The sequence below is a fragment of the Oryza brachyantha genome, chromosome 3 (genome assembly GCF_000231095.2).
Source record: "Oryza brachyantha chromosome 3, ObraRS2, whole genome shotgun sequence".
NCBI classification, from domain to species: Eukaryota; Viridiplantae; Streptophyta; class Magnoliopsida; order Poales; family Poaceae; genus Oryza; species Oryza brachyantha.
The window spans coordinates 3,857,642-3,971,481 of NC_023165.2; the positions used below are offsets into that span (position 1 = coordinate 3,857,642).

Here is a 113,840-nt window from a genome sequence, read left to right on the forward strand (position 1 = left end):
CTCAGATTAGTTCAGAATAATTCAACATGGAATTAATTCGTCGTTTTTTTTGGAATTTGATCTATAAAACTCACAACTGTATGCATGAAATACGTAAGTATAAGCTACATCAAATTAATGTCACGAATTTCAAACTCCGTTATCGTTTCAACGAACCATGTACGTAATTTTATATGATTATGACCGAGTAAAGGCTACTCGTTGGTTGACCACAGGTGCATGCGTAACAATTAACAACTTGTGAGCAACACGTTCAACGTTCCATGTGCTTGGACTTGCTGCGTTTGACGATCCACCGTGTGTGCAATCATTCGCGTCCATAACCAACCACCACCACAGCTCCATGCCTCCACGCATATATAGGATTAGCTGACGTGACATGGGTCTAAGTCCACGTCGACACCTAATTAAAATACTGAGCTAGGATTGGTACCTTCATTTCAAAAGTATAATTAATCATAAGAAATTATGATGCAAAACTATAATCATAAGACTTTGCAGACTTAATAATTACCGTACTGATATATATTTATATGATACAAAACTATCATGGTAATAATATTTTTAATTCAAACCTAATAACATTAATTTTGCGCCAGAAAATTATATTTTAATATAGTGGTTGTTGGTGACAGCCTTGTTATGATAAAACGAAATACGACTTAAATTTAAAACGGAGGGAGTATATATATATTGTACGGCAAACACTATTTAATCTCCAAATAATCCACACATGTCTCTACAGTCTACACTGAACTAATTGATCATTGTTAAGCGAGAGAAAACAAACAGAAGCGCCTCCGGGGAAAGTGCCTGCTTGTTGGATTTGGCTGATGACGAGTATAATTGACACATGTGCAGATGTGTTCTCTCCAAATGTATCGATCGATGATTTGGATTCTTTTAGCCAATATAATTTTCTTCATCTCCCTATGTTCAAACCAATGGGATTAATCGTTTGACACTTTGATTAGTTCCAATCTGCTGCTTCAGTCATGCTGTAGCATAATTTTGTTCGGGACTGGAGTTAATTAATGACTGGTTGGACTCTGCATGTGTTAAACGGTACTACATTAGTTAAGATAATGATCAAACAAATGGGGTTAGCGTGTGCTACGTATACCTAAGCCCGTGGGATAGCTAAAATAGACGATTATTTTATATGTACGATAGTTATTTAAGATTATAAACAGATGGATTAATTAACCCTATAAAGTTGAAAGGTTTTTAGAAAAGGATAGCAAGAAAATTTTGTATTTTTTTTCTAAAATACACCATTTAGGACCTATTTTGATTTAGCTTAGGATTATTATAATTTGACTTATTAGGAGTAAGCTAAACAAATAGACGGATTGTTGTAACAGATTATTATAATCTAGAGCCTAGGTTATTATAATATAATAAGCTTATCGAAAGATGGAAGATGTTTTTTAGATTATAATCTTTAATTCCACTACCCTTAGATACTTTAATTTAATTACTCATCTTTGTATTTCTTTCAACTTTAGTTTATAATAATTTAGCTTATAATAATCTGACTTAATAATTCAGATTATGAAAATCTTTAGCTGAAATAAACATGATCTTAGTAATTTAGGATGCTTGTAAATAAAAATCCAAAACCAGAAAATAAATGGGGGAGGGGGGACATACCACCGGTTCCAATGTTTTGTCTGCTGCATATACATGAACCAACAGACATATGCATGTACGCTTGTGGATTGGTAGATTGAATACAAGTTTATGCTTCAGCCAAACATGAGTCTGGCATCCTTGTATTGTGTACTGACCAATGGCGGTAAATCCGGCGATGACCACAAGTCCACAAGGCGCAGTAAAAAGTTGGTGGCAGTCAGCTCAGAGAGTGACAGCCAGAGATAGGTACTCCTTCGATGGCGTGGAAACGGTTATCCGTCGTGTTGATTTTCATTCTCCTGCCTGCGGCTGCGGAAAGTTGCAGCGATATCATGCGTTAGTTTACGGTATCATGGGTTAGTTCTGTCTTTTCAATGGTTTCCCAGCTAAAAGCGATGAAATTGAAAACGCATTCCATTTCCCACCAACTGCGAGAAATTAATCGACTAGCAAATCGATCACTAAATCGGGTGTTTTTTCACGATGAATAATGGAACATAGAAAATTATATAATTTTATGATATGTATTTAATGGTATAAATAACAGAATTAAATACTATAAATTTTAAAACCTATTTTAAAAATATAAGATGTGAGCTTCTATATAATTCTTTTTTAAGAAAACGTAACGTTTAATAGTTCGAAAATATATGCGTAAAAACTAAAAAAAATTTTGAGAATAATGAACCCAGCCCAGGTGCTCAGCTTCTTTTTTCTAAACATTCTCTCTCGAGGTCCCCGATGGTGCGGGCAGTTAGGATTTGGGATTTGTTGGGTTAGACACAGCGCGTGCTAATTCTGAACGACGAACGGGAGAGGTGGTAAGTAAGAGTAGTGATTAACAGCGACCATCTCGTATGAATGTCGTTAGCTCATCAGCGATTGAGTCAATAGTCATGGTATGAATTCGGAGATCTCCAATCCGGAGATAAACCTATAAACAGCTCGGTCAATTTCAAGAATCCTGTGGTTTTTTTTCAGAGTTTAAGTGCATTCACCTACCAAAGAGAAAGAGACCAAGGAACTGTGCATGTTGAGAGCAGGGAGTGAATGAATGATCTCACCCTACTCTCGAATAATGATGGTTTGTTGAGCAAAGCTGGACGATTGACATGCTAATATATTGTAATCAGATGTACGAAGACGTACGTGCCAGTGCACCTTGGTCGATCGATCAAAGGTCAAACTGAAACCCAACTAATCCGTGAGACTGTGACCATTATCCTTCTGACGCAGCCGCGCTTTGCAGGCCACTTGGAACCTGCATGTTGGACAATCCGCATGTGTGTTCCGATTATCCCCAACAATCCATCAGGCGAACGAACGGCGAAGAAGGGACCTACTTCCTAGTTGGCACTTTGACACCGTGGAAATGGTCAAGTTGCACACACGCCGAATTTTTTTTATTTATATATGTTTTTATTAAAAATAAAGAGAAATATATTTTATTTAAAAAAAATACAAACTAAATCCCAACTTACAGATAGTGAGTAATGTATAAAACACCAAACTATCCAGACAGTATATCCGACATGGCAAACTTAGCTGCCCAATAGGTGGGGCTGAGAACAGACTGCAAATGTGGGCGAGCACAGTTAGTTGCCCATCTACCTGCCGTTGCCCGCTGATGGATATTTGTTACATCAGATATATCATGTAGCTGGTAGGTGTTTTATATGTTGAGGATTAGTTTTGTAATTTTTTCAGATAAAAATATTTTTATTATTTTTGAACTAAAATTTATAAATAAATAAAATTCCATAAACGCCAGCCAGCAAGGCCCATTTATCAGCTTGGACAAGCTAGCCTTCAAATGGCCACTACAAAACCAGGCCTGTTCTGGGCTGGGCTTTGCGTGTGAGGAGCAGAGGAGCGTTTTCAGTTTTCCGTCTCCTGTGGGTTGTAGCGTCACAGCCCATTTAGGCCGCGAGATGCGGCTGAACAACAGAACAACGCAACAATTTAGTAGAAACGACGAGCTATCCTAAAAAAAACTCCAAAACAATAAAAGCTACGGATTTGTCTGCCATCCATGCAGTCATCAAAGAAGGCAGCGGTCCAAAAGTTCCCCAATCGATCGCCGCACCACGACGATGGCATCGCGTACTCGGAGAATGCACGTACAGCAACATAAACAGATCGATGCATGCATGTGATGGAACGGAACCTGTGTCATTTGCATCCGTGTATCAACCCTGCCAAGCGACGAGGGGACGCATGTCCTTGTAGCGTTGCACTACATAGACCAGACAACGTAGAATCGCGAATCGTTTTGCCGTGACCATAGCGTCGCAGCTCACAGCCACATAGCTACTGATACGCCGGCCGCTGCTATAATAGCCACATCCCGGGCTGTTGGCTTTCTACTCGAGACCAAAATTTGGACGTCCGACCGACTGCGGATCGAGCAGTGGCCAAAAAAAAAAAAACGTACGGCATGTCAACGAATTAAAAATAATTTATGAATAAAACATATATATATATATATATTACGTGCACCCTACATAAGTTACTCTACACCCCCTCGCTTCTAAGGCCTCAAAACATACCCATTAGGGATCCACTTTTTTAAGCACTTTTTTCTAACAATTCGATAGAAACGTTTTTAAAAAATAATATATGAGGTGAGAGATAAAGTTATTTAAAGTTTAGAATCTTAAGAAATATCTATAGGATTTGTATTAACATACACTAATGTTATGGCAATAGCTACAGTAACGCTATACATTCTATATAGTAATAATGTCATATTACTATAAAATATGAGTATTGTTACTGCAATTTTGCAGTAACATAGCAACATAAGTGCAGTAACATGTGCGCTGTTACTGTACAATTACAGTAATATCGTGATATAAGTATAATAACGTCATGATTGAAGAGCAGTAACACGAGGTGTGACTAAATACTATTGCTACAATACAATTAATACATGTGGAAGAGCTAAAAGGTTGTATTTTCAATCTTTAGAGAGCAATATCTCATGTGTTTTATATTATTTTTAAAAACCGTTTTCACTACCGTGGTTAAAAAATATAATTTAAAAAACTCGATCCGTCGTGATGTTGTTACTGTTACTGTATTTTTACCTTCGTGTTACTACACTTTTTAGACAGACGGGACTAGACAAATGTGAGGTGTGGGGAAAGATCAAAGGACGGGTTTGACCGACATGAAAGAGGTTTGACCAGGCTAGGAGAAAGGTTATCAATCTTTCACTTTTTACCTATAATGTTTGACTCTTCGTCTTATTTGAAAAGAAATTACGATTAATATTTTTATTTTTATTAGATGATGAATCGTGAATAGTACTTTACGTGTGACTATTTTTTTAATTGCTTGAATTTTTTTACATAAAACGGATGGTCGAACGCTGTACACGAAAACCAAAGAATTGGTTTTTTTGGGACAGAGGGAGTATGCTCTTAGCAATCTAAAAGTAAAGACTTAAAAAATAAGTACTCTAAAAAAACCCTACTCTAAATCTAAATTTAGTATTACAATTTAAGTTTTAGTTTATAGATATAAAATATAAACAGAAGTAAAAAGATATGATTTATATATTTAGAGACGGCTCTTTCACGCACTAGGTTTGGGATAGGATTTTAGCAGCAACGGATTCCTACTTTTGGCCAATTTCAATTGCAATCCAGACGACTCGCTGCTGGACTGGTTGTGCAAGGGGACCGGACAGGACGATAAACAAGTAACAAAGGGGAAATGAAAGCGATCCATATGCGTGTAGGTGAATTGTACACAAAACTCATTCATGCTTAATATAACATCAGCATAGCTGGCTCGGTTTCCGAAACAAAGAGTTGTAACAGATGTTCTATCAGCTTGTAACAGCTGTTCGATCAGATGCAATCCTTAATTTCCTTCGTCGGCCTGCCATGACTGTAGGAGTACAACCATGCATGTCAATAAAGCATGCATGCATCATTCCAAAACACAAAATATGGCATGCATACATCATCAAAATACAAAATAGAAATATTCCCTCCGTTCTATAAGAGTTTTTGGGATTGTCTATATTCATCAATATATCAATATATATATTTTATATATATGTCTAAATTTATTACCATACATACGAATCTAGATAAAATCAGAAAGTCTTATAATATGAAAGAGAATACTAAAAAAACGATATAACATTGGAACGAGATAGTTTGATATCTAGATATCAAAACTAATACACATATGTATCAGACGAGCTAGCTACTAGATCTATACTGTTCTAGAACGGTATTACGGTATGTTTTCACGCAAATACATGGGATGAATACGAGCAATTTTACCATTCTTATAAGGTATCATTGTTTTCTATGTAAAATTTTGTATCTTTTGGTATCGTAGGTACTAGAGGATATCAAATTTTACATACAAAATAATGCTACCTTATGATACCTTTTCAAGGATGGAGAAAATGCTCGATGAATATAAATACACACTTTAGCTCGTGTGAAAACAAGGCGAAGATCTTTGCATCTTCCAATGTATTTGGTCAGGAAGACGTGGGTCATGACTCATGACGAACGCAAGAGTAGTGCGATGATGCTACCACAAAGTTACGGCCGGGCGATGGAGGCTGCAACGCGAAAGAGCCGTTTGCTATTGAAAAGGATAACTAAAACTTTGCTTTGTGGCCCATCCATTGTATACCTCACAACGATGGTTACCCATCACAGAGTAGGATATTCCACACTGATAAAATAACATCAAAGTGATATCAGTGTGACAATTACATAACCGTGGAAATGGATGATTGTTTGCTCTAGAAACAGTCAAACGATATATTTATAAAAAAAATTATGAATAAAATTTTTATATACATGTTTTTAATAATTTAAAAGTAAAAAATAAAATACGATAAAAGTTTCAAAGCTAATTATAAATTTAATGTTAAAAATTTAAATTATAACTTATATTTATAAGCAGAAACAAGAACAGGAGAGGGGAAAGCCGGTGTCGCAGCCAACAAGTGGGGTGCCGGTGCGTACAAATCTTCTTCAAGATGCGAGCAAAAACGCAGTGGTTCTGCCATCGTCACACACTAATCGACAGACGACGCCAGTAATTAATTCGTGTGAACTTGTTCCGCGGAGAGTAGTTGTCAAGTATATATGATCTCCACGATTTAATGAACGTATACGATTCGTGTGAATTGATATTGGCAGCGATGGCTTTGGAGCATCTGTCCTCAACGGCACCATGCGTGCAGCGTTGCCACATCGATCGATCACTCTGCACTGGTCGAGGACTCCCTGCTCCTTTCGTGGTTTTTCGACTTAGATCGAAATCAATTTTCACTTGGAATTTTGAATGGGTTTCAAAAAATTCAAATGTCAAACAATACAAACAAACATGTGTTTAAAACCATGATACCAACAGGGCTATAAACCCTGTGTGGTCGATCAGTAAGGTAAACCTTCCCTCCCGAGTCCAAAACAAACGCCCATGAACTCGAGTTGACTTGACAATCCGAAAGGAATTCAGTTCACGAGCAGTTACAAGCTGCAGCAGATCCGAATTCGAAGGAAAGTTTGGTATTATTCCATCAGTTTCATATTATAAGACTTTTTGCTGTTGTCTAAATTTATATACATGCTAATGAATTTGACGTACATACAAAATTAAACATATATATTGATATACTGATAAATCTAGCAAACTCAGAAAGTCTTATACTAACTCAATTTCATAATATAAGATATTTGACTTTTTTTAGACCATTAAAAAATAATACAAATATAAAAAATAACATGTCGTGCTTAATGTTCTTTTTAATAATAAAGTAAGTCACAAGCAAAATAAATAATATTTTTATAATTTTTTGATAAGACAAATGGTCAAACATTGAAAACAAAAAAGTCAAACTTCTTACATTATAAAACAAAGGGAGTAAGGGTAAGTACAACAGTATAGACAGTTGTTGTCTATTTGACACACACATACAACTTGTACAATGACTTGTCTATTTGTTTGTCTGTAAAATATTTAATTTATACTTCAACACATAAATCAAATCAATAGTACTAGCGAATAGACGAGACGCGACGTACAACCATGCTAGCGGTATCGGTTTGGCATTAGAGCATGTATCCCTACCGTCTCTTCGCGAAGAGATGCTATGGTCGTCTGTTAGATGGGGCAGGTTATTTTTTAAATTTTGTAATATATAGATGGCTTAAAGACATACGTTTTACGTGCCCTAATAGATAATGGAGGGAGTATAATTTACAAGTCCGTGCAATTTAATTAGTGTCCTTCGCATCATCAAAGGAGACGCCATCACCTAAATTAAAGCAAGTGCTCGCTCTCTCCATCGAATCCTTGATTACTCTTCTGGTTATTACATACACCAACAACACGATTAATTTGAGGTATGCATCCGCATCCATCGATTGGTGAAGTACATAAAAGAGTTAAAGTTTAGGGACCGGTTGGTTGAATTGCATATGTAGCAACAGGACTGCGCCTACGTGGACGGATATGGACTACGAAATCTACGTGTGTGCCGCACCAGCTGCGGTATATCACAACTACTCTGCACAAAGGGCAGAGACCTGGTTTGGTAGCCTGGACAGAAAATTGCAATATAAAATTAGAGATATGCTATATGTCATTAACTCATGCTGGTCTCATATGTCATTGTGATACCAATGACTTATCTCTAACTTTGCAAAATTATAATGACACGTTTGTAAATTTCTCACCATTGAGCTACGCATTTATGCGAGTATGCGACATGCATGACTGTCTCAAGGCAGCTTCAGAATAAAGATAGGATAAAAGTGCTTGCTAAAATGTCTTAACTTAATATATAACACATCAGTCCTAAAATATAATTACTTGAGCTATTTAGCAAGGTTAAGAAAAATTTATCTGCCCTATTTTTCGTTTCTTTTTATGCTTGTAAGAAAAAAATTAAATTCAATCTTAACCTTAAATTTGGAGTAGATTTTGGAATTTTTTTATCGTAGTTTATTTTTCAATCATAACTTTTAGATCACCAAGAATATATATATTAAATTTGTATTCATGTTTTTTTATTTTTAGATATCTCGTTTGTTTTTTTAAATAAATCAAACAATCATCCACTATGATGCTACTAAGTAAATGAGAACTGAATAAATAGGAATAAATTATAAACAGTTTTAAATGGAAAAATAATGGATGAGATATATTCCAGCCGCCAGCGTGCGTTAACATTGTGTCGTGCGTGGTTCACCACAGCACCTCCTCTCTACCACCAACATATCATGAACTATCATTTGAATTCTAAATTCTGTATTAAAATATAAGTATTTTTTTTCAGAGCTGCGCAGCCAAGGGATCGAGCGTACAGCGACGAGCAATGAAAACGAACAATCGGTGGGTCAGGGCAAAAACGGTCCACGACCACCCACGGCCCTGCTTTGCCTGGCTCAAAGCGTTGGTCACTTGGTTGGTTGGCCGACGGGCCGAGCAGTGTATAGCACGGCTTCTCTTTCCCCGTCTTCACCCGCCATCACGATCAACCTACCAATCTCGTGTAAAATCTCACACGCGGAACAGGCGCGCATACAATAATGTGCACTAGTATCTCAGTTATCTCAATCTCAATTAACCCAAAAAAAAAAACCCTTCCCGTACGTCTGCGTCTCGTGCACACACACCGACACACACACACGTACTACATCCCACTGCACACCGTAAGAAACGCAGTTGGTTGGTTCGTGTGTTTCGACTTGGACTCGTTGGTGATCGATGGGCGGGCCGTCTGTCACGAGTTGTCGAGTTTGGACACGTAACACGTTACGGGCGCGTGCAGCGTCCACACCGGTCGAGGCCACGATGGATCGTTCCGGAAAGGCGGGAGAGAACACGGGAAGACGCGGCCGGCAGGATCCGTCTCCACGGACGCGGGAGGCCAAGGGGGGGCCGGGGTGGGGGGCAGCTGGCACCAAACAACTTCGCGCGCGCGGTTGGCTGAACAGCGACGACGAGGCGCGCCGGCGTGCGTACGCAGGCCAAAGAAGCGCAAGCGGACGTCTGCGCTTTCGTTTCGTCGCCCTCTCGCTCTCGCTGGCGCGCGCGCCGGCGGCTAGCTTGGACTCGCCAACACCACCACGCAACTCCTCCCCTCTTCCTCCCTCCCTATTAAAAGGCCTACCAACTGTGTGCCTCGCTCTCGCGCGCTCGGTCGCTCGTTCCATTGGGCTTGACACCTCATCGACAGATCAAAAAAAGGAAGTTGTTTAGGAGGAAGAAGAAGAAGAAGAAACGGGAGCTTGGATTGTTCGGCTGGGCGGCGCGCGGCCATGGGCGACCGGCGAGGGGACGAGGAGGACTGCAGGGTGGGGCTGCTGAATGGCGCCGCGACGAAGGAGGACTGGCAGGTGGCGGCGGCGGCGGCCGACGGCAAGCTCGGGAGGAGGGTGTGGGAGGAGTCGAAGAAGCTGTGGGTCATCGTGGCGCCGGCCATCTTCAGCCGCGTCGTCTCCTACAGCATGAACGTCATCACGCAGGCGTTCGCCGGGCACCTCGGCGACCTCGAGCTCGCCGCCATCTCCATCGCCAACACCGTCGTTGTCGGTTTCAGCTTCGGCCTCATGGTACGTACTACGCGCGCCGTGATCATGATTCCTTAATCGTTACTAGCTAGCTCCGATTAAGCACGTCGTTTTCGCTGGTTCGTCGCGCTCGTTTGCTATCTATCTTCGGAGTCTGCCGCTGCATCCCAAATTCCCAATACGCATGGTAGTAATTAGGATTGGTTTTGACGAGCAGAGCAAGATCGACCAGAAACGAAGAGCAGTGAATATTTCCGACAAAATGTGCTGTGAATTGGAGTAGATTGCAGGAGCAGTTTTTGCCAACAAGCATGGATGCTTCTTCTGAGCTGTCGTTCGATTACGCATGGTGCGAGTGCATGCATATCGCAGCATTTTTGGACCATCTAGCTGGTGTCCTTTTATTACAGTCCCTACTACGCTTGCATGCATGTTCGCTATTTCTCCACAGAAGTAAAATACACCACGAAAAATGTGGTCGATCCGTGCTAAAATCCTCGAGCAATTCTCGGTAGTCGGTACGCAGCCCACCCTCACAGCAGCAAGTTCAATGATATAGCCAACTGCTAGCTATAATTTATTTATAGTTAATTTATATAATAGTTACCTATAAAACATCACTATATATCACACATATCATACACTCTATGCTCGTGTTGTAGTTAGCTATAAATTAATAGCTCACTGCTCTCTCTCCTCTTTTAGGACCCCTTTGAATCACAGGAATGAAAAACGGAGGAATAAGAAAAATCATAGAATTCTGACTGTCTGAGATGAATGTTTTTGTAAAACAGAGGATTGCAAAATATATGAAAAACGTATGAATGATCGTTTGATTGGACCACAGGAAAAACACAAGAATTTGATAAGGCCTTAGAGTTGTGGGAAGAAGAAACATGAGATAGGACCTCATGTTTATTTTTCTCCGAAATCTCTATAGGATTGCCATAGGAATTTTAAAGAAAAGTGTATGATGTAATCCTTTGTTTCAAAAGCTCTTATAGGAACTTTTTCATAGGATTAAAGTCCTCTAAATTTTCAATGCTATTCTGACAAATCAAAGGGGCCTTAAAATATGTTTATAACTGATTTCCTGACAAACCGAGGCGTCACCGCGTCAGTAGTGCTGGTTTTCTTCGCGTCCGCGTCAAGAGTGGAATTTCTTTTCCCAATTATAAAGTTTGAAAGGGTGATTCCCTTGGAATTTTCTGTCCACACGTAAATGGTAAAAATGGTATAGTACTGTACCACGTCCATTTTATATATAAGACTTTGTATCATTAACTATATTCCTTTAAATACGAATGAATCTAAACATATATACAATTAATATACATTAATTAATGAATAAATATAATCATAGCTAAAGCGTTTACAAATATGAAAAGAAGGCAATAGTCTCTCCGTTTTGCAATTAAGAATTTATAACATTGTCTAGATTTATATAGATGCTAATAAATATAGACGTATATATAAATTATATATATTTATCGATGAATAAATTTAGTTAAGGTTAGAAAGTTTTATTACAATATAAAAGGGAGGTAGTACGTAATTTCTGTGCAGATAAGCATCAGTGAACAATCATGCCTCCTGGATTGTGATCGCATCACATGGCTAAACTCCCTGACATTTGGGCCCGACGGTCTTTGCTGCTTGCGTCATTTGGGTGAATATATTGCAAAATGAGTAGTAGTAGCAGAGAAGACTTGGAGTTTATATTTTTAATATAAATGATGTTTTATTTTTGGATGATTGGATAAATAACTGGCTGAAAACTTTTTTTCCTCACATCATCTATTTTAGAGATGAATGGTAGGATAGATGATTTGTTGGGTTTGCTCTAATACCGGTATTGCCGGATATGCAAACCAACCAGATCAGAAATGAGTGTAACTAGTGGGAGTGAGACTAGTGCAGTCCGAGAGCTACTTAAGAAACTAATATGAATCATCTTACAGTTTTACCGAGGGAATTTCAATTTTTTTGGTAAAGTAACATTACTTACGGTGTGATTGAGGTTTGTTATCTCATCATAGGTTACTGTGTAATGCTAAAATTAATACTGCACTATTAAAATTTTTATCTCCACTTTTAAGCAGAGATTCCCCACCTCAAATCACGCAGAAATCATTGACAAAGTTATAAGAAAAAATAAAAAAACAATTTTATAATAGAATTTCCACTGTTTTCTATGTAAAATTTGGTACCTCTTGATACTAGAAGGTACTAAATTTTATATAGAAAACAGTGATACCTCCTTAAAAATAGAAAAATGCTCATAAAATTGACATTACGATCTAACCGCTTAAAAGATTTAGCGATACCAGAGTTGCCATTATACCAGTCAAAAAGAAAACTAACTTGAAACGGAGATGGCACAATTATCGTTTATGAAAATTTGTGGATTCTTCTGTTCTGACAAGATTCCTCTCTTTTGTTCCTGAATAAATGGGAATAATTAACTTTTTGCCACTCTTATAAATGACACTAACATATTTGCCACTGGACCCACATGTCATAGACACATGAGGACCCACGTGTCATAGACAGCAGGTGGCAAATATGTAAGGTGCCATTTCTAAAAGTGGCAAAAAGTTAAATCTCCTGAATAAATGCCTCCAGTCCCTTTGGCTAAAGAAATAATTAACTTTTTACCACTTTTAGAAATGTTGCTAATACATTTACCACTGAACCCATATGTCATAGATATACGAGGGCCCACATGTCATAGACAGCGGGTGGTAAATATGTTAGATGCCATTTCTGAGAGTGGCAAAAAGCTAAATGTCCCGAAATAATTTTATCAAACCGCCGACGTACACATACATGTGGGCATGTGCCATCGATCTGTTCATCTCCAGCATTGCCGCTGCATTTGCATACAGTAAATGCAGCAGCATAGAACCGATTTTTCTTTCCTAATTCCTTACTGTATGATTGTACCTGAGCAGTGACCTCTTAGTAATAGCAGTACGATTAACGTGGCTGAATTATTATACTGTACTGACTCGCTGTGAACTTGGTTGGCAATTGGCGTTGCCGGTGGACGTACGTGTTTGATGGACGCAGCTTGGCATGGCGAGCGCGCTGGAGACGCTGTGCGGGCAGGCGTTCGGCGCGAAGAAGTACCACATGATGGGGGTGTACATGCAGCGTTCGTGGATCGTGCTGCTGGGGTGCGCGCTGCTGCTGCTGCCCATGTACATGTACGCCGAGGACGTGCTGCTGCTGACGGGGCAGCCGCCGGAGCTGTCGGCGATGGCCGGCCGTGTCTCCGTCTGGTTCATCCCGCTCCACCTCTCCTTCGCCTTCCTCTTCCCGCTGCAGCGCTTCCTGCAGTGCCAGATGAAGAACTTCGCCAACGCCGCCGCCTCCGGCGTCGCGCTGTGCATCCACATCCTCGTCAGCTGGCTCCTCGTCTCCAGGTTCCGGTTCGGCCTCGTCGGCATCGCGCTCACGCTCAACTTCTCGTGGTGGGCCACCGCCGCCATGCTCTTCGCCTACGTCGCCTGCGGCGGCTGCCCGGAGACGTGGCACGGCCTCTCCCTCGAGGCCTTCGCCGGGCTGTGGGAGTTCGTCAAGCTGTCCGCTGCCTCAGGTGTCATGCTATGGTACGTGTGCACTACCGTCAACTGTGTTGCGTGTCATGTGATTTCCGCCAAGGTTTCAATATATGACAGCATCCACGTTTTCGTTTGCAGCTTGGAGAATTGGTACTACAGAATCCTCATCTTGCTGACGGGTAACCTCAAGAACGCGGCTATTGCGGTCGACGCGCTCTCCATCTGGTACTAAATCACTTAGCTCCCGAATTCATCTGACAATGCGTCTGATACTAAGTGTCCATAGCCTAAATCTGAGAATGTGCGTGACGTTTTTTCGTGGACAGCATGACGATCAACGGATGGGAGATGATGATCCCCCTGGCGTTCTTCGCTGGCACCGGGTACGCGATGCCGTCTCACTCGATTTGGTTCCGAAACTCGAATTTTTCCGAACTTAACCTGGCGTACGTTGTTACAGGGTCCGGGTGGCGAACGAGCTGGGCGCCGGCAACGGGAAGGGCGCGAGGTTCGCGACGATCGTGTCGTCGTTGACGTCGCTGGTGATCGGGCTCTTCTTCTGGGTGCTCATCGTGGGGCTCCACGACAAGTTCGCGCTCATCTTCACCTCCAGCGGCGTCGTGCTGGACGCCGTCGACAACCTCTCCGTCCTCCTCGCCTTCACCATCCTCCTCAACAGCATCCAGCCCGTGCTCTCAGGTGAGTACAATACGAACCAAGGCCCAGCCCTTCTCTTGGCCATACGTGGACCTCATAGATGGGCCGGCCATATACGTTGCAGGTGTGGCTGTTGGGTCTGGCTGGCAATCCATGGTGGCCTACGTCAACATCGGCAGCTACTACCTCATCGGCATCCCCACGGGCATCCTCCTCGGATGGCTCTTCAAGCTTGGCGTTCTGGTACTTTGCTATACTAGCACACATCCCAATCTTTCGATGGATTTCGAGCAGTTCAATTGCATCTTGACAAAATGTTACTTTTGTGAAACTTTTTGCAGGGTATCTGGGCGGGCATGATCGGCGGAACCGCCGTGCAGACGCTAATCCTGGCCGTCATAACCATCCGTTGCGACTGGGACAAAGAGGTAGACAAAACAATTTGATCTCTTCAGAGAACGAACGATTCATTTCTAGCGACCTATTCACGCAGTAGCAACTCGGGAGATTTGACGTTTCGGGTTGTGCCATTTGCAGGCCATGATCGCAAGCACGCGCATGGACAAGTTGTCGCGAGTCCGGTGATGAGAGAGGAGCATGTAGCACGTGACCGACTCATCACCAGATTCTGCCATAGGGAAGGACAAGATGATGGCGACGAGTGAGTGAACTGCACAAATGAACAGTGGACAGGACGATTATTCTTGGAACATTTTTCCTATCACCGGGAGATATACTGTTTTCTGTTTTCTGATATCTAATATATAAAGAGGTATCAAATTTTATATAGAAAACAGTGATAGTGATAAAATTGCTGAAATTATTCACCTTGTTCCTGTTTGATTTCTATATTGGTTTCGTTGCGGCCAATTTTGTGATCTTGGTCTTCTGGTTCCCGAAAACTTCACCAGCCGACCGTATCCAAGTAGTATATGTATGACAGATGGTGAAATGCGATCATGTGAAGGTTGATCGATCTTATCTAAAATTATTTTCACCAACCATGTCACTTGTTCAGTTTCTTCGTGGATTTTTACTCTTCATGCTCACCGTTTTGATTTGACATAACAGCAGTGAAAAAAAAAAATCAACTACATTTACTGTTGAAAAACTAAAGGCTATGTACGTCACCATCATCCTATCTCTCGAGGATAATGTCAGCATATAGTTGACATTGAAGAAAGGGAAAAAAAATAAGCAAGCAAGCATGCGGAAGCTTTGCATACGACAACCGCGTTCGTGCAGAACCTTTGACGGGATACATTCTATCATTGACCATGCACCGAATGCTTCGGTTCGTATCACCTCAGTATTCCATTTCTGCAACTGCCAAGGCTAAGCATTAAGGAGCAGTAATTCTGTCCAAGTAACATGTATGATTAGCCAATAACTAGTTATGCCTAGGGGTGGTAATGGGTGCCTGTGGGTTCTTTCACAACCCTATTTAATTCTTATAAAAATTTAGCTTAAAACTCTATATAATTTTATTTCAATACGTTTTAAACCGGCTCTTAAATTTTATAGGCAAAATAGTTGAACACATTCTCACCCCTAGTTATGCCCATTAGTCCAAGAGATATTGCTTTAAAGCGTCTTCAAGAGGTGCAAAAAATTGATCCCAAATTATACCCCGATAAAAATCAAACAAGAACCAACAATCAAGATTAATACTGTTTGCTAATAGAAAGATGAGCTAGAGTAGCATCGTTTGCTAATGGAGAATGTGCATGGCAGTTGATGGATTCATGGTTAGCTTGTATTACTACACCGCTGCACAATTTGGACGATGGATAAGAAACAACGAGAGAGAAAATCAAACCCGGTTTAACGCGTCAGAATCGGAGTTCTCTTTGCTCCCATCGGAGCCGGACCCGCTGGGTTTCTCGTCCGGTGCTCCGGCGACCGGGTGAACCCTCTTGCTGCCACCGTTTTCCTCTCCGGCGTCCCAATCTGTCCGGCTCTGTCGCTGCCACGACACCGATCGCCAGAGCGACGTGAACCACTTCGGTGTCCTTTCCATGCTGTCCGGGTACCCGGCGAGGCTCGCGGCGCGCCGGTGCCTGCGGTCGGCGGCGAGCTCCTTCATGACGTGCTCAGGTAGCCTCAGCGTGTGCCTGTCCGGCGCGTCCATGGCTGATTGTGTCCTACGGTAGTGGGGGTGCCCTGCACCCGAGAATTCGTGATCATGAGTTGCACCGAAGTCGATGACGGATTCCGGCGTGAAGGAAGCCATCAGGGACGCCCCGTCGAGCTCTTCCGAAGACTCTTCCTGCACCGCCTCCTCCGGCGCCGTCAGGTCGGAGCTCTCGACGGTGGCGAACGACACCGGGGGTGCTGTGAGATTGGCGCGGCAGAGCGGGCACGTGACGGCGGCGGCGAGCCACGGGTCGATGCAGTCCGGGTGGAAGACGTGACAGCACGCGGGGAGCACCCGCAGCTCGTCGCTGTCCGCGAACTCGGTGAGGCACACGGCGCACTCGAGCGGCCCCGACTTCGCCGCCATGCGCGCCTTCACGTCTCCGTACACGGCCGTGGGGAAGGCCTCCACGATCTCCTTGTCCAGGCCACGCGACCGCCCGCCAGGGCGGGAGACCGCGGCGCCGCCAACGGGCTGAGCGGCCGTGCGGAACGCCCGGCGCGGAGGGGCTCGCCGCTGGGCGCAGCGGTTGATGTAGATGGAGAACACGGTGAGGACTACGAAGGCGGTGATGAGGGCGACGAGCACGACGATGGTGGTCGGCGTGAACCCGCCGGCCGTGGCGCCGGAGTGGTGGCGGCCCCTGTCGTTGCTCTGTTGCGCCAGACAAGGGCGAGACACCGACGAGAGCAGCATCGCGAGGAGCAGTAGCGCGATTGGGCGGCGAGCCATTGCCATCTCCGGGCCCCAAGGAGGTGGGTGAGCCGCCGGCGACCGGAGATGGGTCACAGCTTGTGGAGGTGGGGGTTTCGTCTTTGGAAGGAAAGGAATAATGGAGGAGTTAATTACGACGCGGGGGGGTGTAACGTACGAACGTCGGGAGATGTATGTCTGGTGCCTGGTGGGTGTGCGGGGCGGGCCCACCGGTCAGTGACCCGGGGAGTACCGATTGCGGTAGTGGAACTGTGGGAAGGGTGCTGAGGAGGACGACGAGCGGGCGGTGCCGCTGAAGTGCTGACTCACCGGTTGTTTGACCTGCTGTGCACTGCGTATGTTGTGTTGCCGCTTCCTCGGAAGTGTTTCGTGCCATCGTTTCATGCTTTCCTGCATTTCACTGCATCTGGTCAGAGTTTTATCGGAACAAAAATTTTCGCACAGACTCCACTTTGCAAATAGGCCAACCAGAGGACGGGGTTACGTCGAGACGTAACTAAGTCATGAAGCATGATACTAATTGGTTGGTATCGGATTATACTACTAGTATCATTGCTAGTTGATATCATAGTAACTATTTGGTTTTTTAAAGAAAGAAAAGTCAAATGACATATTTTCAAACAAAAATTAATTTATAAAAATTTTTTTGTATAAGTGTTTTTAGCAATATAGAAGTCAAGAAAAACAAACTATTATAACAAAACCTCTAAAATTACCTATAAATTTAAAGTTAAAATTTTAAATTTTAGCTTATAAATATAAATAGAATTGAAAAAATATGACCTTATATTATTACTACCGCGTTGCAAAATAAAACGAAAGTACTAAGGCCCGTGCCACAACATGAAGAGGGGAGCTATCAGGTAAAGTTGGCACCGGCGTGCGAAGCAGCGCGACGGACCAGCGCCAGCCTCACAAGCAGCGTAGGGACTTTCATCCGGACATAAATATGTTCTATACTTTACGTGGTTGCAAAATGTCTTTATTTAGAAGTAATTGTTTCACTATTCTAAAATAGTTTTTTATCCTTATAGTATTTAATTTTATTATTTATATTATTAAATAACCGTAAAGCACTCTGGGTTACGGAATCAACACGCCCTTTATGTACTAATCCAAAAGCAATTTTTTGCTTTCCTTGGCCAATGTCTCCTGATTTTAGATAACTGCTCGAAGACAACTCTGTATTGTGGTTACGTACGGCGATCATTCGTACGTGCATGATGGGAACGAAACGCTCCCAAAAATGCAAGCACAATCCCATTACAAATCGAAGGCCAGCGATAACATATTCTCCGGTCGGGGTTCAATGACTTCAATCCATCAACCATCAACCGATGTTTCTGTCATTTTCACCCCGCCCATCACAAAGACGACGAGAAAAGTGTATGGAAGTCGCCAATGTGCAGCGATTGGACGGAACCTGGTGTGGCCGGCAACTGTTGGGCCCGACCACTTTCCGACCTATCCTGTTGGCCACGTAGAGCATGCGACATGCAGACCTCGCTAGGACCCGTTTAGTTCCTAATTTTTTCCTCCAAAAACAACCCAACAAATATTTGGATATCACATTAAATATAATAAAAAAACTAATGGTATATTTAGGGAAAAATTATAAGACGAATCTTTTAAGCCTATTTAATCCATGATTAGCTATAAGTGTCACGGTAACTTATATATACTAATGACGAAATAATTAGACTCAAAAGATTCGTTTCGCGGTTTCCAGGCGAGCTATGAAATTTATTTTTTTCATTCATATCTGAAAACATCTTTCGACATTCAGTCAAACGTCCAACAAAACACCATTTCTTTTCACGAGCCTTATATATTCCTAATCCGCTCAAACTTGAGCTCAATCACTTGAATAGTTGAACAGTTATCCATAGGTTGATCTCTCAGTCCAGTTTCAATGAGCTGACTGACCTACGACTGATTATAAGTGGTACTCCCTTACCTTAGTTTTATATTATAAGATTTTTTGATTTTGTCTAGATTCATCTGTATATCCAAGTATATGTTTTGTATATACATATCTAGATTCATTAGACATAAAAGAATTTTGGCAAGCCAAAAAAGTCTTGTAACGTGGAACGGAGATAATAATAGTTTGTCACGACCAACCAATAATTCATCTGTAAAAATTTTATGTGTGTTAATAATTTAAAAGCCAATATCAAAATTAAGCAACAATAAAAATTGAAACTCGACTCCAAATTAATTTTTAAAATTTAAATTTTGTCAGTTATATGTAAGCTAAAAGGCAAACAATACGAGTTTAAACAAGACGCTTTCTCTATTTACTAGTAGGAAGTAAATAACTAGCCTAATGCACCTACTAATTCACATTTGAGGCAAGTTATGGCGTGTTATGCCTTGACATCATGGTCCTCCACCCGTGGCTGCACGGTTGAGGGTGATTTAGCCCAATAATATATTTACAAACGAAAAATAATTTGTAAATTATATATATATACATATATATATATATGTGTGTTCTTCATAACTAAGATTTAAAATAAAGTATGATGAAAAATATCTAAATTAACTTTAAATTTAATGTTAAAATTTTAAATTTTAGCTTATAAGCATAAAAAGAAGTTAATAGAAAAGAGTGGTTGGCTCTGACACTTATATCGTACTTATAAATCAAAATTTAAATTTTTAACCTTATATTTAAAGTTGATTTTGATGTTCTTTTGATCGAAATTTATTTCCAAACTTGAATTTTAGATCGCTAAAAAACTAATATATTTTTTATTTATAAATATGACGTTTGGTTTTTTCCCGTCACCCACAGGACTAGGTCACGCTCGCGCGCTCTGTGTATATGACTGTATTGTATGAGCTCAAATCTAACTCCAGTTTTCCCAACCACTACTGAGATTGTTGCCGAAAGTTCTTTTTAATTAATGTTCAAGCTTGACGCAGTCATATGAAATTTGTATCAGTCAACTTTTCACCGTGCAATAATGCGCAGTTGTTTACTACCATGAATCTCAACAATCATGTGGACATGTGGACGTGGTGGTTGCATGCCTTGTATAACTACTTTGTATATACATGTCAAGTAAGTGACGTGCGCTTAGATTAGACTGACCACTTCGCCTTGTTTCATGACGGCTGCAGCACAGTTAGCAACGTAACAAACGCGATGCATGTCAACCTGTTGCTAATTGACATTGAATCCTCGAGTTATATGGCTGTAACGACCATTTCACTTCCGTCTTTTTCAACCTTGAAAACGATTATACGCTTTATAAAAAATAATGCACCATTATAGAAGAAAAAACAGTAATGTAAATGGCTGACATATAGTAAATCCGGAAGGAAATGAAAAAAACGCAAACATCAGTTGGAACAATAACGCACTTATTTTGTTTCCTGTTTTATAGGCTTCGTAATGGGCCTGATGCTGTTTCAGTTGGGCTATAAATTTTGCCAAAAAAAAGTTGGGCTATAAAATATTGGTGGGCCAGCCCACTTAAATTCCACACCATGGGTGCTGGCAGTCGTCGGTAAAGGGCTTCTGGCCCAGATCTTAGATGAAGTAAAGGCCCATAAGTACTGACTCGTGAGAGTAAGGAATTGTATAGGTTATCCTATATTCGTATGGATCTCAGCTCTGAGCAATTTTATAGTTTTTGAGTAGGTATTGAGAGGTGTCAAAATTTTAGTATAAAATTTTGGTATCTATTGGTATCTTCTTAAGAACTATAAAATTGCTTTATTTGGTTAAAGTATTACTATAGATAGTTATTGTAAATTAGTTGTGGGATGATCTACGTCCATCCATAAGTCGTTCTTTTGTGGAACTTGTCACTACTAGATCAATTCACCTAAGGACAAGAGGACAGCAGGTCGATGCATCCCGAAGTATGTCCAGTGATAATGTTCGTTTCTAAACTCATACATTGATAGATGTTGATGCATACATTAGAACCCTAGCAGCACACGCCACGAAATGCCGATCGGTTTCGTGTCAGAATATATAACCTTAGTCCTTACTGCCAGAAACCAATCCTAGAAGTAATATGTGCACATATCACGAGTGCACATTCGCAGCACATATGCAAGCGTCACCACTGTCCCGGGCGCTGTATATGAGAGAGCAATATTCCTGCACGAATCATACGTGCGTGCAACCTAGTTGCATTAGCGTGCATAGACCATGATGGGATCGATCACACAGAGCTCGGCCATGTATGCCGAGAATAACAATCATCGAACGACGCGGCTCTGTCGTAGGTAGCAAGTGGCGTGATATCAGACAGGCCCATGTCTGGTGTTTGAAGCGACCGGCACGACGACCTGCGTACGTAGGAGACGAATCATGCGAAGTTGGAAACGGACCCGAGCGTTGGTGCGTTCCTTGTGTCTCTTTGTTTCGGACGCGTACGTGTTCAGTGAACCGTCCATGCGTATCCATCGCATGATGGACGACGACGGCCACGACCACGACATCGCTTGCATTTGCACGACGACGGGACGTCCCGGCCGGCTCACAGGTGGTAGGCATGCACTAGGCTGCGGAACATGATTCCGTAGCCCTCATCATTCGGTTGGGTCCCATAACCTGACGCTCCTGCCAGTGCCACGCACCCTGCACTGCGTACCCTGCAAAACCTGTGTCCCGGTGTGAAATTGCATGCAGCGGACACTTCTCCAGAGTCCAGACGGGAGGGTGATTGAGCGAGCGCTAATGACAGCGGCCCACAAGAAGGATCATCGCATCCTCCACGTCGTCGTCGCTGCCGCATCACCTCACCTCCGCTCTCTCCTGTAGACCGATCCAAAGCCAACTTTGGGATCGATCGATGGACGTTCGCGAGCGGGCTGACCGGCCGCGCAGCCGCAGCCGCAGCAGCAGCAAGCAAACCGCGGACACGAAACAGGTGGAGGAGAAACTGGTATTCGGGTGGGTGCGTTGCATTGCATGTGCGGGCATCCCCGCAGTCCGCGCGCGCGCGGGGGAGGCGCAGCGCAGGCACGGTGCCCGGCCGAGGCCAGGACGATTCGCTGAGCCAGCGCCGTATAAAACCCGCGCAATCTGGCGCTTTCGTGCCGCGCCGCCCGTGTCATGTGACACGGCCAGGCGGCGTACGCAGGGGGGGGCCCCGCGCGCGCCGGGGACGCGTGTGGCTCGGGCGAGTGCAGCTCCACTGCTCGGTGTACGGCGCGGGCAGCAGAATTCTGCGGGTGCTACTGTTCGTCACGTTGGCTAGATTCCGGCAGAGAAGGCAGAGTCCCCTTTTTTTCCCTCTCTCTGCCCTTGCGACCATGTGTCCGAACGCTGCATGAAACTACACATCAGAAAAGAGGTGGGTGGGTGCCCTATTTCCCTGCGCATCTTTGTCACTCTCTGATGAGTATCTGACGACACGAACCAAGCTTAAACCACAGCCGTCGAGATTTGCAACACGCATAGAGAAAAGAAAACACGAGCTCGCCAGTAGAAAAATACCACTGCCCGGTCAATTGGTTGCACGCTGACATATCGAGACTGAACGATGCATTGCCAGCCACACATTGGAGTATGCAGGGGACAAACATGCGCACGCACATGCATGATCGAACGCTACGTACTGGTTCTACCACTACTTTACAAGGTTCGAAGTGCTAGGCGCTTGACTAGGGTAAAGACAGATTCCCTGATGTACCAACTCAACTCAATCCTTCATCGCCAAGACAAAACTCTCTCTAGCTTTTGGGTTTATGCATGCCTGCAGGCCGAGCTATAGATTATGACATGATTCCCGTGCCGACATCGGTTGCAGTTAACAAACCAATCTAGTGTAGTTAGATGGCCTTAATGTGCTGCGGCTATGTCTACTTAATTATCATTTAGTGAAGTAGCTTAATTAGCTTGTCTGTTGCATGACTTCCTTAGATGATTCAGATTTGGTGGCTTAGCTGCAGCTGGCCTGTGATGGCAGTATCCTCAGCCTATAGCACTGTCTGATCCAAGCGAGAAGAGGCGTATTAACAAGTTACACAGACTCTTTATCACCGTAAATAACACGCTGCATGCAGACCCACAGCCTGATTAATTTATATCATTTGTTTTAAATTAGGCGAGGGGGGTGCAAAATGAATGAGTGGCTGAGGATTGTTCACTTGTACCACCAACCACTCGTGTGACACTCCCTCGGTCAGAAATGGTATATTTGTACTTTGTAAGTGGACATACCTTTTCAAGAATCCGTTGTCGATCTTGGAATTTGGCACAGCGCTATGCCCGGGGTCCTCCGGGCGAAAGCTATAGGAAGAAGAATCTTTGAAATGTGCAAGTACATCGAAAGCATTTACCTGACCAGTTGCAAATAAACTTGGCCTCTGAACGAAAAGGTTGCAATTAACAAGCTTGCTAGGGACTTCCCCAGAGGAAAGCGTCACAGGATCCATTTGTTTAAGGCAGAGATAGGACCCCCCGGAATACGTAGGACGCTGACCCGAGACGGCAGCGGTTAGCAATGCTTCCAAACTTCGCAATTCACACTTGCAAAAATAAAACCATCACCAAACCAAATCCTCGGCCACCAACCTGCAGTCCGTCCAAACTAATCCCCCCCACACGAGATCTCTCCCAAGATTTCCCTGATTAACAATATTGTTCGAGCATGTCGTCGTGCTGGGTCTGGTAACTCGGCCGCATACTGCAGCAGGTATATGGTTTTCCTCGCCTTTGGAATGATGATGATGATGCTATGTCAGCTGCTCACACAGCTGTTTTCTTTCGCGGAGGACGGTATGGTTTTGGTGCATAATAGGGCATGGGCAGAATGGAACAACATCGCCGAGGATTACGTTAAGGATATAGTATTAATTAGCGCCTACCTACAACGTAGGAGCTGCACGATTGAATTGACATTTTGTGCATGCTAAACAACAAGGTGTCGCACGGTTTCTGGAACATTGCAGGAATAATTAGAAACAGAACAAAGATTTGGGTATTTGTGGTTGATTGGATAATCGATAACAACTTTAAAAATACAGGGAGCTGTCGGCGTAAAAGTAAGGATTCGTGAATGTCCAAACATATTCTATACAGGTCCAGGCTGTTCACATTGATCTCCAAATCAATCCTACCAAATTTTGGTGTTGTCAAATTTTGGGATTGCCAAGCAGTATTTGGTTTGTTTTTTTTTCAAGTATTTGTAAGAGTAAGATTCTAGTGGATACAATTTTATACTATGTTTAAATTGTTATTGTGGAATATCTGAATATAGAATAAGGTTCTGAACTATAAATGATGTTGTAAAGATAGATATCATGTCGTAGCCGATTAGGTATATGACAACGATTATGATTACATGTTTCGGTTTTCATATCTAGTTATATATGAGTTGGTTTAGGCTTAGTCTTATCAGATTCAGATTATGTCTCTATCTCTTGTAACTCTATCCTCTGGTATATAAAGGGAGGCATAAAGTTCCTTAGTCACACGGTCTAACAAATCATTGCTAAGATAATCAATCTACATCCAAGCAGAAGTAGGGTATTATATCATCTTGAGAACCTGATCTAGGTAACCCTTGTCTTCTGAGCATCATCGTGCTTTTGGTCTCATGTGTTACCCCATATATTATTGCCGATCCAAAATATTGACAATTACCATTGCTAAAATTTAGTAAAGTCAAACTTACTAAATTTGGTTAGCTTTATTTCCGCAACAAAGTGAATAGCCCCTTAGTATAAGGACCATCATCCTCGTCTCTTTCGCTTATGCTTATATGTAAAAATTTAAATTTTTAATCTTAAATTTAGAGTTGATTTTGTGATTTTTTTTATCGTTGTTTATTTTTAGATTTGACTTTTAGATAGTTAAGAACATAAAGCTTTTATGATTTTTTGTTGGCAAATATGTTGTTTTGTTAATTTCTACAATAAGTCAAAATATGGGAACCCATATATTTTGGTACGTGTATATGTCGATGTATATGAAATGAACTAGCCCCGGAGAAGTTGATGAATTTGATCGTGGTCATCAATTGGCGTCCTCTGTTGGGCAATGGCTTGATCTAGCCTGATGTGTATAAGTGTATTTATACCCTTATGCTCTGCATCAGTTTCGGATTTAACCTTATATATCTACTAGACATAAACCTGGTATAATTAGTCTCAGGAGTTTTCCCATGTTGGATGCTCTTGTTCTATTGACCGTTATTGTAGACTATTAGGTTATCCTCAATGTAAGTTTTATGGACACGATTACATAGAGTGACATATCATTTAAAAAGTTTAAAACTAGAATAAAACATACCTCTCTCAATACATAGTTTCATCTATTATTGTTTCCTAAGTTACATGCAAGACACAAGCTGGTAACAGTGCATAGAAGGTTTTATCTCCATGAAACTCATTTCATCTCTCTTCATTAATAATTTGTCACATCATCAAAAATATCTACATGACACTCTATTTATTGCCCATAAAACTCCCATTGAGATTGGCCTTATATCACTTCAATATACTTTCCTACTATGCATTGTATGATATATTTCCTCTATCCTAAAATATAATATAACTTTGTTTCTCTTTAGCTACTGTAAATCCACAAATCAATAACAATTCCCCTTTGATGCTACTTATCTGACCACCTAAATATAGTATTTTTCCTATTGACTAGGGTCACTTTGTTTTTTTTTCTCTTATTAAATATGTTGTATTGTGATGCTAGGAATTGATATGTAGTGGGATATTGGGAGTATGTAGAAAATTCTGTATATAGATCTATTTTCATATATATATTTAAGGAGTCTTTTTAACATCTGTTTTTTTAAGGTATCACATTTTTCAGTGTAAAAATTTGGTATCTCGAAGTAATTTTTTTTGTCTTCAAGATACTTTTTAAGGATGATAAAAGAAAGTCCATATTAAGAGAGGTATATCACATATTTATTACACCAACAATTTTCTTTCGAGCGAAACAATTATCAGGGAGTATAGTTGTGCTGTTATAGTATAGCAAAGAGAATATGCATACGGTTTTGCCTAAAAAAAAAAGAATATGCATACGGATGTTGTAACAGTTTTGCAATTAAGATTGGCCACACTTTTCCCGGTACGTTTTGTATATCGAGCACTGCAGCAGCAATACATGAGCAGGTATTGTGTGTCAAGTCGAACAAAAAGTTCAATTTGAGCATATATTACTTATTTGACATGTCGTCATCGTATATTTCGCATAGTAGTAACACTCGATTAGTCCGAAATGGCTTCATTCTAGATGACTATGGGAAATATAATTTTGTACCATAGCCACTTGGATGCTCTGATTTGATGACACCGATTCGTATCTTTTCATCAATCATAATTTCTACTTTTATACGTAAAAGGAGATCATTGATGTTTACATCTAAACCTAAGACGACCAGGTAAATTCCGCGTAGGGAAGTCTTGTCACAATGTCACCAGCTATACGTAGCAACAGATTATTTTTTTTTGTCAAGAAATGTTAAGCTCTGAATAATGGAGTTTCCTCTCGGAACAATGGTCAAGCTCTGAATAATGGAGTTTCCTCTCGGAACAATGGTTTGGGTCTTACTATTCTGAAAGTCATAGGAGAGTGCCTGCCACTTAGTGCTAGCTAGCCAGCTTTACCAGCATTGGGAAGAATAAAGTTATTGCAAAAAGATTCAAGCTGTGGTGTCATAGTGTCATCGAGGAAAACTGAAGCAAAAGAAAATGTCTGGTTGTCGTACGGCTGCGTCATTGTAAGCATTTCAGTCTCGATCTGAGCAGATTCTCCCGGGAAAAGCATCTAAGCAAAGCTTTCAGGTTTCAGCATCTCCAGGGGCACACCACGTACATCAGCAGAATAGAGTAGTTTTAGCAACATCTGCATCCAGAAACTGATGTGAACTCAAGATATTGTTTTAGGTACTTATATTTAATTTAGAAAGGCCTTGTATCATTCCAAGCGTGTCACAGCAGAAATAATAATGCTTCAGTGCAATACCCTGAAGAACAAAACAAATGCTGCAGGCCAATCCGGTGTTCTGCCCCTGGTTTTAACTAGCTTCTGGCAATATATTTGGAGAGCGGTTTCAGTTATCTCATGGGCTTGATCTAACGTGCCCATGAGATCAATAATTTACAAATTGCAAGGAAACATTTGTTCTTATTCTCCAGCATCTGTGATAAACAGTCTAAAGTACTTGTCATCGTCCATAGACTGATTAACTATGTGATTAGTATATGCAGGGCCAACTGGAGTACAATCTTTTTTCAACTTTGTTGGGAATTCCAATGGACCTGTGTGCCGTACGTCTTTCTACTGTCTTTTGGAAACAGGTAACACGTTCTTCCTGGAAAACAAAAATACTATTAACAGTGGTGGAGTACGTGTTACTGCAATTTTTTTTTTGTATGCAAACTAAACACTCGTCCCAAAAGATGCCTACGGCTGTTCAGCTTTAGAGCCTGAAACTGTGGCATTGCACAGACGCCATGGGCCTCAACTTCTCCATGCCTGCCGTTAGACAAAGTTGAGAACGAACAGATCGAAAATGATACCGAGTAAGAAATTAAAACTTTGTGCATGCATGCATCTTTCGCTTTCCTTTTAACTGTTGCTGACGCGGCCATTTTTGTTGGGGTTATACATGATGGGGCGCAAGTTGAGCCATGCTTTGGCGAACACCAATATCACGAACTGTGCCTAGATCGATGAATGAATGAGCTACCGTGGCATGGACCCAAGGCTTCACCGAGCGTATGTACGTACGTCACAAGTTGAATGGAACGCTCATCCTCATGCATGGCTAACCATGCCGAATTATCGTGTTTTCTACGTCGGTCTCAGGATGATCCCATCTGACAGATTTTATGCGCTAATCTGAGGTGTAAAATAATCACACTACACAAATCTGTACTAATCGTATATATATATATTTCCGGTAGAGAATTGAAGTGAAATATCATCTCCGATTCTTTGCAAACTCAGTGAAGCTTCTTTCGAAGGAAAGCGACTGGGCGACACTGACAGGTAGACATACTTGTACAAGAGGGTAATCGTAAATTTGGTGCGGATTGAAACATACAAGACAGTAGATCAAGCCAGATCTCACCTTTGTAGGCGGACGAAAGCCACATGCATGCAAGCACTGTGGCGCGCGAAAGATCACCGCATCGAACCCTCGCCGACCCCCGGACCGTTTGATCGAACACGATGCCATCGAGTATATACAGTGTACTTAATACAGGCGAACGGTCATGAAAAAGTTTTTTCTCATTAAGGAGGTACCACTGTTTCTATGTAAAATTTGATACAGATATTATAATGTATCAATTTTTATATAGAAAGCAATGGTACCTCTTATTATCTTTCTAAGGATGGGAAAATTGCTAAGTCATGAGAACAAAGCACTTGCGATGGATGGCTAGCCGGAAAATTAATTCAGACATGAGAGATGCATGCCTCACGGGTGCACAAGATGGCCGGAGTCGTTACATGTTTGACGATCTCACGCCCCGGCCGGCGCTCGCCGTGCAGGCGCAGCAGAATCTGTCGATCTGTACAGCCGTCAGCCATGACAATTAATCCGCGCCTGTAGGTGCAACGCACAGATTTTCTTACGTCTCTCCCACATTCGGGTGCGACGCGCGTTCTTTGCCAAGTTGCCGGCGGCGCCACGTACGTTACAGCAGCAAACAACGCCACCCGATCAACCAGCGGGAGCCGAGTCCCCAGCCCCCACGGCTCGACAAGATCGCGCCCGCGCGCGCCCGGCGCGCGCGCGTCGTCTCGCGTTGCTCCGCTCGCCGTGTAAATCATTGCGTTTGCGCAAAACGCCGCCAGCTCGCGCGCGGCGTGGCCCCTCCCCTCCCGCGCATACGTACGTACGTGCACCAGTGCGTGCGACTTGCGGCGCACCGCGCGCGCGCGGCTCTCTCGGCCACCTGCCACACCACCTCGCGGCCCATTATAAAACGGCGGCGCCGCTCGCGTCCCTGGGCAACCCACCCTTCAGTTTGCCTCCTCCCCGAATCGATCGTGTATTCGTGCGTGGCTGCGTGTCGTGGGGACTTGATTAGTTGATTAGCCGTCGCCGTTTGTTCGCGCGAGAGAAGAAAAAAAAAGCGGCAGTTTGTTCTGCCGGCGTACGTGTACGTGGATCGATGGCGTTGGAGGCCGTCGTGTTCCCGCAGGGCCATTTCGGCTACGGCTGCGGCAGGGACTCGCCGGCATACGGGATGCCGTGGTGCGACGTTCTGGGCGGCGGCGGCGGCGGCGGCTTTGGTGAGTTCTGCGGCGTCGACGAGTGGGATGACCAGCTGCGTGTCGCCTCGGTGGATGAGTGGGACGTGGTGTCCAAGGATCACTCGGATGCTTCCACGGAGGGCAAGGCGCCGGCGCCGGCTCCCGAGCGGGCTGCGCCGGTGGCCGCCGGGAGGAGGAAACGGAGGCGGACGAAGGTCATCAAGAACAAGGAGGAGATCGAGTGCCAGCGGATGACCCACATTGCCGTCGAGCGCAACCGCCGCCGCCAGATGAACGAGTACCTCGCCGTGCTCCGCTCCCTCATGCCGCCGTCCTACGCTCAGAGGGTACTACACTATGCTTCAATTAATCACCTTTAGCATACGCTATTTGTTATTCATTAATGATCATTAATTAATTAAATCCATTTTCTGCTTTGTGTGTTTTGGTTAGGGTGATCAAGCATCGATTGTTGGAGGAGCAATCAACTACGTGAAGGAGCTCGAGCAGCTCCTGCAGTCGCTGGAAGTCCAAAAGAGCCTCAAGAACCGTACCGCCGGGATGGACGCCGGCGAGGACTCCCCTTTCTCCGGCTTCTTCAGCTTCCCACAGTACTGCACCTCGTCTCGCAGTGGCTGCAGCTCCGCCAGCGCCGGGAGCTCCGGCAATGCAAGCAGCGTCGTCATGGACGACACGGCAGGCTCCGCGGAGAGAGTCCGGCCGGCGGCCATCGCCGACATCGAGGTGACCATGGTGGAAGGGCACGCGAGCCTCAAGGTGCTGGCGCGGCGGCGGCCTAAGCAGCTGCTGAAACTGGTCGTCGGCCTGCAGCAGCTGCGCATCCCGCCGCTGCATCTCAACGTGACCACCGTCGACGCCATGGTCCTCTACTCCTTCAGCCTCAAGGTAAAAAATTAATCGACAATTTGCAGCTACTTTACTGCTGCAAGGGTACTTAGTTTAAGCTGGCAGAGACAAATCACGCGATTGGAACGTCGCGGCCGAGCGAAGATTCGCTTCCATTTTTCTACGACAACGCGGATGATAATGCCATTGCTTTTCGTTTGGATGGTAGGTGGAGGATGACTCCAAGCTGGGCTCTGTGGAGGACATTGCCACCGCTGTGCATGAGATCCTGGGCAGCATCCAGCAGCAGGAGGCCGTCCTCCCCATCAGCTGACGCCGCGATGGAGACGACACCGGAGACGGCCATGTGAACCCCTGGTGCCCTGCCCGTCCTGGAAATTGCAAGCATGGCGCCTGGATAGCTTGTTTAGCTTGTAACGTGTGAATGTGATGATTTGTACCCTAGCCAACAGAGTGCTGCATTCATGCAGCATCTCACGGCGACCTTAATGAGAAATTTATAGCAACATTTTGAACGCTTGTAAACGTACGATCGATGATCACTTGTGTTTCGAGGGAGGTATTGCACACTAGTACCTCACGGTAAGTACTTGCAATGGAAGGACCGCGGAAACCTTAGTTCTTATTTAGAACGAAGGAATATCACTTGGAATTTTTGACAATTCAAACTAAATCATCTTAAAATCCTTCTTTACAAAGGAAACCTTAGTTATAGGCTATACACCCCTCGAATATTAGTTATGAGAAATTTTGAAGGAAGAAATGGACAACATTAATAGGAAAATATTTTTATCACTCGGTCCGATATCCACTCTTTTCTTACATGTCACAAAAAGAGTTATAGAAAAGGTTAAAAAAATTATAAGATGGATTAATATGAGATATCACATCACAAACATGCAAGTAAAATTCAGACTTCTATAAATTATAACAAAAATAACAAATTTAACGTTGAACATGTGCATATGGTATTCATAGTTGTCTTCTATGTATAATTCGAGTTTGGATTTGATTTTTTTATATGTCACACTATATTTTTTCAAGGATTTGAACACATATATACCTTTATTCCAAAAAAAAACTTCAATTTTAGGCTATGTTTGGTGGCCGATTATGGCTAGGGTTGGTTCGTTGTTTTTCATAAGGATATTTCCCAAACAGCTAAACGATGTATTTCGTGTAAAAACTTTCTATATAAAAATTTCTTTTAGAAACTACAAAATCTATATTTTATGTTTACAATAGCTAATGCTCTGTCTGTTCCAAAATAACTTTATTTTTCATTGCCCCATATATCAATACAAAAGCAAAAGACTAGTATAACTTCTTTTTATCAGGTCTCAATGTTATTATTCACACTTATCTAGGTCCAATACATTTGTCTTCTCACTTTTACAAATTGCAATGCAATGATTGCTTAAAAGATGAAGTTATTTTTGAACAAAAAAGAAGATAAAAAATGAAGTTATTTTGAAAAAGATGTAGTATATACGCTAATGATTTTCTTGTTTTGTGTGCATCAAACAAGGGCATGAGCCAAAAAAACAAACACTACCTTAGTCATCCCACACTTACCAATATAAAGCTATGATTTCAGGAATGCGGTCACTTTCCCAAATCATTTGACTCATACTTTCTCAAACTCTAGTATATTTATCCTTCATCTTTTTGAACTCCAATGCATTGATTGACTGAAAAACGGAGTTTTTGTGGGAGAAATGAAAAGGAGAGTAAAAATAAAGTTTTTATAGGACGATAAAAGTATTTGGTTATGGTTTTTTTAGATATTTGGAATGTAATGAGACATATTACATTTTTACAGTACCATAAGATTGAAAACAGTAGCCACTCCTGATACCCTTTAAAGAAACTACAGCCACTCATTTGATAGTATTTGGGGTATACAGCTCCCTGCCCTCTGTGCCCTAAAAAGACCTGGCCCATTTGGACTTAGCCATCTCTGTTTCAGTTCACATGAACTCTACTTCTCTGCTTAGAGTGCATCTGTCAGGAGCTATGCCTGGACGAGCAGCGAGGCATCCATGCAGGGCCGAATGATTGCCCGATGATGTGATGAGTTCCTTATTTTCTCATGATGGACGATTAAGAATCTGCATTTGTGTTTGGTTCTGTAGTTTGGTCATAGGAGTACATAATGCCCTTCAGACAATTATGCTCTCGGGGTGCACTAGCCCTACAGAGACAGCATGAGTAATCTGTGGCAGAGACTAGAGATCCATTGACCCGGTGGTAATGCTACTGTTGGTAGTTTTTTGCCCTAGCTACAATGTGGGGCTCATGAACTCTTGATGTCCAATGAACGTTGATCGGAGTTTGTTACTGGCTCACTGTTCCCCAGTACGTGGATTTCAGAAAAAGAAGCAATGTGTTCGTTTCCTCTGATAATGTTTCAGTGAGCCACCTTGGGGGAGGCTCCTAAAGTTTCTCCGATTAACGCTGAAATGTGTGGTGTCTGGTTCCTCTAAAGACTGGTGAAATACTCCGATACAGTGTTATTTTCAGAACTGTTCTGTCTTCATGCGCTAAAACTTGGAATGTCAGGCAGGTACTTGACGTTTTAGAAAGGCTGAGGATTAAGGCTGTGTTATTTTGGTAATAAAAGATGATCTGCTTTTTCTGCTAGCTATTTAGGTTGCGTTATTTTATCCCAGATTATTCATCATCTTTTGCGTTTGCTTCTCGAACCGCAAAATGATGTATTTTTTAAAAAGTTTTTATATGAAAGTTAATTATCTTAACTTTGTAGAGTAGATTTTTAATATTATATTAGTTAATTTTATTATTTATAATGTTAAATAGCTATTAAAAATCAGATAATCAGCTTAAAAATCGTACATATAGAAACCGAAAAATAATCGAAGTAAACAAGCTCGGCCTAAGTTATTTACTGAATAAATTTACTGCTAGGCGCTAGCTGTGGCCACGTCAATGTCGTGTGTAAGATTGAGAAGGATGAGGATTAAGCCGTGTGATGCCCCATTTTAGCCAGCAGGTCGTTGCCGGAAACCTGGGGCCTAACTGGTGATGTGAGCACTCAGACAAGTGGCCCGGCAGCTTTCCGATAATTGGCTGTGTAGTTTGTAGTCGAGTTCTTGCACACCTGTACAATCATGTCTTGATTAGCCAAGTAGCAGCAAACGGCATCATGCTGTTCTTGCACGGATGCACTGCATCACAATTCGCACGGCCAAGTTGCTGGCCCGGCAATACGCGGCTCTTCATCTCTCTTTCCACGGTGAAAGAAAAGTGGCCGGAATTTTGTTGCAGAGAACAGTTCATTTACCAGAAAACTTTCCAGCTATTTCCACATCACAGTGTACCGGCTAGCTTGACATGAACAACTTGCTAGTAAGAACTTTCGTGCTGAGCTGATGCATCCATGCCTTGAAAGCTAACCCTGCTTTGTATCTATCGATCGTTCTGAAGGGAGGTTCCTTTGTGAACATTATTTGCTCCCTCTCGAGCAAATTGCTGGGATGGACAGGAAGAATTGGCCGGCAAAGCTCCAAATTTTACACTGTGCCAGTTATGACGGCATGTGAACATCTGGAGTGGACTAGTTGATTGATCAATTGTATGCGTAGTGTTCTTAAAAAAGAAGAAAAAGAACGATGCTTTCGCTTGCTAAGTGGAGCAAATCTTTTGCGTATACTAGTGTTGGAAGTATACGTTTTGACTAAATGTATTATAACATGATATTTATTTGAGAACGAAGGGTGTCGGTTCAGGTATATTCCATGAATCTGCAATCGTTTGCTGATTTTGACATGCTTGCATATACTCGTATGTATAAATAAAAAAAAAGGAAAAATGAAGTGCGAAATAGGCCGGCGGATTACTGATGGGCCTGAACTGAACTTGGATAAGATCTTAAGGTCTGGGCCATCCAGAATTAATTTGGTTCCTAATGTTTTATGGGCTTCTATCCTCTTCTTACTACGGCCCAGTACACCTTTAGTGGGGGCTTCTTGAAACTAAAACAAACTTCTTATACGTTCCACCATTCACCCTGGCCTCCCGAGAATCCAAGGCTACATCTCGTCTTGTCCTCAACTAGCTTGTTTTTTTCTTTTATTTTTTCACTTTTACTTCCATGTACATAGTTTACGAACTACTAAAACTACTAAATAATAATGAGCAATTTTTCTATCGTTAGGAAGATACCTTGAGGTACTACTACTTTACCGGTGACTACTTTACCGGTGGTATCCTTCTCAAGGATAGGAAAAATGCTCATACATAATATTTTTTTATAATTTTAAGAGGTGTTTTAAAATTTTATATTAATATCCTTCGTCTAGATGGCATACATAATTATTCGTCTTTAAAAACTTATATTAAAAGGCGCGATCAGACAAGATTATTCACAACGCATGGAACGAAGCGCATTACATACTCCCATGTTATTCTGAACTCAAGTGAAAGCTGTGTGACATCACATGGCACGCATGCGACCCCAGATCGGCAAGAATAGTTTATGCTTGAGCAAATCGGCGACCATAATACAAGATAAATGAAAATTGCACATAAGTGAGGAGATTCTCATATAGTATATGGTAAATAAATGAAAGAATGTATTCCATCAATAAATCATCTCAAGTCATGACATGTGTACCCGGATAACATCTCAATATCAGTGTCTATGGAACAGAATCACAAAAAAGAATCTCGTCGTATGAACATCGCGTCGAGCAGAGGCTGGAATCGACGTCGGCAGCATCGATCGATCCATCTAGAACACGATGGCGGCGGCGACTGCACCAGCGACGGCGACGAAGCTGGCGGGGGTGGTGTACGCGGAGGAGCCAGCCGGGGCGGCGGTGGGAGAGCCGGACGGGGAGGAGACGGTGGGGGTGACCGCGGAGGGAGCATTGGCGGCGGGGGCCTCAGTGGGCGGGGCCGGTGGAGACGCCATCGGGGACGGCGCCGAGGCGGTGGGCGGGGTGGCGACCGGCGCCGGGGCAGTCGCCGGGGACCTCACCGGGGGTGCGGGCAGCGGGGCCATCTTGGGCGCCGGGATGGGTGCCGCTCCCGGGGCCTGCGCCGCGGCCGTGACGGCGAGGAGGGCCATGATGGCGGCGGCGACGGCGAAGCGGGCCATGAGGATGGATTTCCGGCCTGGAAACGTGATTACGCGAGCTTTTCAAGCGTGTGGAGACTGTGAAGCTGCGAGTGTGACGAGACGCCGATGAGCTGCGAACCGTGTGGCGAAAACCATGGGAGGGTGCAGGTATTTATAAGGGCTCGTAGCGTGAAACCCGAATACCATGCCGGTTAAGCAACAACAGCTGTAGTATTTCCGGTCACCGACATGTGGGGACACGTCGGGTGGGACCAACACGTCAGTGTGTCCGCGACTCTGCGTTGGCAGGCACCGATTCACCGACCACTCACTCACCGTCCGCGGAGCGGCGCCGGATATGTTGAAACGTTGACGCCTTCGCGAGGAGGCACCGCGTCGCCGGGAGAAGAAGCTAGCCAGGTGATCCAACAACTAGTTCCAAGGGACAGGTGGACGGGCGTTCCGCCGTCGGATGGTTCATGGACGTGTCAGATGAATCACGGTAGACGTGCGGTCCTCGGGGTGACGTGCCGGGTTGTCGTCCGGGTACTAGCCGTTGCGGGGGTCAGTTCGAGTTGTTTAACGGGCAAGACGTGCTGTCCTGACAGATGGCCCGCGTTGGGAGCCGTGAGCCGGTCCGTGATGGCCGGCGAATACTCCGTGTGTACAGTACATCGTCGTCATCCGGCCATGTGACCGATCCTTCAAACCCGCGTAGAGTAGAAATCTGGAGGCTCTTCCAATCGAGGAGAACCACAAACGCGCGTGTAACTGCTGCGACTAGAATCTACCAATATCTTTCCATAGATCTCCGTAAAAATACATGAATTATCTTGCAGTACCTCTCTTGTTTATTCTAAATATATTTTTCTATGAACAATTATCATACTTGTGCAGTGGGGCAATCGCATAATCGTTCATAAAAATAGTGTTTAGTTGCATTGACATTAAATAAAGGGGAACATATTTTATTTTTTATTAACATATTACTTTCTCTATATGTAAATGTATGAACTAGACAATGTTAAACAAAAATGTTACGAGGGAGTAATACTTACGGATTAGCTTAAAATAAGAAAATTATTTTTGAACGGAGCATGAATTGCGGTCATTTTTCTTCGGTATTGAATTTCTGCTATTTTGCTTCTCGCGCCGTACTAATCTTGAATTGTTGAAGCGAAACTGGAAATACGGACCGCGAAGAAAAAAGTATGGTCGGTGAGTCGGTGTGGTCGGGTTGGTTGGCCACCAGCTTGCATGGAAAGCAGGGCATGTGACGCTTTAGCTAGCCTGACATGAGCTGTGCGATTGTGGAACGTGGACACTCCGATCAGGCTGGTGACAGTACACAAAGAAGAATGGACCTGACACGATCTCAATAAAAGAGAAAACAAGCGAGCTGTCTCCAGTCACTCTGCTTGTTTAATCGGTTTGCTAAGCGCGTAGATGGATGACATTAATCAGCTTCCGAGAAATAACTAGATATATGGCTCCTCTTTTTTCAGATTATACATTGGGCTTATGCTTTTTAAATTATTTAACATGATATTTTCTTAAAAAGTTTTTATATATAGGAGTTGAACACCTCATATTTTTCTAAAGTAAATTTTCAACTTTATAATAGCTAATTATGTTGTTTGTGTCATAAAATACCTATCACAAACATTAGATAATATTTCATCTTTTATTTTCATCTAAGAAATAAACGCCACTACTCCAATGTGATACGAGCATGACGAGTACAAGCAAAGCTAAAAAGTCCAAAGCTAAGCAACCTAAACCTAAGGGTGAAATTCTGCTACCGATCATTTTGAGTTCGCAGTTTAGCTATAGGAGATGCTAAATATTAAGGTTTAGAGGAGGACACCATAAAATATGATTATTTACAAGCAGGTCATGCTATTTTGTTATTCATTTCCACCCGCTTACTCCTACTCACCATGCCACCTATCACCAGCCATTATCTTTGTCTTGTTGTGTTACACTGCTAGCGCCCTGTTGAGTTGCACACCTCCACCTCACCGTCAATCGCGGTGGTAGCTTGATCTAGTGCTAGGGTAGCTCCACCCAATCTAGATCTAGCGGAGGCGAAGCGGCGAGCAATAATAACGATGACAAGCTATGTCGATGAAACAATTGTGATAACGTGGTGACGCCGTGTAATATGGCACTGCGGTCGATGAGAGGTGACATTAGGGTGGCGTAGGCTTTGCGCCTTGTACGACGATTGACCTAGACGATGATGACAATTTGTATGGTGCAACGGCCGCCATGGCCGCGAGAGGGAGTAGGGGATGACAACCTACGTGGTGTGACAACCGGTATTATTAGTGGGAGAGAGGAGAAGAGGGATTGATACGTAGACCCGTAGGTATTTTTTGATTATTCTTTCTCCTGTACTATTAGAAATTAATAAAAATATGGTATGGTGTCCCCCCAACAAATTAAATAACCGTATTTTAGGAGCAACTTTTTCAAAACTTAACTGTTGACATCTCTTACAGCGTAAACTCAAAGTCAGGATGTATTTGTAGCAAAATTTCGCTTGTGGAAGCAATAAAGCTCAGAAAACCCAGAAGGCACGAGCCTGGAGCTGGCAGCTGCATCGTTCCACGAAGAAGACGAAAGCCCTAACAGAAGGTTGAGCAAAACAAATCCAAATCTGAGCCCAGGAATCCAAAAGTAGGCCCATGCGAAGGTTAGTCTATCTCACAATCCAGAAGCGGCCCATGTGGCCTCCTATGGACGACTACAGTCCAATTCACCGAGGGTTGCTGAAAGGCTGAAACCTTTTCTTGGTGTCAGAAACCAAGCCAGGCTTCAGCGGCGAGTTCACAATGCCAAACAAAAACTTGAAGATAGCAAATAGAGAGAATCTACTGTAACAGCGAAGTCGGCACTGAATTTGTTGATCACTTTGTAATCCAATGCATAATTTTATTTATCAGGACTACTATATAAAACTGACATGGTACCCATCCGAAAAATAAAATAGCACAGGTTCTCATAAAAGAACACTTCCCCTGAAGAAAAGAATTACTCTAATACCCTTACCGTCTTTCTTTTTCCTGGAAAAGGCCTATCTTTTGGGTTGGGGTTGGCTCTATAGTCCAAAAATTAAATTTTCAACCTTAAATTCGAAGTTGATTTTGATTTTTTTAGCTAAAGTTTATTTTTTAGCTTTGGCTTTTAGATCGATACGAATATGTATATAAATTTTTTTTCGCAGATTAATTTCTGTTTGCAAATATGCCATTGGCTTTTTCACCACTAACCTAAAGATGAGGGTACAATCAAAAATAATTCGAGAGTAAATTTTTTATACATGTGTTTTTTAACGATCTAAAAGTAAGGGAGAAAATTATACTATGATTAAAAAATATTAAAATTAAATTTTGGCTTATAAGCAATAGCAAAAAATAAGGCCCTAAGAAAATTTTGATTTGTGTGGTTTATTAGCAACAAGAATTAATTTATGGGCTGACTTTTTATATACATGTCTCTGCCGATTCAAGAGCAAATGGTGTATAATAAATCACGAGCAAAACAAAATTAACTCTAAATTAACTTTGAAAATGTAAATTTTACCATCTACGCGTAAACGGAAGCTCAACTACATGAACATTTGGACTGCGTTCTTTTATATTTTTTTTGCACATGTTTCCTAATTATATATATATATATATATATATATATATATATATATATAGGTTGATCATATCATATTTCTAAAATAGATTTTAAATTTTATAATAGTTAATTTTATCGTTTATATCATAAAATAGCTATCATTGAAATAAAATATAGTAGTATCTTTTTTTGCGAGAAAATATAGTAGTATCTTTTACTTGCATTTTACTTAAAAAAGAACGCCGTATTGATTTTCAAAATTTCCAAATTATGAATCTTATTTATTAAATGATTTATAAATTTAATTTTGCATTAAAAAAACTAACTTCTTGCCGTCCTCCAGGAGGGTAGAAAGTTTCTAGGCGGCATAGGGAAAAGGGGCTAAATGTAAAATTCCATGGCCGCCGTTTCTGGCCATCCCTCTCACTCGAGTAGTCGTTTGTCACGGTACCTTTTCGTCCTCCTATAATACGACAGAAGGTTAGTTTTGTGAATTTTTGAAATGTAAAATTAAATTTGTAAATTATTTAATATGTAAAATTAAAAATTCAAAAACACTTTGATGGTCATCTTAAAAATAAATTAAAAGATACTACTATAGTTTGTCATCTTAAAAAATAATACTTTGATTGTAGATTTTTGGTACTATCAGGGCACTGTATAGTGAGGACCCGCTTGACGAACACGACACACCCCTAGCACCTACAGCCTACACTAGCCTCCAAAGTCTCGCACTCCTTTATAGCGTAGGCACGTATTATAGATCCACGAGGGTTGTTAGTTAGGTAATGTTTAGATTGAGAAAAAGTTTTGGTAGAATTGTCACGTTAAATGTTTGATCAGATGTTGGAAGAGGTTTTTGGACACGAATGAAAAAACGAATTTTATGGCTAGCCTGAAAACCGCGAGACGAATCTTTTGAGCCTAATTAATCCGTCATTAGCACATGTTGGTTACTGTAGCACTTATGGCTAATCATAGACTAATTAGGCTCAAAAGATTCGTCTCAAAATTTCTTTCGTAACTGTGCAATTAGTTTTTTGGTTTATCTATGTTTAATGTTTTATTTAGGTTTCCAAAAATTCGATGTAATGTTTTTAGAAAAAAATTTTGGGAACTAAACAAGGCCTTAGATGCAGACGTTATTGCCAGCTACAGCAAGTTTGAACTCGTAGTCACCCTTAGAGCAAGTTCAATATTATAGCCAACTATGAGCTCTAATTTATTTATAATCGATCTAATAGATAATTCATACAATAACTACTTATAAAACCTATACTATTATGTCCCACATGTCATACACACGTTGTGTCTTAGAGTTCGTACTGCAGCTGGCTATAAATTTATAGTTTACTGCTCTTCTCTCTACTCTCTTATCTTCTTAAAATATATTGACAGGTAGGACATGGTTTTATATGTTTTATAGGTAGCTATTGTTTGAATTGACTAATAGAGCAACTATAATAGCAGACTATAAGCTAACTAAATGCCGAGGCGAAGAAGAGATGGAAGTAAAGAGAGAAGAAGCGGGCTATAAGTTTATACCTAGCTCTGGCACAAGAACCAAAAAACTCTATAAGAGAGATAAATGAGTCATATATTAATTATAATTAACTAACGACTATATGGGTAGACTGAGAGAAGACTATAAGGATTTTTATAGCCAACTTGCTGACTATAAGGATTCTTATAGCCTTGATCTTATGCTGCCCGTAGTAAATTTAAACCAGTAGTCGCCTGTACTATTGAACTTGCTCTTCAAAGCATAAAGAAAACATGGAGGAGGAACAATTGTTCAGCGCAACCGATCGAAATGTTCGTGTTACGGCGATAGCGACGAGATATGGAAGTGATGTTGTATCAGCCCGGGTCGTTTAGTTTGGCTCCCACGAAATCCCACTGATCAGCAAGGACAAAACGTGTCCGTGGCCAGGCAGTCACGACGCGAGGTTCGGGCGAGCTGTTCGCGGATGCCGGCAGTAGCACGAGCTGTTCGGTCATTTTCGGCACGTGAAAGTTCGTTTTACTACTGCGCGATCGAACTGCACTGGCACTACTGCACGACGTGGGCTTGATTGTTTGATGACGCGGAGGACCTAGCGTTGCGTTCCATCGGGGTCCATCAAACATGATGAAACAAATATGCGACAGTACGTCCTTCGGGTAGTTCTCATTAGTTTCAAAATATTGTTACAACATTACTACGAATCTGAATACGATAATATTTAAATTTGTAGTAGTATTAGAAAGATATATTTTAAAATAGAGAAAGAAAGATCCGTGCTGAAATCAAGGCCATGTTTAGTTTCGAAAAATTTTTGGGAGAAAAGTTAAATCGACGTATTTACAGAATAAATTTTAGATTCTGCCTAAAACCGAGAGACGAATCTTTTAAGTCTAATTAATCTGTCATTAGCATATGTTGGTTAATTAAGCTTAAAAGATTTGTCTCGTGATTTCTCCTGTAACTGTGTAATTAGTTTTTATATTCATGTATATTTAATGTTTTTATTTAGGTGTCCAAATATTCGATATAATGTTTTTAGGAAATGTTTTAAAAAAACTAAACAGGGTCCAAACAGGATGAGTGCAATGTACATCCTCCGGTCCTCGCCCGTGTCCGACCCGGCCTAAACCTGCGCCGGCCAACCAGACTCTACGAAAGCGACCACTGCAAGGAGGACCCGAATCCGCGCGTCGTGCGCGGTTCCGTGTGCACGTTGCATGCCTACCTGCTGCCGCTCTGGGTGCACTGCGCGTCTGCGCCTCTGCTCTGCTCGCCTCGTATTTGGTCTTGTTTAGTACCAAATTTTTTTTTAAAAAACATTACATCGAATTTTTAAACATTTAAATAAAGCATTAAATATATATAAACATTAAAACTAATTATACAGTTACAAAGGAAATCGTGAGATGAATCTTTTTAAGCCTAATTATAACATGATTAGCCATAAGTGCTACAGTAACCAATATGTGCTAATGACGGCTTAATTAGACTCAGAAAAATTCGTCTCACGGTTTCTATGCGGAATCTAAAATTTGTCTTTTTCATTCGTGTCTAAAAACCCCTTCTAACATCCGATCAAATGTTCGATATAACCTTTTTACCAAAAGTTTTTACCGACTAAACACCACCTTCGTCTTTGCCCTCCGGTGGTGTTGGCTTCTTCCGGCCCGGCGCCCGGCGGTCGTGGCGCCGTTGCGTGCTGACTCGCTCGAAGTTGCACGTACACACACGGCTAGTACTACTGCCAGTAAATTTGTCGTGTGCTGTGTACAGCGCGTCCAAATAGAGCGTCACAGTGCATCTGGTCGTCGGCTCGTACCTACTGGTACTGACCAATGGATTTGCATGCATGCCGTGCTGCTCCACTGCCGATCTCTGAACGCGTCAGGCTATCAAAGAATAGCATCACGTGGGATGTTTCCACGACGACGACGACGTCGACGTACGGTGGTGAGTAGCGGTTGGAAAGCTATACACTACTCGTTCCCTTGCACGCCGGAACATATCGATGTTTGGTTACACGGACGAGCCCGACTGCCCGAACACGGCTTAGACACTAGTACTGTGCTAGTGTGCTACGGGAGCAGCATCCAAAAAAAATGCACGTCGTCGAGGATGTATCTATCGCAGTATCGCTCGTCGACTCGAACAGTCGACGCTTTGTGGTGGCATGCATGAGCTGTCCTTGCCCGTTTTGATCGCTCGATAAAGGAGTAGCCGGGACCAGATTTGACGCCTAGCGGCAGTGCAGCACAGTCCACCACGGCCCAACCATCTCAGTACCTACCGCTAGACTCCAACATTCACTCGCGGACCGGATGCAATAGATGTGAGAAGACTTGAGTTCGCCCCCTAGGCACTTGTGTCCTTATCAGTTTGGTTGAGAGTTTAGCCCCTCCCAATCCGACCTGTACACTCGGCAAAAACATACTGTGCGTAGCGTACTGTACGAAGCTCATCGGCCATTAGTAGTTGGATAGGAGTATATTATACATCAATACCCATACACCGTTGTCCGAGCAGGTTCATCGACGTTGATAAAACGAAGAACGAAACTGTTGGTCAAGTCATCGTTCACCCCCTGGCCCCCGCCATGCATTTTCCTCCGATCTTGTATTCTTCGTCGGAACAGAAGCTGTGAGAGAGCCTCTTTTTTTTTTCCTCTCTGGCGCACGAGATTCGTTCTTGCGCATCGCTTTCTGTCACTCGCACGCACCCGTCGGCTCGCCTCTCAGCTTTTCCGGCCATGCACGCACGCACGCACGCACGCGTCCGCCTATATTTCCGCTCCTCCTCCTACGCGTGGGGTGGTGGACGACGGGCTCGGGATCGGATCAGTGCCGCGTCGCACTGGCGGTGGGGTGTGATGGGACGGCAACACCCAGCCAAAACGGGGCAGGTCGGCCGGTGTGTCAAAACGCGCGGGCCACGCGAGCGCGAGCCGGAACCGACGTCGGCGTCGTCCTCCCCGCAGCACGTACGTTCGTGCGTGCGTGTGCCGCAGTAGTTGGGTTTGATCGTGGATGCGGGCCTCAATCAATCAATCAATCGGCTGTGCACCCCGCGACTTTCTGGGCAAAGGTGTTGCTTTTCAGCGCACAAGAGAATAGATTCCCCGCCGGAAAAATAATGAGGTTAGTTCCGTTGCGGCTGACTTGTTATGGTAGGGCGACTTGTGGTGGTGGCGTACTGCATATACGTCTAAGGTATTTGTGGTGTTATTTTTGTTATTTTTAAACGTCTAACTTTTAAAGTTTTTAAATATTTGATCGCCGGGCGGACTCTGGTTTTGTTGGATTTAGACCCGTCTGGTTCCAAAAATTTGTGTGATAGGGATCCCATCGACGTATACGGTCTAACTACAAAACAACTTTCAGATTCCGTCTGAAAACCACGAGACGAATTTTTGAGTCTAATTAATCCGTCATTAGCACATATTGGTTACCGTAACATTTATGACTAATCACACTAATTAGGCTGAGCAAACTAGCAAATGTACCATGCACGTAGTCAACCCTCATCTAATCTGACACCCTCATCTTTTCGTTTTTTATGTTTATATGTCAAAATTTAAATTTTTAGCTTTAAATTTAGAGTTTTTTTATTATAGCTATCTTTCGGCCTTTGTTTTTCGATCACTAAAAACACATATAAAATTTTTATCAATAAACTATTTTTTATTTGTGAATATATCTGTTCGGTTTTTTTCCAAAAGCAAAAGATGGCAGCCTGGTGCATTTGTGTGTGTCCAAGTGAACAATATCCTACGCTAAGTACGTAGGCAAACCCTTAATTACACATTTACACGGTACTCATAAAGAGCTTCGCATACATATACTCCGTGAAGACGAAGGATACCAGCCGCAGAGAAGAGTTCCGGTGGTGCACGCCAAAACGGGTCCAGGATCCGTGTCGTCATGCCCATGCACGGTCGTTTCGCTCGATTTGATCGATATTGCACATAGATATCACGTACGTACATGAACGCCAGCAGCGTCCCGTATGACAGGCTGATTCCAGCACACGTGTGCCGTAAGCCCGTGACGTTGATCTCACTGGTAGAACAGAGATCGTTCTCTGGTTCTGTTCTGCACAGGCAAAGCATGGCCGTGACCGGAGAAGATATATAGGCGAAAGGTTTATCAGATTAAAAGATGACTTGTCACTGTTCACCTCTTTCGTGATATTTTTTATCTTTGGCTCTGTTGCAGCAAACATCACAACACGTCGGGGAGAAGGGGTTGCTGCATTATCTAGATCGTTTTGGGCCGGGTGACACATGCCGTTGCACGAATCTGGCTAGTTGAGTTAACCAGACTTTTCGACCTTGGTTGCTAGCCTTTTGGCGAGCTACGCCGTCGCTAGCCACGCTTTGCGACCTCGCCTACGGCTACGGTTTTCCCTGACTTTTTAGTTTGTTCGTGGGACCCCGGGATTGTCGCTAAAGCCCACTTGCGGGGGTTGGAATGCCGGCTTTGCTGCTGTTTTCTCCAGCACAGTTGCTGCCACGTTTCGCCACCCAAGGAAATGGTAAACAAATGCAGCAAACCTCACATTATTATTTTTTAATTAAAAAAGTTCTTTTATTGTCATGTGGAGTATAAGTAGTAATAAAAAGTTTGTGATTGCAAAAGCAAAGTAACTGGAAAATACTGCTTAACTAAACTCACGTCATTTCGCTCCGTTTCAAAATATGACGTAGTTTTTTACCGTTCCTGAAAAGGTATTAGGAGTTACCGGATACTACGAGACACCTAATAAATCCAACCGTTGATTTGTAGGGATAGGGGCGGAAGGAAAAATAAGTGGAGGCCACGTAACCACGCACCATGGACTCGCCGTCGAAGCAGCAGCCGCACCGCCGTCGTCGTCGCGAGCTCGGGTGGAGTCCGGCAACCGCGCCGCCGTCGCTGTCATAGTCGCCAGCCTAGCCGCCGCCGTCGTCGTTGCGAGGCGAAGTCCGGCAGTCGCGCCGTCGCTGTCGTCGCGAGCCCGAGCGGAGTCCGTCAGTCGCGCCGATGGTGGCGTCGACCTCTCTCCCCCTCCCCCGCTCTCTCTCCCCGGTGGCGGCGGCCACAGAGAAGGCTGAGCGAGCAGCAGCGTCATTACAACATGACTTGATAGGCGAAACTCCTTTTTGGCCCTCCCGATCGTAATTATCATGTGCTTTGGCCCTCCCGACTCATGGTATCGACAGGTATCATTAAGCGGAGCCCTTCGATCGAACGGACAGACTTTCTCGAGTGAAACGAATAGGTCTGGTGCTTCCGAGCCAGCAAGGGGACTAGTTTCAACAAGGCGAGCAACCCCAGCTAAATTAACGGTTATGATTTGGCATCTCTTTATACTTGGTACATAGTACTGACTCAGGAATCGTAAAATTTCTTATGACATAATTTATTTAGTCAAAATAACTTTTGGTCGTTATTTGTTACTTCCTCCGTTTCAAAAAAAAGAAGCCACTTTTTTGTTTTTGTGTCGAGCATTTGACCATCCGTCTTATTTAAAAAAATTTAAGAAATTTAAAAAATAGCCACACATAAAGTACTATTCATGTTTTATCATCTAATAAAAATAAAATTATTAATCGTAATTTTTTTTAATAAGACGAAGCGTTAAACATTGTATCTAAAATTGCAGTTGATTTGTTTTGGGACGAAGGGAGTATACCTGAAGAAACGTGCCATGTATTTTGTAACATAGTGAGTACTAACAATAATTTGTGTATACTATAATTAAGAGATTTGTTTCGATTCAACAAAAAGTATCTCGAGGTACCAAATTATCTTTCAGCATTGGATCTAGCTGTGTAGAATGTGCGTTGTTAGATCCAACGATCAGAAACGATTTGATACCGCGAGGTACTGGTAGCTAGAGATACTTTTATTACTTTTTGTTAGATTGTAAAATTGCTCTACAATTAATACTACCACTCAACTCAAGTACCCCTAGCTAACCGAATTCGGCCGTACGATTACGGATTACTTCAGTTATATAGAGAGGTGTGCATTGTCACATGTTTCCTTTTTGAAACAAAGACAAAAGCTCTGCCTCATTTTATTGATAAAGAAGATATAACTTCAACCTGGCTCACAAAAATTGCCAAAGAAATTGAAGCGTTATGAAACATCAGAATTCTTTTTGACTCGTACGGGAGCTTAAACAATCTCATGTTAGTATACTGCAAATTCAGTCTCAATGTCGACGTTGACATAAAGAAATAAGCAGAGTAGCATCAGGTGGACAATTAAAGCTTGAGTTCACATATACAAGTCCTGTATTACGTCCCTGTTGGTATGATTAGCATGCCTTTTGTGCGACATTACTTGTTTGAAAGGGCAACAAGCCAGCGGTATTGAAGGATATGAATATTGTCTACAAGAGAACAAGCTTCTTTTCGCAGCTGCAGGTTCGATATATCTCGAGTTGATATTTCTCGTGGAAGAGTGACTAAATATTTTACATCAGAATTAAGGGCTGCATAAGTAAGTTGTGACCAACATACAATCGTATTATGATGTACATCTAGTATATAAAATTACATTAATACATTCATACTAGGATCGTATGGTTTTAAATCAAATGCCGGGATATTGTATGGGAATTAGTGGATGTTGCCTTGCTCGAAGATTACGTGTTTGCCAAATTAGGTCATGTTTTTTTCAACTTAGGATTATTATAATCCAGATTATTGGGAGTAAGCTGAAAGAAACATACAACTTATTAAAGTAGCTTATTATAATCTAGAGTCTAGCTTATTATAATCTGATAAGCTCATTTATGTGAGCTTTTTCTAGCTTATTGGGTGAAAAATTAGTCACCATGCCATCCCACTCCCCCTTTAGACTTGTAGACCCAATAATTCAGGCTATAATAATCTAGAAAATAAACAACTCACAGCTTATTCTACTGCAGATTATAACAATATAGCTTATAATAATCTGACTCAATAATCTGGATTATAATCATCCCAAGCTGAAAGAAACAGGGCCTTAATACACTTATTGAAAACATGCTTTTAGTAAAAATTCACTATGAATTATCTTTAAGTTTCTTTTTTATTTTAGACCATATATTTTTGACAAACAGTATACTTTTGACCGAGTAGCCTACGTGGCTACATACAACTGAGACACGGTGATAAAGAGGTGGTTAGTTTCATTGACACGCGGGCCACCTGATTCCAGGTGCAATTTATGCCTAAATCACTTCATCTGAATCGAAAAAAAATACTTTCACCATAGTCCAAATTGAAACTTTGGTAAGATTGCCCGAACCACATTTTACCTTATTTAGTTGCTAAAATTTTCTAAAAAACATTGTATATTTAGATATATGGAGCATTAATATAGATAAAAACTAATTGCACAGTTATTGGAAAATCGCAAGACGAATCTTTTTAAGTCTAATTAGTTCATAATTAGTTATAAGTGCTAGAGCAACAACATATGCTAATGACGTATTAATTAGGTTCGATAGATTCGTCTTGCGGTTTCAAGACGAGTTCTGAAATTAGTATTTTTATTCGTGTCAAAAATATCTTCTGATCTTTAATAAATATTTAATGTGACATAAAAAATGTTTCACGAACTAAGCACGCCATAAGAAAAAGGATAGCTGCCACAGGACATCTGCGAACCGTCCAAAACCGGAGTTCCCGGCTCAGCTAAGCTTCCTGCTTCCTTTTATTAATACGCGATCCATGGCTTCCTGCATCAGCTATTTGCCTTGTAAGTGAACTCTCTCTCTCCCCACTCTCCGCCTCTCACCTCTGTCCTCCGAAGGACGAATAGGCAAGGCACCACTTCATCTCCACGATCACTGTGCGACTCTCGAAGCAGGGGAGGCCATTGCCACTGACCAACAAAAGTGAAGAGGAGTACACATCTGCATGCAGTTCCTGTCCTTTTTCTTTCAAGTTTTCAGCACCCCTTGCGACCCCCCACACCAGGACTAGGATCATCTCCATTTGCAATTCTGCTTCAATTTTGTAATGAAGAGGCCCGCTAGCAGCCGGAAATCCAAAAAACCAGGTGCGTTTGCTGCGAGATCTTTTGCGTTAACTCAAACACGAGTAATTTGCGTTCAGTAATTTCCGTGTCCTATAACTTCCATCTGCATTTGCAGAAGTAATTTGTTTCGATCTTGCGTAATTGAAGCAAGAATAACGCAAGAACGAAGTTAAGTACTTAACAGTGGAGGCATGTACGCATATGTTACAGGAGAGAAGCTGGCGTTCGCTGAGGAGGACAGCTTGGTTGCGGCGACCATGGAGCAGCAAGACGAAGCCGATCTGGAGGACGTGGACGATGCCGACGACGACGAAGACATGGCCGGCGGGCACGCGGCGCCGTCATCGTCGTCGTGTGGGCTGGGCGAGAAGAAGCGGCGGCTGGCGCTGGAGCAGGTGCGCGCACTGGAGCGGAGCTTCGAGACGGACAACAAGCTGGACCCTGACCGCAAGGCCCGCATCGCGCGCGACATCGGCTTGCAGCCGCGGCAGGTCGCCGTCTGGTTTCAGAACCGCCGCGCCAGGTGGAAGACGAAGCAGCTGGAGCGCGACTTCGCCGCACTCCGCTCCCGCCACGACGCCCTCCGCGCCGACTGCGACGCCCTACGCCGCGACAAGGACGCCCTCGCCGCCGAGGTACGAGCCTAGTCGTGTCCACCGCTGTCACGCACGGCGCGTTGCGAGGACTTGTCACTGACGAGTGTTCCTTCGTTCTCGATCAGATACGTGAGCTGAGGGAGAAGTTGTCCAAGCCTGCAGACACCAAGGCGGCCTCCGTGAAGGTCGAGGCCGGCAATGACGCGGCGACCGGCGCCGCGGCCACCACGGCGTGCAAGGACGGCTCATCGGACGACAGCGACTCCAGCGTGGTGTTCAACGAAGAGCCGTCCCCGTACTCCGGCGCGGCCTTCGAGCAGCATCCGCAGCAGCAGCAGCCAGGCTTCATTGGATTCGCCGCATCGTTCTTGGACACGCCCGCGGCAACCTTGGGCTGCTCGTCGCTCCCGGCGCTCGAGTCCAAATGGCACGGTTCGTACTCCTACGACTCGTACAAAGGTGGCGGCTATGCCTTCACGGAGGAATGGCTCGCTGCCTCCGGCGAGGTGGGCAACGACGCCGCGAGCTTCTTCTCCGACGAGCACGTTTCCAACCTCAACTTCGGTTGGTGCGCGAGTGGCAACGAGGGATGGTAACGAGATTTTGATCTCCACGTTTTAGTGTTAAAAATCGAGGGGGTAGTAGCGCTGTGCATAACCGCATTGCATGCTTTGGATGGAGCACGTATTTTTAGTTTCTTTTACTCTACTCATGTACCGCCGTAGTAGCAAATTGAGGCAGGGTAATTAACGAAGGATCAAGGATGTAAATTAAATTATAAGGCCATCGTTCCTCGCATTTGGCTTGTAGTATCGTCATTGACGCAGTCAAGCAGCAAATAGCTCAGGACTGCAAAGCATAGTTGTCTGCGATTTACTTACGGCATGTGGTATAAATCGGATATTGTAAATTAAGCATTTCATAATAGGGGAAAAAATTCCGTGCCTTGAAAGCACAACGATAGCCCAAATGTAAATGGCGAGTCAAAAATGACCGAAATTGTTTGGTTCAGTAACCAAATCTTCAAACCAGAATTAGTGAAAAGCACAGGAGCACAGAAGCCCCAAGATGCAATGTTGCCAGCAGCACACGCTCAGTATGTCCAAATTCTTAACTCAATCTTGTTGCAACTGGCAACTACTACTAGGATTTTTGTGGTCTCTCAAACAGTTTGGATTTTATAAAGATTATGAGACTAAAAAAACTAAGTTTTCGTGAAAGTGCGTGTAGCCTATTAGTTATATAAAACCTAGTAGTTACATAAAGCCGCCTTAGTAACACCTGACTAGGTTTCTCTAGATTTACCGGTTAGTATTAGATTTACCGGTCAGTCTTCAAATTGTCGGTCAGTCTTTGAAGTGCTCAGACGGTCGGTCTTCAAATTGTCGGTCAAAAGGTGGACGTTATGAGCGTCTGTATGTATTATACTGTGTTCTCGTCAAATAAAAAACTAAGTTTTCTGGAATCCTCATGCTCTCGCCAGGTCTGGTTTGATAAGCTTTTCTAAACATCTGTGCTCTCCCAGTGGTCCAGTACAAGACTTTAGTGTCTTTTTGGATCGTAGCATGATAATTTCGGTAGAGTTGGGCGTTTGGTGATCTTTTTCTTTTTTTGATTCAGTGAAAATATCATCCGGTATATTTGTAAAAAAATATTTTATATCACCTTCATTTCAAATTATAAGACTTTCTAGGTAAATTCATCTATATCTCAATATATATCTCAATGTTATGTTTTATATATATGTCTAGATTAATTAGCACATATATTAATATAGACGAGGCCAGAAAAAAATCTTATAACTTGGATGGAATATGCGTTTGTACTGGTATGAAAGTTAAGGCTGAAAACAAACTATAATAAAAAAACCTCAAAAAATCAACTCAAACCTTTAGGGTGAAAATTTAAATTTTGTAGGGTTCACGAAACGGCGACTTATCTGTCGCGATTATCACGGACGCAAACGTGCTCCGTTGGACAACGGCTTCGGAAAGCTCTGTGGTAAGATACACCCAAATAAATATAAAAAAACGAAAAGATGATACCTCATGCTCCAATCCCTTTTGTCATGGCTCTTACTCAAAATTGGTGATCCTAGTGTGAGATTCTCCGATCTAACCTCCTTAACTCTAATACATTACAAAATAACTCATCGGCCTTTTAAATCTTATTACAAGAACATAACCTTACGACAGCTAACTTATATATACAAATACAAAGCTACAACAACCAAAATGATTTTCACATCTTAAAACTTCAATGCAATTGTTCCATAATTTTTCAAATCATAAGATATTTGTCTCTCAATTTATCAAATATCAGTGCAATATTTTTTAAAAAACAAAATTGTTGTGGGACAAAGCAGGGGATCAAAGATGAAATATTTATGGGACGAGAGGATCTTTGTCCACTAACACTTTTTTTTTGGCCAATCTCATTTATCCAAAATACCTTTTATTTCTTGAGTAGTTATTATATTAGAGCTTGTTAATTGTGGGGTGGGGGGGGGGCGCAAGTTTACTAGAGTTTGAAAAAAAAAAAAGAAAACCAATGCATTGAGATTTAAAAAACAAAAAATCGTTGTTTTCCTTTGATTTCCATAAGAATAACGAAAAAATAAAGTATTTTTTACCTAAGGAGTGGAAATAGACAAGGAGCCGCTGCAGCCTCGCCACCAACATACCGTACGCAAGCACCGTGCACCGCGCGCCTAGAAAGCATCTAGATTGTGCTTACGAGATAATCAGTAATCCGGTTTAAAAAATAAACGGGGGTGATTTCGTCTGGGAGTACATGAGTTTGTTAAATCGGACTAGGACGTCTTACGGGATAAATCGATTTTTTTCCCCGATAATACTCCCATGTAGCGTTTTGACAGAAAGATACAGAGTACTTATCGATGACATGTGAGGCGAGGCAGCTGATAAGCTTCGAAAGATAATGCAAGGCAGCCAAAGAACATCACACTTACTGGCTGGCCATCATGATGCCCTGTTCCCCTGCCACCAAACAAACGAAGGATGAAGACATGAAGCACATCCTCTTTAAAAAAAACACCGGGAAAAAGGAGACAAAACGATGTAATGGGCGTATAAAGTTCCTTCAAAGTGATGGCCAAAAGGTAGCCATCGAATATTATTAGGCTTTGTTTAGTTTCAATTTTTAGACACATAAATAAAGCATTAAATATATATAAACACTAAAACTAACTAAAACTAATTATACAATTATAGGGAAAATCGTAAGACGAATCTTTTAAGCCTAGCTATATGTCGTAATGATGGATTAATTAGGCTCAAAAGATTCATCTCGCAGTTTCTTGACAAAATTTTTATTTTATTTAATTAAACTACGTTTAATATTTTAAATACATCTCCGTATATCTGATGTGATGTTTTTGTAAAAAAAATTACAAACTAAACCCGGCCTTACTATCCTTCAGAACGAGTAGTATCATATCACTAAAAGAAGTACCCGTGTACTGTCATGCAACCATGTTGGGTCATCGTCTAACCCGCAGTATAAGCCACCGTACAGAGCGACAGCGCAGTTTGTAGTCTTGCGGATGTCATCCAAGATTGAACTGTTTGGCATCAAGAAGGAGCTTCCACAGGAGTATCCAGCAGCACTCTTCTAAAAAATAACTTTCAGTAGTTTGTTTGGTTGTTTTTATAAAAAGACAAATATCATATTTGTAAATAAAAATTATATTTATATATATATAGCGATCTAAAAGTTAAAACTAGAAAATAAATGTTGATTAAAAAACTTTAAAATTAACTCTAAATTTAAGATTAAAAATTTAAATTTTGATTATAAATATAAGGATAAGCGAATATATTGGGAGGATGCATACGGTTTACTATTTTTGGCAAAACATGGGAAGAAATCTCTTAACATACATGTCCACAGACAGGTCCCGTCCGCGAGAAAGAAAACCGGCCGTCTCAATTAAACAAAGTGTTATAGTGGTTTTCAATCGTGTCAACACGTCTCCAAGATGGCCATGAATTTTATTCCAATGTTTGGTAAGCGTCCTTTTCACTTGTAGGGCACAAGCATCGCAAGTTAAGTAAAGAATCATATTAAGTACCAGTGGTGATATGTCACACAAGGTGAGACGTCATGAAATAAAGAAGAAAGAGACAGATAATGCACCCCGAGGCCATGTGGCCAATTTCTTTAAGGACTAATCTTTCTTTGTCTTAATAAAACCTGGTACAGTATGATCGGAAAGAGAAAAAAAACGGTGAGCATCTCTGCCATGCTTTCAGAACTGCAGATATTTTTTTTCTTTTATCTTGTGGTCTACAGTAGAAGCAGTAAAAGACGTGGTCGGGTACACAAATCCCTGTGTAACTCGCTGCATCGTTCCGTGGATTTTGCCATGCATCGCAGCACAAAACACGACAAAATTGTACGTGTAGCTATCGCTTGCAGATATACGTCTCGATTGGATGAATGAACAATGGATGGGCGTGTCGTGTTGACCGGCGCTGGAGACGCAAACACGTGACACCTCCTTTGTCCCGGGCTCACATCTCCGGCCGCTAGGCTCCAAACGGGCTCCGGCGGACACGCTCGTCCGGTCGCGGCTGACGTGTCCGGCGACGGCGACCGTGTCGGCCGCTGGACCGGGCGGGCCCTCTGTCACTGCTGGGTCCACGACGACGAGAAGCCCATCAATTACAAGGCTTGAACCGCGAAGCCGCGAACCATCAGGTGACATGCTTCGGCTTTTCGGTTTGTGTTGGGCTTTTGGCCCGTCATGGGAGCGAAAACCCGATTCAGGCCTAAGCTTTTGAAAGGCCTTTCGAAATATAGGCCCACGTATATCCCCAATTCACGTCCAGAATCCTGCTGCACCGATCCAAAATCCTCTAAATTGTGGATTTTTAAAAATTAAATGTACATAATTAATATTTATTTTTGAATTTAAATCATATAAATACTTATTTTTAGAGTATGCATCATTGATCACACCATGACAATATACAACTCTCGTGTCACAATTTCTTATCGTGGCAACGTTTTTCCACGATGATATGATGCCATATAATGCGGTAAGACAATGCAAATTACGATTATATATTTTTAAAAATAAATATTAAACAAGTGCATTTAATAGAAAACTGTTGACAGTGAAGGTTTTTGGCTTGTTTTTTGCAGCTATTTCGTATATTATTTATTGGCGTATGTTTTCTGAACTATTAAGCAATATTTTTTTAAAAAATATGTTTATAAGTTTGACATTTCAAAGTAGAATTACAATTTTATAGCAGTTAATTATATCATCTATTGCACTAAATTGCTTCAGAAATCAAATAACCTTATTTTTCTTATTTTTCATCTTCAAGAAGAACAGGGCCCATTGTCTTTCTGCCTCACTGCCGCTCGCTGGCCCCGCTGCATCACCGACGGCAGATATCATCAGCGGCAGAAGACAAGTGACGGAGAGGAGAGGAGCGGATTGGAGCCAACTAGGACCGAAAACGGTAAAAAAATCCCGACCGTGATAGCTACCGTTTTTGTTTTATCATAACCGTTTTAGCCAATAATAGAAATTTGCGAAAATGAAAATAAAAACGGTAAAGTTTTTCGGAAACGGTAACGAAAATGTTAATGTATTTTTTCTGACCATTTTGTTGAAATTTCATACTGAACCGAAAATTTTTAAAAACCCACAAAATCACCTAACATATGCAAGTCTCAAAAGCGCATCCACACACACCCCATCAATCCATCAAACTCGCTAGATCTAAACAACTCTTACTCTCACATCGTTATATACCTATCTTCATGTTTAATATGTAATGCTATATATCGTTATTTTTTATAAATTTTCGTCTACAGACCAATATCAATATATTTTACTTTACTGTTGCTTCTGTTTTCGGAATTGCAATAATACTAATAACGTTTTTATTTTCACCTCTACTATAAAAGACAATTTTTCGACCCTTCGTCCCTCGAGCCAACGATCTTGCTGAGCGCGTCTTTCACTCGACCGGCGGTTTCCCGACGGTGCGGAGTCTGAACCCATGCGGGGCACGAGGACGACCGACCGGCACACGTCACGTCCCCGTCCGTCCGTGCGTGCGCCGTGCGCGCGTGGCCCAAGCGCCCCTCCAACCCAATAACGTACGACGCACGCACGAGGCCACGCAGAACGAACGCGCGAGCCACACGCGACGCAACACGCGTGCGCCGCGCACGGACGTGGACACCGTGGCGTACGCCCGTTGACTGGTGCTGCGCCGCGACCGCGCTAGTGCGGCACCCGCACCACCCGTTCGTTCGTTCACTCTCGTCTCGTCATCGTCCACCAGCATCTCCTGTCCACTCAGTGTGGGCCCGCCGTCGTCGCTTTCTTGGGCCACAGCCCACTGCCTCCCACTAATCGTTCCAACTTTTTTTTTTCTAACTTTAACTTTAAACTTCCTTTTCTACGCGGGAGAAATAATATAGTTACACTTGCATGTACAGGTCTGAAGGCAGTCACGACCAAATCCCACTCTACGAGATTTGGAGTTAAAAAAATCAGGCTTCTTTTGACCACCTTGGATCAGTGAATGCGTTGGCAGCTCTAGTATATCGTTGTGCCCAACCTGTCGCCCCGTCTTCTAGTTTATACTTAGTTTATAAATCAAAATTTAAATTTTTAATCTTGAATTGGATTTATTTTAAAGCTTTTTTATTATGGGTTATTTTTCAGCCTTATAAAAATACATATATAAATTTTTATTTACAAACTTTTTTTATAAATGTATTGTATCGCATTTTTCTTTAAAAGCCAAAAGATGGCTGCCTTTCTTTCTTTTTTGTTTCTGTCGCCATGGTTGTGTGGGTTGCCACTAGAATCTGTGTTTCTGAGACGCGTGCGGTGACTCGGCGAAATAAAGAATGGGCACCTTGAAACTGGTACGAAATAGCGCCTTGTCCAGAGACTAGATCACCAGAGTACACAATAATTTCCCTGATCATGACCCTATGACAGAGTTCATTAACATAAGTACGGTCGTAATGTTTCCACCTTCCAAGCTCCAACGGTCAGGTAAAATAGGTTTCTAGTCAGTACATACTGGAATTGCAGTGATCATTGTTCTGTCAAAATAATCTGCGAGACGGCTATCCTCTGTAATATACTGTATAGGTAGGAGAAAAATACGAGAAAACATATACACCATCTATTGTTTTATTTGAGGCCGCTAGTTTTTTTATTTAAATCTGATTATTTGTCTTATTATTATCTTTGCACATGCAGACATGCTGAATTATAAATTATGCTTAAAGTATCTTTGAAGATAAAACAAAATTTTTTAAGGTACTCTATATTTGTTTGAGCCGTTTATTAGCCACTGATCCAATTGTTGAGGTTTATATTATCTCATTAGAGGTAAGATCACGTTAACGGAAAAACAATACATTTGCAGCAGCCATAAAAGCCTTTTCGTTGATAAGGTAAGTAATATATAAAATAATCTAAGAATTTTTTATAAAATTATATTTTTAATTATTCTGTACAAAAGTTATATTCCTGTAAAATCAACAAAAAAAATATAAAAACCTTGTTTGAGCCCTCCTTTCGGGGTTAGGCAAGCCCCTAATAAAGTACTTCGACCAAATCATGTGGCTGAAATTTCAAATTTGATATATAACAATACAACAACATCGGCATATGTTTGTGTTTTCAATTTAATACTATGATATAAATTTGTGATAATCAGGATATTTGAATCATATTTAGTTTTTGGTCAAATAAAACTTTCAAATTTTAAATATCAGGTGCTCTCACATTTCTGATTGCCAAAACGGCATCCTAAATTTCAGCACTAGATTTAAATTTAGGAAGGATAATTAAATCTGCTCACTCGTCTATCTTGACTGTCAAATACTTAAATGGTCCACTTTTTAAATTAGAAAAACACAATTAATCAGGGCTTGTGTTAATCTATTACCTATAGCTCTTACCTCTGCAGAGGTAAAGAGGGAGTACCTTAAAAGACCTCTAAAACAAACAACAACAAAAAACTAATTAATAATTATATACGAATGCATTATTGTCGATCTAAAAGTAAACAATATTAAATAAAAAAATTGAAGGTAATATTATCCTCCACGCGAAAACTAACTTACTGTAAGTAATAAAACTAGCACATAAGGTGTCAAGGCGTATGTTTAGCTTGTTGTAGGTTGAAAAGATCAAAGTTTTGTTAAAAAAAACAATTAAGAACCGGTATCAGAAACAAGCAGAATCCTGGGCCCGGCCTCTTTTCACAAGAAGCCAGACTTTCCTCACCGGCGTTGCTCTCCTCGCCTCGCCTCCCCCTCTTATCTCCTCCGCTCCCGTGCTGCCGCCAACACCGCAGCAATCACCACCGGCACGCCTGTCTCCAAACGAAGACACGTAAACCCTAACAAGCCAACACGTACGGAGGGAGAGCACGAACGCGGGAGGAGGCGCGATCGATCGAGCGAGCAGCGGAGAAGGCTTCGGTTGTTGGCCATGCGGCGATCGGAATGGGAGGACCGGTGCAAGCGGCACCCGGAGCACCGGCTGTCCAAGGGCGTGTGCCCCTACTGCCTCCGCGACCGCCTCGCCCACCTGTCCGCCTCCTCCTCGGCCACCACCACCACGGGGGCCTCCTCCTCCTCCGCCACCTCCTCCCACTACTCCTCCGGCGCCGGCACGCCTCCGCGCTACGGCTACCACGTCGCGCTCTCGAGCGACGTCAGCTCCGTCCACGTCGTCGGCGATGGCTCATCCTTCGTCAACGTCGCGGCCTTCTCTCAGCCGCTGATGCCGTCCTCCGTTGGTAGCAAACTAGACGGAGGAGGGAGGGAAGAAGAGCCGGGCAGGGAGGCATCTGGCAAGGGGAAGCAGCAGGAGGTGAAGAGGAAGAAGAGCGGTAAGAAGAAGAAGATTGGGCGGTTCCTGTCGAGGCTCGTCGGAGCGGAGAAGCGGCGGCAATCAGGGGACGGCGATGGCGGCGAGCTCTTCCATTCCAAGACAATGAAGGAGAAGACGGGGCACAAGTGGGTATTTTTCTGATCAAACGTTGCTGCCACGGTTGCAAACTATGGGTCGTCCATGCGCTTGGGTGTTGTTCTTGCCGACTCTTTTTTATTTTTAGGGGGGCTTTCAGTTTTCACTCTAAACTTTTTTAAAGTATTTTTTGTGTTTGATTTTGATTTTTTTTTGGTTTCAAAAGAAGAATTTTGGGATCCTGTAAGTATATATACGACCTGAAGTTTATTAACCTGTCAATGATTTGTACCTAACCACAAGGGAGGATTGCAGATCTTTACCGTGTTAAGCTAGAAAATATACGGGTGTAAAATTAGGCATATGTACAGTATCTTGTATGGTTTACATGCGAAACCGATGGGTTTTTTGACGTGGTTATCACGATAACTGTGATGATCGTGGTGAGAAACCGTCGTACTCCGCGGGATTTGGTTTCGGAGTGCGGAATGACAATGTAAACCCTCATAGGTTAAACTGTAAGTTTCATTTCTCGAATTCGTGCATGATCTTGTATGCTGAAGTTAACATTTTCCCGTTGTACTGCTCGTTATGTTGAGATAAAAATTAACTGCCAGTATACATATTACATTTGGATTTGTAAATATATACCGGGCAAATTCTCAAGTGATTGTCTTTACGGAGGCAAAGTGTCAAATTGTACTTTACAGACCTGCATGACGGCATGAGGACAACACCCAACTGTCCAGTGCTTCAGTTCTAGCCACTCCAGTTATTACATTCTTTGGCCATTTGTTACGCTTATTAATTCCAGTCTGAAGCGCAGTGGATTTTCCTAGCTAGCTAGTTATGGACACTTGATATTATTTTTCCTTTGCTTGTGTCCTCTAGTTTTGGTATGAAGTTAGTTGTCTTGATTCTGATATTTCTGCCATTGTCGCCAACTCTATCGGCCTATCCTGCTTGGTTGGGCAGGGCAGTTCAACAAAGTGCCACCATTTGATTTGATATCACCTACCGGGGTGCCCCACTGATCAACAATAGACCTCTGTTCAGTCCAACAGGGACATGGTTAATTCAGTGACCAGACCAATACCAAACTCTTGTTTCTGTTGATCAGGTATTCAGGTGTACTCCACTATGCAATTCCAAAGAGTTACAAGCATGAAAGATACTACTAGCGTGCATTACAATTCACAATGTTCTTTAGAAAAAAATTAACTACTCTTCACTTTTTTACACGAATTAATATATGCACTTCGAAGTCAAGTGGGAATGATTAGATTCAATCCGTTTATCAGCTTGAATATATCCATAATATACTCTAATGGATTTAAAATGATGTCTCTAAAATTTAATGGACAAATGGTTCTAACCTTAATAACATTAGAATCTATGGATCGATCCTTCTACTTGTTATACTCATTTTACCCATTTTATACATACTATCATCAATATCATCAAGTATGTATAATCCCGGTCCTAAAATTTTTAAACTCGCGTTTATACAATAAAAATTTATCAAATTTGACCGAAATTTGGTGGGATGGTTTATTATGTACACAACAACTTTGTACAAATTTCAATTCATTTGTACATGTGGAACCAACATATGTCTTTTTTTCTACTAATTAGGTTATCCATGGATAACCTATTCACACAATGAGCTCAATAAAAAAAGGTTTAGATTAATCCGTACTCTAACTATTTTCATCCCTACTTGAAAGCACAATTTACAATGCACATTCATGGATGGACAAATACAGATGTCCACCTAGCTATACCCTAGTTGCTCTAACAGAACACGGGGTTATTGTTTGTGCTTTTCTAGAAAAAGTCAAACGAGATAGGAAAAGAATGGTAAAATTGCTTAAACGAATAACACTTGTTTGCTCTATAATAAATTTAATTTTATATCGAGTTCTTGCTTAGTATTATTTCATCTCTCTTTTTTAAAAAGAGAACAAATGGAGTGGTTCTTGAAATTGTAGGTAGGCACGGTCAAAACATACGCAAACATGCGTCCACGGCTACACATGCGTGCGGCTTAAACAAAACCATCAGTAGGTCAAACAAACAGGCTACAATAATAGGAGATCGTACGTTCTGGAGAGGGAAACGCAACCCGTCGTGTGAGGCTCTAACTAGTGAGATTACATACTAGAGAAGAACGGATCAAAGAAAACAATCGTTGACCATTAATTACAACAAATACAACGCCGTCCTTAAGTACGATCGGGGTGCGATGATAAGTACTAGAATATTATCCCTATCGTCCCAGCTCGATCGTGGTTGTGGTAGGCATGGCTGCCGTGCCGCTGGAAGCCGTAGCGAATAAGGTTTCCACGGGCAGAAGAAGAAGATGCTAGGCGGGCGTGCGTCGTGAGACGCGGTAGATGCTGACCTGGTAGCGACCCGAGCGATTCCTTCCGTTGACGGGGCGCGGAGCCCCGCAGCGCACGGGTGCCCATCCCCCATGGAAGGCGCACCGTTTCTTTTGGCGCAAGTGCGGCACACGGCACACCACAGGTGGACGGGGAGTCGCCGTGCGGAGAAGCGGCCCGTGCTAGATTTCTAATTGGGCTGAGATTCGGGGTTATCGGCATCGAACCACAACCCAAACCGGAAGTGGGCCTTTGTTAGGACGAGTTAAATTGTTAGCCTTTTAGAACCGAGTTTCCAGTACGTGTACCTAGCATTTCGACGCTTCGAGCATTTCTCAACTCATGATCGCATAATACACGTACACGGTAAACCCGTACACAACAAAAAAAAAAAGAAGTAAAAACCACCGATCGATCAAAACTGGCATGTGCATGTGCACGCGCACGGGGCCGCAACCAGTGAGACGACGACAGGCACCGTGCCACTCCCGAATCGCTCGCCACCGTCTTATTTGATACTGAAGCTCTTCCACCGGAACAGGCTGCCAACCTTGCGCATCGTCAGCCGCCGCCGGGCAGGCAACGACCTCGGCATCGTCGAGAACATGCTTAGCTGAGTTAGCTCGCCCTTCTGCTCTTCCATCGACCCGAAGATGTCGTACACCGAGCCTTCGAAATTATCTGACCTCCGCCGTGGCAGGGTGAACCCCGCCGGCGGCTTCACCCTCGCCTCCGAGTGGCACTTCATCAGCCCGTGCAGCTCTGTCGACGCGTGTGGCGACGGGGAATCCTCCTGCAGGTCCAGCTTTATTCCGGAAGCGGCGGGGCTCGACGACGACGTGCCCAACTTTATTCCGGCGGCCGTGGGGCTCGACGACGTGGCCACGAGCAGGCTCTGCAGCTCCTTCACGCTGTCGCGCGCCGCCGCCTCCGTGACCCGGAGGCACTCCAGCTCCTGCTTGGTGCACTTGACGGCGGTGTCCTTGTCCCCGAGCATCTCCTTGAGCACCGCGTTCTCGCCCCTCGCCTCCTCCAGCGCCTCCTTCACGACCTTGGTGTCCTTGACGGCCTGCTTCAGGATGTCGCGCAGCTTGGCGATCTCGTCCCGGCCGGACCTCTGCGACTCCAAGAGGCGCGCGTTCTCGCGCCGCGTGTCGGCGAGCTCGGCCTCCGTGCACTTCATGCACGACGTGAACCCGGCCTCCTTGCCCCGCCACGCGGCGAACGACTCCTCGGCGTCGGCGCGGAGCCGCGCCACCTCGTCGGACAGGGCGCGGAGCTTGTCGTCCTTGCGCTTCAGCGAGATGTGCAGCCGGTCCGACTCGAGCCGCGCCGTCTCCGCCTCGTGCTGCGAACGCGCCAGCAGCTGCCGCGTCGAGTGCAGCTCCCCGTTCACCTCCTTCAGGGTCAGCACGAGCTCCTCCATGGCCTTCTTATTCTTGTCCTCCGCCACCAGCGCCAGCCGCAGCTCGCCATGAACCCTCTGGTAATCGCGGTCGTACCGTCCTCTCGGCGTCGTCGGGGCGGGGACGACGGTGGCCTCGAGCCTCCGGACGGTCTCATGCAGCGACGCGATCTCGAGTCTGGCCTCCTCGAGCTCGATCTTGGTCACCTCCATCTGCTTCGTCTGCATCGCCAGCGACTCGAGCATCCGCTTCTCGGACTCCCTCGACGCGTCGAGCTCCGCCTCGAGCGTCTCGATCGTGGTGCGGTCGTTGGCCGATGCCAGCGCCTTCCACTCGCTCACCTCCAGGACGCGGTGCGCGCGGTCCCGCTCCTCCCGCGCCTTGCGGAGCTCGCCGCGGAGCTCGGCGACCTGCTGGTCCACGTCCTCCCGGCTCTGCTGCATCTTGTTCGTTCGGAATGAACAGCTCTTCAGATGTTGCACGGCGATCTGAGCAAGAATTCTTGGACCATGATGGTGATGCGGTTGGGAATGCGCTAAACTTTGAGGCATGTCGAGGAAGAAGAGGATAAAAATGGATGATCCAGGCGTAAATCTTCACGTTTTGCTAAATTTCAAATATGCGGTGGTAGGACAAGAGTCTAAAATTGGGGGTAATGACAAGTTAAGGCAAGGTTCACCTGAAATTCTGAATTAGGTTGTTACCTATATTTGGAGTGTTCAGTGTTACTACATGTAATCTGTGGTACTGCCCTGTTCCTTTAAACATGATTTTCCCCTACATTATTGCGTGATCATGAAATGTATCACAATTCTGGTTACCAGAGGAGGCAGCGTTTTATTCACCTGGATAATCCATTTTTTTCTGAAAATGCTGTTACAGGCAGAATTCAACTGACAATACACGCAGGAATTTCGGGGACTAAATTTTATAGCAATGAAGTTTGGCAGGGGATCATTCACCAAAAAAAAAAAAGTTTGGCAGGGGATTTGGCACACGAGTCTTCAGTTATTCACACAAGTCTTCTTCAAGCATCAGTGAGACCAGTAATTTTTTCCCATACTCAAGTGAGCAGCAAACTCCAGTAGGGAGCTGGTCTGCTCGGCTGCAATTTGACTTGAGTCACATCACTTGTCCATCCATATGGTGCATCTGAGACTCTTCCCCTGCAACAGAAGTTCAAATGCTGTGTTGATGTCCTTCAGGGCAACCTCGTGAGTTATGAACTTGTCCAACTCCAGCTCCTGCATTGTCGAAAAAGTAAAACACATGGCGTGGTTTGGTGCAGTCTAACTGTTGAATATTGTGAGTCTTTTGACACAATAATCAGTTGGTTATTCAGTTTGAGGATATCTGAAAGTTTACCTTGTTCAGGTACTTCTCGGCCAAAATGGGAATGTCCTGCTTGGGTTTCACCCCTCCGAAGAGTGATCCCATGACGCATTTGCCGTGGAGGATCTCCAACGAAGGAATGGCCAAAGGGGCACCGTGCATTTCTACGCCAAGAATGATCGTCTTGCCCCATCCCTGCACCAGTAAACAGTTCATATCTTCAGGCACGGCCGCACGGATGGATCAGTTCGTCCAGATGTCCAATGATGTTCGAGTACGCTGCAGCGTGCATACCTCTCGGGAGCTCCGAAAAGCATCGTTCATCAGCGACGCCAGCCCGATGCACTCGAAGCAGTAGTCTGCGCCTCCGGCAGTCATCTCGATGATCGCCTGGCTGACAGGTTTCTCCCCAAGTTCTTGCGGATTGATGAAATGCGTCACACCAAACTTCTTTCCTGAAAAATCAACAAAAGTGTTAACTGCAAACTAGCACATCTCTCTGCCTCCTTGGTATGAATGGCAATCAACACTTAGAACAGTTTCATGAACGGGATGAACAGAAGGGCTTACCTAGTTCATGTTTCTCAGGATTCAAATCCACGCCGATGATTTTTGACGCCCCACAAATCCTGGCCCCTTCAGCTACCTGGCAGCAAAATATTTCACCATCTTAACCGGTGCCTGATATGCACTTCAATATCGTACTCCGGTCAATCGAAACCTTACCGCCAATCCTACGGCGCCGAGGCCAAAGACAGCAACCGTAGACCCCGGCTCGACTTTAGCCAGCTTCCATGCAGCTCCAACCCCTGCACGCATCGCATTCGTCCATTCGAGCAATCGTGAAAAAAAACAGCAGATTTCTGTGTGTGCATGTGCACTGTGTGCCAATACTACGACGAACCGGTGGTGGCGCCGCAGCTGAGGAGGGAGGCCGTGGGGGGCGGCATGGCGGGGTCGACGCGGACGACCTGGGTGACGTCCACGACGGTGTACTCGCTGAAGCTGGAGACGCCGAGGAAGTGGTGGAGCGTCGCGCCGGTGCTGTCGCGGAAGCGGCTGCCGTCGCCGCGCGGCAAACCTGGCCGCACGGCGAACCGGTACTTGGAGCACATGTTGCTCCGCTCCGAGCCGCAGTCCACGCACTCGGTGCACTGGCCCAGGAACGTGGGCACCACCGCGTCGCCGGCGGCGAAGCCCTCCACCTGCTCCCCTACGCTCTCCACCACCCTGCCAACACTTCACCACTTTAGGACCGATCACGCTGCAAAATCCCATGCGTTTAAATTGAGAGTGAATCATAGTTTAGGCCATTCTATTGATGTAAGGGCACGTACAAAGGTGTCTATTAGCTGACTCTTTTAATCGTCACGTAAATAAATTTGGTGATGTGGAGAAAAGAGAGGAAAGGAGAGAGAAAAGTTGTTGCTATGCATGACAACGGCTTATAGTCGACTCTAAGCATTTATTAAAGGAAACTCTCTTGCATGCGAATGTATAAAAAGGAAATAACATAATAAAAAAATATCTTATTGCATTAATGAAGAAACCACAACCGACTCTATCTTTATACGTATCATTATAAAATAGACTCTTATTACTGACGTGGCTTCAGATAGAGCGCACAACGGGCTCTACCTTTAAACATGCCCTAAGTTTTCTTTACGAGTTGTTTTACAGTGCTCCACCTTACCTCTAGGGGAGAAAGACCTAACAATAAATCATGAACGTTGGTAAGATTTATTTGCATTATGTGATTTAAAATTAAAATGGGTATCTCCTGTCTGAGTAATGATAGCAGTGGTAGGAATGGTTGATCCCATATAATATGCTTTCCAATTTTAATTATGCATGCAATAAATTACAGGTGAACAAAACATCTAATTCTATCACATTACAATCGACCTACATGATACAAGACAATGAATTAATTTATTTGGCTAATTTAACTCTGCTAATTCATGAAACATCATACAGTAAAGAAATGATTGATTTAATTATGGATTTCGTAATATGCAAAATAGAAATTAAATATTTTCCTAATCTCATTTGTATTCACATTATATATATACTTATATTTTCAATTCTTGTGATATTATCTATAGGTTAAATCCAAAATTCTCATTCAACATGTTGAAGATTTAAAGTTAGTTTTGCATGAGGCAGGCTCCTGGTTTAAAATCAAATACGGGAGATACCACATTAATTACTTTCTTTATAGGCAATAACGTTTTTACGGTAGGTCCAAAAACTTATTTCCTTTCATTTTATATCTATTACCTCAGAGGTAAGACGAATGTGATGCATTGGATTGAACTGCATTGGACATACTAACCAAATTTGGAGCACTATAAAATCTCCTGTACTATAAAAAAAGCCTTAGTAGACCAATTAATTTTATCGTTGTTGTAATTGGACTACTCCAAATAACTTTTCCAATACATATCAACGACCTCATACATGTCGGTTTTGGCATACGGACGAACTCTCTCCTACAGTCATATATGAGCAGGTCATATCTTTGTCGGGTGGAGACTATAGATGGCTTAAGAAGGAAGAGCTGGGTAATTCAAACTGCAAAAATAATACAATTACCCTATCCATAGTGAAAAAAAATGTTATTATGTGGTTCAAAAGTGAAACTATGGCAACAAAAAGTGGCATAAACTATAATTTATTACAAAACCAATATCCTTAAAATATTCATATATACTTTAATAAAAGAAATCATATGATTGAAATGCCATTATAATATGGTCCTGACATTTTTCATGGTTTCAGAATATGGCCTCTTCTCCTCCATGCTCCCTTTTTCTTTGTAAAAATATGCGCTTGGAAGTTAGAACATACATGAATACATGATGCGTTGTAATCCGTAAATAGGGATTTGCGTAATACTCTGTCTGTGTAATATTATAAATCATTTCACATTTGTCTTATATCAAACATCTTCAATAAAAAAATATAATATCTTCAGCACACAGTAAATATACTACCTAACATATATTTAATGATGGATTTAATTAAACTAAATTATGTAGTGTTGATATTACTGCATTTCTCTATAAATTCATCAAACTTGAATATCGCAATACAGAACGGAGAAGTTGAAATCTCTACGGCTGCTTTCATTACACGAGGTAGTTTTTTGTGGAATTTTTTTATAGAAAGGTTACATTAAAAATTATATTAATCTATTTTTTATTTTTTATTTAATAATATATTAATTTATCATTACGTTTCAGCGCCAATTACCTAACATACTAACGAACGCAGCTTACGTCCTCATGTATACATCCAGATATAAGCGCACCTCGCACTTCTCTAGGTATTCTGCCTTGCTGCAGTGTGCTGGCAACAAACTCTTAAGTTTGTAAATTAGTTCAGGGTAGGTCAATGACATAATGTCATCTCAAATTAGACGCCTCTTCATACTTTACTGCGGGATATATGAATATGAATAAATACATATTAAACATATTGAAATGACGTATGAATATATTTGTTGTAGGATACATGAATAAATGGACGTTAAATATGTTGAAATATTGTGAGTAGTAAAACGATTTGATATGCTTGCATATTAATTTTTAGAATATAATAACTGTAGATGATGTACTGATGTAGTATGCCTGCAAGAGCTCTAAAAATAATTATTATGAGGGAGTGATAATATGACATTGACATGTTTGTCCATTAAATTTTATAGTCAGGGAGTAAGAACTAGTAGTAGTATATACTATAAGAAATAAGAAATAGGTAAGTACATTATTGGTCTAATCGCATCATCTTATTCTAGCATCAACTTATAATATACCATGGGAAATCAGTGGCACGAAGAATAGTTTTAATCAACTTACTGGAAGGTCAGTCTCTTAAGATCTCAGCAGTAGGTTATATAACTGCTAAACAACCGATATGCGTGTACCAAAAACATAAAAAACGTATCTAATTATTGCATGAAAGTACAGGTTTGAACTGATTATGCGGTAGGTTGGTACTAAACTAGTCCTAACTTGCTAATATAGCCCATCGGGAGCATTGACGTTGAATTTATCTAGACAAATAGACAACCTGTTAGGTAGCAGATATGTTATGGACTTATGGTGCGTATATACATGTAGTCTATTTGATTGAGTAATATAAGCTGTTGAGTGATCATTTCAAAAACCAAAAAATCATGGGTATTCCTAAATACAACCTCAATTTTTATAATATAATATTTAACTTTTAGACGTAACGTTTGACGACTCGTTTTATCAAAATCCTATTATATATATATATATTGTTTACTTTTTAATAATAGGTCACAAACTCACCATGAAAAATAAAAGACGAATGACGAAGCTACAAAGTTAAAATGTGGCACGTTTAAAAATGTAGTAGTTGGCAGTAACTTTTAAAGAACATTTGTGGTGCAATTTTCTATTCTTTTCGATGTAGAGCCGTGCAAGAAGACATAGCACCACCTATTTTCTTTTGTACACATCTCATCCCCTTGTCACATTACCCATTCTAGAAAGAATTACTGTTTTTGCACATGCATAAACACCAACATGCACATACACATCCATAAGTTCACTCCCTTTAATACACCTCCAAGCGATATAGACCAATTAATGATAGAATTAATAGAGATTATTGCTGAAATACTCTGATTTGTTGATAGCAACGGAATTTTTTTAGGCGAACGCGATCTCAAATGTCATTTTCCGATTTCTTAGTTTATTTCGACCTTTTTGACAACCAGCTAACTATCCTTCCTTTTCTACTAGTCATTTATAGAAGCTGAGGTCGAACCTATTCAGAAAATGCAGCTTTCTCGCGCCGTTCTTATCAGAACACGAGAAACAAGCCAAACATACACGCATGCTATACACATTATTCTAGGCTTATGGTGCCTTCAAATTGACGATCATGACATACGTGAATGTCAACGTTTCAACAACAAACATAATTTTTTTTGGCAATTGTATTCTTGCCCCTATTTTTAACTCTAATTATGATTTTATATCTATCCTTTTAACTTTGTGATTTTACTCTATGTTTGCTCCTACTTAGCTAAGTTTCCTTGACGGTGTAAAACCCTTTTGAAAGTAGGGTCAAAATTCATATCAAGATTATGCTTGACCGTATTCTTAAAAACTAAATGCGTGAAAAGTTACGTCAAAAGATATGCTAAAATAATGTCAAAACACGTGAAAAATCACAAAATTCTTCAAAATAGGAACATCAAACGTCATTTCGACTTGTAAAAAAAAAATCGACGCCGGCAGTGGACCGCAGCGCAGCCCTAATCCAAGCGCGTCTGCTGAATTTTCTATGAGTAGTACTGTACCAAGTTGTAGAAACAGCACAAAATGGAGCACTCACCCGAAGGCTTCGTGGCCAAAAATCCTCGGGAAAACGCCGGGGAAATCCTGCAACGTCAGAGCAAGGCTGTAAAACTGTGCAGTACAGGGTTCAGTTACAGATCTCTACGTACACATTCTTGTACAGGGCACCACCCACACTCGCATCGATCTGGACCGTCCGTGCGAGAGATCGAGACTGACCTGCATACGCCAGAACGTGACGTCGCTGTGGCAGAGCGAGGTGCAGACGATCTTGATCCGGACCTCGTGCGCCCTGGGCGGGTCAACGACGATCTCCTCGACGGCCAGCGGCTCGCCGGCGGCCCTGCACACGGCCGCTGCAGCAAAAATCCCCGGTCATGTCAGCCATGGAATCGGAGCGGGAGCTATAGAGCTGAAGAAACAAGCAGGCTATGGTTTTTGTGCGGTTAAGCTGGAGGATTTTAGCCGGATGTGCTTACCTTTGCAGCGGATGGGCATGGGCTGAGGGCTCTGAGTCGCCATGGACGAGAGGCGACGATGGAAGAGGCTTCTGTTTGTGCTCTGCTTGGAAGCGACGAGGGGTGCGTTCAGTAGTGGAATGAAGTCTGAAATATATAGAGGGTATCGTGCTGGGCCGAGAGCGGCTTCTGCCAATCAATGTATTTGTCTAATATGCACTTACAGAGAGTTTCAGTTTTCCTTTCTTCTTCAGCTGAGTAGTTGACTTGAGAGTTGGTGGAAGCCGTAGGTGTCTAGTATTAAATACCTCTATCATGAGCACCCAAAAGGGAAAAATACAGCATGATAGTATATTGTTTGAATTTTTGAACAGTACAGAGTGGGTATTGTACGAACAACAATATGCTGTTCGGTAGTCACCTTGAATACGAATTTAATGGTGCTAGTAATTAGGGGAGATCATTCGACATTTTTAAGGAAAAAGCCCACTAAAAACAATTTATAAATAAAACATTTATATACGCGTTCCGTTTAAAAACAAAGAATGAAATAAACTTAAAAAAACTTCTAAAATCAACTCTAAATTTAAGGTTAAAATTTTAAATTTTGCTTATAAGCAAAAGCAAAAATACACATGTTTGCATAGTTGGACTCAATGGGGAGCAGCGATCTTTTTCAAGTAGGATTTTCATCCTATCCAAGGGTTCATTTGGAATGAGATTCTTAAAACACATTGATAGCCTAACAACCCAAATCATATGGATTGGAGAAAGACAGAAACACTATCACCCTCGTATTTTATTTCTGCTTATGATTGTAAGCCAAAAGTTGATTCTTTTTACCTTAAATTTGGAGTTGATTTTAAGAATTTTTTATCAAAGTTTATTTTTCCAGTTTTGGTTTTTTATATTGCTAAAAATATGTATATAAAAGTTCTATTCATAAATTGTTTTTCTTTTACAAATATGTCGTTCGACTTTTTATATGATAAAGTCAAACAATCACCCCCTATAGAAATAACCGTTTAGATTGAGCACAGAAAAAACATAAGAATTATAAGAGAGAAGCTCACACAAATTTTATTTTCCAAGAGGTTAGATCTCATAATAAAAATCCTCTAAAATCTCCGTATTTTAATACATTCCTAAATTATTTCAAAGTAATTTGGAAGAATCATTCTTTTATTCCAAAGGGGCATATAAGAATTGTTTCTAGGAATCTAATCATTCAAATCTCCTCTAAAAATCCAAAAATTTCGAAGAAGTCCTAAACCTTCAAATACTGAGTGTCGAGGAATAGTTTTATATATGGAAAGTGGAATCAATATGATCGTGTATCTTCCTATATGTGTGCATCATGTGTTTTGTCATTAACCTTCTTGTTTTTCAATTGTTTGTGGACTTTGCACGAATTGGGCTGTATATTGGGCCTATGAAGTTCAATCTAATGTGTGGTCATTGATATGTTTGCTCCACTGTTTCCTAGTTCCATTCACCACGGTACGGTGAGACTACGTCAAGAAGATGCGTCTCTTTCCACTGCTTCGATATCGGGGCGCCGCTGAGGAGTTTGTGAGGGGATCCCGTGCCGTCTGCCCGGAAGGGGACATCACCGTCCTCCGCCTCGAAATTTCGCACTCCGCAGCGGAGGCGGGAGGCGACTCGAGTACTACCGAACCTAGATTGCCACTTGCCAGCAATGCGAGATTGGTTCTACATGAACCAGAACAGAACAATAATGTGTGCACCAATTTTCTTTTATTTTTTAAATCTTTTTAATAAATAATTTTATTACTAAATCTCGGGAAAAAAATATTTTTACCGGATAAATCTTTTGGCCACGCCACCAATATTGACGTGGCAAAACAACGCTGTCACGCAGAGTTATTGAAGTAGCCAAAATGTTCATACGGTGGAAATATTTTTTCCTAAGGTTTAGTAATAAAATTATTTATTAAAAATGTTTAAAAAATAAAATAAAATTCGTGTGCAACACTGCAACTTGCCCTGTGCTGCCGAGGATGAAGGTTTTGTTCTAGCCACTCTGTATCTGCCAGGTCCTAACGCGGATCTATCCTGATGCGTCGATCCAGGCAGTCGAAGCCCGCCGGCGACCGACCTCTTCCACCCTAGCCCGCCCGCGCCCGCTGGAACACGCCGCCGTCCGCCGCGCCGCGCCGCCCGGAGCGCGCCGTCGTCCGCCTGCCAGCTGCCGTTCACCTGTCGTGGACATGGGATGGGAGGGGGAGGGAGATTGTCGGAGGGAGGAGAGGAGGAAGAGAGGAATAAAGGGAGAGAGAAAAGTGGTATTTTAATACTAGTTTCTGAATTCTAGGGGGTTTATTATAAAGTTTAGAACCAATAAGTAGATAAAAAAGATTAAAATATAAAATTCGAAAGATTGATATACAAGTTTGTAGCCACATCTAGAGCCACTTACACTGTGTGAGACATCGAGTAGCTTCATCCTAGTTGGATCTGAGGATCCTTGATAGAGCTCCTTTGCATTGTTCATGCCCTTAGAAGTATTGGCAAAAAGATTGTATTGTCACTCATGAAGTCATGATGACATCTTCGTTGAAAATCTAAGGGATGCTGACTTATTGGCTAAGTTGAGGGAGAAGTATTCTAGAGAAATAACCTCTTAATGGGTGCCTTCAACTGATATAGTTCCCCTTTAGTTGATTTTGCTAATTTGACTAATCATTGTGCTATATCTCATTGAAGGTAAGTTGGATCCCTCTATAACAAAGGACACTTGAGGTGCTTTTTTTGAAGTATGGAGAACTTAATCATGTGGTAATTTTTTAGCATGAACGATATGCAAGTGTTGAATTTACCAGGAACTTTTACCTGATGTTTACATATCAATCAATATTCAACTGGATATATACAATATTTTTAAATTAAGAACATAGACACTCAAACAACATAATCTAAAATTTGTTCCTATAGATATTTGAATTTAAGATCTTAGAGTACTATTGTGGAGAATATGCACACCTACCATGTTGGTTGGAGAGCTACTGTAGAGTAGGATAATTTCTTAGGTCATGGTCGGCTCTCCTTTCTAAGAGCATTCACAACAGCTCATCTAAATTTGGTCATTCATATCTTCATTTAGATTATCATCAAAAACCATTGTATCCTTCATATCTCTTTGTAGTTCAGCAAATCATCCATATATGACATCCTCATATCTTTTTGGAGGACGAAGAGAGAACATCCAAATATGGAGTTTCTCTCTCCTAATATGTATTACATCCAAAAATAGAGAACGCTATCGATGTTCTGCTGAAGCTTAATTTTTTACCTTTCATCCTTTATTTTCAAGATGAAAAATGAGATAGATGTACTGCTAGGGATGCTCTAACCTCATATTCCTTTGTTTTTCGTACGCACGCTTTCCAAGCTGCTAAAAGGTGTATTTTTATAAATTTTTCTATAGAAAAATTACTTTAAAAAATCATGTTAATCTATTTTATAATTTTTATAACTATTAATTAATTAATCATCTACTAATCTATTACTACGTTTTTCACGTCATTCGTATCAGATAACTAACCTTTGTGCCCCTCACCCCGAACACGGCCTTTGAAGTATTGGCGGAAGGACTGCATTGTCACTCATGATGACATCTCTGTTGACAATCTAAGGCATGGTGACTTATTGGCTGAGGGACAAGTATTCTAGAGAAATAACATTAAAGAATCTCTTGATGGGTGCCTTCAACTAATATAGTTTCCCCTTTAGTTGATTTTCCTAATTTTCCTAATCGTTGTGCTATATCTCATTGAAGGCAAGTAGGATCCCTCCATAACAAAGGGTAGACTTGAGTTGCTTTTTTTAAGTATGGAGAACTTAATCATGTGGTAATTGTTTTTAGCATGAACGATATGCACGTGTTCAATTTACCAGAAACTTTTACCTGATGTTTACATCTACATCCAACCATATAAATACATTTTTAAATTGAGACCATAGCCACACAAACATCTTAATCTGAAATTTGCTCATATTGATATTTGAATTCAGGATTTTGGAGTGCTACTCAAGTCACTACAAACATTATACCACATGCCTTTTCACTACAATTCAGTTTATGAGCTGAGAAAACCTTCAGTAGATTAAGTGGAGCTGTGATTCGTCGGGGCCGACTTCTCCTGTCATGGCAACATCACAACCAGTAAAGGTATTCCCAGTGCTAGTTTTGATGGTAACAAATGGAGATTAAGTTGATATAAGAAATTTGTGGGCCGGATTTATGCTGATTTATTCGGGTCCATGACCCTGGAGATCAACTTGATATCATCCAAGGTCCATACTATTACTGCCCCAACTCTCAGGATTAAGACAGCTTTAAAAACCGGAGAGTCAGAGTCAGAGTCACCTCACTTTTCAGTTTGAGAAACAAGAGTGGACTAATCCAGTTTACACAGAAATCTGCGAACGACATTCTCGAATAACTTCTTTTTGGAATGTAAATAAACCTCCCATGAAAAATTAAGTGTACAGAAGTCATTAATGATGATTGATGACTTGTTATTCCTTTTTTCAGTAACACCCGGGGAACAAACAGCAAACTTATTGGTCCCATCACTCCAAATTCTCCGGCCATCATCACTTGTCCATCCAAATTATGCACCTCAGGCTCTTCCCCTGCAGGAGCAGGTCGAAGGCTGTGTTTATCTCCTGCAGGTCTACTTCATGAGTGACAAGCTTCTCCAGTTCCAGCTCCTGTATTTGAACACAAACAAAGCACAAACAGTTCAGTTAGGAACAGGGTAGCTTCATCTGAAACTTTTCTAGACAATAGTTTGTTCTGAAACTGAAACCACAGATTGAACTTACCTTGTTCATGCATTTCTTGGCGAGGATTGGGATGTCAGTCTTGGGTTTGATCCCACCGAAGAGCGATCCCATGACGCACTTGCCGAACAGAAACTCAAACGACGGCAGGCACAGCGGCTGGCCGTCCTGCTCGAGCCCCAGAATGATCGTCTTGCCCTTTCCCTGCAGCGGACACACGATTATTCTCGCCTCTGGATTGATCAAAATCATGGTGTATGCACGAATCACTGAATCAGTATGGTGAGATCAGAACCGATTTAGTGCTTCTGACTGCCTCGGTCATCACCGACGAGATGCCGATGCACTCGAAGCAGTATTCTGCGCCGCCGTCTGTCATCGCATTGATCACCTAGACATGATAGAACAGGATTAGCAACATGCCAACTCATACTGACAAGTGCCGCAAGTAAGACGATTTCCTCACCTCACTGACGGACTTTTCGCCGAGTTGCGATGGATTGACGAAATCAGTCACACCGAACGATTTTCCTGCAAAACGAAGAGGCTCTTCAGTTTCGAGACACGATTTCACTTCAGGACGAGCTATGCGTTGGAAAACAATCTGGACTTGCCAACTTCCTCTTTATCAGGATTCAGATCAACACCGATGATCTTTGATGCTCCACACATTTTCGCCCCTTGTACCACCTGGGAAAAAACATGTAAAATAACTGTGATTTTACTACTTCAGTCAGTGGCCGTATACTCGTGTGTATCAGGCGAAGCAATCCATACAACTCCCGCCGCAAACGGACGACGACTATCTACAATGGTGAAAGGCATGTCGGGGAAAATTGAAAAAAGGAGGATAGAAGACGCTTCGATGGCCTATTTGTCTACACAACTTGGCCAATTTGGCTGGAAAGAAATAACAGAATTTTCAACCACGACTTCGACGTGAGGCCAAGTGACATAGCACACAAAGCGTGGGATCTTTAGAAAGAGGGACTTTGGACGATTGGCCATTCTCCCGGAAGGCACATTTCTAAATATCACTTTCTTCGTGAACTTTAACTATTTACCATCGGTTTTATAGGTTTTGTCGATTCAATATCACTTTTGTCTAGTTTTGTAGGATTATAGATATACAAGATTGTTTATCTTGATAATAATTATTTTTTAATTGTTAATTCGAATTTTAAATTTTCTAAATTATGTTTTTACATGGAACTCATTACCTATATTCTAAATTATACTTGTTCATAAAGTCTTTTCTACATAATATTTAATTTATAATTTAAATTCTAGATACTTCTAAATTATATTTATATATTGACCTTTTCTCTTAATTTACACATGGACCCTTTTTTATTTTTTAATCTTAAATTGTATTTCTAATCCGATTCACTGAAATTTTAGTTGTTTACAAATTATATTTAAATTATATTTATAGATGGACTCTTTCCTCAATATCAATTTTAATATCAATGGTTTTATTTGTAATAATTTTCAATATATAAATATAATTTAGAAGTATCTGAAATTTAAATTATAAATTAAATATTATGTAGAAAAGAGTTTATGAACAAGTAGGTAAATGGTTTCCATGTAAAAATATAATTATAAAATTTTAAATTCAAATTAACAATTAAAAAATAATTATTATCAAGATAAGAGATCCTATATAGCTATAATCTTATAAAACTAGATAAATGTGACACTGAATCAACAAAACCTATAGAACGAATGATAAATAATTAAAGTTCACGAAGAAAGTGGCATTTGAAAATACGCCATCCGAAAGGATGGCAAATCATCCAAAGACCCTTAGAAAGAGAGAGCACTGGCGTTTGCCAGATTCTACTGAGAGATTTTCCTTTAAACATCTGTAAGGGTGTGTAAGCGGGAAAGGTTCTCGTTGGACTTTAATAACTCTGTTGTACCCCTTTTCTGCTCCTAATTGAACAGGCAGTGCTCCTGCCTTCCTTTCTAAAAAAAAAAATTAGGCTAAGCAATTACCGCTAGTCCGACGGATCCCAGTCCGAAGACAGCCACTGATGAACCAGGTTGCACCTTGGCCAACCTCCATGCTGCTCCTACCCCTGAACAACATCCAGTGAAGTAACGCTTCAGAGTTTCAGACTAATAGTGGCATTTCAGGTCTCCCAATTCGTTAGAAGTAATTCTAGTACCGGTGCCGCCGCCGCAGCTGAGGAGGCAGGCGAGTTTGGGCGGCACGGCGGGGTCGACCTTGACGACCTGGTTGACGTCGACGACGGTGTACTGGCTGAAGCTGGACACGGCGATCATGTCGTTGAGGGGCGCCCCCTGGCTGTCCCAGAACCTGGTGGTGCCGTCGCGCCGCATGCCGGGGCCCATGGTTAACGGCACGGCGGTGCACTGGTTGGTCCAGTCCGACGCGCAGCTGGAGCAGGAGTCGCACTGCCCCAGGAACGTTGGCACCACGGCGTCGCCCGCGCCGAAGCCCTGCACGTACCTCCCCACGCTCTCCACCACCCTACAAAACCAAACCGAAAAAGAAAAAACAGTATGGATTGGCATCCAAAGATCCTCATTCTTAATCGTTCCTGGTGTTCATCATGAACTCATGATCGCCAATGAAAAGGGGAAAGCATCAGGGGGCATACCCATAGGCCTCATGGCCCAGGATTCTTGGAAATAACGAAGGCTTGGCAGGGTCTTCCTATGGAATTACAAGAAAAATATACTCGATTAGCTCCATTAGGTGGTTTGCACTAATATGGATTGATGAGATGCGAACGTTACGTACCTTGACGCGCCATAAGGTGACATCGGTGTGGCACAGCGAGGTGCAGATGATCCTGATGCGGATCTCGTAGTCTTTGGGAGGATCAACGACGATCTCCTCGACGGTGAGGGGCTTTCCGGACGCTCTACAAACCGCCGCTGCATGCTCGTCCACAATATCAGTACATGTGCGTGATAAATGAAGCTCGTTCGTGTAAGAATTGACGGATCGAAGAGCTACCTAGTGCTGCATGATCTGTGTAAGTGAAGAGCATACCTTTGCAACGGATGGGCTTCAGGCTCTGATCCTCCATGGCGGCTGGATGACAAGCAGCTAGCACTGCAGAGCGGTGGCACTTCAGCACTTGCGTATTCTCCAGGGCAATATTCGGGGACAATTCGTTCTTGAGAGTAAATAGACCCGATCCCTAACCAAGCCCGATTATGATGCGACGACTAATGGATTTGTCCCGTATGGTGGTTGGTAATGGTCGGTTTGATTCGCAATCCTTAACATGTACAGTCGGTACAAGACAAAACACTGATCCGTTCAAATCATCACTGTTCCGCCACATGTTCACTCACATCATAGTACGAACTGAATATTTGGATATATAAATAAAACATTAAACATAGATAAATAAAAAAACTAATTGCACAGTTATGTAAGAAATCACGAAACGAATTTTTTAAGACTAATTAGTGCATGATTAGCCATAAGTGCTACAGTAACCACATGTGCTAATGATGGATTAATTAGACTCAAAAGATTCGTCTCGCGGTTTTCAGACGGAATCTGACATTTGTTTTATAATTAGACTACGTTTAATACTTCAAATGTATGTTAAAAAAATTGATGTGATGTTTTTTAAAAAAATTTTGCAAACTAAACAACCCCTCACTATACCTCCTGTATATACTGAGCAGTAGACAGTAGAAAGTACTGTAAAAGCTTTCATTCTTTTCCCTTTGAGAGATGCGATTTGAGTGTCAGTTGGTCGGGGTCTTTGCGGTAAAAGCTTACTTCCTTCTTTTTAAAATATATGAATTACTCCATTCTAAAATATAAGCATGTTTAAAACTATTCATAATATTACTTATCACACCATTTACTTCATATCCAAGGCTCTTTTGGATTGTGGAATTATCAAAATACGGTAATTGAAAAAATGTAGGATTGAAGTATTTTATTAACCTAAATTTTATGGATTGGAGAAACACATCAAAACTACATGAATAACTATTTGGATCGAGCACATAAAAAACATAGCAATTAGAAGATCGATAAATACAAAGGAATTTTTAAAAAAGTTGACAAAAATTCCTATGTTTTAACACATTTATAATGAATTTTAAAGGAATTTGGAGGGGGCATTATTTTGTTCCAAAAGATTGTATATGAATTTTTTTGCCAGTGCAATCTAATCCTTCAAAATTCCCATAAAATTCCTTTGTTCCAAAGGAAACTCTCCAAGTTCTTTCCGTTTTATCATTAAATATCCTCACAGTCTACATAATATTTTTTCTTCTCAACCTTAATTACTAGTAAATAAAATATATATATATATATTAAATGGATATAGCATTTAAATCTAGCTGCAAGTACTACTAACTATTTGGATGGGACGATGGGTGCTCGTGTTTTGTCGTTCTATCATAACAAAATTTGGTAAGACATGCATGTATAGGTGCATTCAACCTCCATTTCTGTCCTGCTCCTATCCTATCAATTTTGGTAGTACATACGCGTGTGGATGTTTCCAATATCCATCTTATCCTAACCCCTATCATACGTAATTGAAAAGTACATACGCGTCAGGCGTTTAGCATGAGTTTAATGCAGCTGTTAGCTGGTGTAATCCAAATAAGAACAGTTTTAAATAATTGAGAAGGTATATTTCAATGTTAATGTGAATGATATATACAGTACCTTAAAACTAGTTAGATATTAAGGCCATGTTCGACCACCCTAGGTAAGTTATCTAACCTTTTTTTCTTTTTTTCATGCGCACGCTTCCCAAGCTGCTAAACGGTGAATGTTTTGTGAAAAATTTTTATAGGAAAGTTATTTAAAATCATATTAATCTATTTTATATTTTTTAATAATTATGTAACATACTAGATTTCTCAGGGTAAAAGTTTTGCGAAATTATTTTAAAAAAAATTCAGAACAATATCACATTCGCTCAAAATAGTCCGAATCCAAATCTCGGATATTTATATTTCATCCAAATATCGCAAATCTTCTAAATTCATCTCAAACAATAATTTCCCGAGTTCATTCGTTCCGATTTGTCATCGATCTCGCGCGAATCGCCATTTTGTGTATTCATCCAATCAAATCCATCCATCCGTCCAGCCATTCATCCCTTCACCCATCCAACTCTCTCTCGCTCCCACTTTTTTTTTACTGTGGGCGCCAACGTCGGCGCCGTTGTGCCGACCTTGCTGCGTAGCTGCTGTCGTCGATGCAGCTCATCATGCCAGCGCCACGCGTCGCCATCGCATATGCGACTTCACCTCGAACCGACCTGAAGCAAGAGCTCAACCCAGTCATCACCTCTCCCTCGTCGTCATCCACTCGCCCACCGCCTCGTCTTTCTACCGCCTCTGCTCGCTGTCTTTCTTCTCCAGCCACCACCCACAGTGGAAGCAAGTCCTTGCCTCCCCTCACTTCTCCTTCCCCTTCCCCCTAGAACCAGCGGAGCTACTATCGTCGGCGCAGTGGAACAATCGACCACGGTACAGCCATCACCACCATCTCCTCCAAATTCATCACCCCAGCTACCCATCCACAAAATTGACGGGAAAAATGGGTTCACCACCTCCTCATGTCCCTTTCCCCTCTCCTTCCCCGGCGAATTCATCGCCGGAGTTCGCCGGCGTCGCTGCCGCCCCAACTGCTCTGTTCTGTCGCCGCCGGTTGCACGGTGCCGCGTCGTTCCGCGCCGCCCCGCGCCCGGCCAGCAGCACCACCAGCACCGCCTCCTTCCCTTGAGCCTCCCTAGACGCCGCGTCCGAGCCGGAGATCGCCGGAGTGCCGCCGCCGCGGCGGCTTCCACCGCCTGCCGCGGGTCACCGTCGCCAGGCCCGCCGGCCGCCTCCCGGCCACCGCCGCCCATGGGACGGGGTCGCCCGGACCCGTAGGTCGCGGATCCGGCCCCCCCCCTTGGCCGGAGCCGGCCCCTCCCGCCGCCGGCGCCGTCCACTTGTTGGCCTCCTCCCCTGTGAACGAGAAAGAAAGAAGCCAGAACGTGGAAAGAAGGAGGAAAGAGAAAAAGAGGAGGAAAAAAATAAATAAAGAAAAGAAAAAGAAAAGAAAAATTAATAAATAAAAAAAATAAAAAATAAAATATTTGGAGTCCATCCTAATTTCTTTTTCTATCCAAAATAAATCCAAAAATTATCCTTTTCTCCAAATTTAAATAATTCTTTCTCCAGTTTAAATAATTCCTTGACTTTCAAATCCCGGATTTAAAATCCGAAACCATCATCCGACTCTTTGAGTCATTCCAAATTCATCGGCGATAGTTTCGTTGCCATCTAAAATTTCGAAGGCATAACCCTAAATTATACCTAGGGTTACTATTCATCCAAAAATTCCTAAAATCCATTTGAAGCCTTTCACACCCCTTTGAATCGTTAATCTATCCCTTTCAGCTCCAGTTTTGTCCTTTCTTTATTTGTTTATTTCGTTTATTTATAGATTTTGTTTATAGGCTTATTTGGTTTGTTTTTAATTCGTGTATGTGCGTGATAGATCAACCCGAAGCCGTCGACGACCCTGCAGGAGCTGACGTGGACCCTGAAGGCTACGTTGAAGCTTTAGAAGACCACGTTGTGCAAGGCAAGCCACGAAACCATCCTTTGATCATCTTGAGAACCTAAGTAGAGAACCACTTAGTTATTTTATGCACTATTTATTTCCAAAGTTATTTTGGCGTATTATTACTTTCAAATAATCATTTTACATTAGTTATTGCCCTGTACTTAATTTACTATTATTGTCAATACCATAAACTACCATACCCTGTTCCCAGATAACCTAGGTATAGGTTGCACACTTCATTAGATTAATATTGTAGTGGATAATACCACCAAACTTCTATACACATACATCGGTTATGCCCGTCGTCACATGATGACGCTATCGAGCTACATAAAATATTGTTTTGATATAAATCACTTGCCTTGAGTGATATGGAAGGTGATTCCGGGTGAAGGTTGTTGTTCTGGATATTATGACATGTATTACTGTGTTTATTTTATGCATGTGCTATGCTAATTTGGTTGCTTCCCCGGATATAAGGATAAAAACCCTCTTATGCCATGGAAAATGATATAGTTTGCGCCCATCCACAGGACCGAGTAATCGGACTTAACTTAGTACGTGGTCCCACTATACGAACGACTGTTAGAGGCTCTAGGAGCATATAGGAGTGGACATGTGGAAGGGGCCGCGGGCCAAGTTGACATGATCTCACAACAGTGGCACCCGTGAAAGCAGCGACCCTACTATGCCTTGCTTGTGGCCGAGCGAGTGCCCGACTGCTAGGACGGACGATATCCCACTGGGCGGTACTAGTAGTAAGTGGGACTAATGAACGGTTCTGTTATCTCGACTCTGATCCAGTCGTGGTATCGTGTGGGTAACGCTGGGCAGACGCTGCAGAGTCGTATCGTATTCGAATACGCCGTGCTCCTGGTTAATGGAGATGTGTCATTGGGTGATTCCTATTTCTTATGGTATGAGTAGTTTTTATAATTAAAATCTGGATTGGAATCAGATAAGAATGATGGTGGTTTATATTGCTACCTTTTAAACCTTTGATTTATAAATGTTTGCAAATAAACTGTTTTATGAAAATAGGGAAAAATTATTTATAATAGGCTTGTTATCAACCAATCTTGATAAACCCTATATCCTTGTACTACTTGCATGTATTCTATTTGTATTCTTGGTTTGTGGTTTGCTGGGTACGTCAGTACTCACCCCCTTGCATATAATGTGGTTCAGAGGAGCAGTTCTTCGCCAAAGAAGCATCAGAAGGTGAAGAGTTCTTTTGTGGCGAGGAGTTCTTTTAGGTCGGCCTGCTCTCAGGCGTTCCTGTGATGTTTAGTTGGGTTTTGTGTTTGGTTCTTTTGCTTGTAGGTTAGTCTGTTGTGTGAGTTTGGCCGTTTGGCCCTAAAAGCTGTTGTGGTTGTCTCTTGTATGTTATTTCATGTAAATTATACCGGTATTGTAATTGAAGCCGTTCTGTTTATCAATCTGTGCACGATCAAAATCCTGGACGATCGTGGGTGGTTTCGGGATACCGAGCTCAAACAGGGTATACCCACAAATTAATAATTAATTAATCATATACTAATCTATCACTATATTTTCCGCGCCGGATAACAAATCCCCTTCCTTCCTACCGAACGGAGCCTAAGAATCATGGAAGAAAATCTTATCAGATAGTCCTGGGTAAGAGACCATCATGGACACTTCAACTTCAAGGGATCCTTCATACTAGCAGGCATGCCGTTGGTCTAAAAAACTACAGCCCCCGTGTAAGCCTAGGACGACCTGGGCGAGAGACGTATGGGTAGCAAGACGCTAAATTGTCCCCTGTGTTAGGTTTGGCGAAATTCCAGATTGAGGCGGGTCTCTCGCTAAGGGTGTAAGTGAGCCGATCCGTCAACCCGCTTATAGGCCAATTAAGTGCGTAGAATTGGCCTATAAGTCGATTCGTGGACTTGCCCACTTACACCTCGCTGGTCTTAATTAGCCTTGGCAAAATCTCCGCCGGGCTAAAATTCCTCCCTAGGGATTTCGGGGTTGGGGCCTGGATTATTCGGGAACGAGGGCAGTAGAGAAACTTTAGCTGCGGAAAACCTACGGTGTCACAAAATAATGAAAAGAAAGAAAGAAAATCTTGGGGCATTGCCCGTTATTCACTGATACAAAGGTTACTGGTCATTTGGCCCATTTGAACGATAAACCCTAGCTTCGTTCTATTATATAAAATTTTCTTCAAAGTTTAGATTACTAAAAACATGTATATAAAATTTTTATTTATAAATTATTTTTATCTACAGATAAACCATTAGATAACAAGGGCCAGACACATTCTAGAATGGATGTCATATTTACAAATAAAAAATAATTTGTGAATAAAATTTTATGTATTTATTTTTAACAATCTAAAAACAAAAGGTAAAAAATAAACTTTGGTGCAAAAATCTTAAAATCAAATTCAGACTTAAGATTAAAAAAATTTATAAGTAAAAGAAAAGGATGGGATGAAGAACCACGTCAACGTCTATACTCATTGTCATAACTACAACGATAAAGATGGGGGAAGAGCAGTGAAAGTAGTCTCTACTTGCACGTTAGCACGTACCCCTCAAATAACAGGTCAGGCCATGTGTGAACGTCTATCCCACTCTCGTGTAACGCGCGCGGAACTGTAGCGTGGTGATACACCGATATACCCAGCAGATTCCTGCGCTAATGCCGACGTATGATGGGTGGACCCAGGCCTGGGGCACGCAGCTACGACGGGAGCCCTAGACATATGTTCATAATCTCTTTAAAATTATATAAAATTATCATATAAATTTTAAAATCAGTTAATACTACGTTAGGTTAGCCTACTTTTTAAATTTTTTCGGTTCCACCCATCACGTATATATGTTATTGTTGGTATGCCCATCGGCATATATACGTTTGTCCATCTGAAACCGTGACGAAAACATTTCTTGACTTTCATGAGGATGTTTTCAAAACTCCAGAAGAATATGTCTATGGTAGTTCTATGTATATATAATTAATGATATGTATATATAATTAATGATAGACGATACAGACATGTAAAAAGTAAAGACTTAATTATTTTCTGATTTTTATAAAACATATGTGATATAGGGTGGGGTGGACGGATGACTCTCTTTTTAGCAGCAAAGATAATAATATTTTTTTAAATTTACATAGTTAATATTCAACCAATCACGCGCTAATGATTTAGCTCGCTTTACTTATATCTACCTTCTTCTTATAAAGGTAACAGAAGGCACATGCGGCTATTCAGGGGCGGATTTAACATGGAAGCGGCGGCGGCTCAAATTCCCGCTACCCCTGTTAAAGCTATAGAGCCTCCCATGAAGACTCCTCCTAAAATTTCATGACAAAGATGATCAATAGAAGGAATGGGCTAAAACTCTGACTAATTTGTTTAGACCCACATAATCTCACTGGCTAGATTCGCCGCTGTGGCCATTGGAAGACCCCATACCCATCCATGCGCCATGCAAGAGAGGCAAATAAGGTTGCTTCATCCCATGCCTCGACACAACACAATCATTTTACATGGATCCACTAGAGCCAACTCGGTTCGGCTGTTGTGGCGTCACATGCGTTTCCATAGGAGGTGAATTGTGTCCAAGAGAAGATGGGCTTTTTTGGGACTAGGATTTCACTTGCTGGAGCACTCAACCTCTAGAGTGCAACATCTTCCAACACCAGAAAATGTATTGGTCCTACCCCTCCACGTGATCGGAATATATATTACCTTTATTTCACGTTATAAAATATATTGGTCCTCTCTATATTGATATTGATGTTGATGAGTTTGGACACACATATATAAAATATATCCATTGATCCAAAAATAACTCTAGTCATGACTAAAACATCATGCACCATAAAACTGAGGGAGTAAATTCATACTTTATTTTCCTTTTATCGAACCTGATTAACATTCTCCCAGGGATAGATTCGAGGCTCGGTCATCACGGGTCTCTACCCGGGTTCATGGTCCTTTAGTAATGGACATGATACTATACTATGTAAGTGATGGTGCAAGTGAAATACATACAGTTTGAGACCGTCATCAATCTGAACTAAAAACTAAAAAAAATTCCTAGATCCACCGCTAATTCTTCTCAGGCTAAAGTCACAATGGGTGTGTTGGATCGGATCCCTGCTTGTGGTGCTCTTAAGAGCAGGTATAATAGCAGGCTATAAGCCAGCTAAATGCTGATGTGGAAAAGAGAGGAGAAACTGGCTATAAGCTTATAGCCAGCTTAGGCATAAGAACCAAGATACCACGTGAGAGACATGTGGGTCCTGCATTAAAGATGAAAAAGCTAACCATTATATTAGTGAGCTATAAGAAGACTATAAGTAGTCTTATAGCCAGCCTGTTGATTATATTATTAGCATTGCTCTAAGCATGTTCAACTTAGGCCTAACCTAGCCTGACTAGACCATGTACTACACTAGGCTTCGGCCTAGATATCGAAGCTCGAAAGCATGACAAAAAAAATTCGAAATTTATGAAAAGTTTGAGAGAGCTCGAAAAACCTGATAAAGTCTAGTCTAGCCTTAGAAAACCGAGGGGTTAGGCCGAATCTAAGTTTTTTTTAATTGTCTGGCTCGGGTCTGAGAATTTTTGGTAGGCTTTTTCTAGACCCGGGCCGATGTTTGAATAACCTAGTGCTCATGCACTGACCAAGTTTATATGAAATTTTTACTCAAATTATTATTTTTTTCCTGCACGGCCCTTTCACTAGTGGACACTCTTAAGCTGAGCAGCTGAGAATATCGACTGGAGGGCTCATCATCTGGACATGGATCGGTAGCGTCGCCATGGTTTGGCCCTGCAAGTTCGTCGTGCCGCCGCGTTGGGCTGGCTATGGAGACGGGGCCCAGCAGCCCGACCTATACGCACCATCGCCAGATCTGCTGTAGCGCTGGGGCCGCTGGCCCATCACCTAATCGATCCATTAGCCCCAACAATTTAAAATCGATTGATCCTTTTTGGGTCAGGTTTTATCCTAAACGTATACCAGTTGCGTTCTGAATTCTGACCGATTCAATCCCAGATGAGGCGGATAAACAAGAAGAAATGTCAGCATCTTATATTCGTAACTGAGTTAGAGAGATGCATTTATTTTGGAAGTGAGGGAATAGTTGATTATAAATTAACTATAAGAACGTATGGAACAGAGTGAAAAATAAGTAGTGTTGACTCTTATGTAAAAAATAGCTCTTGCATGTTACAAAATATATAATTTAAATGTACAAGTGAGATAAAGGGATATGAGAAAAATAATTGAGCATATCTTATAGTTTATTTATTATACATGCTAGTTTCTAAATGAGCCTATAGCCAATAGATTACTCTACGGTTACACTTAAACTGATGACGAAGTCCTACATGAGGTTCGGTCCTAAAATTAAGTATAAGCTCAACTTATTATCAAAATATAACCGTAGATAGATTTTCTATATGTATTTTAGTGACAGAAAAATAAAAAATAAAAATAAATTATAATAAAAATTTTAAAATAATAAATAAGCGAAAAGAAAAAGACAAGAGTAAAACTAACGGGTTTTAGTCACTAAAGATCTCCAAAATCTTCGATGAACTGAGATTTTGTTCAATAGTATAGTTAACTATGATAGTTAATTCATAAGATAGTTACCTATAAAACATTAATACATGGTTTCATATGTTATACACACTGCGTCTTAGAGCAGGTACAATAGCAAGCTATAAGCATATTTTAAAGAGATAAGAGGGGAGAGAGAAGAGAGGTGAGCTACTAATTTGTAGCCACCTGTATACGAGCTCTAAGACAAAATGTGTATATGACATGTGAGACCATACATTAATGTTTTGTAACTAACTATTGTATTCATTGGCGATAGATAAATTAGAGCGAGTAGTTAGCTATACTATTGAACTTTGCTCTTAGAAACCGTGTTATAGCTAGCTATAAATTAATAGCTCACTGTCATCTCTCTTCTATTGTCTCTTTAAAATATTCTAATATAGTCTACTATCTAAACGTCTACCGCTACACTGTACACCCCGGAGACTAGAAACACACGCTAATTTATCCAAAACCTTATCGCAATGATTAAGCTTCACTCTCTCCCCGAGCAGAATCAGGGATTCAGAAGATCACGCACGCACGCACACAATCATCTTTGAAATGTGAACTGACAGTCCTGCCCTTGCCCGGTCAAAGACGAGCTTTTGGGTCAAAGCAGCTTCCCGTGCGTGCTCTCCACACTAAAAAAAGCCTAGAAAGCGACCGGAGTTTTAAACAAAGTGCAGCCGATTACGGCTTCACATGGCCACTAAACCCCAACCTCGTAATCTCTCGGGACTTGTCTTTACGCTTCCCTGCTCGCGTCGTCCCCTTTGGGAACACTTCTTTTTATTTCCATGGAGCTAGCCATAGATTGCTTGCTGCTCCTGCCGCTCCTTTTCACTTCACTCTTGCGGCTGACTACCGTCTCGTCTTTTCATTTATAATTATATTAATGTTTATAAGTTAAAATTTAATTTTTTAAACCTAGAGTTGATTTTATGTTTTTTATCTGAAACTATTTTTTATTATTGTCTTTTATATAGTAAATAAGACATAACAAATGTTTTATTTTAAAACTATTATTTATTTATAAATATATCATTTGGTTTTTAAGCTCGGTCCGTCAGGACGTGGACTCTGTGGTCGTACGATCCCGTGTTGCTGCTGTGAATGCGCGCCTGGGGCCATGCACCTTCTGGTGTTTGCCTTTGTACTTAAAAAAGGCTCATTACGGAGTGATTACCACATGTGAGTGTGTGCTACTAAACTGTGGAATTATAGGACAACGCTAGGGAGATAGTACGTGCCTGGATCTGAAAATGCTCACGCTAGCTCCATGTAGAACGTGTGAACTTAAACACTATCGATCAATCACAAAAACCGATCCAGGTGGCCGGAAGAATTCGTTGACATCCACAGTCACAAACAGACCGACACATGGCAGAACGCTCAGCCGAAATATCCACGCCAAGCGTCAGTGCCAGTCTCCACTCTCCAACCGGCCATCAGGGATGTAGCTGCAAAGCGATCGTCTACGGTTTATGCCAATAGGAAATTCCGGATTCCCTACCTACCTATGACTGTTTTTAATTAGCATTATAATTTTTTGAGCTATAATTAACATTAGATGGATATAGCAAAAACGGTAGAATTATTCGAAAAGGTGGCAGAAACAATTCACTTGTTCCACCAACCGTTTCCTCAATTTAGATTGTGGATTTCCACGAAATGATTTTGCTTTCAAAATCGTTTTAAGTGAAGTCTCCTTTGCATGTTACTCGCTCCATTTTATATTTTATATTTATGATATATTTTGATATTTTTTAAAAGGATGTAGCAACATAGGAAGCATTAATTTAGTTTCAATAAATACAATATAAATACATTTTAATGGTATATCTATTTTGTGAAATGTTGATATTATATCTATACAATTGATTAAATGTAAAGAAGTTTAATTTATAAAAGAATCAATATGTCTTTATGTCAAAACATCGATGGTTATAGAACGAGGAAGAAAAGGGATCCTTGAACAAATGATCTGAAGATATTTCGGAGAAGTTGAAGCTGTTAAGGCTAGTAGACGAATTATCAGACAATCTGTAGCTTTAGATAAATGTATTTTCCGAAATGTTTTAATAAGTTGTTTTAGACTAGATCAACCTTATTCTACTATAATAGGAAAATGACTCACAACTTTCGCTCTAACGTGTTAGAAAATCCTATATTAATTAAAAAAATTAAATTAAAAACACAACAATATATATAAATATCCATCGAGTATTGATACCCTGGACCTGGACCCATACACATCAGTAAAATATTCTTATACTTTTTCTCCTCTCCTCGGAAACTGCTCTTCCCTTATTGTTGTGACCACTCTTCTATTCACTTTCTCTGCTCGGCCACGTGTTAAGATGCTGACGTAAACTATGTCTTACATATATTGCTGTCTGAATAGAGAAATGTTATCTTACCTGATCTTATTAACCTAAAACAAATTGATGTAGATATAAACCCATAATAGTCCATTATGCTAAAGTTCGGTATTTTCGACAGGATTTGTCGTTTTCTGTTGAAGGCGGTATGTTTCTTCGTCAGATATTATAATAACATAATTACTCTGATTTTTTACGCCGTTGACTTTTTATCTATGTTTGATCATTTGTCTTATTAAAAAAATTATATAATTATTGACTATTTTATTATGATTTGATTTATTACTAAAGTAGCTTTAAATATGATTTATAATTTTGTACATTTGGATAAAATTTTTAAATAAGACGAAGTGTCAAACGTAAATCAAAAGGTTAACAACATGAAAAAAACCGGAGGGAGTATTATTTTATTAATTTGTGACAAGAATTATTGTTTTCCTATTGATATCGGTATGTCCTCGCAATAATAGTTTTGACGTCCTTAGGTCATTCCGGCAAAAAATAATAGTTTTGACGTTTTATTTCTATAGATAATATTAATGGAGACATATTGTTAATTTTTTTTATGACTTTAGCGGATTTTGTTCAATTTTTTGAGGAAGAATATGATTTAGAGACCGGTTAAGGTAGGTTTCTCGATCGATATCGATCATTCTAGCCGCTATGTAGTGTACAGCTGATTAAACACCTGGTCCCAAGCGGTCAGTGCACTTCCTTTTCTCTGCTGCTTTGGCTGCTCACAAGAGCCCATGCCCATCGCCTTCTCCTCCTCAAATCCCAATCCCCCACTCCCACCTCCCTCCCTGCCCCCTCCCTCTCCCCCTCCGCCATGGTCAACCTACCGCCGCCGCCGCTGCCTCCGCCGGCTCCGGCCACCTCCGCCTCCTCCTCCCTCAAATCCCTCAACAAGTCATCGTACAAGATCTCCAAGCAGGCCTCCTCCACGTCCTCGTCATCGTCTTCTTCGCCTTCGATGAAGGCATCCTCGTCGCCGCCTCCTCCTCCCCGCCGTTCTCCTCCGCCCCCGCCGTCGGCTCCTCCTTCCTCCACCCCCGCCGCCGCGGTTGACCACCCGCCGCCGCAGCCGCCTGTCTACAACATCGACAAGTCCGACTTCCGCGACGTCGTCCAGAAGCTCACCGGCTCCCCCTGCCACCTCCTCCCGCCTCAGCCCCCGGCCCCCGCCGCCGCCGTCTCCATGCCCCCTCCCCCTCCTCGGCCTACCATCATGGCCCCTCCGCCCCCACCCCCGCCGTCGGCCATTCCGTCCCGGCTCCACCGCATCCGGCCGCCGCCGCTTGCTCCGCCCCGCCCGCCGCCCATCCTTCCGCCTGCTCCGCCAGCGCTCTCCCCTCTTCCACCGCTCCCGGCGGTCTGCATGACGGCTGAGTCCCCCATCTCGGCCTATATGCGCCGGCTCCGCGGGATGCCGTCGCCGATCCACGTCCCCACCTCGCCACTGGGTTTCGGTTGCCTGCCCTCTCCACGGACGCCGCCATCGCCGGGGGTGCCCATGCCGGCCACCAGCCCCCGCGTCCGCGACCCATGAACCAGCCGTGGGTGCTCCTGCTGTTGCTGCTGCTTCCAATGTGTAGATATGGCCGGTTTAGGAGAGATCTGGCGAGGCGGCGGCGAGGAAAGGAAGGAGCAATACAATTACAATGTGTTAGCTTCACCTTAAAATCTTAGCTCAATTTTTTAGCCTGTTCTACCTACCTTAATATTTTGTTGGTGTATATGGGACATGCGGTGGTGGGCAAGTGATGAATTGATCGTGTTTGGCTAATTTTGTAACAAGCTTATGCAATATGTAGTAGCAAAACTCAAATCTTTATATGCAAAATTTATTTAGACGAACTTTATGGAAGATGATTGCTTATGAGCTGATCTGTTAACGTTTTCATGAATCATGATCCTACATGCCTTGGTGCTGGAAATGTTTTGATCTGCTTAATTTCTTTGTGTTTGTGAAGTACAGGTTACACTTACACCTTGGAAGCTGTTCAAATCTAAGCTTGTTGCACATGCCATCAGATGCTTGGACCTGGTCTTTGATGAGTGATTGGTATTTGGATCATTGTTCATGATAAATTTTCTGTAGGTGATTGCAATTATGCTTCGATTTCTGGTGTGATATCGACATTCTTTTGTTTTCTGGTGTGCTATGAGGCCATCTAATTATGGCTACAGGTGGTGTAAAGCATATGTTTGGTGATACATCGCCGTTCAGCTTTGCCTTTTATCTTGTTAATGATGAGTTTCATTTGTTTATCGTGAGTATTATAGCCTTTGCAGTATGAACACCGTAAAATGTATGATTTATTCTATCAGCAGTGTCAAGTTCGCTTACTGTAAATGATGAACGTTTTATACTCCTTATGTTGCTATTACTTGAGCTCGTTGACATCTTGTAATCTGGAAATTCGAGAAAGAAAATGTCAATACTATAGCTGATGCTGCACTTGAGCAGTGGGTGACTGACTAGTACTAAGAGTGGAAAATATCTTTATTATTCTCAAATTTTCACTTCAGAAGCTTTTGACTTGAGTGAATTGGTGCTGAAGTCTCAAGCTGTCAACATTGCAAAAGTGGGTCACGGACTCATGGGTGAACAAGGAGGGAACATATTCGAGTTGCATGCGGGCTGGGGCTACAAACATATGGCCTGAGCACAATTGCTTATCAGCTCAAATGAGATATTCAACTTAAGGGAATTTTACTGTGTGTCAAGTTGCTTGGAAAGCAAGAGCTGAAAATCACAGATGTCCATTTCTGCCATCACATGAAGCCCATTTTAAAGAGAATATGAAAAGAAAAGATGCAAGTGCCAGGCTCTGCGATGCAACCTCAGTTTTTGTTTTTTTGGGTCCTTTTTGAATTTTCGGCCTTCTCCAATTGCCTTTTGCTTTTATTCTGACAATATACTTCGTCCTGACGTTATTAATTGTATGCATTTATTAACTTCAAACCATCCTTCCACTGTTTTGCTTTATATTCTCTGTGTTCAAATGTAATATAAAGTATAGAATAGGATATATTCACCCCAATTTTTTTTGCTTAGGATTGTACTTATAACTTAAAATTTGAATTTTTAACTTTAATTTAGAGTTGATTTTGCAGTCTTTTGCATACATTTATTTTCCAGATTTGACTTTTAGATCATTATGAATATATATATAAAAATTTTATTTGTAAATTATTTACCGTTTGCAAATAGGTGGCTTGACGTTTTATTTTAATATGCCAAAAGATGACCATGTCTCTGTCCAAATTTGTACTACTAATATATATTCCATCGTGTACTAGATGGCTATATTTTATAGTATTTTATAGGACAGATGGAGTAAACTACTACATAGGCTGTGTTCGATATATGGATGAAAGATAAAAAAAATATGTGATTTTTATAGTTATTTAATAATAATGATAAAATTAATTGTTGTAAAGTTGAAATTTTATTTTTAAAAAGGAAATGATGAACTATATATAATTTTTTAAAGATATCTATAGTTTAGAAAATGTACACTAAAAAACCGAGTAATAATATGGAGATAATTTATGTAGAAGAACGGAGCCCATGGTATACCTAGAAATCACGTTATGCGAGGCTGGCTTGGGCTATGCATACATAGAGGAATTAAACTGTTTGCCCTTTTACGACCGGTAAAAACGAGTGGTCCCTCATATGTCTATGATATGTAGGTCTAATGGTGAATCTGTTATCAATTGTAATGGTGAATCTGTTATCAGTGGTAAAAAGTAGAAAGACATAAGGTTTGAACACAGAACAGCATGTGAAGCGCTTGCAGTTGTATACAGTTGTTCAGATAATAAAGTTTATTTCTCTATAGCCGATAGCAAATTGCACTTGTAGTTTTGCACGCTTGTGCCAGTGACTACAGGTTTGCATCCAAACTCTCTTTTCAGATTTGAATTAACCTGTTCTTAAAAATGAGTGAATCCATGAGTTTAGAAACAGAGGAACAAAATTCCTGAAGCAACTCGTCTCTCACCAAAAACTCCGAAAATGAGGTGTGTTAAAGGCACATGTGAAGCTGTCCAGATGAGTGGTGTAGTCCTCCAAATAGCGGTTGGTGTCTGGGAGGAGGAAGTAAATGGTAGAACATGACATGTCCTATCTGTCCTTGCATGAAAACTCAATTGTGTAACGGCAACGTAACAGCGATGAGAATGCATAGCGAAGCCTTTTCTTCTCATGGAGATAAATGGCTGGGATTCTGTAGCCAACAACCCAAGTACTACTGAACCCCTCTCCATTCATCCGGTTTCAGGCAATTTTTATCCTCCTCTACGCAACTCTACGCCTCCGCTGCTTTGGCTGGCAGTGCTTCCAAACCAGTGCTTCGCTGATTCGCTCTACCTGCCCAATCTAGCAGCCGTAGGAACTGCACAATTGCACTGCAACGCACTGCCATTGCATTGTCGTTCAAGCTGTGCATAAGTGCATTTACTCAGTCTGAAACTGCAAGACGGCGCTCTGCTCTGGATTTTCTCAAGGATGTCAAGGTTGGTCATCTGTCAGACTAGTCTGCCGTTTCTAGCCAAGACTAAGCCACAAGCCAGTGCCATCCCAAACAGAGCGTGCAGCCGAACACAGTAATACTTTGCCATGAAAATCTTGTTGTTGTCCTGAAAAATGTAATGTCAACTGCCAATCTTATAGTACAATACGAATGGGGTTAAATTTTTCAGAATAAGTGGGAAAGTGACAGGAGAGGCTTACTTCATGATTGTTCAGCACATAGTCCACAACCAATTTACCCACAGGGAGTGTGAAGGCACAAAGGACCTGAAATATAATGGTTGTAATGGTTGAGCTTAGGAAGTAAGAACTGTGATTTGGGATTAGTATCTGACATGAAGCAGTAAGGATCGTTGGCTCACAGTGCAAGTTGATGGAAGACATTTGCTCATGCCAAAAGCAGCCAAAAGAACATAAAGCATGACAACCCCAAGAGTCACTAATCTTGATCCCATTTTTGTGCCAATTCTTACCTGTTTGTATATACAAACACGAGACAAGAACAGTTTTTTTAAATGAAACGTAAACATATTTTTCAAAAGTTACAAAAGTGAAATGCTGAAGCGAATTTAGACATTGGTCTTGAGCAGAATACCAGGGGGGACATTTTTCCAACAGCACGATCTCCATCGATCTGCAGAATTTCAGACTCCATTAATGATAACAATGTTATTCGTAAATATCTTAGCACATTGCTAACTTATGCCAAGGGAATTATACCTGATGAAAATGGCTGCAGAAGAGTATCAGAGTAGTCGTCAACCCAACTAGAATGGATGAAGCTATGACTGTTTTATTGAGAGGGAGAAGAGATGTTCCACTGACAATTGAAATATTTCAAGATAAATTATTTAGTTATAAATAATAAATGACCATAACATTCTCCTGGGAAATGAAAGTGAGTGGGGGAAACTTCTTGCTTTAGAAGATACCTTGATGTGTTTCTGCTGCTGTTTGAGAAATAGAAAGCTGTGGTTGCCAATGGACCAAATGCTGCAAAACATAATGGTTCACCTAGTCCCTTGTAACTTAACCGGAATGGTGGACACTGCCCAAATAGAGAAAAGGTAAAATACAAAAGAAAAAATAAGTGCAAGTTCTTTTGGGGAAAAATGAGTAGTTGAACTGATCGATTTTCTCATGTAAAGCGGGGTAAGTTATTAGCAAATAATTAATTACATTTTCGCAAAAAATCTCTATGAAAAAGTTGCTTTAAAACAACAAATAAACCTATTTTTAAAGTTTGAAATAATTAATACGTAACTAATCATGAGCTAAATACTTATCTCATTTGCGTGAGCAAATTAGTTCAACCTATTTTGCCCTAAAGAACTCGCCCTAATTGCAATTTTGAGGAGGTCAAACATGGTGAACAAATAAGTCGGTTCAGGTTTAGCTATCTCAAATACAGTAGACGACAGCTTCTTGCAAAAAAAGGCACATTTTGATATACTGTGTTTCATGGTGATAAAGGGTAGAAAACCTTACCTGATATACATAACCACATAGGATTGCACATATCACCAACAAAATGAACCTTGCGTCCCCAGCTTTGGCAAAGGCCCAAAATAGCCCCACAAATCCGAACAGGAGAGAAATATTTGCAGCATTTTGTGTCACCGTTCTACTGCAGAGTGCCAGAATGCATTACGATGTAACATTAACATATGTTTTCACTTCTAGGAAAAACCTGGTATACTAGTTACAATTTTGCTTGTGTTAGCATTACCTGCCAATAATGTGAACAACAGATTCCTTCTTGTCCTTGTCAGCCCCAGTATCTGAATCGTAAACATCATTGCTGCAATGAAACCAAACTCTCAAGAACGAGAGAACATGACAGATCAACGGACCATGTTACTTTCTCTTATCCATGTACAACTAAGCGCTACCTTAGATTGAGCCAAGTGATCACAAGGACTGCTGCAGCCAACAGAACAAAGTAGCGTTTCCCAAAGAATGAACCTGCATGATGGTAAGCACAGGCGCTTCCTACCTGCACGCAATCGAAATATGCATGCAGTGGTTAAGAAATTGGGAACTGCATACGGCACAATATGTTATGCAACTTTCAAATTTAATTGCAAAGTCTGCATTTTGAGGAACCAATTAATCGATCCTTTTTCTCATTATAGGTTTGAAGGTGTGGAACATGGACTGAGTGAAGCTTCTGTATCAGCAGTAATCTCACCGTGAGTGGCACGAGCGCCACGGAGTAGATTGGAAGCTTCGCCGCCCTCCAGAGCAGCGTCCCGCGGGAGAGCTCGCCGTCTTCCGCGCCTTCACCGGACGCGGCTGTAGCGGTAGCGCAGCACCGCTCTCGACGAAGCGCGCGAGGCCTCCTCCTCCTCGCAGCGGTGGTGGCAGCAACGCTGCTGCTGCTGCGAGGGCGATGGCGGGGACACGCGAGGTGGGAGACGAGGAGAGGCGCGAGGGCGATGCCGGCGAGCGGCATCGGCTCCGGGCGCTAGCGGGAGACGCTCTTCGGTTGGGTCTGCATGGATAAGGTTTGGATGGGTGTAGCCGTGAAGCCGTCTCGTGGAGTGTCAACGAGCCGAGCCCGCCTACCCAGTCTGGCTGGCGACTGGCGAGCTTTGCCTTCAGCTCGAGTGCAAATGGAACCGAGCTCAGCCTCAAATCGAGTTTCAAACAAGCCAGCCAGGGTGGGCAGCTCACGAGGCATGGCCAAGGTGCGAACCGAACAAGCCAGCAGACGTGCCGCCGCACCTGCACCACGACCTGATGCCGGCGAAGCTCGGTTCAGGCTGTCATGGGAGCTGCTCTTCAAGACGTGTCTAAAATTAATCCACAAAATTGGACTTCGAGAATTAATACCTTCGTCCCATAGAAATCCACCATAATACTAGATGTGTCATATTCTAAGTTCATATTCATAACACTAGGATGCAGTGGTGGATCTAGATAGCGAGATTAGAGAGATCTGAACAAATTAGATAGAGATTTAGTCCCCTCTATCTTTGCTATAAAATTTTAGAGAGTCTCGTGGGGACTTCAACAGCTTTAACGGGGTAGCTGGGGCTCGAGCCTCCGCCGCTCCCATGTTAAATCCGCCCCTACTACAATGTGTCATATCCAGCACTAGATTTATTTTTTGTATGAGTAGACAAGAAAACATATCTCTAGTATATTTATAAATCTATTCATAATATTTACGTATGCCTAAAATCAACTCTCATATCTTATATTTGGGAACAGATACATACATCACAAATACAAACTATTCAGTTTTAGGCTTTTTTTTTAAGGAGGTGCGGTTGAAGGAGAGTGTAAATTTTATGCTCAATATTATTTGGATGGATCTGATACAAGATTTTAGGAGATTTTAGGAAGCAAAGTATTACTAGTATTTTATTGGAGATACTTAGCTACCGATAGGATGACCCACTATCTTGTCCATTCTCTATATTCAAGATATAACCGCTCGTACGACAGTATTATCTTAGATTTGTTAAATTTTAATTATTAATAAAAAATGAAAAACTCATGTAGATATATAATTAAACAAACTGTCATGAAATGCAACTTAAGCTGATGAACACTTAAGCATGTAAGACACATATGATTTTTTAGTCACAAATTACTTTTTATTTATAAATGTATCATTTGGTAACGGACCTAAGGCTTAACAAGACAGTGACGTCTAAAATTCATCCCCGTCACGTCCCGAACTGAAATTTTTTTATTTTCTAAACTTTTTTAAGAAATAATTTTATTACTAAACCTCCGAGAAAAATATTTTCATTGATGAAACTTTTGGCCACGTCATCAACATTAGGGTGACTAAATGGCTTGCCACGCCATTGTCGATGGCGTGACAATATTGTGTTGCCATGCCATGCCATGTCCGAACAGGTGGCATGCAGCGTTATCTTACCACGCGCACTAGTACTGGCGTAGCCACAAGGTTCAGTTTTAGAAATATTTTCCTCGGAGATTTAATAATAAAATTATTTCTTAAAAAAGTTTAAAAACTAAAAAAATTTCTCCCGAACTCCCGATCCCAAGACGGATGCAGTGTTGTACCCATACCTGAACCTGATGGGCTGATACCATCGTGTAGCTGTGTGCTTGCGTAAATGCCGAACCGAGACAGTATTGTGAGTTCTGCCGCATAAACCAAGCCGAGGCGCCCATGCCGCGCCGCGAGCCGAAGAGATGGATGCATATGTTATGTTTCATTTTGCTGAGTGATAATGTGATATCATTTCGCAGGACAATGGACCAGAAATGCTTCGACACCCCGCACCAGGTGCACGCGCTCTATGCCATCTACGGGACTACGGGATTTGCGCAGTGGCTACGACAGTTTTCTCATGGGCCGATCTAATGGGCGAAATCTTGGGGGCTTTCGTTTATGTCTATTGAATTTGGATCATGATCAGCCCAGTTCTGGTTCGTTTTGAGATTTTTACTAAGACTAATTAAATAGTGAATGGATTGTTTTTCCTGGCATAGGAGTTCTTCAGTAAGGTCGAAGACCAGTGGGCAGGCATAAATAAATAATCAGACGAAGCACAACTGTGCAAGCTTCAATCAGTGACAAGAACACCACTGGAATCCAAAATTACGGTTGTTTATGGAACAGCCCAGAGTATAAACAATAGTACAGAAAAAAGAAACACAACACGGCATAAATGAGAAGCCATGCAACAATCCAAGAGAAACTCACGGCCAAAACTGGCCACAAACTCAGAAAACGTCAGGAAAGCCAGCAAAGCACAGCTGCACAAGGTTCAGTATTCTCCTCTTTAGTACCACCTCGCCTGTTTAAGTGGAAGCAAACCCCCTTAAATATTCAACCCACAGACCATCCCTTGCCGAGCTCAGTAGCGAGGGCTTGTAACCCATGTGGGGGCATTAAGGTGGCGTGAATGTTTGGTGCGGAATCGGGGCCTGGGTTCATTGGTGTAACTATGCCGGCCTGCCCGTTCCAAGTTGAGTAGTGGTCGGATGGGCTTTGGCGAAAGCCATGGGCCTATCCGGCTCTAAAGTGGCAGGCAAAGCGTGAGGCTGGTTTCACAGAGCAGCGATCACTGCCCGCTTCCAACGGTGGAAGGATAACAGGCTGCTGCGCCATGAGCCCGCTTCTGGCCCAGATTCCCACTAAAACAGACCACCATCTTTTTTTATTATTTTGACAAAGAAAAAGTCCCAGACATTTTTCTATTTTTATACCACTGTTATTTTTATTTTTGACGAAGAAAAAACATTTTTATACAACTATTATTTTTATTTTTGCAAAAAGAAAAATTCCCGTTGAGATTTTTTTAGTATTTGCATTTACTTCTTATATGATGGCGTTTTAAGTATATGTTGGTTGTCGTATTGGCGCTAATACCGATACAACTAAATGGGAAAAACTTTTACCATTACTCCCTTTTATGCAATAAAAAAGGAACAACTAATCAAACAGCAACAAACTTATATTCCTATTCAGTTTAGCCCTCAAGCCCCACTAACATACATATAACACAAAAAAACACATGAATGGTTGATTAAATACAACTACGGATTTGTAAAGTTATACTAGTGTCAAGGGTGTGGCTAGGAGCAGTCCATTTTGGCCCAAAGACCACCTTCACAAACTCAAACCTAGCAGCTTAGGCCCGACAGAAAGTCTACCAAAGAGAGGTGTTAGGGTTGGATGGTGATTCCTTTTATCTTCGCTATAATACGTTGCATCACATTTTTATACAGCTATTGTTTTTATTTTTGCAAAAAGAAAAATTCCCGTTGAGATTTTTTTAGTATTTGCATTTACTTCTTATATGATGGCGTTTTAAGTATATGTTGGTTGTCGTATTGGCGCTAATACCGATACAACTAAATGGGAAAAACTTTTACCATTACTCCCTTTTATGCAATAAAAAAGGAACAACTAATCAAACAGCAACAAACTTATATTCCTAATCAGTTTAGCCCTCAAGCCCCACTAACATACATATAACACAAAAAAACACATGAATGGTTGATTAAATACAACTACGGATTTGTAAAGTTATACTAGTGTCAAGGGTGTGGCTAGGAGCAGTCCATTTTGGCCCAAAGACCACCTTCACAAACTCAAACCTAGCAGCTTAGGCCCGACAGAAAGTCTACCAAAGAGAGTTGTTAGGGTTGGATGGTGATTCCTTTTATCTTCACTATAATACGTTGCATCATTGCTTCTTGCGCGCAAATGGCTACACCCCCATTGACTTACCTCTCAACTTAACTCCACCTCTCTCCATCGCCATCGAGATGTCACGCCACCACCCTCGTTTGCCCGATCCATGCCGTGGAGGTGTAGCCCACCACTCCTCACAGTGGCACTATATTGGCACACCCACAACAAAAAAACCAATAGAGTGTTTGTCGTAGCACCACTACTGACTACTCACGCCGGATGCTGAAACCCTCGACGAGTTTCTAATTGCATCCCTATTGATGAGAACATCACCGACGAATATACACCAAGATTCTCATAATGTTATGCAAGGTCTAATAAATCGAGCTCATACGCAACATTAAATTTATAGGTGAGCTTGTTTTTAACTGCTTCAGTGTGTATTTTTTAAGAATATATTGCTATATAATAATGTCATTACACTTAGAGCATCCCCAACAGCTCATCTAAATTTGGTCATCCATATCTTCATTTGGATGATCATCTAAACTAGTTTCATCCTTCATATCTCCTTGTACTCCACTAGATCATTTATATATGGCATCATCTATATCTCTTTAGAGGATGGAGAGATCATCCAAATATGAAGATTCTCTCCTAATATGGATGTCATCTAAAAATAGATGATAGGATGGCCGTTCTATTGGAGTTTAATTTCTAGTCTTTATCCTCTATTTTCAGGATAGAGGATGTGATAAATAAATTGTTGGGGATGCTCTTATGAATCAAGAAGAGGATTAAGGAACAAGGCCGGCATCAAGGTGGGTTCTGATTCAATTCGTGCTCAAGATAGAAAGATGGACTATACCATTGCCTGCAATTTTAACTTGTAGCCCTTTCAAAAATTTTAATCATAAATAGACCCTTAAAAAACTTCAACTAAAAATGGACATTTTAGCTCGGCCCCATCGTCATTGGCATTGTGGTCCAATGTCTTGGCACCAAAGACAATGGCGTCGATAAACTTGGCTCCCGAGACGGCTAAGTCATTGATATGGAGAAGGACGGATGGCCTATTTGCAAAAAAATCTGGAAAAAGGACATACATGTAAATATATTTTCTTACAGAATAATCCTTTTTCAGAACTTTTTAGCAAAGAGGAAAGGTGAACTGAACTATTTAAATAAATCAAAATTAGGCTATAAACGCAACCCGACCTTAGCTCAGTTGGTAGAGCGGAGGACTGTAGTTGTTGCAGATAATCCTTAGGTCGCTGGTTCGAATCCGGCAGGTCGGATTTTTTTTTTCAGTTGTTTTCTAATCTATTTAATGCTTCCTCCATGAAGTTAACACATCAAATTAATTTATGATATTGTTAGGTTTTGTTTGTTGTTGTTGTTGTTAATATTTCTAAAACTTCCCCGATGAAGCTAACACGTCAAATTATTTTATGATGTTGTTAGATAATGTGATCGACGTAAGAAGAGGTCCGTGCACGTGTTTTTTCCGGATGTGAATTAAGCATGATCCGTACAACATTTTAATTAGTTGCAAAATACTATCACAAAGACTTTATTTACAGGACTAGAAAAATTGCCTGTGCGTTGCACTGGGTTAAGTTAATTTTAATTATATAAATTAAAATAAATTTAGCGTTGAGTCATAAATAGCAAAGTGTGATCAACATACAATTGCACTCTTATTTTACTGATATATATTTATATTGGATATAAAAGGTGTAACTAAATACATCAAAACTGTACTGGCAGGTAAAAAAAGAGTCGTACCTAGCACATCTAAGTTAATGATCAATATCTTAACCATTGGTCTATGAAACTTTTATTTACTAAGGTCTTTATATTGAAACAACGGTTTTGGACGAACGACTGTTAAAAAGAAAAAAAATACAAAACATGCTCTCGTGCAAGGATCGAACTCGTAATCTTTCACTTACAAAGCAATCACATTGCAACCACATACGCATTACCACTGTGCTACATGTCGTGACCCATTCAAGATAGACTACCGAGCAGATGGAATATACAACATGATCAACGTGGTCCGATTGGCCTATTTAGGCAAGGTGGTTGGCAGAAACACTATTATTTTTTATAACAATAGATATTTGGATAACTGTAGAGATTTGGATTATACAACAGTCAAAACAATATATCCTAAAATCACAATAATAATGATTTAATTTGAGAATTTATGTAAGTGCCAAAATTTATTAATTTTTATAACAGTAAAAATTTAGATATTTTCTATAATAATAGAGATTTGGATTATAGAACAATCAAAATAATCTAACCTAAAATCACACTAATAATTTTGATTTGAGAATTTATTTAGGTGTCAATTTTTTGTGTTAAATTTATACTTTATTATCTGATATATTTAATAATTAAAAATATATAAAACAATACTATAAATTTAGGCTAAAATCAAATCTTAATAATAATAGAGATTTGGATTATAGAACAATCAAAATAATCTACCAAATCAAATCTTAATTTTATTAATTAATCGGCTAGCTGCAGTTAATCAAGTTGGAAAAAAATTCTTTGCCACGTCGCCTATCCTGGCAATTCTAAGATTCGAACAAGGAACCAGTGGATTGTGGGAGGTGCGCCACATCCATTGCACCAACAGACCAATCCTGCTTTACGGTTGAGCGACAGACCAATCCTGCTTTACGGTTGAGCGTAAGAATATGACTCCAGTTGTCGCGCGGACACGAAAAGATCAAGGAGATTGACGATGGTGCTGTTGCTGACGTCATCATGATGTATGGATGATGTCAGCATTGATGGACGAAAATTTCCGATAGAATCGTTACCGCTTTTTATAATAGTATACATAGGAAAGATTAGACGTCTTATTCCCATACCACGTTAATGATACGGGGCGATCACCAAATTCATGTATACTTGTGCCTCTCTTCATTCATTTCATCAGGTATTAAAGTTTCAGGAAAACGCTTGGACCTTGGAGTGCTCACAAATAAACGACGGTGCATTATTTGATCCTAGCATGGCACATGGCAGCACAGCGCCACCATGACGCCGCTATTTGCCCGGCAACTTGCTTCACTTCCTCCATCCGAGGCTGGAGCACTGATGCGGCCGGCTCTTGGACCTGCTCCTGCTGCCCCTTTGGCTGCCGCTCCCATCCCTCCCCCGGTTCTTCGCCGACGAGCCGGGACTCTGGCTCAGCCGCCGCGACGGCGGCCGCCTGCGCGAGCTCCACCCGCTGTTTCCGAGCGCCGCCTTGGCGACGCTGTCCTTGGCCGCCTCCCGCGCGCGCTGCGGCCTCACGGGCTGCCTGTTCAGGTACTCGAGCCGCGAGAGGAGGCCCGACACCGCCCTGCGGAGCGCGTCGTCGCCGATGTTGGTCTGCACCGGGTTGCCGACGAGGTCGAGAGCCCGCAGGGAGCCATAGTTGGCCACCAGCTGCCCCAGCGCCTTCGTCGTCGTGATCTTGTTGAAGCTCAGGTCCACCACCGCCAGCTTCAGCAGCCGGTGCAGCCCCTCCACGTCGCTGATCTTGTTCCCGGCGAGGCACAGCTCCCTGATCGCCCCGCAGTTCGACAGCCCTGCAAGAACCAATCAAATAAAAAAAAACCACAAACTTTTCAGTTCTTTTGATTCAAACACTGTCCATCGCTGAATTACGGATTCTCGGTGAAAGACTCGTAGGATCATCTTTAGCTTGCACCCTGCAGGAGCTAGCTAGGGGTGGACCAGCCCACAGTCACCGATGTGGCATCCAGTCACGTTCGCACACATCGGTTTCTAACTTTTCTAGGGATGAGCAAACATGCGATGCATCCACCCGTTTCCCAAGGTCTGGAGAAGTTGGCCAAAAGGAGTGTGGTACACGGTCACGAGTATCATCAGAGCGTACGAATTGTACGACTCAAAAGGCAAGAATGTGATATGCCTAGATTGGATATCTGATGCATGTCAGCATGAGGCGCCCTATGCTTGTACTCATTTCCGCCCATCGATCTGGAGTTTGCCGGTAATAAGGTCGAGCACATGAGGAACCTCGGTGTGAGTGTGTGACAGTGTGTGTGTGCATGCCAGCATTAGTTTCAGAGCATGACATGACTCATCCTTACTGTGCACTACTAAAGTCTGTACCATGGACCATCCTAGTATTACTTAGCCCGGGCCAAGGCCAGACAAGTGTGCATACGAGCATTGCACAATGAACAAGATCCACGCAAGCCTGGTTTTCACCAGGAGCATTACTGAAATGACAGGTATGATAACTGACAAAATGCTTACCGTGACCGATCCGTGAGATCTTGTTGTAGCTGAGGTTGAGCACGCGTAGCCTCGTCAGTTCTCGCAATCCATCGATGACAACAATCTTGTTCCTCGACAGATCGAGCGAGTGCAACCCCTTGGGCAATGATCCAGAGGAGATATGAACTGCAGAATGGATAGGTTAATCAGCCAATCCATATTTGTGTTGCTAATACCAACTGTGAGAAGAATCTAGTAATTTACCGATGAGGTTGCCGGACAGATTGACTGCCCGGAGGCTGGAGAACGGCGCGATCACCGGGATGACGGTGAGCCCCATCCCCGATATGTGCGCCACGGACGAGGACGCGGTGAGCGTCTGTATGATGCCGTTCGCGATGATGACCTCGCCGGCCATGCGCCGCCGCGCTTGAGCGGGGCCCTTCCCGCAGAACGACGACGGCTCTCCGATCTCCAGGCAATGTGGGCGAGCCGCGTCCTCGTCGTCGTCGTCGTCGTGCTCCACGACGTATTCCTCGTCGGCTTTGAACGAGTTGTCCCCGAGGCTGTTCACCCACGCGCTGACCCGGTCCAACGGCGTGGCTTCCGATGAGAACGCCATCCAGTGGTTTGGGATGGACTCGTGCTCTACGGCGACCCCCTTGTTCTTGGCGTTGGCCGTGGCGGTGCCTGCGTCGAGCGTGTCGGACGTGTACCCGTCGTTCCGCTGCTCCGCCGACGGCAGAGCTGGTACGGTCGCGGCCGGCCGGTGCAGGTTCCGGTGGCTCCGTAGGAGCAGCCTCCACCACAGCTTCCGGCTATGGGACGGGAGCACCAGGCTTGACGCACGCTTCTTCAGCATGACGTGGTCGGCGCTGCGCGTTGTCTTCACGGACGCGGTTGGGCTGGCGTCCGGCGCGCCGGTGGGGGTGGCCGAGCCTCCGGCAGGTAAGGCCTCGAGGTCGCCGTAGGAGAGTGACTTCGCCGGCAGGTCGAACGCTTTCGAGCAACACCTCGCCGTCTCGATGTTGGAGCAGGAGCGTTCTAGCCTGGATGCCATGGCCGGCACCATGAGGCCGGCGCTGCCATCGTCCTTGTCAACGCCGTCGCTGTTGGAGCTGGAAGAGTCTTCGCCGGCAGCGGCGAGGTCGACGTCAGATGATCCCCTCTTCATCGAGACCTTGTCATCGTCCTCGTCGCGGCCTTCGCAAGCCCGCTCGGTGGCGCTGAAAGCGACAAGCTTTGTGTCACATGCCAGGACAATGTCACCGCCTTTCCCGATGTCGACGGTGTCCCCCTCCTCCACGAACTCCACCGGTTTCACCTTCTGGAACTCATTTCCGCCAGCCTTCTTGCCGTAACCAATTTTGCTCGTGACCTGCCATTGATGGCCATGTTCAGAGCTCATAAAAACGACAGAATTGCCAAAACTCGTCAAAGAAAGAGAAATGGGTCCTCTGAATCCACCAACCTTTGATAATTTCCTCTTGCCGGCGAGCAGAGCAGAGAAGCAACTGATCTTGGTCATCTTTCCAGACCTCAAAAACCCCACCCTTTTTCTTGTAAACCCAACAGAAAATCTAACCCTCGAATCTTCGCGTTAAGGAGAAGCAGCTTCCAGCCTACTTAGCCGTTGTCTATGGGAGAGCCCTTCTTCCAGAGGAGAAAAGCGGCGAAAGGAACGGTGCCTGCATCCTCCTGGGGCCGCACGACGGTCAGGGCGCCGCGCGGCGGGGCGGCGGAGAAGGCCAGATCGAGCGAGCGGTAGACTGGTAGTAGTGCACTACAGCAGCAGCAGCAGCAGCGCGCGTCGCGTGGGGCGGAAGCGCAAGGAAGGAAGGCCGGGCGGGGCGCGGAGGCAGAGAAATAGTTGCGGACGCCGGGACGCGTCGACACCGAACGCAAAAAACCACGGCCCTCGGATGGTCATAACCCCGTGGTTTCTATGCGCATCGACGGCTCACAAGAAGCTTGTAGCCAACAACCGCGCGGGCGGTGGGTTGCAACGCCGCAAGCCGCACGCGACGACGAGCGGTGGCGCGCGCGGCAGCTTCCGACGTCACGGCGAAACAGCCGCGCGCCGCTGGAGAAGCTGCTCGGTTTTTCTGTACTTTTTTTGTAGTTTTTTTGGGTGGCGAGCGACCTCGGGTCGGTCGGGCCTCGAGGTCACGTTGGCACGTAACGTGATACAGGCGCGTTGAGGGGTGGGTGTTTGACTTTGGCGAGCGAGAACGGAGATCCTTTTATCTCTACTTTGTCCGCGCTTCGGTCACGAAGCTGACGTTTTTTCTTCGGTGTTCGCCTGTTCGGTGAATCGGTGTTGTCCGGTTCAGGCTAACGTAATCCATCCCGCTCGAAAACTCACTCCTCGCTGCAGGCCGGATGCCCTGAACCTGATTAATAATTATCAGTCCAGCTGCAATACACACCACATGCTAATGACAAAAAGAAAAGGATTAAAGGAGTAACCGTGCCTACGTCGAACTCATCTCTGGGGCGTGGCGGATACGAACCTCGCAAAAAAGCGAGCCACCTCCCCCGGCTAGAAGCCAGGCCAGGAGAATAACCCCAGCATTTGGCTCTGTTTTTAACGCCGGTTCGTCAGCTTAATCCGTGCGCTGCCGTATTAAATTGGTGTTGTTAATCTTTTCCTGGGCCGTCCTCGTACGTACTCACCGAAACTCCCGTCCCTTTCCTTCGCTCATCACACTGGATTTTATAGTTTATATTTACTTTCTTGTTTTTGAGCTCGCGAGCTAGTTGATGAGCACATAGCGGCATAGTATATTACAGTACTATTATATTTTCACTGGATATGTAAGAGATCTAAGAGAATAAGAGATGCTCCCTGGCTCATGCGCCGGTGTTTGATCATGACCTCAGTGGAAATGTATACGTATTCGACGAGTGATGCACCGGTGCACGCCTGCACGGCCATTTTGCGTTTTCGTTTCTGGATTCCTTTTTTCACCGCATCTCGGTGGAGATAAAAAATGCAGCACGTATAGTATCGATCAGTGCCTGCTTCTTCTACATCTCAACAACGGATTGGACGTCTAAAGGTGAAGTCTGTACCGAGGGATGCATAAGTAGCAAATACGTACTCGCTGCTAAAGCGCTAAATAGATGCCTGGTCGTTGAATTTGCTGGCTCTGTCAGGAGAAGCACGTCAACTACGAAGCAGTTTTTTACACATATTCACCCGTTGTTTGTATGTCATTTAAATAGTTTTTAAAAATATAAAAAAAATTGACAAGATAGATAAATACGAGTTATATCACTCCACAAACATATAATTTTAAATTCAACTTCTACAAGTTGTAGCGAAAATAACAAAAACAATTATGAATATGCGTATACTTGATTTCAGTTTTGTTTATTTTTTGCTACAACTTGTATGAGTTAAATTTAAACTTGCATGTTTGTGAAGTGATATAACTTATATTAATCTATCTATTTAATTTTTTTTCATATTTTTAATGACTATTTATATAGTATGCAAGCACACCCATATACTAAAAACTGTTTCCCGTCAACTACTACTTTACATCTCGTGCCGCTGCCACCACCGTTGAATACTTGAACGCAAAATGGGATGCAAGACGACCACAAGCAGTAGTCGCCATCGATCATGGCCCCGCTTTGATTGAATGATTTTGTAGTTACCAACTAGTCCTTTCGGTTTCACCGGTAAGAACCACAAACCCAGGGAATAATCTTTATCAAGGAGCCGTGTTATCATCGAACGCTCTAGGATCTGCAGATTGTGCGGCGCCTGAAAGGTCTTCGTGTACGATTTCAAGGTTTAAATTGCTCGCTATCTCGTTCAGTCGTTTGTGATGCGCACGATCGTGTAGTTTGCTTTGGACGAATGATGAACAAGCGCACGGGCGCAACTTTGATTGCCATCTTCTAAGATTTCAACCTCGTCCGGTTCAATTGGGACGCATTCCATTATGGTTTGATTTGCCATCTGATCGGTCGCATGAACTGTCGTCACATTCCTTAATTTCTTTTGGTACGACGAGTACGCCTGATTATTTTTGGGGCACTGCTACACGTACTATTCTTTTACAGCACTCTTATAGACAAAGCTGTGAACCATTTGATTTATTATACGTGAGCAGTAAAAGACTAGATTTACTCGTAGCATATCATCTCAGCGTTTACATACAAGAGTATCGTAGGAAAAAAATTAGCATGTATAGACTTTTCCTTATTGTTGGATGTATCGGCTCAGGTGCCTGTCATACTATTCAAACAAAATTCATCAACTTGCAGTTCGAGCGACTAATGTTTGAATCACGTGCAGGTGCAGAACTCATAAACAACTCTCACGATCACATCGAATGGAAGCAATATTTCCCCGTCCATTCTGTTGATGGTCAATTAAAAGTCCTATGACTGTTCTTTCGTAGACCAAACATGGAAGATGAAAATATTATCTGATTTTTTAAAATTTATTTAATGATATAAACGATGAATTTAACTATTAAAATGTTAAAAATATGCCCATCCTAGAATGGTGAGACGATAAAATTATATATAGAAAGTTTTGAAAAATAGATATTGTTTAACCGCTCAGAAAATATGTACGTAAAAGTCCAGAAAAAAGATCTAACAATAATCTACGTAAAACATCCTACCTGTCTCGTCCTCGTGCAGCTTCGTCTACTAACACTGTGCTTAGGTTGGCTGCATCTGCAACATCCTTCGTCTTGCTTGGAAACAGGCGGCTTGCAGGTCAAACTCGCTCGCGCGCAACATTTTACCTTTTTTTTCTTCAGAATGTCGCGGCGGGCAATCCGGGATCGCGCGGGAATGGGCGACGGCGAGACGGCGCATTTATGTCCGCATTAGCTATAGCTGAGAGTAACAGAGCGTCAAGCGCTCTCATCAGCATGGAGGACTCAATCACCCGTTCATGTCGAACAAACGATGAAGCTCACCACTGAAGGTAGCTTCCAATGGGGACTTGAGGTTGAAGACGACGACCGGCAGCGGCTGCTAAAACAGGTCCGTCGATGGACAAGTGGACGGAGTCATGGAGGAAAGGCAGCGCCGTGTCTGCTCCGGTGGCTCGGTGGGGATCCATGGGCTCCTGGTCGAGGGAATGGGAAAGACGAGGAGCGGAAAAATATGGTACTAAAAAAATATATATCTAGAAGTTTATCACCTATATTTTAGAGTAGATTTTTAACTTTATAATAATTAATCTTCATCACTTATATCATTAAATAGTTATTTAAAGATCAGATAATCTTTCGTCACCAAATAAACACATATCCTATTGGGCTTAATGGCTCAGTGCGTTATATTATTAGCCCATAAAATGCAACCCAGCTCACTTTTGGGCCTATCTACAGCCGTTCTAACAGAGAAATGCTTCAAACTTCCAAAATGAAACTGCCATTTTCGAATTGGCACTTCAAAAATCCTGCAGTGAAGACCAAATACAAACAGACAAATGAAGTAAAACCGTCGACGAATATGCAAAACAAGTCAGAAAAGGATAATTGGGAATAACATGCATATCACAAAAGCTTTATGTTTCTAAACAAAAATTTACCAGAGCCAAACAAGGCTTCCACAAGCATATTTTTTATACATGATGAACTTCAAACAAACATTATCCCAGGATTGATACAACCTGTACGCATAAACCAAACAACAGAAAATACATAGAAAACAAGACCTTCCACAGAACCTTTCACATTTTTTACTATCTACCAAACATTCCATAAATGACATCTAAAATTGAATTGCCTTTTATTCAACTTATTCTAATTAACTAAATCTTCTATAATGTCAGGAGCAGACAGTGTGGTAATAAAATGATGACTGCATAACTATTGCAAAATATGAAAAGGCATCAACTTTTTTCAGCAAGGCTTTCATAGAAGAGTATGTAGCCGTTATCAGTGTTACCACTGAACTCTTGTGCTGAGCCAAAGAATGTCTGTACCATGGACTCATCAGTCATCTCAACATTCTCGTCATCAAAGAATAACCAGTGGTTGCAGCTCTTCACTAAGCTGATATAGTGGCCATGATTTGGCCCACTTCCGACATGAACTAGCACAGCAAAAAGGGAATATTCCAAGTCTGAGTTGTCAACAGTGTTAATAAGTTTAAGCTCCAGAGGGAAAACAACCCGATATGATAGCTTTTTGTAGCGACCAAGCTGTTCAATGTACTTGAAGCGCTTGAGATGAATTACAAGAATGTTTGGTGGTTTCTTTATCTTCATTATTTTCTGTGCTTCTTGCAAACTGAAATTACGAACAATTTCCATCATAATCCAAATAAATATTAGATACAAAATACAAGTTCTTGAAAAAAGATAACAAAGTACAAATACATGAAATACACAAAGTGATCCAGTAATGTTAATATATGAATTCCAGAGGAAAATATGATAAACAACAAGAATATGCATAAAGTTTGTTAATATTAAGTCATGCTGCATTTCCTAACCCAGAGGCTTCATCATATGCTAGTGCTCGATCTATAGTTTTTAAACACATAAAATCAAGAAAAACAGGAAGAGGTAATAACTGGTATGACTAGAAGCTCAGATGAAACTGAATTGAATCAAGTAGATGATATTGATATCACATGAGGAAACAACACACAATCGAAGGAAATGGACTAACTTACCTGCAGCATTTGTCACAGAAGAACATATCCTCAGCATTCAAAGTCTCAGTTGAGCTGAAGTTTTTAAGACAGCTGGTGATTGAACTATTCTGTTCAATATCCAGACTCAGGTCAAAAAATGTTTCATCTCTATCAGTCACAGTTTCACATCTTAGACATCTTGTTTCATTAGTCAATATGCCCTATCAAAAAAGAAAAGAACAAGATGGCTTATCTCCAAGATTGTAGCAAGAGCAGAAATTGGACTGCACTTACACGTGCAAAAAAAATATTGGGAGAATGTATAGAAATTCACCTGGAAGCATTTGTGGACTAAAGTAGGAAGTGGTTCTTTTTTAGTACCATTAAGTTGGCTGTTTACAGGGCCATTTGAATCCTTTTTCAAAGAGGAATTTTCACAAAGTTCTGTAGCGACTTTAGATTCTCTCTCTAGAATGTCAACTAGCTCATTCAGTAAAAAATTCAGAAATTCATGAGCATCCTGTAAAATACAAAAGTGTTTCAGTCCATGGTCAGCTCCCAGGTATATATTCCAGCAGAAGCAGATAAAAATGATAATATCCACGAAAATAGTAAAGTACCATAGAAATGGTCAAATGGAAAAAAGAAGTATCACAGAAATGGCATAAATACACATATATCTACAATCCTAAAGTTAGCCATACTCCCGTATCTCATTCCAAATAAATCAGCAACTAGCCAAAACAGAGATAGACTCTGAATAAAAGGACTGGAACCAAACCAATTCTACTACATTATGCCATTTATGGTATCTCATCCTTATGTAAAATATATATGAGGTGCTATCTTGCAGATTCACACATGGACTATGAGGGACAAATGGGACACCAAGGTGGTCAGATTTAGATAGGCTCTTTTTTAGGGAACACCAGATCTAGATATTCTCAAGGTGTAGCATGCCTTACACTTTCACATGGCTTCTCAATATGTGAGGTAGTTATTGCAATATGTTCATTCATCCAGAACCTAAAGTGCATGTACTACTCCACCAGATCACATTCAAAGTTAATATTCTCATTTTGTAGGAGCACCTAGAGATAAGCTTGCAGTAGGTATCACTCCTACTTATTTTTAAGTTCTGTCAATACAGAATAAGCTGCTTACTATAAGCACTTAGTATAGATATGATGGATTTAATGCTGCATATCTAGCATACAAAACATCCGCAAGAAATGCACATGCCACAGAGCAAAGTTCACAACAACAAATCCTGGAGATAATCCGTATGGGGCCAACTGGCTTAATCCTAAGGGCCAGAGCACAAAGCTTACAAGGATGAGCAAGACACCATAATTTGATCATATTCTATTTCATAGAAGCTATGGAACAAATATTCAGAAAATGTTACCTGGTGCATATAGCTGCGAAAAATTTCATTTTGTTTCTTCAGACGTTGTATAAAACGTTTAGGAGCAATAACACCAGTTTTCTTCTTCTGGTTGCTGATCTGCATGACCCAAGGCGACAAATAATTATTTTTTGTTATAATGCACCATCCATACAACTCTTAGTGTACGTAGTCCAATGCACTCACTTCCTCCTTTTTCACCTGGAATACAATGTAGTCCCATCTATAAAACTGTAAAATTATAAACGAACAATGGACCTCCAGATAAAAGGGACTTTCCCATGTATCCTCACTTCAGAGTCGAATGATTATATCCATGACCTTAAAAGCCGCTCAGGAATTTCGTCCCAAAACGAGGGACAGGAACAGTATGGGACAATGAATGGATCATGGGAAAATCGCCTCCCATCACAATTTGGAACTCAGGAATTGAGAGGAACTAGGAGCACTGGCCGCCAACTTTCCTATTTGTTGTTGTCACTGCCATTGTTGCTTGCTTGGTGGACGGAGAAGAGCGCGAGACAGCAGGAACTGGAAGGAGAGTGAGGACGAGGGCGAGGGTGAGGCAGTGTGGTGGGGGAAGGGCTGCTGTAGCTGGGCATGACGCTAGGCACGCACTACCGTCGCCGCTGCCTTCAGGCGAGTCCGGGAGGAAGAATGATGGGGTGGAGGAGATGGGAGTAGCAAACCAAGAAGAGGACAGGGAAAACATCCATAGTGTGATAGTGATGTAATCCCAGGCTATTCAAGACACATGTGACAAATTAAATGTTCAGAGACATGATTTTGTCTGTAAAAACTTCTATATATTGGAGCGCAGAAAATTGGAATAACAGTTATAACAATCAATAGCTGCAGCGGTACCTGAAAGAACAGGTCAGCTAAGCATGTTAACATATTATCTTCGACATCTCCGGTGCTTTTCTTATTTGCATAGTACTCCAGTAATTGCTCACGGAAAGGAACACAAAAGTAAAGCGCCTGCAACAGAACGAAACGGTAATTAGGCCCATGACCTCAGAAAGATAGGAGTACATATAAATAAACATCGAAATAATTTATATTATCATCTACCCTGTTGAAATTTGGCTGTGTATATCCCGTTGGATGTAGAGGCCAGGGTTTTAATCCATTTTCTAAAAAACAATCTACCCTGTTGAAATGTTTCTAATAAAAAACGTCTAGATACCCAACAAACATCCTACATTTGAAATAATGAAATGGGTGATTCAATTCCCCCATTACCAAACTGGAAACACAACTAGTCGGCGTTACAACGATAATACAACAACCGGAACATGAACGACATTTGCATCATCATAAAAACACATAAACACACACAAAAAAATGGATCTACATATACAATTGCAATCATGACCTCGCAGAGCCTCCCATTCCTAGTACCATGGCGCGCACAAATCCGACATAACTCGTGCCCTCCGATGCATCCGTCACAGGATCACATTTCCCGCGCCACGATCCCGCAAAAAATTGCATCGTTCGTTCCCAATCGCAGACACTCATCACACACACCAAACACCCCACACATACGGCACGGGGACGCAACACATCCGCATCCGAAGAGATGGGATCGGACGATTTCCCGGCGGCGTTACCTGGAGGACGCTGTTGCAGTAGCAGGTGTTGCCGAAGTTCTCGAGGCCGAAGTAGCGCTCGCCCTCGGGGAACTGCTCGCCCAGCGCCTTCTCAAGCCTGGAGCTCGCCGCGCCCATCACCGCCGCCGCTGCCGCCGCCCACGCAACAAAGCAGCCCCCACCATTTGCAAGCGGGCCTCCGTGCGATCGATCGCTGCAACGTCTCCGCGTGCCGCGTCTCTCGCGAGCGAGCAGGCAGGTGTCAGTGTTGGCTTTCTCGTTGGGATCGGAGGTTGGAAGTTGGAACCGATCGGAGGAACGGACGGATCCGGGACAGGGGAGGGAGAAAGGACCTGTAAAAGGCGTATTTTCGAGTTCCCGTGTCCGGAATTTCTGACGTGTGTGACTGTGTATATATCTGAAACCCGACCTTTTTTTTTTCTCGGGCAGGCTGAAGAGTAGCCGACGAAGCGGCTGTCTGGATACATTCTCTCGCGTCGATGTCTGGGCGTTAATTATTAATATTAAATATAGACTGATAAAACTAATTCTATAAATATAAATAACGGTTATTTTATTAGACAAATATTTTAAGCTTAATTAAGCCATGATTAGCAAATGTTTACTGTAGAGTCACATTCGTTAATCATGGACTAATTAGACTCAATAGATTCGTCTCGCGAAATAGTCCAAAGGATGGGGTGGGTTTTATTAATAGTCTATATTTAATATTTCTAATTATTTTCCAAACATTCGATGTGACAGTGACAAAAAAAAAAAGCTGGGCGAAAACAAACACCCTCGAAATTGCAGGAGTTCCATGAGCGAGTATACTCGGTTATATAAATAGATTCTAAAA

The 113,840-nt window shown here is 42.2% G+C and overlaps 12 protein-coding genes, 1 long non-coding RNA gene and 1 other non-coding gene across 16 annotated transcripts; 7 read left to right on the forward strand and 7 right to left on the reverse strand.

Annotated features, from left to right (window-relative positions):
- Nucleotides 1–9,766: 9,766 nt before the first annotated feature.
- LOC102717047 (protein DETOXIFICATION 27-like) lies at nt 9,767–15,467 on the forward strand. The gene is made up of 8 exons (XM_015834849.2): nt 9,767–10,235; nt 13,266–13,807; nt 13,898–13,984; nt 14,086–14,142; nt 14,220–14,458; nt 14,541–14,659; nt 14,758–14,844; nt 14,954–15,467. Exons 1-8 carry the CDS (start codon nt 9,942–9,944, stop codon nt 14,999–15,001), a joined length of 1,473 nt encoding a protein of 490 aa, XP_015690335.2. The 5' UTR covers nt 9,767–9,941; the 3' UTR covers nt 15,002–15,467.
- Nucleotides 15,468–15,939: 472 nt separating this feature from the next.
- Nucleotides 15,940–17,352, reverse strand: LOC102710107 (E3 ubiquitin-protein ligase Os03g0188200-like). Its single transcript, XM_040522568.1, has one exon. The coding sequence runs from the start codon at nt 17,289–17,291 to the stop codon at nt 16,230–16,232; it is 1,062 nt and encodes a 353-aa protein (XP_040378502.1). The 5' UTR covers nt 17,292–17,352; the 3' UTR covers nt 15,940–16,229.
- Nucleotides 17,353–29,242: 11,890 nt separating this feature from the next.
- LOC102717325 (transcription factor bHLH96) lies at nt 29,243–30,864 on the forward strand. Its single transcript, XM_006649465.2, has 3 exons — nt 29,243–29,819; nt 29,926–30,378; nt 30,548–30,864. The coding sequence occupies exons 1-3, from the start codon at nt 29,391–29,393 to the stop codon at nt 30,650–30,652; spliced, it is 987 nt and encodes a 328-aa protein (XP_006649528.1). The 5' UTR covers nt 29,243–29,390; the 3' UTR covers nt 30,653–30,864.
- A 17,393-nt stretch (nt 30,865–48,257) lies between these two features.
- LOC102717599 (homeobox-leucine zipper protein HOX13-like) lies at nt 48,258–50,081 on the forward strand. The gene is made up of 3 exons (XM_006649466.2): nt 48,258–48,592; nt 48,782–49,206; nt 49,293–50,081. The coding sequence occupies exons 1-3, from the start codon at nt 48,553–48,555 to the stop codon at nt 49,761–49,763; spliced, it is 936 nt and encodes a 311-aa protein (XP_006649529.1). The 5' UTR covers nt 48,258–48,552; the 3' UTR covers nt 49,764–50,081.
- A 7,342-nt stretch (nt 50,082–57,423) lies between these two features.
- On the forward strand, nt 57,424–58,722 carry LOC102717879. Its single transcript, XM_040522465.1, has one exon. It carries the CDS (start codon nt 57,674–57,676, stop codon nt 58,217–58,219), a length of 546 nt encoding a protein of 181 aa, XP_040378399.1. The 5' UTR covers nt 57,424–57,673; the 3' UTR covers nt 58,220–58,722.
- Nucleotides 58,723–60,752: 2,030 nt separating this feature from the next.
- Nucleotides 60,753–62,515, reverse strand: LOC102718157. Its single transcript, XM_015835636.2, has one exon. It carries the CDS (start codon nt 62,492–62,494, stop codon nt 61,046–61,048), a length of 1,449 nt encoding a protein of 482 aa, XP_015691122.2. The 5' UTR covers nt 62,495–62,515; the 3' UTR covers nt 60,753–61,045.
- Nucleotides 62,516–62,735: 220 nt separating this feature from the next.
- LOC102718438 (alcohol dehydrogenase-like 7) lies at nt 62,736–69,133 on the reverse strand. Its single transcript, XM_006649468.3, has 9 exons — nt 69,091–69,133; nt 68,831–68,967; nt 68,649–68,695; nt 64,180–64,505; nt 64,002–64,084; nt 63,846–63,921; nt 63,570–63,730; nt 63,309–63,470; nt 62,736–63,187 (listed from the first exon to the last, which is right to left on the reverse strand). The coding sequence occupies exons 1-9, from the start codon at nt 69,131–69,133 to the stop codon at nt 63,071–63,073; spliced, it is 1,152 nt and encodes a 383-aa protein (XP_006649531.1). The 3' UTR covers nt 62,736–63,070.
- Nucleotides 69,134–71,079: 1,946 nt separating this feature from the next.
- LOC107303720 lies at nt 71,080–73,192 on the forward strand. 2 transcript variants are annotated; one of them, XR_001549743.1, is made up of 3 exons: nt 71,080–71,375; nt 71,797–71,868; nt 73,105–73,192. It is a non-coding gene; the product is annotated as an uncharacterized LOC107303720 (long non-coding RNA). The 2 variants fall into 2 exon arrangements; XR_001549744.1 differs by lacking the exon at nt 73,105–73,192 and adding an exon at nt 72,626–72,687.
- On the reverse strand, nt 73,183–77,040 carry LOC102718720 (alcohol dehydrogenase-like 2). The gene is made up of 10 exons (XM_015834201.2): nt 76,907–77,040; nt 76,652–76,788; nt 76,509–76,564; nt 76,053–76,378; nt 75,880–75,962; nt 74,493–74,568; nt 74,345–74,409; nt 74,174–74,269; nt 73,921–74,082; nt 73,183–73,806 (listed from the first exon to the last, which is right to left on the reverse strand). The coding sequence occupies exons 1-10, from the start codon at nt 76,941–76,943 to the stop codon at nt 73,690–73,692; spliced, it is 1,155 nt and encodes a 384-aa protein (XP_015689687.1). The 5' UTR covers nt 76,944–77,040; the 3' UTR covers nt 73,183–73,689.
- A 12,221-nt stretch (nt 77,041–89,261) lies between these two features.
- On the forward strand, nt 89,262–90,300 carry LOC121053900 (formin-like protein 5). The gene has a single exon (XM_040522396.1). The coding sequence runs from the start codon at nt 89,263–89,265 to the stop codon at nt 89,980–89,982; it is 720 nt and encodes a 239-aa protein (XP_040378330.1). The 5' UTR covers nt 89,262; the 3' UTR covers nt 89,983–90,300.
- Nucleotides 90,301–92,173: 1,873 nt separating this feature from the next.
- Nucleotides 92,174–95,491, reverse strand: LOC102718997 (2-carboxy-1,4-naphthoquinone phytyltransferase, chloroplastic). Of its 2 annotated transcripts, none has more exons than XM_015834915.2 (10): nt 95,168–95,491; nt 94,869–94,972; nt 94,706–94,777; nt 94,465–94,600; nt 93,909–94,024; nt 93,697–93,796; nt 93,572–93,610; nt 93,339–93,449; nt 93,178–93,243; nt 92,174–93,083 (listed from the first exon to the last, which is right to left on the reverse strand). In XM_015834915.2, exons 1-10 carry the CDS (start codon nt 95,429–95,431, stop codon nt 92,973–92,975), a joined length of 1,119 nt encoding a protein of 372 aa, XP_015690401.1. In that variant the 5' UTR covers nt 95,432–95,491; the 3' UTR covers nt 92,174–92,972. The 2 variants fall into 2 exon arrangements, with proteins under 2 accessions (XP_015690401.1, XP_006649533.1); XM_006649470.3 differs by having other exon boundaries at nt 94,465–94,603; nt 95,168–95,486.
- Nucleotides 95,492–100,316: 4,825 nt separating this feature from the next.
- TRNAY-GUA lies at nt 100,317–100,401 on the forward strand. The gene is given in 2 exon segments: nt 100,317–100,353; nt 100,366–100,401. It is a non-coding gene; the product is annotated as a tRNA-Tyr (tRNA).
- Nucleotides 100,402–101,882: 1,481 nt separating this feature from the next.
- Nucleotides 101,883–105,172, reverse strand: LOC102710389. The gene is made up of 4 exons (XM_040522251.1): nt 104,829–105,172; nt 103,622–104,735; nt 103,397–103,543; nt 101,883–102,699 (listed from the first exon to the last, which is right to left on the reverse strand). Exons 1-4 carry the CDS (start codon nt 104,883–104,885, stop codon nt 102,194–102,196), a joined length of 1,824 nt encoding a protein of 607 aa, XP_040378185.1. The 5' UTR covers nt 104,886–105,172; the 3' UTR covers nt 101,883–102,193.
- A 3,726-nt stretch (nt 105,173–108,898) lies between these two features.
- LOC102710680 (ubiquitin carboxyl-terminal hydrolase 3-like) lies at nt 108,899–113,342 on the reverse strand. Its single transcript, XM_006651055.2, has 6 exons — nt 113,003–113,342; nt 112,251–112,367; nt 111,387–111,485; nt 110,313–110,498; nt 110,018–110,199; nt 108,899–109,629 (listed from the first exon to the last, which is right to left on the reverse strand). The coding sequence occupies exons 1-6, from the start codon at nt 113,117–113,119 to the stop codon at nt 109,230–109,232; spliced, it is 1,101 nt and encodes a 366-aa protein (XP_006651118.1). The 5' UTR covers nt 113,120–113,342; the 3' UTR covers nt 108,899–109,229.
- Between the last annotated feature and the right edge of the window lie 498 nt (nt 113,343–113,840).

Bases quoted from the DNA above. Each gene is read 5' to 3' on its own strand.
- LOC102710680 (XM_006651055.2), bottom strand. From the start codon at position 113,119: ATGGGCGCGGCGAGCTCCAGGCTTGAGAAGGCGCTGGGCGAGCAGTTC. The intron at 111,486-112,250 runs GTACCGCTGCAG...TGGGTCATGCAG, and splicing joins TAGCTGACCTGTTCTTTCAG to ATCAGCAACCAGAAGAAGAA. The intron at 110,499-111,386 runs GTAACATTTTCT...TGTATTTTACAG, and splicing joins TTCGCAGCTATATGCACCAG to GATGCTCATGAATTTCTGAA.
- LOC102717325 (XM_006649465.2), top strand. From the start codon at position 29,391: ATGGCGTTGGAGGCCGTCGTGTTCCCGCAGGGCCATTTCGGCTACGGC. The intron at 29,820-29,925 runs GTACTACACTAT...TGTTTTGGTTAG, and splicing joins CGCCGTCCTACGCTCAGAGG to GGTGATCAAGCATCGATTGT. The intron at 30,379-30,547 runs GTAAAAAATTAA...TTTGGATGGTAG, and splicing joins TCTACTCCTTCAGCCTCAAG to GTGGAGGATGACTCCAAGCT.
- LOC102718157 (XM_015835636.2), bottom strand. From the start codon at position 62,494: ATGCCTCAAAGTTTAGCGCATTCCCAACCGCATCACCATCATGGTCCA.
- LOC102710107 (XM_040522568.1), bottom strand. From the start codon at position 17,291: ATGGCAATGGCTCGCCGCCCAATCGCGCTACTGCTCCTCGCGATGCTG.
- LOC102710389 (XM_040522251.1), bottom strand. From the start codon at position 104,885: ATGACCAAGATCAGTTGCTTCTCTGCTCTGCTCGCCGGCAAGAGGAAA. The intron at 104,736-104,828 runs GTTGGTGGATTC...CATCAATGGCAG, and splicing joins GCAAGAGGAAATTATCAAAG to GTCACGAGCAAAATTGGTTA. The intron at 102,700-103,396 runs GTAAGCATTTTG...TGGTTCTTGCAG, and splicing joins GATCTCACGGATCGGTCACG to GGCTGTCGAACTGCGGGGCG.
- LOC102717047 (XM_015834849.2), top strand. From the start codon at position 9,942: ATGGGCGACCGGCGAGGGGACGAGGAGGACTGCAGGGTGGGGCTGCTG. The intron at 10,236-13,265 runs GTACGTACTACG...TGATGGACGCAG, and splicing joins GTTTCAGCTTCGGCCTCATG to CTTGGCATGGCGAGCGCGCT. The intron at 14,660-14,757 runs GTACTTTGCTAT...AACTTTTTGCAG, and splicing joins TCTTCAAGCTTGGCGTTCTG to GGTATCTGGGCGGGCATGAT.
- LOC102718438 (XM_006649468.3), bottom strand. From the start codon at position 69,133: ATGGCGACTCAGAGCCCTCAGCCCATGCCCATCCGCTGCAAAG. The intron at 64,085-64,179 runs GTTCGTCGTAGT...CGATGCGTGCAG, and splicing joins CAGCTGCGGCGCCACCACCG to GGGTTGGAGCTGCATGGAAG. The intron at 63,731-63,845 runs GTAAGCCCTTCT...TTGATTTTTCAG, and splicing joins TCCTGAGAAACATGAACTAG to GAAAGAAGTTTGGTGTGACG.
- LOC102718720 (XM_015834201.2), bottom strand. From the start codon at position 76,943: ATGGAGGATCAGAGCCTGAAGCCCATCCGTTGCAAAG. The intron at 75,963-76,052 runs GTACTAGAATTA...GATGTTGTTCAG, and splicing joins CAGCTGCGGCGGCGGCACCG to GGGTAGGAGCAGCATGGAGG. The intron at 74,083-74,173 runs GTTCTGATCTCA...TGTCCGCTGCAG, and splicing joins CAGTCAGAAGCACTAAATCG to GGAAAGGGCAAGACGATCAT.
- LOC121053900 (XM_040522396.1), top strand. From the start codon at position 89,263: ATGGTCAACCTACCGCCGCCGCCGCTGCCTCCGCCGGCTCCGGCCACC.
- LOC102717879 (XM_040522465.1), top strand. From the start codon at position 57,674: ATGCGGCGATCGGAATGGGAGGACCGGTGCAAGCGGCACCCGGAGCAC.
- LOC102718997 (XM_006649470.3), bottom strand. From the start codon at position 95,431: ATGCCGCTCGCCGGCATCGCCCTCGCGCCTCTCCTCGTCTCCCACCTC. The intron at 94,778-94,868 runs GTAGCGCTTAGT...GTTTCATTGCAG, and splicing joins ATCACTTGGCTCAATCTAAG to CAATGATGTTTACGATTCAG. The intron at 93,084-93,177 runs GTAAGCCTCTCC...TACATTTTTCAG, and splicing joins ATGTGCTGAACAATCATGAA to GACAACAACAAGATTTTCAT.
- LOC102717599 (XM_006649466.2), top strand. From the start codon at position 48,553: ATGAAGAGGCCCGCTAGCAGCCGGAAATCCAAAAAACCAG. The intron at 48,593-48,781 runs GTGCGTTTGCTG...CATATGTTACAG, and splicing joins CCGGAAATCCAAAAAACCAG to GAGAGAAGCTGGCGTTCGCT. The intron at 49,207-49,292 runs GTACGAGCCTAG...GTTCTCGATCAG, and splicing joins AGGACGCCCTCGCCGCCGAG to ATACGTGAGCTGAGGGAGAA.